We start from the raw sequence: 135,313 nt of genomic DNA on the forward strand, positions 1-135,313 counted from the left end.
AATTCTAAATGAGATTGAGGCCTTGTGTACACAGTGACAGACTGAGATGAAAGTCAAACAACAATTGACATTCACTGTGAATCAAGTATTCACTATGAAGAGCTTCATCAACACAATCATCATCATTAATAAGAATAGAGAAAATCAGATCTTAGACCTGCAGCAGGAAATTGAATATTTACACAGATAGATAACTACACTGAATCTGAAGGTTTCATCACAATTATTCATAATCTCTCTAGAAGTGTACACATTATCAGAGACTGCTGCACAGAATGAGAATCTGAGTATAAAATATATCAAGTCAGAAGATCTGCTGAAGTTATCAAGCTTTAATAGCAACTGAAAAAATAATGCTGTAATCAGCTGACTAAGTCAGATGTAATTATATTATCAGATTGAACATAAACTTACAGACAGATAGTTAACAGAATTTCAACAAGTCTTAAAATCTGCTGTGTTTCTACATGAAAAAGCAAAGTCATTATAAATAACTGATGAAAAAATGAATCTCACAGATCTGAAGTAATATTCATTCTCATGAATATGAAATGAGTTTTTCAAATGAATCTTGCACAACTTTGAGAAAGTGAATATATGAGATAAGTGTTACAAATGCTTCACTGAGTGTAGACAAGTGAGTGATCTTACATCATACTTCACACACTTCAGCTTATACTATCTTGTATTAAATGAAGAGCTTCTAACATCTTTCTGTTTACAGATCTTCATCCATGATCTTATACCTGAGTTAAGAGTGAAATGAAAATGCTTAATCTCATAATCAGACATGATGAAAGAAGCATACAACATTCTCATTGTACAGGAACAAGTGAGTCAATTATAACAGAAAATACTGCAATCAAGTATGTCTCAGCAGAGAACAGATAATTAGACTTCTATAATACAAGTCACATATCTGAATACAATGAATCTAGATCTGAATGTTATTGCTAAAGTACTGAATTCTCTGAAAAAGAGATTCTCTGAGTGAAAACCTTGATATCATGAGCATTGAGCTTGCTTCAACTGTGAATGCTAAAATCATGATGTAAAAGATTACACTCAGCATGCACAGTCAAGAGAAGTAAGAGAGTTAAAAAACTAGCAGAATCAGTGAGCTCAGAGACACTCACTGATATTCTATGAAAAGTCTTCAAAGTGAAAAAGATGCCTGTGTTAGATGACTCTCTGAATTCTGTGAATACAAAGAGAAAGCAGGCTTCTGACTGAGATGCAGATGAGAAAGTGAACATTCACCTCAATGTCTTGAGACTTAAAATGTTAATGTATAGAGAGCACTTGAATAAGAATTAAGAGATGACTGCAAAAGTGTTAGCAGATACAGAAGCTTTTATACAATATATTAGTGATTATATAATCTGAAGATTGAAAGAGGTCTGCTGAGTGAAGAATCCCTGATATATAAGATTATCTGATAACTGATATTTAATATCACCTGCAAGAGTAAGAGTTTCCTTACACTTCAGAGAATGATCTTGCTATATTTGAGCGCGAGAGCTGTAGAATGTGGAATACAACCTTATTCTTAAACTTGATTGATTTCAAAGGTTCAATTCGCAGATTCAATGATGTACATATCATATGCAGTTGATCAATAGGAAGAAAATGATTCATACAATTCTATCAACTGATATGAGAAGGACATTCCATGCCCCTGGTATAGAAGAGTTAAATCTGCTTACATACTAACAAGTAAAGAGAATGATTCATAAGACCTCATCTGAAAGCATTCTGTATATCATACAGAACTCAGAAGCAGAGAAAACCAAGATAAAGAATATGCAGAAGAACAAGTGTATGAAGAAGCTTCTGAAGAAGTATGAGAAGGTCTTTCAAACAGATCTTTCACTGGAATTGCCACTGGAACAAGGATTCATACATGAGATTGACACAGAGGATGCAAAATCAGTCAATCAGAATGCATATTCTCTGTCACAAACACATCTCAAAGAACAGAAGCATCAGATCACTGACCTTCTAGAACATAATCTTATATGATTCTCATCAAGTATGTGAGGCTTTCCAGTCCTATTCATGAAAAAGATGAGTGAAGAGTGATGAATGTGTATCAATTATCAAGCACTTAACAAGCTTATGATCAAGAATGAATATTCACTGTCACAGATTCAATAACAGTTGAATACAGTCAGAAACACCTGATATCTATTGAAGATCAATCTTCTCTCAGAATACTGACAGATTCACATAGACAAACTGTCAGTTCTGTGAACTGCATTTAATATGCAATGAGAGAAGTTCAAATTCCTGACAATATTATTCAGTCTGATAAATGTACCTATCATCTTTCAAACAATGATGAATATGATTCTTTATAAACAGAATGAAACCTCATGTCTCATATATCTTAATAACATCCTAGTCTTTTCAAACTCATATAACAAACATCTGAAGCATCTTGATAAAGTGCTTATAACTCTGACAGAGTATAAGCTCTATATTAAATCAATCAAGTGTGTGTTTGAAATGAAAGAGTTGAAGTTCATAGAACATGTAGTAGATGATGACTGTATACATCTCATCTCAGAGAAATTGAATGTCATAGTGAATTGATCACAGCTAAGAAATGTACATTATATATGACAGTTTCTTAAGTTGATCTCATACTACTGCAGGTTTATCAAGGATTTTGCATAAATATCTGCATCACTCTCAGATCTCTTAAGAGAAACAGATACAAATCTGCAAAAGAAGAAGTTTTATTCAATTATCTAGAATACTGTGTGTGAAGAGGCTTTTCTCACACTGAGAAAATATGTAATAATATTCTCAGTACTTATTTAATCAGATTGTGATAAACCTTTCTACATTGAGATAGATGTATTCAAATGAGCTATCAGAGACACTCTTCTACAGATGAGTAAGAATGACAAGCTGCATCTGATGATGTACAATGGTAGAAAACTATCAGGCACTGAGCTCAATTACTCAGTGTATGAAAAGAAATTGCTAGTAATCAAGCACATGCTGGTATTATGAAATAGATATATTGACAACAGGCATATAACAACAGTGATCACAAATCACAAAAGTCTCATCTATCTATAATTGATAATAAAACCTTTCAAACACTTAGCATGTTGAATCTCAGAGTTTCAAGTGTACAATCTTCATATCAAATACTGAAAGAGATTGAACATAGTGATGCCTGATGCAATCAGTCACAGACCTGATTTCATGAGTGAGAGTTCTGTGAACCAGGCACAAGAGATGTTCATGTTAAACACACTGAGAAGATGCAAGGAATCAGAATGAGTGAATGCCATGATCTCTTACTTGAAGAATGACAAGGTGTCAGATGACAAGCATCTTGTGAGAGTAGTAGAAGAGATGCTTTCAAACTTCAAGCTGAGAAAATTGAAAAATGAAAATGATATTGTGCTTTACTGTGATCTAGAATATGTAGAAGCTTTCTATCTAGAATCTTCATTTCAACACAACTTGATGACTCACATGCACAAGGAATTCAGTCACTTAGAAAGCTCTGAACTTATGAGCATACTTAAATCAAGAGTATACTGATCAAGCATAGCTGAGAATATTCAGGCATATACTTATGAGTGCCTGAATTGCCAGGTTGCAAAAGAATCTAAGAAAGGATTAGAATGTGAGAAAGCATAACATCAGATGAAGTGTACAATACAACTGTTCAAATAATGAAGAGTGAATCTCATAGACATATTACTGCAGATGTCAAATGAAAATCAATGAATAATCACTGCTATTGATTACACTACTGACTGGCCAGTTGTGAAAGCAGTTTCAGAGATGACAGAGAAGATGATGATGAAGTTTCTACATAATAAGATCTATGTTAACTATGGAATACTGTATAAGATTCTAACTGATAACAGTGCAAACCTTGTAGAAGAAGCAGTAAGACATTTTATAAGCCAGTTACAGATAAGACATCATAGAACAATGTCATATCATCTGTGAATAAACAGAAAGATGAAATGCTTGAATGAAATCTTGAGTAACATGCTGATGAAATATCTAGTAAGCAAGTCTACAAGATTATGAAATGAATATCTTGATCAGGTGCTATTAGCCACACGAATTCAGCAGCATGCAGTCATCAAGTGTTCATCATTCTACCTGTTATATGAATTGCATCCGTGCATTCTGAAGAATACTTCAGAAAATATGAGAGAGGAAACAACAGTTGCAGACACAGAATCAAGATTGAAAGAGATCAGCCACACACATGCAAAAGCTAATAAGTTACTTCTGAACTGAGCAATTCAATTGAAAAGAATACAAGACTCACTTATTAAGAAATTGAGTCTCAAGATGAGAATGTGAGTTCTTGTATGCAATGAGAGTTCTGAGAAGTTTCAATCTAGATAATTTAAGTCATATAAAATACTCAAATCACATTCTCTGAGAATGTACACATTGAAAGAATCAGAGAGATGAGTCTTATACAACTTAATCAATGATTCATGACTTATGAAAGTAAAGATGCAAGACTTGAGTGAATTATAATTATTCACAGCACTATCATCAGCATTGAAAAAGAAGAGACTTACAATTGAAAAGTCTTATGAAGTAAGAGAAATCATAGATGCTTACAAATCAGATGATCTTACTTATTCTGATCTTTTCATAATTATAAGGAAAGAATAAGAAGCAATGAAGAAATCAGATAAACATCACACTTTAATAAGTGATAAGACTGTAGCTGATTGTATGATAATGCACTGCAGACAGCAGATGCAATATAGTAAAGAGTGATCTCAAAGCAGCAGACTTGCATGTGAGTCAGATTGCAGAAGAAAAAGAAATTCAGAGTTGAATTTAACTGTTTACATCAGTTCAATTATGAAGATTACAGAGAACAAACTATCTGAAACATCTATGAATATATGAGACCAAGTCATCTTGACCTCTGAGAACACTCAGAGGTCAGGTGAGATTAGTTTCAATAAGCTGTTTACTGTAGTAATCTGAGTGAGTGAAGAGAGACAGTATAATGCATAAGACAGAATCACAAAAGATGAAAGCTGTCAAACCTAGTCACTGAATGCTGTATTATATAAAGATCGCGTAAGAGTAGTGATTAGCAGATAAAGAAAAAGCATAAGAAAAGAAATAATGAATTGATCATCAACTGTAAGAGTCAGCTGCAAAAGACAAATGTTATCATATATATCTCATTCATTTTCATACATCACACATTAATCTATTTCCAAAGCCACATCACTTAAAAAACACTAAAAACAAAGGAAATCTCAAAACTCAAGGTCTGCAAGGGATTCAAGAGCTGCAAGCTGCTCTTATAATAATATCATACATATCTCTGATTTCTCTACTGCTCTGTGTACAACATTAATATCATTTATCACAAGATTGACTGAAATGCCAATATAGAAATGCATATGTGTATGTGTAGAGAAATTGAAGAAGAGCGCGGGACCCGCAGAACTAGGAGCCAGAACAGAGAGAATGAAGACAGAAGAAATAGAAGAAGAAGAAGATGCAGAACCAGATGAACAACAGCAGGAGTCACTCAGAGTCAAACACTTATGATCTGATATGTGCACAATCTTCCCTGCAGAGAAGGAAGAGAAAGTGACAGAAGAGGCTTGAGAACAGAAGAGAATAGTCTCAGCAGCATTGTCATCTTCAATTAGAATGGCCTCTGATGCTGAAGCAACTAAGAATCATTATTAGTGTATGAAAATTGCAAAAGCAGGGGTAATAATTACTGAACAAACACTCACTAATCTTAGAATTGTATGTGTAATTATAACATGCATGAGACTTCTCAGAAAGAGAGAGAGAGACACAGAGGAATGCAGAAAGCAGAATACAGTGTGTGAACAGCTTATTCTCACAATGACATCTCAGACAAGGCATACAAGCCTCACATCTACAGGTGTAAAAGAGTACAACATCTGTGTTCCTGTTTCTGAAAACATAGATATCTTTTATCTGTATCATGAAGTCAGATGACAGATATCAGAGAATAGACTGATACAGATCTATCATTCTGAAGAAATTTATCAGAGTAAATATTTCTGCAATATTGAACTTTACAGTTATAAAAAGCTTCTTGATATCTGTGAATATCATGACTTTGTACACAGTAAAACTCATAATGATTTTTCCTAAGAACAGAAAAATCAGTGTTAGAAAGAAAAGATGAAAAAGAAAAAGACTTATGATTTTAACACTGTTGAAGAGAAGAATAATTCTCTGATATGAATAAATGATTACTTCATCATAAATATTTAAAATAAATATAATAATCAGCATTTACAACTGAGCTTCAGATAGTCATATCATACACAGTCTTCATATAATAAATTATTCTGAGAGTTAGTAAGAAGAGTAGAAGTGTATACACTGAGAGATATGATTCATTAAGTCTATACAATATCTTCTTGAAACAGGGAGAGCTAATCACAAAAGCAGAGATGATAAAACCAGAAGTGACAGAAGTGAGAATCACAGGAACAGAGATAGCAGAAGCAGGAGAATCAGACACAGAGACAGATGTAGAAGATTGAGAGAGAGTGACAGAGAAAGAAACAGAGAGAACAGAAGAAGATGCAGAAGACTCAGTCATATATAACACAGACAATTTCTTCATTATCATGTTCTTCAAGTTCTCAATCAATGATTCAACATTGAGTTCACTATCATTGACAGATATGAATCTGTCAATGTGTGAAGATTCTACATAAATAAAAACAATATATCAGCATCTGCATTCATGCAAAATCATGCCAGAAAACATGATCAGAAACCTGCTGAGAAGAGAAACAGTTGAGAGTGTATAAGAAGGTGAAGAGAGTGTATAAGAAGGTGGAGAAGATGTGTCATTTATAATAGTATGTTCTGACAATTATTAGAAGATAAACAAGTTCTGATCACATTTCACAATGCATTACACTTACTGCTAATAAACTGCCTGGTATGAGCACTATGATGACACTTGTTATAAGAACAGAGAGCCATTGCCAGAAATGTGTACAATGTGATAGATGAACAGATAGAAAGAGTTAAACAGAAGAAGAAGTAGAAATCTTGAATGATGATGACATTTGATGATGACAATGATAAAGAAGATGATTGAAGAATGAGAAAAGTTAGTGAATGAGTGATGTAATATAGTGAAAGTGTCTTTATAAGAGTGTATGCAGAATGCTAGCTGAATCAGAGATAGATCACACAATTGTGAAATGCTAGTGGCAAGCTAATCTGCATGAAGCTAGGGTGTATGACATGATCACGTGAGCGTGACTGAATCTGATGAGAGAGGATGTGATTTGAAAGAACATACAATCATCAGATAATAACACGGCCGCTTTCAAACTACTAGCATACAAATGTAAAGAGGGGCCATAGTGGCCACTAATTAATTTAGCGTACGATATTACAATATATAAGAAGCCGGCGTACGCCTGTAATCGTACGCTGGCTTAAGCAATCTTTGAATCACACTCTGATTATATGATTTGAGCTCATCTTTACAACTCTCAGAGCATAGTTCATACAGGCCTTTTCAAATCTAATAGCAGGAGGAGGAATTGAAGCTTCAATTTCCATTACTTTAATAGAAGATGATTTGAATGCTTTCAGAATTCTTCTCAAGGCTCTGTTTTGCAGACTTTGAAAGAGTTCAGTGAAATTCTCTTGATTATTCCATTAAACTTGAACTTCATAATCAGCTACTGATGTAATACAGGCTATATATAACTGTCTCATAGCCTGGAAGAATAGACCTCTCTCTGTATTTGATAGTCTGATTATGTTGTTCAATAGTCTTTCTGCCTTGACAGTTCTTTGTTGAATGTGATATTTAAAATTCAACTTGGAGTTTAATTATACTTCTAATCATTTGACATTTACACTGGGTTTAATCTCTCTATTTAAAAGAGTTAGAGATAGTTCTTTCTTATTGAATCTAGAAAAGAAATGAATTAACTCAGTTTTATTCATATTAAATTGAATTTGATTAATATCTACTCTAACAAAGATTTTCTTTGCAGCTTCTTCAATTACTTTCAAATTCTCTTTGATAGTTTTTGAGCTGTAGACTAGACCAATATCATTCATATAACTCAGAGATCACACTATTCTCATATTTCTATTTTTGAATAGATATGCAGTGTATATTGCAAATAAAATGAGTGAGATTGAAGATTTCTGTGATACTTCTATTTTTATCTCAGTCTTGTCTTGTTTCATTCTATCAAAGAAGAGTTGTATACTTCTTTTAGACATAAAACAGTTAACTCATTTTATTAGAGAAAGTGGCAGTTTTAATATCTTCAATATCTGAATTAACTTTGACTTTGAAACATGATCAAATGCTTCTTTTATATCAATAAAAACTGCAGTTGAGACTAGACTCTCATACTTTGCTATTTAAATATTATGAACAACTGAGAGAACAGTGTCAATTGCAGAACACTGTTTTCTATCTCTCATTTATTCACTGAATAAAAGAGAATCATCTATAGAGCTTATAAAAGATAGTTGAGTAGCTATTATCTTTTCTAAAACCTTTTCTAGACAGTTCAATAGAGATATTATTATTATTATTATTCTTCAATTATAGATGTATGCAGTCAGAGACTATGATATCTACCTGAGAACTTTTAGTTCTCAGAGTTTTTCCTATATCTGTAAAGTTAACTATTATACATTCATCAATTTCAGATATGCAAAATCAGAAAATTTCAGCTCAGAATACAAAAACTGTTTACAAATTGCAGTGTTTTAACATCATCTCATACTTTGAAACCATTTGACAATATCATGACAAAGGAAAAGAGAACACAGTCTTAAAGATAGACACATTAAATAGATAAACAGAAAGAAATTAAAAGAAAAAGATAAAATAAAGAAAGACTGTAATAAAACAAATTATTCAAAGATAGTATATAGCTGTTTTAACAGACTATATCTGGTTGATTTTCTTCTCTTCATATTCAGATAATTCTGAATTTAGTCATTTTCTTATAGCTGCTTGAGTTTCTGATAGAAAGTCTATTAAGTATTTAATTCCTGTCTCAGTTGAGAATAAGAATCTCATATTTAATTAATTTAGATCATACTTCTCTTTCAATCTGACTCTGAGACTATTGTATAATACACAGTGTATTATAATATACTCAGAATTCTCATTTATATTGCAGAATAAGTATTCTATTGAGTCAAATCTATCATCAAATCTTTGTATATAAGATTTGAAATAGTCATGTTCTAGTTTCAGCTGTATTATAGATGAGAATATTTTCTTTTTACATTTAATTGAATAAGATTTTCACTTGAGTTTTGTTTCAAATCTTGAATAATGTATACTCTTCTTTTGTTTCTGTCAGCTTTCATTTCACTTATTTAAACAAGATTCTTTTATTTTTCTCTTTATAAAAGATCAGGACATAATTTTTTGAATAGATCTGCTTAATTCTGCACTTTTTTTTACAGCTGAATCAGTCAATTCATTGCTATGAATATTTATATGAGCAGAAACTCAGTGTAGATGAATTATCAGCTTTGATATTCTTCTCTTTTGAATTTTCAAAATAAAGTTTAAGATCAGTTCAAGATTCATTTAATCATTATGAATCTGACTACTTCTAAGTCTCTTTAAAGCAGCTTGACTATCAGAAAATATTCATATCTCTTTCAAACAATTTTCTCTTTTATAAGACTACAGATGCTAGTCACCCGCAGGATGCATCTTAAGCTAATTACATTTAACTCTCTATAATTAACTGATCACCGCATTCATTCTCTCAGGCCAGTCACTAATTTCCAGAGATGTTAGTTAGTGACTGTCATCACTCACTTGATGATGTACACACCAAGCTTTCAGTTGCTGATCTCGGCCTTATTAGATGCTCATAGGCCTATCAATCAGCTGTCATGGCCTTGCCCTGTGTTAGGGACTAATCATAGGCTTGATGACTGCAGTTCTCTCTGCCAGTATTAGGGGTTGGCAGTGAGCTTGCAGGCACTAGCCTATCAGAGTGCTCTGTCTAGGGCCTAGATGCGCGTCTAGGCCTGCTAGTTGAGTGGTTTTCAAAATCATTCTCTGTATTTGAGGGGAAGCTAGGCTCTGATGATGGCCCTAGTTAGGGACTTGCTTAAGTAGTGTATAATCACTACATTAGGCTTGACTCTATATCATTAGAACCTTGACAGGTGCACAGTAGAATAGTAGGACATTGGCATCTCATGCCGGCCCTGATGAGTGTTTGCAGAATCTCACTTAACTAGTGACTTAACTTGCAGTAGAGAGTTCTACCCCGCACCAAGCCTTACTAATTAGGCTCAGCTCCTATTACATGGGGGCTTTCATGGGTAAGAAGTGGCAGATGCCAGCGGTGAGATTCGAACCCACGCACCTCTAATGTGTGCGGCCTTGGTTACCAGTCTTACCAACTGGGCCACGCTGGCTCAATAGAGATATTACTCTATATGACTTAGAAATTGAAGTTTTTCTATTAGATTTTGTAAGAATCACTTCAGTGACTTCTCTTCAGCATTCAGAATAATATTCATTTTTCAAGAGATTGAAAAAGAGCTTAAAATATTCATTCTTTAAGTAGGAATATGTATTTTGAATAATCAAGTGATTAATTGAATCAGAACCTGTAGCAGTTTTAACAGAACTTGAGAAGATAGCTGACTCTAATTCATCTTATGTAAGATCAGGCCATTCTCAGTCATTTTCATCAATGTAGTTAAGAAGTGATATATTCTCTTTCTCTGAATCTGAATCTGAATCTGATGAGTTCTGAAAGAGAATTCTCATGAAAGCTTGACATTTTTCCTTAAAAGAGTTTACTGTATATGATTTATTCTGAAACTCATATTCTAAGACTGGAAGTTTTGCTACACTTCTTGTTTTAGTATAGTTAAAAGCTTTAAAAACTTTCTTCTCTTATGCTTCTTTAAGAAATTTATTCCAGCAGTCTGTTTTAGCTCTTTTAATATCTGAAAAATATTCATTTCTGACAGCTTTGATCTCTTTATCAGATATTACATCATTCTTTCAATCTCTTCTAGCAGTAGCTAATTCTTTTCTTTTAGATGAGATATTCTCATTTCATCAAGGTTTTAAATACTCAGAAGATTTTCTCTTTGAAATATTATCTCTAACACTTGTTAGAATAATAGATGTAATAAGCTTCACTCTATTCTCAAGCATTTCATTTGAGATATCTTGATCAGAATTCTAATATAGCTTATTCTGTCTTTCAGATTTTAACAGTTTTATGCTTTCTTTAACTGCTTTTCAATCAGCTTTTTCAAAGTTATACTGATTAGAGAGAAGAGGATTTTCACTCATTTGTTTTTCACTCAGTTCAATATCAAATTGAATAATCTCATGATCTGATTCTGATGTCTCATTTGAATTAATAAACCAGTTTACAAGTCTTCTTTTCATTAGATTTTATGACATGAAGATTAGATCTATAATAGACTTCTGTTTCATGCCTTTTCTAAAGAATGTTTGTTGATCAGACTTATTAATCAAATCTATTGAATGCTCAAAGATTCATTCAACTAGATTATCAGCTCTCACTGCTCTCTTGCATTCTGAATTTCATCAGAGATGATGTGTATTGAAGTCTTCTGCAATTATAGAGTTTCTTGATGAAGTAATGTTCAGAAATCCTCTATCAATTGTTCAGATATTGTTATATTTCTTCAATGACTTTTCATTATAGATATTTATGAGCTGTATAGTATCAAACTCATCTTCTTTATCTATAATGTCACTCACCAGAATATCAGGGTCAGACATGATATCAAATCTTAGATTAAATTAATATCTTAATCTCTTTCTTTCATAGATCACTACTCTTGACTTTATCTCAGACTTTTGAGGTAAAAAGCAGTAGTAGCTTGAATGAGAAATGACATATTTTTGCTCAGCATCAAAATTCAGCTCCTGAAGCAGTATAAAATCAACTTTTTATTCAAATGTAATTTGAAGATAAGAATAAATGTAATTTGAGTTTCTATTCACATTATTTTGAATAAATGTGATTTTTGAAGAGTTTTTAAACTTTTTTTATTGTTTTTGTTGTATATTCATACTAAAAGAGAGTAGAGTAGAATCTAATCACTATCATTAGATAGTAGATTATAACTGTTCTGAAAAGTAGAAATCTCAACTGCTTGCATTATATCTAGTTTATTATCAGAGTCATTTCTCAATTCTCTAATCTTAACAGAAGTTTGAGAATTCAAATTCTGTTTACATTTAGCTGGAGAATTGAAGTTTGAAGACTTAGATAGTTGAGAGTTTCTTCTTTTTGAGCTTGCAGTTGTGAGTTTACTGGCTTGACTATTCTCTTCAGTTCTAGATTTACTCTGAGTTTCGTCTTTTCTCCAGTTCTTTTGAGTTCTTGGAGCAAACATACATTCTTTTGAGCTAGATGCATGTTTTTCTTTGCAATTAGAGCATTTAAGCAGAGTGTGTTGACATATTTCACCTCTTTTTGAGCATATTTCACATTTATGCTCACTAGTTTTGTGATCTCTGGCACAGAATGCACATTTTGAGTCTCTGAAACAGGAGATTGCAAAGTGTTCATATCTTTGACAGTTTGAACACTTATTTTATCTATTACTTCTGAGTGCAGTGAATGCTTTTCATCATCTTTTTATAAATTTTATTCAAAAGTTTTAATCTCACTTTTACTTCTAATACTGAGAGATACTCTGTTCTCTGTATCTATTCAACATTCTGACTGTCTATTCTCTCTCTTAAAACATTATTTACAATGTCACTGAGTAATGAAGAATTATATTCATAATAAGTATAGAAAGAAGATATCTTTAAGATTACATTCTTTGTATTATTATATATGAATTCAGTGATCAGAAGATGTTTAAGTTAATTATTCTGATAATATAAATAGAACACTTAAAGATGCTGTTCTAGTAACTGATTCTGATATTCAGTCTGATCATCTATCTGCAGATGAAATACAGTACTGAGAAGATATCTTATTATAAGATGATAGTAAAAAGTCAATCAGTATTTACTGATGAAGAGAAATTCTCAATTTGTTATCAATGATTTCAGAGCACTGTGATTATGAATAATGATATCTAAAAATAGATCAGTCAATTCAGAGGCTTTAATCTTTTTATAAGTAAAGATATATTTAACTATTTTCATGAAATGATCAACAATGATTAAAATTGAGTTATATTCTTTAACTCTTATCAACTTCAGCAGATTAACTATGAAATTCATTGATAGATTCTATCATGAGCTTTTTAAAATAGACAGTGATATTAACTCACTGTATTACTTATACTGTGAAATCTTTATTCTTTGACAGATATTATAAGTCTTAATATACTCTTTGACATCTGCTCAGAGCTTGTTTCAAATATATTTATATTTTAGAAGCTTCTCTGTTCTCTCTAATCTGAAGTATTCTGTATAAGAATTATTATAATGAATTCTCAATAACTTCTGATACATCACTCTACTATAAGAAATGAAGACTGAATCATTCAGTAGTAGAAGTTCACATTCTTCTAGTTATCAGTGACTTGATTTCTTAGCAGCACTATCTCACTCAGAGTCTGTCTCTTTTAAGTTCAAACTGAATTCTTTCTTCTTTAACTTCTTAATTCAAGCTGCAGTAGAGATATCTCTCTTCTGTAACTTATTAATGAATTTCAAAAGTAGTTAAGTTAAAAGATTGTAGACTGTTTCATTCTTTATCAATTCAATAATTATAAGATGTGATATAAGAAGCTCATAATCTTCAGTGTCAGTCTTCTGTGAAGATCTGAGTTTTCTTTCATCTTCTATACTGAGTTATGCAGCTGTCTTATCAGTGCTGTTTCTGAGCTTCAGAGAATCTCAATTCTCTGCAGTTAGCTTCTTCTGCAGTGATAACAGAGATTCTTCTATAGAATTCTTCTTTATATCAATAATATTATAATCAGACTGTCTAGACAGTGTATCAGTGAGATTAAGCTGATCTGAATGATATTAGATATAGAAATCATACTCTGAAAGCAGCTCTGCTTATCTGGCTTGATGTTCTGTCAAGCTCTTTGTTATCAAGAAGTAACACAGATTTATATAATCAGTGAGAACTTACACTGAGTACTTACTACTCTGAAGATAATATCATCAGATCTTAAAGAATTTAATAATTACTAATATCTCTTAATCATGAATATTATATCTTCTCTGCATGAGTGATAACTTCTTGAAGAAGAAAGTCACTGATCTTTATTCACAGTATCTTATAGACTTCATGAAAAAGTCTTCTCTTACAGACATTTCATTATCTGTATTCTCAGAAATAATTATTCTCTGATTCTTTCAGTGTTAAAAGACCTTCAGTGTCAACTGTGAAAAGATTTCACAGATTTCATTCTCAGATGTATCAGTCTCACACTGACTGAATAAGTTGAAATTAAAGTGATTCAGTATTATAATATTTGTAAAAGCTTATTTCAATTCTACAAATATCTGTACAGTGTTTTAAGTGAGAATAAACAGTTCTATTTTTCTATCTTTCACACTTCTCTTTAACAGATCTGTAAGAAGAGTAGTAATCTGTGAATATGTATAGATAAATTATCTGTAGAAATTCACAAATTCTAGAAATATCTACATCTTGTAATATGTCTGTGATACTGATCAGTTCTTAATGACAGAGATTCAGCTTCTATTCATTGAAATACTGTTCACTTTAATAATATAATCTAAGAAATCAATCTTCTGTATATAGAATGAGCATTTTTCAGTGTTTGTATAGAGTTAATACTGTCTCAAGTGACTCAATACTTCTTGAACATGACTATTATATTCTTTCTTCATTTTTAAGAAGATTAGAATGTCATTCAAGTATACTATACAGAAGATGTTGACAAGACCTCACAGTATCTCATTTATATAGATCTGAAAGATGACTGAAGTATTACAAAGATCAAAAGATAAAACAAGATATTTAAAATTACTGTACTTAGTATAAAAAGCTGTTTTTTAAATGTTGTCTTCATTAACTCTGATTCTATAATAGATATTCTGTATATCAATCTTTGAGAACATCTTTGCTTCAGATAATTGATCAATCATCTTGTTAATTAATAGTAATGAATAGTGATTCTTAACTGTCATCTTATTGAGACCTCTGTAGTCTATGTATAGATATAGTCTATTATTCTTCTTAAGTATAAAGAGTATAGATGCTTCTGCTGAACTCTTTAATAAATATATTCAGTTCTTTGATTGCACTTTCTCAAGATATTTGTGCAGAACATTCAATTTCTTTACAGATAAGCTATAAAGAGATCTGTATAACACTGTTACACTGTCTTCAAGATAAATCTTATATTATATCTTGATATCAGAAAACTTCACTGCTTCTCTTTCTGAAAAGATATTCTTATAATCTGTAAAGAGACATTGTATACATCTGTCTTTAATAACAGATACTGCTGTTAATCTTGTAGTGAGAGTGATGACTTCTTCATCTATTTTCAAGTCTCAATTATCTGTTATATAGTATATTGACTCTATCTTTTTCTTAAGATTCTTCTGATGAAACTCTTTAAATTTCTCTATCACTGTCTCTTTATTAGTGAGGTGATACTATTATATCTGAGTGACTCAGTCAATAAGAGAATTATTTTCTCTTAATTATGAGAGATCTAGAATGACATTCTTATCTATGATATTAATAATATGAAGAAGTAGACTGCTTTTCTTAAAGATTTCTTCTGAGTCTGTGATCACACACTTCACTTGAATTATGTTAAAATGATGATACTTTGTTTTATTAGTAAATTTCACATGATCTGATAAGTCTATCTTCTTTCAACTCTTCATCAAAGAAAAGAAATAGAATATGAAGTTAATATTTACTCTGAAGTTGAGTAGATATCTCACTGATATCTCCTCATTCAGAGTATACATTGTAATCATAATATAAACTCAGAAATATGAGAATTATCAATTCTTCATTTCTTTCTCTTCTTTATCTTTCATGAATATGTTTGTTAGAAGAGAAGTCAACTTTTAGAAGATATCTTCTTAATTTCTTCTCTTCTTCAGCTTCTTACAATCACTGATATAATGATCATCAGCTTCACAGTTAAAATAGAGATCTTTATTAAATCTTTTTTAATATTTCTTCACAGTGAGTGAAGAATCAGAATACTTAAAATTCTTCTTTACTTTCTCTGCACTGAAGCTGTTACAGTGTTATTTAGATTCTATTATTAATTACTTAAAAGAGATCTTATTGATCTTTTTCTTAGAGAATTGATTATTTAAATAGATCTGAGAAGTCAGATTGATAAGCTCAGTGTAATTAATTAATAAACTCTGATACTGTAATATTATTATCTGCATCTTATGAGTCAGCTTCATAAGATAAAGCTGTATCTTTAATTAATTCAAATCATCAGTTAATTTCTCTCAATATTCTTCAAATCTTATATTAAAATCAGAAGAATTCTTATTATCTTATTAATATAATAAGTTAAACTACTGTACTACTGTGAAGTCACAGTTGCAGTGATCTTTGATTTAGTTCAGTAGAAAGTTCTTGAATTCTTCTCAAGTCATGATAGTATTAGTACACTCAAGCTCTCTCTTCTTAATGACTCAAGTAGTTACAGAGATACCTTCAAGAAGATTGACAGTGTATATTACTTATATCTTATGAGTATTATACTGGCTCAGATTAAGGCAGAATTTTCATTTAAGAATACAGATAAAGCTGTGAAATTCAGATAAAATATTTCTCTTATATCTCAGAGAATCTCTGATCTTAATCTCTCTATCTTCATGATAGATGTAGATGTGTAGAGGCTGTGACAGTGATAAAATAGTTAAAGAGCCTATATTAAAATATGCAGCAGATTTAAAAATCTCAGATTTCTGTCAGAGTAGAGATGTACACACTCTAGAGAATAATGTAGTGTTTTTCTCAGAGAGTGAGATCAGATCAGTCTCAGTACAGATATATAAAGTTATATCAGTCTGTTAAAGCTTAACTGATTCAAACTTATAATCAGATTAAGTGATTTAAATTATAATATAATAAAACTGAAGCAGTGACTAGTCAGTGATATTATATAGAGATAGTTATTTAAGAAGCTGTATAAATAAGCTTAATTATCTTGCTTAAATAGTGAGCTTATAGACTACAGAGTTATTATAAGAATATCACAGATACGATACTTAGTATTAGACTGGCCGCTGGGATCATGAATTTCACATTTAGTCTCATTTGATCTGATCTCATACATTTCTTGGCGTGAATCCCGCTGGGACTGGCTATCAAAAAAACATGTAAAGTGACTATATATCAGATCTTAAAATGGAACCATGACTTGAAAAAAATGAGAAAGTGATTCCATTTGGTCTCATTTAGTCCCATTCTTGACATAAAGTTACTATTTTTAGACATTTTAAGGTTTTTTTTAGACTATTTTTAATTTTTTAAAAAGTAACGCTTTTTGATAATGCTCAAATGAGATTTAAAGTCATTTAAAGCAATAAAAATAATTTAAATTGAGAAGTGGAAATCATGGTCTCATTTGGAAAATGTGACAAGAGTAGACAGTAAGTCTCACTGAGACAGTATGAAACTACTATCTAATGTTAAAACCATGTAATGGGATCAGTTGAATTGGTAATGAGACTATTAAAAAATCTGGTCCTGGTCTCAGACACGGTCACACAGTCAGTCTACTTAGTATACTAAGAAAATTATATAAGAAACATAGTAACTCTTGTATATATTTCAGTAGAAGAAAAAATGAATCACTGACTTTTTTAATAAGAAGTCAGTATCTAGTTATTCTATATAGATAATAAGTGAATACTCTTCTCTCATTTTATAAGTAAGAATAGTCAGAGTGATATCTTAGTAGTATTTTATTATTAAGAAAGAGTAATCTACTGATCTTATATAAAAGTAAAGTTCTTATATTTATTAATCAGATCTTTCTATGATATATCTGAATAATATTATAAAGTGATTAAAACCCGGTTTAAACAGTCTGTAAAATAAATGAAATTATTCATATAAAAGTAATAAGTCATGTGAAACCGCAGTGAGGTCTTGATACAATCAGAGATATAATATATATTCAGATTAAACTAACTGTCAGAATTATAAATTTTATATTTAATTTCATTTAATTTAATCTTATACATTTCTTAATATAAATCTTACTAAGACTGACTATTAAAAAAACATGTAAAGTAACTATATATCAGATTTTAAAATGAAATCATGACTTAAAAAAAATAAGAAAGTAATCTCATTTAATTTTATTTAGTTTCATTCTTAGTATAAAGTTACTATTTTTAGACATTTTAAGGTTTTTTTTAGACTATTTTTAATTTTTTAAAAAGTAATACTTTTTAATAACACTTAAATAAGATTTAAAGTTATTTAAAGTAATAAAAATAATTTAAATTGAGAAGTGAAAATTATAATCTTATTTGAAAAATATAATAAGAGTAGACAGTAAGTCTTACTGAGATAGTATAAAACTACTATTTAATATTAAAACTGTGTAATGAGATCAGTTGAATTGATAATAAGACTATTAAAAAATCTAATTCTAGTCTCAGACACAGTTACATAGTCAGTCTAATTCAGATATCTCTCAATGAATAATTATTTCTAATAAGAAGATAATGTGTGAATAATTATTTTTAATAAGAAGATAATGAATGTTTTTCTAGTATAAGAGGCCTATACTGAATTGATCAGTATAATATATAGATCTTATATAACAAAGAGAAAAACATTAGAGAAGAAAAAGAAAGAGAAAGTGTGAGAATCAGTGATTGAAGTGAATATTTATACATGTATGTGGTGATGTATGTGGTGGGGCTTCGGGGCGGAAGAATCTATACGCGTTCGTGGCAGCCGAGGATCAGCAATCGAGAATGGAGCGGAGAATCTATACGCGTTCGTGGCGGCCGAGGATCGGAGCGTACGCGATCGAGAATGGAGCGGTTGGAATCTGTGGAGTGTAACGGAATAGTCTATATGATTGATCGGGCGCAGCCCGCCACAAGCTCTTTGCAACTGCTTCTCAGTGTAATTAGAAGATTTAGATATGATTATAATTAATGATGATTATTTGAAGATGAAGAATAAAGATATTGAAAATATTTTCTGTATGATGTGGTTTTTCATACACTGTGGCACACTCACTACAGAGAGTGAGTAAGCATGGCACGGTTAGTAGCTTTTTGCATTCATATGAATCTGTAGAATAGTTGAAGGTTGTATTGATAGATCTATCTACAAGAACATAATATAGTGGTGGGTCACGTGATCTAGTGGGATCGCTAACCGCAACGGCCGTAACGGCCAACAGAATCCAGTGTAGGAGTAACTAACTAATATGCTTCAACTCCTCCGTATGTCAACAAATATCTTTTCCTGGTCATGTTTGTACCCAGAACACACAGCGTACAACTAATAATAGCGAATACCCACACACTACGGAGTAACTACACTATCCATGCCCTAGCCCGTAAACAAGCTCGCCCCTGGTAGCCGCAGCCCAGCCAACCGCCGTCCATAAATACGGATAGCTCGACTTAACTCCTCCTGGACCTTGCCTGCTCTCACTCAGGGCGCGTAATATTACCAGGCACAGCCGACGCCAACCTAACCTTGATTGAACTCCTGAACCCGGGCTGGAGGGCAAGCGCAAGCGCAAGGGCAATTCAGGGAGTGGATGTAACCTCGCGCAGAGAAAAACATGGACTGCGCAAATAACAAGATCTGATTCCTTGTTGGACTTCTTCCTGCAAAGTAAAGACGTCTTTCTTCCCCTTCCCTACATCACGCTTCGGCTCTTTTTTTGGTGGGTAGGATTTCTCTATTTCTGAACTACTCTGGCCTAATTATCCACACCCCACCCCGTCCACTTTTTCACCAATTGACTGCGTATCTGGGGAGGAACGAGAGAGAGAAGGGAGCAAAAAAGGCACAATGCGCTGGTTGCAGGGCACTCTCATCTGCGCCCTTACCACTGCGCTGGGGGGAAGTAGAGTGGGTGCAAGTGCGCTGTTGAAGACGAGACAGGGGAATCATGGTTCGTTTGTTAACGCCCCGTGTGTCACCCCTCTCCAATTTATAGAGGAGAGGGTTGCATTCTGAAGGGAAGACAAAAAGAAACTTATACCAACATGTCTTTGCACATAGTCACCGCTCGTGCGCCACAGGATGCCGATTCAGATAAGAACGGCGTATATCCTCCCGAATGCCACGTACAGCGCGAATCGAAGTATCCCTTCTGCCTGCCGAAGAATAAAACTGAAGTGTTTACGGGGGATATATACTATGGTACGCAAAAAACAAACACTCTCCCAGATGGTGTGACATTTTCAAAGCGCAAAGAGCTGCTCTACCTCTTCGCGACAGCGGACAAGATCATTCATTGCTTACCACTATAATGCGTATGAAACAGTGACCTGGGACTCAGACGCATTCCCCCCAAACTCCACGATCACCGTGGGGCTCAACTATGCCAACTCCAGCGAAAAGGCAGGCGTCTCCGCCTACACATCTGACCGGCGAGAAAACAGCTACGGCTTCGTCACGATCCAAATGGACAAAGTCTGGTTGCAGGGCGAATCGCGCAATAACCTAACCGTGTACATCGTCGAGTACAACCCAGGCTCAAACGAGCGGGCCAAGACGGTTGCAGGGCCCATGATTTCCCTCATGAATAAACCTGGCAAGCACCATCCGCCTCCCCCACCCACCCCAGTGCCCGATAAGGCGGGCCTCACGATCGGATTGCCGGTCGCGCTCGGGGTGTTTTTCCTTATCTTGCTTGGGCTGTGTTTTGGCATGAGGAAGAGCAGGCGTATTGGGCTAGGGAATATTATGGGGTCTAGGGGTAAAGGGTATGGAGGTGGGAAATCCAGGATTGAAAGGCTAGGTGGTGGTGGTGGTGAACGAGGGAGACGACGTGATCGCGATACTGCTGCTGCTGCTGCGACTGTCAGGCTGGCTGAATTGAATGATGGAGAGCAATACATGGATGACCCACGAGGCGGTAGGATTAGGAGTGATGCGGAAATATTCAATGAGTCGGAAAGGGCCAGAGGGAATGTATTCAGGGATGAGCTGTCACGGATGAAGAGCTGGAGGTGAAATGTTTAACTTTGCCCGGCTGTTGATCCTCTGATGAAGGATGGTGGAGTCGAAACACTCTCTTCTCTTGCAGAGGAACAAATATCCTCCGGAAATTTTATGGTATGGTTGGACATGAATAGCTTTCCTACGTATAGATATTGACTGCCACAGAGCCAGTCCGTTGGTTGATCTGCTTCTTCTCATTCTGGTAGGGTTTTCCGTGACATTTTATTAACGAGCGCGGGGGCATGGCATTGCATTTTCATATGTATATTAATGATAGGAATAGACGTATGTTATTATATATGCTTTCTCTTTCACATGGGAATCATCTCAATTGCTTAGTTGTTATATTTCTATCCTGTTATCTTCCCATGAAGTTCTTCGTTGCCGGGTGAAGAGAAATTTGTGGCGTGCTTCGAATGCGATGCGATAAGCCGCGGAAACAAGGGATTGTCAACGCTAAAGAAAAAAATTTTAAATTTTTAAAAAACTTTGTTCTTCACAAGCCAGGTATTATTTGAATGCCTGAATGCCACAGCGGCGAAAAGGAAGTTCAATTTTCTCTCATTCATCTATCTATGTATCTATTCCTGGTACAGTACATTAATTAAAGGAAGAAATAGTTATAGAAACCAGAGACTGCTTACCCTGATCGGCGGGCTGGTGGAAGGTATTGTGTTTGGTATTGTCTGGTAAACATTGCTTATGAATTACCGTAATAAACCGCTGTGAGTGGCCAAAGATGCGCACATCGAAGAAGTTTCCCACAGTTTTGCCGCCGTAATTACCGTATTTTGTCTTTTTTCTTCTATTTTTTCCTTGGTGATTCACAGGTTAAACTAATAACTACGAGTCAGACCGCGGTTGCTGTGCGTGTAACTACCCCAGAACTTTCCCTCATCCTCTTCTTCTCATCCTCAACAACCTCATCAACTCTCTATATTCTCCTTTTTACTTCTTATCTTAGACTTCTCCCTTTAGAATCCTTACACCCTTCGAGTCTATCCGGATACTGCTGTTGATCAGCCTTACCGCACACCGCACCTGTCTCCTTCGCCCATCCTCACCACTCCCCGCCAACACTCTTTACACCCCGCACAACGACAAAATGTGCACCACCTGTACAGGAGCCAAAGCCACAAACGGCCAAACCAACGGCCAGGTCAATGGCACCAATGGAACCAACGGTACCAACGGTATATCTCTCCCATCGTATACTGGTGTTATTTGGGGGATAATTTCTTTGCTGACCGTGTCAAGGTATGGTCACTAAAGACGGATTCACCGCGGTGCAGACCCGCGAAAACCCACACCCACACGTTGCCCGGAATCCATACGGCCACAACGCAGGAGTAACAGACTTCCTGAGCAATGTGTCAAGATTCAAGATTATCGAGAGTACGCTCCGCGAGGGCGAGCAGTTCGCCAATGCCTTCTTTGATACGGAGAAGAAGATTGAGATTGCGAAGGCCTTGGATGATTTCGGTGTGGATTATGTGAGTCATAACCGCACGTTTTTTTTTTTTTTTTTTTTAATTCTTAATTTTTTCCCTCTTTTTCTCAACAGTATATTCTTGGGTTGGCTATAACGCTTCATTACTATTATCACTATCATTATCATCATTGATATCGTTTTATACTAATGGCAATTGATGCGGTAGATTGAACTCACCAGCCCATGTGCTTCAGAACAATCGAGGAAGGACTGCGAAGCGATTTGCAAGCTTGGATTGAAGGCCAAGGTATGTATACATAACATCTATGTGTGAATGCCACTTGCTCCTGCGTATCTAGAACTAACCCTCAAACCCCCGCTATAGATCCTTACGCATATCCGATGCCATATGGATGATGCCCGGGTAGCTGTCGAGACTGGTGTTGATGGAGTGTAAGCATACCATACCCTTTTATTTCCATTTCCAAGGGCAAAGCATCTGTCTAATACTAAGTCAATAGTGACGTCGTTATTGGCACTTCATCGTATCTCCGTGAACACTCACACGGAAAGGACATGACCTACATTAAGAATACGGCGATCGAAGTCATCGAATTCGTCAAGTCCAAGGGCATTGAAATCAGATTCTCCAGTGAAGACTCATTCCGATCCGACCTCGTCGACCTCCTCTCCATCTACTCTGCCGTCGACCAAGTCGGCGTCAACCGCGTCGGTATCGCAGATACCGTCGGCTGCGCTTCGCCACGACAAGTTTACGAGCTCGTCCGCGTCCTCCGCGGCGTCGTCAAGTGTGATATCGAAATCCATCTCCACAACGACACAGGCTGTGCCATCGCCAACGCCTATTGTGCCCTCGAAGCCGGCGCGACGCACGTCGACACCTCCGTCCTCGGCATCGGCGAGCGCAACGGCATCACGCCGCTCGGCGGCCTCATGGCGCGCATGGTCGCCGCGGACCGCGACTACGTCAAGAGCAAGTACAAGCTCGAGAAGCTCAAGGACCTCGAAGACCTCGTCGCCGAGGCCGTGCAGGTCAACATCCCCTTCAACAACTACATCACCGGCTTCTGCGCGTTCACGCACAAGGCCGGCATCCACGCCAAGGCCATCCTTAACAACCCGAGCACGTACGAGATCCTCAACCCAGCCGACTTCGGCATGACCCGCTACGTGCACTTCGCCTCGCGCCTGACGGGCTGGAACGCCATCAAGTCGCGCGCGCAGCAACTGAAGATCGAAATGACTGACGCCCAGTACAAGGAGTGCACGGCGAAGATTAAGCAGCTAGCAGATATCAGGCCCATTGCTGTTGATGATGCGGATAGTATTATCCGCGCCTATCATCGGAATATCAAGCTGGGTGAGAATAAGCCGCTGTTAGAACTTACTGCTGCGGAGAAGGAGGCTTTGGCGGAGAAGGAGAAGGAGGAAGCAGGGAAGGTGGTGGAGGTTCCTGCGTAAAAGCTAGAGATGATTTACCCAGTGGGGGGGGAGGTAAGGAGGGGGGAATTTATTTCCGAAAGAAACAAGAAAACAAAAATAAAAATAAAAACCATCAATCAAAATTAAGATCGGATCATTCGACGAAATCGCTAAAGCAGGCAGATAGACAGAGATTTGGGAAGGGAAAAGATATTTTCTGTTTGGCTATGGTTTTGATACATCTCTTGATCAGTTCCATTTTCTATTTTGATACCTTCATTTTATCCTTTGACCTTATCATTTTTCTTTTCCTTTGCTTTCTCTTTTTCATCCTTTCATTTGCTCTTTTGAAATACATGAATAAAGAAACAGGTTAGAAGACAACAGAGAAGTTCAAAAAGGCGGAAAAGATTCGCAGGCGCGCACACACGCACAAGCATCATTACATCCACTTTTCTTCAAAAGCCGTCTTCCCTTTTTCTTCTTCTTTTTTTTTTCTTTTTTTTTTCGCCTTTGAGAAAAGGAGAGCTTGGGTTCTATTCTTCTTGCACCTATTCCTCCCATCTCCCATTTCATTTCTCTCCTAGTCTTTCAGCTTCTTAATACATGTATCTCATCTCTGCTGTCCTTTTCCCACAGCTATTTCATTTTAAAATTGTTTTAAAATTGTTGTTCTAGCTTTTATTTCTTTTTGTCTTGTCTCTCTCTCTCTCTCTTTCCATCCATTTCCGCCTTGAACATCAATCATCATCACCAGAGAAAAAGGAAGGAAAAAGAAAGAAAGAAAAATATATATATATATATATATATATCTATATATATAACATTGTGTCCCTCCAAATTTCAAATCCTCAATTCAATTAATTAAACCTTAGGAATCCTCGTCTTCTTACTCTGTTCGTACCCCGTAGAACGTCAACAACAACAAGAGGACGAACGAAGAAAAGAATGAGAACGAGAATGAGTTGAGGTGGTTTATTAACACAACAACCAAATCTCCGCGCGTGGTCATAGCCCGACCCAGCGCGTGTTCTTAACAACAAGAGCAGCAAAGACCGACCTCGGCCTGCCAAGCCCAGTCGCCCAAAGAGGTCTAGCGGGATGGGCCATCCATAACAGCGTAAGTACTCCGTACAGTACGCAACAGTAAGCTCGAGCCACCCACCCTTCATACATACCATAGCCTTGGGCCCCAAGCAAGGCCTCGTCCTCTACTCCGTACCAGTTACAGGATTACAGCGGAGTTATGGAGTTATGGAGTTGTGTGTGGGTGTGTCCTGTGCTGTGGTGTGTGCTGTGTGCTGTGCAGTGTGCAGTAGTAGTAGTAAGTAGTAACTAGTAGTTAGTAGCGCGGTTGCACCGGCGCCGGCTGACGTCACTTTTGCCCACTGTGGCTGGACCGCGGTCGCTTGGATAAAAAAGGAATAATTTTAGTAAGTTAATGGAGGCCATGGATGGGCTCTGGCTGGGCTAGTTCGGGGGGACTAAGTTGGGTTCCTGCACGGTGACGGAATTGATCCACACACATCCACCTCCACTGAACTAGGTTTTGGATGTTTTAGATGTTTGGGAATTATATCTCGGAATGAATGAGGCTTTTTCGTGGGCATTGGAAAAGAAAAAAAAAAAAAAAAGAAGGGGGGTGGGTGTGGGTTGAAGAAGAGATATATATATATATATTTACCGATCTCGGGATAAGAATTGTTTGCTTTTCTTCACGTTCCTCTTTATTTTCCCGGGCAGTCTCTCACTCTCCCCTCTCTCCTCTCCTCTTGCTACAAGCGCTAGATGGATGCGACACAAAAAAGAAAACCAGCAAAGTGTGTGAATAGTAGCGGTGATAGTGGTGTTGGTGGTGGTGGTGGGGGAGTGGTATATCTCCTCTATCCCATTTGTCACCATTTCCCATAACTTCTTTCAATATTATTCCCCCCCCCAATTCATAAGCCAACCAGCCAGTAAGCCAGAGCAGGCCTGGACTCATCGAACCAACCACCAGGAACTATTTATTATCTATTATTATTATTATTGGGGAAGAAAACACTCTACTCTACCTAGCCGGAAGGGATATATACATCACCCCCTGCCGGGCCGGGTTCCTGATGGGATGACCGTCTCCATCCCACCTATCCCATCCCACACACCAGTTGGCAAATCACAAATCACACAATTGAATTTTACCTAGGTAGGGTAGGTAGGGGCCGGGGGGGGGAGGGGAATGGCAAGGAAGAGGGAGAGAAGAGAGGAAGAGGATGCGGTGAGAGATATGATGAAATGCACCAATGCCATTCCCCTCACCCCTCCATGAAAAAAAAAAAAAGTAGAATAAAAACAATAATAGAAATGAAAAATATGAAGAGAGCTAGAGAAATGCAACCCAACTCATACAGAAACATTTTTTCCTCTCTCATTTTTTCTTTCCTCTCTCAGTTTTTCTTTCCCCTCCCAATTATGATTGAATAATGATTCAAACATCAACTGGGATGGTGGAATTTTACAGAATGATGGAGAAATGAAGAGAGCCGCCTCACCTCACAGCAATGCGTTTCGTATTATTTATTCTCTTATTACAGGTCTAGGGCGGCGGTGATGAATGAGTCTGTCCGGGCCTTGACTAAGGCTGGGCTGGTTTTCTATTTCCGCCGTTTTTTTTTTTTTTTTTCTGTTTTCCCTTGTGAAGGCAGTAATGATGATATTTTATCAAAAGTATAAATCTTTGAAAGTTGTGTGTCAGCTTACATGCATCTTCTCAATAATAATGTTCTTAGAAAGTTCATAGTAATGCAAACTTCTCTGTGAAGATAGTTTGAAATAAGAGAAGACCAACAGGTAGAATGTTCTTTAAAACTTGCTCATGAAGAGAAAGGAATAAGACAAAAGAAAAAGACTTTCCTCTTCAAAAATAAAAATAAATATGGAGAAAGGTTTTGTGGGGTGTTTGATAGGAATTACTTTGTTATTATTATACTAAAGCAAGATGTCCACCCTCCGTACCGTACCGTACCATAACTACGTGATAAATACGAGACGAGAACTGGCGGCGGCGGCCATGTCATCGTTGAGAATAATTTGCGGAGCGAAGCGAAGCTAGACTGGCCAGTGGGACCATGAATTTCATGTTTGGTCTCATTTGGTCTGATCTCATACATTTCTTGATGTGAGTCTCACCAGGACCTACTACCAGCTTCCTGGGTGTTCTGACCTTTGAGAATGATGTACAGAGGAAGAGCCCAGCCTGACGCGTTGACTGACTCAATATGTAGTAGCTTTGCTCGTCCATAGTGCTCCGCACTAGTAATAATCTTTGTCATTGCACAGAGCCCCATTGCAAATCCAGTCTCATCAAAGTTGTAGATATCTTCAAGAGTAATCTCATATTGAGTAAGAGTATCCTCCAAAGTCTTAAACCACTCCCAAATAACTCTAATATCTTCTTCACATTTCGCCCGCTCGTGATTGTAACATCTTGAATAACAGCATTGAAGCTCTGTACAGCACTTTATTAGGTTTGAGACCCAGTTCTTGCCAACTGGTGGAGGAGAGATTGCCGGTGATCGCGTAGAGAGAAGATGATTAGCCATATTCTCAACAAAAGCCGGCTGGGGGCAGTAATCCTCATTTATCTAGATTTAGGACCCATTGAACTAGCATATCCTCTTCAGTCTGAGTCAATTTTTGTGTGAATTTGCACGTAAATTCACCCGTGCAGGTCGACCATTGCGTCGATAGGATAAAGTAGAATATGACACATTATATAGACATGCAGCTTCCGCGAATTGTCATAATTTCTCGATTTTTAAGAGCATTAATTGCAGGCTCTATTCTTCCCTCTCTCTCTAGAGAATTTCTCTTATTTTTCTTGCGAATTGGTGGCATAATTACGCGTTGAATGGTGGGCGTTCGTTAATGAGCTGGTAGAGGATTTTGGTGTTGCGCTCGCTACGTTATTAACTAACGGTTTCTTGCTGAGTCATCAGCATCAGGACGACAAAATGGAAATCAAACCAACTGTCAATCATCATGGAACAAATCACATATGGTGCAAGCAGCGGTATCTTTAAGATCGAAAAACCTACTATTCTCAAGTGCCCTTTCCCCGGCTTTGAAGATGACCTGCGCTGTGAACAACGAGCCTATGAGCTGCTGGGTCGACATCCACGGATAGCCCACTACTACGGTCGCTTTAACAACGTCGGGTGCGAGCTGGAATACTACCGGAACGGCTGCATCGACAAGATAATGACAACAATGCACGGAGAACTACCATATCTCAAATGGGCGGAACAGATCGCTGAAGCGCTGGTCTTCATGCACAGCAAGGGCATCATCCACTGTGACCTGCGAACACCTAATATCCTTGTTACCGATACCTTCGACATCGTCCTTGCCGACTTTGCCTCGTGCTGTATAGATGGGGTGAAGGTGTCTACAGTGACAAATACAGCTAGATACCGCCCGCCCAGCTGGGAGAATTATAAAGAATATAAAGTTTCCCTTCAGAATGACTTCTTTGTGTTTGGCAGTGTGGTTTATTTTTTGATTACATATGAAGCACCCTATAAAGATTTAGAAGATCATGAAGCTATTAAGCTTTATACGGTGGGGAAATTTCCCGATGTTTCTAGGTGGCCATTAGGTACTGTGATGAATAAGTGTTGGCGCGGAGAATACTCTACTACTTCACACCTGTTGAAAGACATCCATCAGTGCACCTCCTTGCCTCTTCATTTGAAATGGTGGTTTGCTGACATGTTCTTCTCCTATAGGTCGTGTGAGATAAGAATCACGTTCTGAGCTCATATTTTCAAGCTGTATCTGTTTCATTATTCAAAGCTTCACTGGTGGCACACGCTTCCGCGATCTTTGCCCTTTTGAAGATAGCCCGCAGCTCATAAATTTCGGCGACTGGCTGCTGTGGCGCCGGCTCAGCTATCACCTCTATCCATCTTTCCCGGCCGTGCTTATGGTGAACTACAGAATGAAACAACGCAAGAGTGCGCTGAAATCCGAACAATGGCTGGTCTTTCACTAGGTGAATTTCAAGAGAACCACCTTCCAAACCAATGGAGCCATCAGGAATCACAAAGCAAAAGGTCGGAGCGACTTACACTAGTTGGCATAGTCGAACCGTTACAAACAAAAGGACCGAGGATATCACGGAGGCATTTAGTCGCAACGAATGGGCATATCTCACGAAACCTCTACTATGACTTGTGCGACTCCTTAGGACGACAAGTCTTAATCAAATGAGGGAGACGCGTATAGCTGAACCCGCCGCTGTCACGATGGCATTTGCAGCCCCAGAGGGCGTGACATAATGTTAATCCATATACATGAAAGGGATATCATGATCAACCATAAGGTGGCTTCTCCTAGCGGCTCATTAAGGGCCCTTGGTAGGCAGGTGAGGGGAGCCTTGCTTGATAGTGTCCTCATCTTTCTCCTCAGGGGGGCACCGTATATCACCGGAGAAACCGAGCTACTAGCCCATGGCACTGCGATGCCTTCTCCTCTTCTACTGTGCGCAACCACAACCCGAACGATACCTACCCCTCTTGTCTCCTCACCATGATTCGCCTTGCGACAGCTGTGGAGAGGATGCTAGTACTGCATGAGTTCTATTTTCAGATTTCGTCTCCGGACTTCGTTCGCTGCTGCGCCGTGCTTCAATACCTGTAGAGTGCAGTTTAACAGCACATTACCAAACACCCAAAACACAACAAGTTGCCGGGCTATATTCATACTAGCACTATAGCCAAAGCATTTCCTATCTAATAACTCTTGATATAGCCAGTGATATCTCGACAACATAATGCACAGGTCTGCATCAGGAGGGATGCATCCTGGGCAAAACCTATATCCGCACAGGAGGGTTTTCCACTCTGAAGGGATGGTATAACATATTGGACATTGACAGCGATGTGCTGGAGAGCAGCCCGAGACAAACACCCTGCGACTGCCCCCAATCCCTTGGTATAAATAGAGGGCCCCCTCCCCCTCCAGGACCGTCTTCCTTTTCACTTCTAAACATAACCCAAGCGCCCCCGGTCCTGGTTAGCAGCCGGGGCAGTATCCCGCATCCTGATATGCAATCCAGTGACCTCTTCTTCGGTCGTTGGGTATAGCTTCCCAGAGTATGAGGCTCTGTTCGATGACCTAGCGCTCCCTGATCCACGACATCACGGCCACTGAAGAAATGCAAAATACCCAACTTGAAACAGCCCTGGGAAGATTTTTCTCCCAGCCGGGCCTTGTTATGTGCTGGTATTGGCTGGTATTGGGATAGGCGAAATTCACACAGTATTTGAAGCAGGGTCCGCGAAGGTCAGGGCGCTGGAAGGAGAAGTGCGGCACCTGAAGGAGCGGAACACCGAGCTAGAAACCAAGCACCGTGCAGAACTGAGCAGGAGAAAAGAGGAGATTCTCAGACTTGAGGCTGAGGTCATCTAGCTGGAATATCGCTGTCAATGTCCAATATGGGAGATTATCATGCAATTGCTGTAAAAGTGCTATGGTTAGAAGTGGCCCGTTGACTGTCATAAAGACAACAACAATTGTCATAAAACAAGAGCTGTTTCTTGACAAAAACAGTCTATTTGAGCTCCATCCTCACAAAGATTGTCATAAAACGATTGTTAAGACTCAGAATATGGCTGTTCGATGAAATCTTGTTGTATGATGTGATGTGTACAATGATCGGAATGATCAACTAAAAGAGTGTAGATTGTATTGTATATTGTCTATGAAGTCTAGGGCTCGAGAAGAGCCTGAATACAAAGAAGGGGGAGATGAAATCTCTACGAGACGATAAACCTAATGTAGACCGGATAAACTAAGCACGCCAATAATGGTCTTCAACTAGGGAATGCAAATGAATGAGCCAGGCCTGACGGACTGTGCTGTCGGGCAGTCTCAACACCTGTATTTCCTCCTGTATAATCAAACACTTGGCCTGTATTTAACATCATGCAAGGACTCATCATAAGCTCTGCTTGCATATGAGTATAATGGAAGAATAAATAGTAATAATAATAATAATGCATAGTAGCAACAAAACATGTTGAACATGTAATCGCACTCTTTTGTGTGCCAGGAAGATCAATCAACTCTTTTCAGCTTCTGAGATTTGACTCAAAATAATGAGCTACAAAGTTGCCAAGTCCTTGCATTGTAATTAGAATGATGAACTAAGCACACAGAAATCAAATGGCTCTCTTCCTCTTCACTCTTGCCTTCACTCTGCCTTCACCTGGCTTCACCTTTCTTTCCCAACCTCTCCAATTCAGGGGGGTAGGTGGGGATTTAAAGCAGCCTGCCTTCAGGGCGAATCCGGACCTAGTTGTAAACAGGAATATCATCGAGTCCAAATCTTTTGATGGCTTTTAGAGGTAGCTGGATATATCTGCTGTAAGAAGGCATACTATACTGTGCATCTGCATTATTGATCTTGCAGCACTTAGAGAGCTGTTATTTTATAAATGAAGCCTTTTTTTTTTGATCCCTTCTAACTTTTTCTATATTTGCTTCGCTCTCTTTTTCCCTCATAAGACGCAATATCAATGTTTGAAGAAACCTGACTTACTCACCCTCTTTTCTCCATTGAAGAGAGAGAGTCAGCGCAAGTAACTTAGTTATTCTTTCTTCATTCTCATACATAGTTACCTCATCAATTTCTGCTAATCTTTTCTTTTTCTTTTTCTTTTCTTTTCTTTTTTTTTTTTTTTGATTCCTCTCTCCCTCATGTGTGGGTGTGCGTGTATATATATATATATATGTGTGAACCCTTGTTTGGGCAGGCAACACTGCTACTTGCCACTATCCCACTAACCGTGCCATGCTTACTCACTCTCTGTAATGAGTGCGCCACAGCGTATGGAAAACCACACTGTAAAGAAAATATTTTGAATATAGTAATCTTCAAAAATTAATTAATAATCATCATCACATCTATCTATAATATAAAGATTATCTATATACTCATTAGAAGGTGTAGAATTCACTGTAAGTTGAGATTCTATAGAATTATCTTGTTATAATTGAGTGACTGTAGATTTTATAGATTTGATTTCAATCAATTAAAGAGTCTTATTAAATGTCTTTTTCATCTCATCTACTCTATAAGTCATAATCTTGTAATTGATATTCTTAATAGTGAGAACTTCATTTACTTGTATCTATCTGTGAAAGAATTTGATGATCTGATATCTATTTACTTAATAATAATCTGCAAGTTCACTCTCACAGTATATATTCAATTTCATCTGAATTATGCTACTCTTAAAGATCTTGTTCAACTGTTTTATCAAATCAGATATAAGAGTATTCTTCACATCTTCTAAGATCTTGACTACTGTATTAATTTAATAATATAGTTTTATAACTGTCTCTGAGAAGATTAATTATAAGAAAACAGTTAACAGTCAATCTGCAGATGACAGAATAAAGTAATTATATATATTATTATCATCATTGTATATATTGAGATCTGAAGTATTATCAATGATAAAAGGTCTCAATCAATTGAGAATTATATTATAATTAACTGAATACATTTTACAGTTGATAAAGTCAGCTCTTACAGTACTAGATTTAAATGCTTACAGTCAGATACTCTTCAGATTAGTAAGAAATTATCTATCATTATACTGCTTATATCTGTAGCAGATAGTTTTATTAACTGTCTTTATATAATAATACTTATACTGCTGAAAAGATATATTATCAAGAGATTATAGAATATAACTTATATAAGATAAGAATCTGAATAGAATAATCTTATAAAGATTACAGTATTAAATGAATTCTTCTATAAAATAAGAATTATGATTATTTATTAATAGTAGTTAATAACTATCTATTTAATGCTTTTTTATCATTTTATTAAACTGCTTGATTCATTCAAATTCAATCTCATTATTTATAAAGTCAGACTCAGATGCAGTGATAGCATAGTTATTAGATAAGTTAAAGTATGTATATTAATTCTCTAAATAAATCTTTAATTTTATTATAATTAATGAATTTAATACTATATTATCTGTACTAATATACTTCATCACTGTTATTAATCTACAGAAGTATAATAACTATATAATAAAATTTATATCTTTAAAGATGATTATAACTCACTATCTGCATTCTTCTTCTTCTTAAAATTCAATCTTATTAAAGTTGTAGATATTACAGTGAAAAAATTGATATTAATTGAAGACAGCTTTATATTAATTAAATTAGTTAATAATGAAGCTTATATTCTTATAAGATACTTATTTTAAATTTATGAGTTTTTACTTGACTTATTTATAATCTGATAGATGTTTGATAAATTAATATATTCATATCTTACTTACTGTGAAAGATGCAGTCTCTGAATCTGTATAATACTGTCTTAATATACAGTTCATAGCAGCTTTGATATACTTGATAATAAGTGAGTAAAAATTAATGTTCAATTGATGAATTTATATCTTAATTATCTCTTTCTGACTGTCATTCAATACTCAATTCAGTGAAATTCTCATAGTTCTTGATTTCTTTCTATTGATTCTCTTATATAAGATGATATATAAGACTTTGAATTCTCATGACAGAGATGTGATTTTTAATTTTGAATTACTTTTATATGTGTTAACAGCTCTTTACAACTGCTTCTCAGTGTAATTAGAAGATTTAGACATGGTTATAATTAATAATGATTATTTGAAGATGAAGAATGAAGATATTGAAAATATTTTCTTTACAGTGTGGTTTTCTGTATGCTGTGGCGCACTCACTACAGAGAGTGAGTAAGCATGGCACGGTTATTATTATTTACTAGCATCTGGCGAGAACGTGGAATGTCATAGCAACTACTACTAACTATGTTAGTGGAAGTAAGCAGCAGCGGCGATGAGCTGGTGATCGGCGCTGTGCATGCATGCTCCTGTTACGTCAGTGGGTGGATTAACTAACTTAGTTATTCAGATTGAACATCGAGTTAACTAATAACTAACTAGTTGGCCCGCATGGATTTTTGAAGGAGGGAGGGGAGAGGGAGAAAGAGAGAGAGGCGGTAAGAGAAAGAGAACTTCTTTTCTTGATAGTTATGTTAATATGTTCATTTTTCTTCATTTTCCTTTCCTCTCCATTTTCTTTTTCTCATTTCGCATTGCCCGCGGGCAATTCAGGTGCTGGTTTCCTTGTAACTTACAGTACATGATGGGGTTTCAATTTATAATCAAAAATAAGTTAGTTAATAAAAAATATAGTTTTAAGGTTGTCAAAGGCAAACCTCGGAAACCTTCACAGAAGGGCCAATCAATCAAACATATCAATTCTAACTCAGCGATGCTTTTACAACGACAGGAAAGGTCAGAGAGCAGCTCTCTCTCTCTCCATCCCATCCCCCCACCCCCGCCTTATCATGGGCTTAGTTTTATTAGTGTCCTCGAACTTCGAACTTATGTACCGGAGGACTCCCCCGGTATAAAATGTATCCCCGAGGCTGTAAGCGGCTTTACTTAGCTAAGAGCCATTACATATATTCTCCCCTCCCCCCTCCCCCCCTGTTACTGTTAGTTTATCTATCGACCAAGAAATAGGGGTGGCCGTTTATGTCTGGAGTTTTCCTGTGGTGGATATACTGCACCGTTTACCTGCTAGAGGGGGTCTGGGCCTTGTAGTTGTATGTGCATGTAATGTACTGTACATGTACATTGTACTTTTCTTTTTCGTAGGTAGATAGTAGGTAGGTAGTTATAGGAGAGAGAATCAATTGATTCATTCGCTCCCGTCAACAATAGAATTCTTCAGAAGACGATTCTCCCTTCGAAAAATTAACAAATAATTATACGGAAAGAAAGAAAGAAAGAAAGAAAGAAAGAAGGGAAATAAATGCCTCCGAAGAAGTATAAGGGGGGGAAGTTTAGAACCCAGCGTGACGGTGGTCGCCTACACTCATTACTATTGCGTGGAGATGATGTTGTGTTTTTATTTGAAAGAGAGTGTTCTGTTCTTTCTATCCCCACCGTCCTTTTTTTTTCCTTTTTTCCACACACTTCGCCGTTTTATTTTATTATATTTTTTATCTCTTCTTCTTCTTGCTCCCACCCAACCAACCAACCCCTCGGGCCATGTGCTGACTGACTTACTACTATCTGTCTATCCTACTTTCCTTTTGCTTTTTTTTGCTTTTTCCCCGCGGGGCATTGTGTGTGAAAAAAAAAAAAAAACCGACAACCCGGTTCCCAATCTACGGGGATAAACAACATCTCCTAGCCGCCAGAACAAACCAAAATAAAAAATAACAAAGGGAACGAACGGGGACAGCATAACAATCGCAAGCAGGACACCAGAGAAAGAGATAATAATAAGTAGAGGTAACAGTCCAGTGCAGTCCAGTCCGCAGCGTGTTAGCAAAGTTAGCATTGCATTGCATATTCCACCTTTTCTTAGACCGGGGGCTGCTGCTGCTGCTGCTGCTATAAGCGCCACAACACACCCCTCATTTCTTGTGTGCTGCCGCCGCCGCCAGTATCTTCAGACGCTCGAAAATTCCAAATTTCCCCGTAATAGACTGCGACTCCTTCTTTTCCCTTTTCTCTATCTAACTACTCTTGCTTCTTGCTTCTTCTGTCTCTCAATCTCCCCTTCTCTCTTCTTTAGTTAGTTACTCTGTTGGTGAGCTCTGGTGTAAAAGAAAAAAGGGCTGAATCAGGTGGGTTTCATACAAACTCAGCTTCTCTTTCTCTCCCCTCTTATTATTGATTGATTTATATTTATTTCCAATTTATTTGTTTTTTCTTCTCCGTCTCCGTCTCCGTCTCTCTCTCTCTCTCTCTCTCTCTCTCTCTTTCTCTTCCTTCAATTACACGGAGTGCTTCTCTCCCGCCATTCCCTACAGCTGTAGTAAGTCTTGTTTAGCCTTGGTTCTGTATTCACTTTTTTATTTTTTTATCTTTTTATTTTTATGTTTTTTATTCCGCGCCAGATCAACACCTCGCCAGGACCTGAGCTTCGCTCTAAGATGACCTAGCTTCAAGCCCGTTCTGTCCCGCCCATCCCCCGCGCCCGTCGTTCAACTCCGTTTCCTCCTCCCCTGTCCTTACCACACATTCTTATATATATCAAACATCCAAGCATCACCAGCATCACCAGCGTCATCAGCATCATCATTCTTCAGGGTTCGTCACAATACAATCACCCACCCGGACATTTCTCTCTCTCAATGCACCACACCAAAGCTCCTCTCCTCCCCACCTCACAAACCAGCCGTCATTGATTAGATCTATTCACTGCACCGAAAAAAAGAAAGAAGAAACAAAAATCCGCCTTTTTTGGAAGAGGTTTATACATATACATATATATATATATATATATTATACATATATCATATGTTGCGGATGTGGGCTCACGGAAATATTTATACATATATAGTGTGACCTTTATATTTTTTGCCCTTGGAATTTGCTGCCCAGCTTGGCGCTTGCTCCGGCTTTAAAACTGCCAGAGAAAAAGCCTGGAAACTGGTTGCTGCAGGTAAAGTTAGTCCTCTCGGTTTCCCTTTTCCCTTTCCCCTTTTCCATTTTTCTTTATCATTCTTCTCTCCTTTTTCCCACCTCCCTTTCTACTATATAGAAGAGGGGGGCATCGGGGTTCGTTGTGGGCATTCGGCGTTGTTCTAGCACAACCAAGAAACCGCCTGTCGGAGTTACAAAAATGAAACAGGGATAGATATATTCTGGGTGACTTGTATAAAAACAAAAAGCAAAAAGCAAAAAAAAAAAAAAAAAAAAAAAAAAAAAAAAAGAGGAGGATGTTGTTGTTGTTGTTTGTTTGTTTTTGGTGGTGGAAAAGGATGAATATTGGCAGAGAGAGAGAGAGAGAGAGAGATTTGTGTGTGTGTGTGTGTGTGTGGGTGTGTGTGAGATAGAGCTGTTTGGGCGATCGATCGAATCGCTCTCGGAGGGAGTTTTTGGCGCGGGGGGGGGAGGGAATTCTAGACTGCTTCCTTCGTCTTGCCCCTCCTGGGCTGTGCTTTCGCCACGAAAATTCAATCACATTAATATTGTTTCGTCATTTTTCTAAACTTCTTCCTTTTTCCAAGCGAACTATTATTTACCTATTATTATTTCTCGATGGCTGACCCTTTACTTGCTACATTACAAAGAACACGAAACCCAGAAAAGAACACTGTCCACTCTCGACTTCCTCCTCGGCTCCCAACTTACTCAACCTTGCATCCCTATCCTCCTACAAAAGCTATTTTTCGACGGAGCTAGTTCTCGTCAACATTTCACACCACGCCCTTCCCTTGCACCTCCGTTTCCTAATCGAATCCCAATAACGCGCTGGTCCTCGCCCACGCTACCTAATCTGCTCGATCACAGTCGAACTTTTAAATGCTGGAATAGGAAAAACTATTATACCTGCGGTATTCTGCGGTCGCAATATAATTTTCACATCCGGTTTCCCCTCCGTGAGGGCCTTCTTTCCGCGGTGGGCTCCCAAGAAGCTCACTGTTCCTAGATAAAACCTTTTCTTTTTTTTATATCTGTGTATCAGGCGAAGTCCTTGATAAACAAATAAATGCCATATTTGGCCTATCAGACCCCTTCGTCCGTTCGACTAAACCCCCCCTCCTTCTCGAACATGACGCCTTCAGCGACGGCACAGGTGGTATGTCAAATCAGATTACTCAGACCTCATTACTTACTTCCTTTGAATTTTCACTGTTTTCCTGCCCTTGGGGATCGCATATACATATCTCTAACCAACCACCCCCCGCACATATAGCCGCAGCAGCCGCAGCCACCGCAGCAGCCACCGCAGCAAACCGCCAACGACAAAGTGCCCGATCTAGCCTCACTGGGTGACCACATCGAAGAAACAACCTTCGAGCAAATTCTCGAGATGGATGAAGACTTTAAGCGTGAATTTAGTAGAGACTTAGTATACGGGTTTTTCGAACAGGCAGAAACTACATTTTCGGATATGAAGAAGGCAATGTGAGTTACAATCCTTGAGGAATAAAAACCCATTTTTCCGCGTGCGCCCCTCTTTTTTTGTTTTCCCCACCAGCACCACCACAGCACCACCACAGCACCCAAACCAGCGGTCCCCCCATTTGTTCTATCGCAACAAGTTCCTATGACGTCATATCCCCAACCAACCTCCTCCCCTTCAAACCGTTATGATGCCGATCTCCACCAATCAACCATCTTTCAGATGTATTTCCCGACTTGAGTACAAACCTTATCTCTTTCTGCTTTATTGTTGTTTTATCTTTAATAATTTCCATTATTTTTATTTTTGCTTTTATTTTATTTTATTTTATTTCATTTTTTTCAAAAACAAATTAATTTCTAACTATTTTCCCTTCCCTTCCTTCTCCTTTACGACCAACAGCAAGGAAAAAGACCTCTACAAAATCTACCAACTAGGCCACTTCCTCAAAGGCTCGTCGGCAACGCTAGGCCTCACAAAAGTGAAAGAGGCGTGCGAAAAGATCCAGAACCTCGGAGCGGGCAAGGACGAGTCCGGCACGGTCACCGAACCCAATAAGGAAGTCTCGCTGAAGAATATCGAGAAGACGCTGAATGAAACCGAGAAAGATTACAAGGATGCCGTCGTGCGGTTGAAAAGGTTTTATGGCGAGAAGGTTTAAAAAAAAAAAAAGGAGTCTGATATCTACTCTACTTTTATAATAATAATGAGGGGCCATGGGACGGAGAGTGGAAGGAGATGGGGCTACATGGTTTGGAAGGACTGAACGATATGAAGAGCTTTTCTGGTCTATGGAACTAGAATGCTTTTAATTGAGAGAGAAGAAAGTGCGGAGGTTTGGAAGGGAGGGAAATATAATCACATAATGGACTAAATTGTCTTGTGATGTCTTCATTACTTTTTTTTTTCTTTTCTTGTCTTTCTTTTATTTTCATTTGTTAATTAATTCTCTTGTTATTACTTCTCATTGTTTCTTTTTTATTTCTTCTCTTCTTCTCTTCTTCTTCTTCTTCTTCTTCTCCTTCTCCCTCCCTTCTGGAATTCTCTCTCAGGGGCGTTGATATATTTTTACACATGCCATTTTGTTTTCTATATATATTCTTTTCTTTTTTTCAGTTTTTCAATTTAAAAAAAAAAAAAAAAGAATCTATCTTCATGTACCCTTTGAGTTCCCTTTCTCCTATTTTCTCCTCTTCTCTCTTCCCCTCCCCCTCTCCCGCTCCTCTCTTCTCTCTCCCCCTCTCTTCATCTCCTACTTAACTTCCCCCTTCTCTCTTCCTCTTCTTCTCCATACAACTTCTTGATACCACGCAAGCCATGTCCTGTTCCTGTTATATCATACCCAATCACATCACGTTATATATGCCTGTCTCACTCTCCGCCCCCCCAGCTCTTCTCTCATCCTCTTTCCTCCCCCTCAGTGTTCCGCGTATATATAAATACTTTCAAAAAAGAAAATCTTCCGCGCGCATCTTTTGCAACCTCATTATTCATCTATTTCATTTTCATCACTTCTCATCATCAAAATCAAAATTAAAATAAAAGTCTGTCTTTGATGTTTTGATTTATTTTCTCATTTTTGTTTTCTTCTTCTTTCTCTTTCAAATTTTATTTTTTATTTTATTTTATTTTATTTTATTTTTTAACTTCTTGTGTCATCACTCATTTTCTTCTCTTTCTCTTTCTCTTTCCGTATTGTTATATTTTCTTGTCTTTGGCACTGTGATTCTTGTGTAAGAGGTGTGAGTGAGTGATTGAATGTAAAGAATGAGATAAAGTAAGTGAGAATGTGCTGAAAAAAGAAAGCTATAACATGGCATAAAGAGGTGAAGTCAGTGGTCACAATGTGTGTAGAGAGAGAAAGAGAGAGAGGTCTGATATATATTGAAAATATCACTCATATCAAATCATTCTCTTTATACTTCATATAAAGAAAGAGCTAGTTACATCAGAAGCAACTTTTTATAAGAGTTGAATTATAGTATTCTTCTTCTCTTCTGTAGTTTATCATATCTGTGGAGAAAATCACTAGAGCCTTGAATATCAACAGAGGAGGTTCAACAACAATAATGTATGAACCTGTCAACATCCCCATATATATCACGTGATCCATTCCGATGGAGTTTAGCCCGATACAGCCTAGTAGCAGCCCTTGTTTGATCCTATCCCGGTTTTCCTTCTTTGCCCAAAACACAAACCTTCCCGTTTGTTTGATATAATAATCAAGGGGATATCATATTTCTTCCTTTTTAATCTTTCGACCTCATTTTTGTCGCTATTATAAAATATCCCCCTCCTTCCCATTCCAGCCTCAAATAGAAAATTTCTAGAACTATCCACTGTATCTCGTCCCCCCCTTATGTAATAGTTGGCCTCTAGTTCGTGGTCGACAGGAAAAAAAGTCAAAGAAATAGAAGCGCGTTTTCGCTTCACCCCCCTTTTTCCGCCAGAACCGAAACTCAACGACGCAGGCTTGAAGGGAAAGAAAAGGATAAAAAAAAAAAAAAAAAATAGAGGAAGAGGTTATATTTCTCTTTATCTATTTATTCTTATTATTCTCATCCCTACTGTCTCCTCCTCACACTCACAACCACAACCACAATGCGTCTGTCATCATCAACTATTCTCCTCCTCCCAGCCCTGGCTGCGGCGCAAGATCAGATCCCACTCAGGGACCAGGTGCAAGGCTGGTTCAATAAGGTTAAATCGTTCCTCCCCACCGCTACCCCCGTGGTGAACTCCGCTGCCAATTCCGCCGCCGCCGCTGCCACCAGCGCTGCTGCTGGCTCCAAGGGAGGTGCTCCCAAGATCGTCAATAAGGAGGTTACCCCCATCACCGTCGCCAACTGGGAGTCGTTATTGGCTCCGAAGGATGACGGCCCAGGGCAGGAGTGGTTGATTTACGTTACTGGCGGGAATAAGACGTGCCATGGCCAGTGTAAGAAGGCGGATAAGGCGTGGGAGGTATGTGTGGCTGGCTTTTCGATATATAACTTATGGTAACTCTAGATATTAAGATACTAACGATACCCCCAATAGGCCGCCATCCCCCTCTTCTCCGCCGACGAAACCTCCCCCTCCCTCGCAAAAATCAACTGCGAAAACAACGGCCTCCTCTGTTCCATCCTCTCCGCCACCCCCGCCTCCGTCTGGCACTGGCAGGTCCCCGCGCGCGAACCAGGCCAGCCAAAACCAAAGACCCTCGTCCACATGTCGCGCGTGAACACCACCTCCGTCGACGCTGAGGCCATCTACAAGGTCCATTCCGAGAAGACTTGGGAGAACAAACCGGCGTTTGACGGCACGTTCCACCCCGTCGATGGAAAGCTGGCGCAGTACGGCCTTAGTGTGCCGTTTGGCTATGTGATGTATTACGTCGGTATGGTGCCTAGCTGGCTTATGATGGTCGGGATCAGCTTTTATTAGTCGGACTTTTCATGTAAGTTGTTTTTCATTCTTCCCAGCCAGCCACCTTTGTCACCCAAAACCTTTTTCCTCTTCGATCTTTTAGGTACTGATGATGGATTTTCTTTTTTTTTTTTTTTTTTTCGTTTTGAATAGGAGCCGGAGAATGGGTCCCCCACGACCTCAGGCTGCTCCGCCCGCGGGTGCTGCGCAGTGAAAGAGCCAAAAGACCAAAAAGCCAAAACGAAAAATACAAACGAAATAACAAAAATGATATATAGATGTGTATGTGTATGAGTTGTTTTCTGTATGTGTTCGGTATAGCTCTGTATTACTGTTTTCTGTTTATTATATATTATTTATTACTATTACTACTACTATTTTATTTTATTATAACTACCGGTAGCTTTTTTCCCCGCTTCTTTTTTTTTTTTTTTTTTTTTTTTTTTTTTTTTTTTTTTTGTTTTTGATTCCGATTCGGTATTTTTTCGCTTTTTGTACTAGAACATTGGGGGATCTGTGGAAGGTATTCTTAGTTTTTAAATTAAATGCAGGGTAAAGTCCATAATTGAAAGTCTTAAATGATAAAATGTATCGGACGAAGCATTTTTGTTCAATATCCTCGTCAAACCCTCTTCCAACCAGCAAGCTTACATACAGGACAGACAGCTTATTATTAGCTTTCCAAGCTTAAGTTAATTTTTCAACCGGTTTTCAAAACTCTAAAGGACACACCACACACCCTACCCTCTCTCTCCTCTGCCGCAACCTCTCAAACCCAACCCAGCCCCCCCCCTCCCACACCCGCGCGCCTCACAACACTAAAACTAGGTGCCGAATAGAGAAACACTTTCTCTTCCTCTCTCAGTACATGCGCAGGTTAATATTTTAATAATAATAATAATACAGAAATGACCTCCCCCTTCCACGCGACCGAGCGCGTCCCCCCGCCAAGCACCGCGGCGCTGGTCATCGCTGCTGCCATCCTGGCGGGTGTCACGGGCTTTTTTATTGGGCAGGGGGCGTCGTTGGGGGTTTTTGGGGCGGGGTCGAGGGGGCAAGGGGGTGGGAAGGGGAAGGAGAGGAAGAGTTGGCCGAATAGTTATGATGTGAAGGTGCATGGGGAGTCGGAGGAGGAGGAGGAGGAGGAGGGGGATGAGGAGAGTGAAGAGGAGGGGGGAGGGGGTGAGATCGCTGCGTTCGAGGGGAATACGGAGGAGGTTAAGCTTGTGCTTGTTGTGCGGACGGATTTGGGGATGGGGAAGGGTTCGTCTGTTTTTTTTTTTTCTTTTCTTTTTCTTTTCTTTTTTTCTTATCTTTCACACACCGCGCCCCCTACTACATAACATACCCATTTTAACACCGAACCTTACGGGACAATCAACTGAAAAATCTCATTCCCTCAAATACAGGCAAAATCGCCGCCCAATGCTCCCACGCAACCCTCGCCTGCTACAAACACTACCTCACCCGCGCGCCGGACTCGCCCATTCTCAAACGCTGGGAGCGCCGTGGACAGGCTAAAGTGGCGCTGCAGGTGAAGAGCGAGGAGGAGCTGTTGGTGTTGCAGGCGCAGGCTGTCAGTTTGGGGCTGTGTGCGCAGGTTATTCAGGACGCGGGCCGAACGCAGATTGCCAGTGGGAGTCGGACTGTGTTGGGCATCTTGGGGCCGAGAGGGGTTGTGGATGGGGTTACGGGGGGGTTGAAGTTGTTGTAGGGTTTTCTGTGTTGTTTTTGTGATTTTTTTATTTTTTTTTTATACCCGTGACAGAATACTTGCTACTTTGTTAGAGATTGTTTATGGCTTGGGGTATGGTACATTGGAGTTTTTCTCTTTGGGATTTTTTCCATGATAATTATGGGGTTTCTTTTATTTATAGATATGGGTTACTTGCAGCTATGGACATGACTGAAATAGAGTATGGCATGGAGGGGCCGATAGTGGCCAAAAATCTCTTCAAGCTTCGTGGAATATCCTAAGAGCATTTTGGATCATTCTCATTCTCTCCTCATCCCCCTCCAAACCAGATGTCCCCAGTTATCCAAGCGAAAAGTAAACGGCCGAATTGAATAATTATATATGTTGGCAAGTCATGGTTTTTCCCTAACCTCATCAGCCGACGGCCAAAAGAAATCGGTAAAGGGAGGTGGAATATGACGCCCTCAGCAGGAACCCGGCCACCTCACCGAATTCACCAACCCGCCGAAACGGGGAGGGAGCTCAAGGCTGAGTGTTAGTTCAATAAAGAAGAACCGGGCCGCTGAGATTCTCTCTGAGATCTGTCGACCGGAAATTGACACCATTTTTTGCAAGGGAAGATTTTTTGTTAGAAAATGATTCCCCCTCGATGGCTCCATGAATCGTCGAGCTGTCCAGCAATAGCAACCGAAACACAGCCAGGGTACGAATACCCTGGTTGGATCAGGACTGCTGGACACAGATCTGGATTTGTTGTGATGAGGAAGAAGAGAGAGAAAGAGAAGTCGAAGGTTGTGATATTTTTTTTTGTAGTTGGGCACTGAGTGGCGCTATGCCTGTTTGAGTTCGGACCGGATTTTGGTGAAATTCCGGAGCTGGCGAAGAACAGAGCCATAATAATATCGCAAGGCAGCTGGAGGAGAGGAGAGGAGCAGCGGAGAGCAAGGGCAACTACAACAGTACACAAGCTATTTTGGAACTCTTTTCACTTCACGTTTTACAGTCTGACCCACTGAATCATACCGTGCCTTTTCCATTTTGTCTCCACAGTTATGACGGACGCTCTGTCGATTGAGCAAAACAATAAGATCCGAGTCGCCCTTGGTCTGAAGCCTCTTCCTGTCCCCGGCGCTGCCACTACCACCGACAACAGAAACAACGATGGTCCCGTCTTTAAGCCATCCAGAGATGGCAACAACTCAGATTCTTCAGATGACGAACCCGCAAGCACACTAGAGTCGCGACAGGCGCAGGGATACGATAACTGGAAGAAATACCAGGATGAAGCCGAGGCGAAGAAGAAGCGCCAGGAGAAGCTGGACGCGATCAAGCGGGCGCGCGAAAATGCCCAGAAACTAGTGAAACTTGAGGGCAAAGGGCTGGGTGAGGTCGATGAAGCGGAGGCTGCGTTGGATACCAAAACCTGGCTGATGCAGCAGAAGAAGCGGCAGCGGAAGATTGAAAAGGAGCGCGCGAAGAGACTCGCTGAGGAACTTGCGGAGAGGGAGCGGATTGCGGAATATACTGCGAAGGATCTTGCGGGTGTGAGGGTTGGACATGAGGTGGCTGATTTTGAAGAGGGCGAGGAGCAGATTCTTACGCTTAAGGATACGACCATCGATGAGAATGAGGAGGAAGGGGATGAGTTGGAGAATATCGACTTGCGGGACCGGGAGCGCCTTAATGAGCGACTGGCGTTGAAGAAAAAGAAGCCGGTGTATGATCCTAATGATTTCGATGGGTCCGGCTCTATTCTGGCGCAGTATGATGAAGAGATTGAAGGGAAGAAGAGGAAACGGTTTACGTTGGATGCTAAGGATCTGACTGAGGAAGAGCGGGAGGCGAAGCGGCAGGATGTGTCGTCTAAGCTCAAGGCGCAGCCTGTCAACCTCGATATAATGCCCGAACCTACGGCTACCCCATCAGACTATCAGGAGGCGACAGAGATTAAAATCAAGAAGCCGAAAAAGAAGAAGCCGAAATCTACGAGACAGAAAGCGGTGGATGAAGATGACATATTCCCAACCATCGACACTACGGACACGCCTAATGGAGATAGTATGGAAGTGGATTCGGGAGCTGTCAGTACTGGACTTTCAACCCCCGCCCCGCGACGATCAGATAGAGAAATATCGTTCGTTGATGATGAGGATTTGCAAGCGTCACTAGCAACACAGAGACGAGCTGCATTCAAGAAACGGAAGAAGGTTCGTCCGGAGGATATCGCCAGACAGTTACGGGAAGAGTCAGAGCAAGCACAGAATGGAATGGACTTGGATAACGCGGATGGCGAGGACGACGCTCCTGGCCTGGTTATCGATGAGACATCCGAATTTGTCGCAAACCTACAGCGCCCCACGATACCTGATCGGCGCCAGCGCTCGGTCTCGCGCCCGAAGGAAGAATCGCCTGAAGTGAAAGAAGAGAGGGACGAAGATGTCGATATGGAGAGGTCGTATAATGATATTGAAGATGAAGAAGACCTCAAAGGACGACTGAAGAGAAGCGAGGAGACTACGCCAGCTGCAGACATCACTGCTACTGGATTAGAAGAGGAATCGACACTTGACCAGGGCCTGGGCTCTACTCTCGCCATGCTTAAACAGCGGGGATTGGTAAAGGAATCCAACGCAGGCGATCTGAACACGCTCCACCGCGAGCGCCAACGATTCTTACAGGAGAAGCAACGGCGCGAAGCGGAAGCAGAGCGCCGCGCCCGTCTCCAGCGAGAACGCGACCGCGCCTCGGGCAAGCTCGACCGCATGACGGCGCGGGACCGGGAGGAATACGCACGGCAGGAAAACAAGCAGCGCGACCAGCTCGAGTCGCGGCAGATGGCGGAGATCTTCAACCGCGAGTACAAGCCGGACGTGCAGCTGAAGTATGTGGATGAGCACGGGCGGCTGATGGACCAGAAGGAGGCGTTCAAGCACCTCTCGCACCAGTTCCACGGCAAGGGCAGCGGGAAGATGAAGACGGAGAAGCATCTGAAGAAGATTGAGGAGGAGAAGAAGCGGGAGGCGATGAGTACGTTGGATAGTAGCCAGCATACTGGGATGAATAATGCGATGGGGGCGACGGCGAGGAGGAATCGGCAGGCTGGGGTTCGGCTTGGATGAAGGGGGTGTCTTCTGTATACTTGGAACTACATCTGTACTGTAGATCCATTCCCCATGCTTATTTACATTTTTAAATGTTGCATGTAGAGGAGCATGTAGAGGATCTGTCGTTGCATGCTTTTCTTTCTCTAAGCTGGTACTTTTTTGCCAAACAAAACACTCCATTTACAATGTTAAGCGGGAATCAAATCAATTATCAATTATCCAATCCTCCTTCGTATAAAGAATATCGTAATCCTTCTCCTCCAACATCCTTTATAAATATTCCCGTCAAAAAGCGATCCACCTCTGTAGGGCATTTTCGGGACGTTACTTGAAATCTAATAATAATATATAAGAGCTAGAGAACTAATTTTTCTTCTTCTTCTTCTTCTTCTTCTTCTTATTTTTCCCCAGCGCCCAGACTTCCAGGCATTGCCGGCTTCTTCCCCGGCTGCCTATGGGGGGGGGGAGTCCACTTGTACTGCTACCTGGCCAATGGCAGGGGAAAGGCGCAGGGCAAGGTAGAGGTACTTACTGGGATGTTTGTTACTATTATTATTATTTGGGATATCTGGCTGCTTTCCCCGGATCAAACTGCCATTGCAAGGGCTCGGCACTCGGGAGGTTTCCTAAGGCTTTTTTTGTTTTTTTTTCTTTTTATAATTTGATTAATTTCGGATTACGCAGTAAATCGAACTCGGTTAAAGCGGGGATTTTGGGATTTTCGGTGAAGAGAAAGGGAAAAAAAAGGTGGAGAGAAGAAAAAAAAAAGCAATTCCTGAAAGCTCTTTTTTTTTTTTTTTATTTTTTTTTTTATCCCTCTCTTTTCCCGCTCCGAGATCTTCCTGAGACTTGTCTTTATAATAATCCCATCTCGACTTTACTTTCACAAGCTAATCAAAATAAATATTTATAACTTTTCTCTGACTCATTATTACTAGCCATTGGCTACCTTCTCGTTTTTCAATTCCTTGCTGAGCTTTTGTGCAGCATAGAAATCTCTATCCTAGCTTAACCTCCGTATCATATCGCCATGTTGTCCACTCTAAGAGTCGCCAGCCAAAAGGCTGCGACTCGCGATGTTGCCATGCGCCTGTTTGTTGCTGGTGCTCGTCCAGCTTCCACCTGGTCCAATGTGCCCCAGGGCCCTCCGGTATAAGAATAATGCTTCTATCCCGTTGCATAGATGTTTGCTTGGCCTTTTGCTGACCGGGCACGTCATTTGTTCTCTCTAGGACGCGATTTTGGGCATCACGGAGGCCTTCAAGGCGGACTCATTCAAGGACAAGATCAACCTTGGTGTCGGAGCTTACCGTACGTATTACAGTATATCTCTTCTTTCCGCGATCTTCCATATATCTACTTTTATTAATCATCGAGGCTATTTGGCTAAAAACACATTGTAGGCGATGACCAGGGAAAGCCCTACGTCCTCCCCTCCGTCCGCGCCGCGGAAGAAAAAGTCCTCAACTCGAACCCTGACAAAGAGTACGCCGGCATTACCGGTGTGCCCACCTTCACCAAAGCCGCCGCCTCCCTCGCCTTCGGCGCCTCCAGCCCCGCCATCAAAGAAGACCGCATCGCCATCACCCAGACCATCTCCGGCACCGGTGCCCTACGGATAGGCGCTGCCTTCATCGAGCGCTTCTACCCGCACGGCAAGAAAATCCACATCCCCACCCCAAGCTGGGCCAACCACGCCGCCGTCTTCAAAGATGCCGGCCTCCAGGTCGAGAAGTACCGCTACTACAACAAGGACACCATCGGCCTCGACTTCGAGGGCATGATTGCCGATATCCAGGCGGCGCCTAGCAACAGTGTCTTCCTCCTGCATGCGTGCGCGCATAACCCGACGGGCATTGACCCGACACAGGCCCAGTGGCGCCAGATTAGCGATGTGATGAAGGCCAAGGGGCATTTTGCGTTCTTTGACATGGCCTATCAGGGCTTCGCGAGTGGAGATACGGACCGCGATGCGTTTGCGCTGCGCCATTTCCTGGAGGAGGGGCATGGGGTTGTGCTGTGCCAGAGCTTTGCCAAGAATATGGTAAGACTCGGAATTCAGGAACCCAACAGGGACATAGAGAGAAGGGGGATGAAGGGGGGAGAAGGCTAGGGGCCAACGGATAATCCCCTACCTCTGCTGGGGAAATACTGGCGGAGAAGTTCTACCCGTTGCTCATACTAATTTCCTCTACCTTCTAGGGTCTGTATGGCGAGCGTGTCGGCACATTCTCCGTCGTCTGCGAGTCTGCCGAGGAGAAGAAGCGCGTTGATTCGCAGATCAAGATCCTCGTCCGGCCCCTGTACTCCAACCCACCCATCCACGGTGCCCGCATCGCCTCGACGATCCTCAACGACCCAGCCCTCAACCAGCAGTGGCTTGGCGAGGTGAAGGGCATGGCTGACCGCATTATCAAGATGCGTGCGCTCCTCAAGGAGAATCTGGAGGCGCTGGGGAGTAAGCATGATTGGAGCCATATTACCAGCCAGGTATGTTATTTGTTTTTCTTATTTTTTCCATATGTTGTTGTTTGTCTGTTGTAATATGCGTGCAACTACGATTGAAGGCTAACGATGATACTCTTTTGTTAATGATATAGATCGGAATGTTCGCATATACTGGCTTGAAACCTGAGCAGATGGACAAACTTGCTAAGGAGGTACGTTCTAATACATGTCATAAACATGTCACAGTTTCTCTTTCTCTCTTTTCTTTAACACCAGAACTCTCTCTCTCCCATTTTTTCTTCTTCTTCCTCAGGGAACCACAACTAACACATGCTGTTTTCTCCTTCTCTAGCACTCCGTCTATGCCACCAAGGACGGCCGCATCTCCGTTGCCGGTATCACCACCGCCAACGTCAAGAGACTGGCTGAGTCCATCTACAAAGTCACCGGATAAAAAAAGAAAGAAGAAGAAAAAAAGAACAAGAGCGTCTTTGACCTAAACACTGTCCTCCCTCTCCCTTCCCAAAAGCAGTCGGCTCTATTGAGGAAAAGAAAATGTTAAGATTAGAAACTAGATTTTGTATTCTTCCTTGGCGTGTCTCTACTGGCCAGCAACTCCCCTTAACTGTTTCTCTCTTTTATTTTGGTTTTGTTTTTTGTCTGTCGTTGTTTTATTATTATTATCATCATTATTGTGTGTACCCTGCTAAGCCTTTTTTTTATTGCGTAACGATGTACTTGTACGTTTTTTCTTAAAGTTTCCCTTTTGTGTGTGTGTGTGTGTGTATGTGTTCATCGTGACTATCTACTAGCAATTCTTTTTTTATAAAATGGTTTTATTTCAATGCTTCCTGCTACATTAGAATTAACTTCTCCTTCCCTGTCCCTTTTTTCTCTTCTTATTCTCCCCTTGGCGTTAATGCGGCCGCTGGACCCCTATAGAAACCGGGGTGTAGGGCGAATTGCTCGGCATATTGTCTGTCTCAAATCCCCCATCGACCTCAACCCCAGAGACAAACCGGGCTAGCCTGCGCATATTCCTGATTCCTGCCTTGCGTCAATGCATGCATGCTATCTGCTATGCTATGCTATGCTATGCTATGCTACCTTGCGAGGTTCTGAAGGAGCAGATTCTCGCAGAGAATTGGAGCCCGGATGCGAGTGCGAATACGAATGCGGGTAGTAACTTATTCTAAAGTACAGGTTTTTGTTTTGAAGCTTTTGAAGTCGTGGGACGGCAGGTATACAATATCATTGCAATTCTGTATATATATATATTGTATGTACGTGTATATGTATATGTATATATATATGTAATGGCTTTTATATGTCTGTTTTCCAGCAGCATTCGTAATATAATAATGTGATTTCTACAGCATCGTTGTTTACCGTACCGTAATGCGTGTAATCTTACCCTCACATGCCGTGCCGACCGAGCATTTCCTGGTCTCTGATTGGCCAAATGTAGGCCGACCGAAACAAGAAAACGCCGGCATTTCCACAGTCGACGTAATGTGTCTGGTAACTAGTTACCAGGCGGATACCTCTTTCCCCAGCATCCTACAGCTGGCGGCGGAAGTACCTCCCGTGTATCTTCTGCATGTGCCAGCAGCTTCCCCACCAGCAAACTCGGCAAACCTTGGATAGCTTCAAGCATTTCCACATACAGTAATATTTATCATCATCGCCAGAGTGTTGTTGCTGCTCCAAGTTTACTCCTACTACTGGTGATTCACTATTCCCCCCCCCTTTCTCCCCCCCCCCCCCCAACGAACTTCTTCTCTCATCTTCTCTTTCTCTTCTCTTCGCTTTATGTTACAGTAATTATATATATACATCTGCTCAAGAGAGTGAGGCTCCCATTCCGAGGTACCATTCCTCATCCCGGTTATCATGTCCACTATGACTTCCTCTGCAGTACTTCCTGTCGCCTTGCAGAACAAACTCGTGTCCGCCAGTAGATCCTCCTCGCGCATCTTTTCTTCATCAACCTTCAATCTGTATGTGTAGTTATACAATCTATATATCCCCATAAACGGTTCCTTCAACTCCAGGACTAAAAGAAACACCACCTCCCACTAGACTCCGCAATATCGTCTTCTTCTTCTACGTCTTCCGCTTCGTCCGGAAATCCTTCTATACCGTCCGTGGCCACGGCCCCATAGGTACCATCCGCAATGCCTGCTCCTACATCCGCCTCGTTCTCTACTCCCTCTTCCTCCGCGCCCCCGGTGTCCGCAGCAAGGTGGACAAGCAAGTGTCCACCGCCATAACGAAGCTGGAAGCAAAGCTTGCCCCAACTACGCCCGGCATCCTCAAAAACACAAACCTGCCCAAACAGGGTTGGACCCCCGATTACATTCGCGCGGAGCTAGATAAGCTCCTGGGTATGAAGCATACCAAGTGGCAGGAAGGCAGAGTCAGCGGCGCTGTTTACCATGGCGGCGACGACTTGATTGGGTTGCAGACGACTGCTTTCAACCAGTTTGCTGTTTCGAATCCTATCCATCCTGATGTCTTTCCTGGTGTGAGGAAGATGGAGGCGGAGGTGGTGGCTATGGTGTGTTTTCTTTTCTTTTCTTTTCTTTTCTTTTTTTTAGGGGAGAGCTTCTTATCCCGCCTCATTCTCATCTCATGCATTAATGTATCCCCGCGTAGGTGCTTGGGCTGTTCAATGCACCAGAAGATGGTGCAGGAGTGACTACTGGCGGCGGCACTGAGTCGATTCTCATGGCCTGTTTGTCTGCGAGGCAGAAAGCCTACGTTGAGCGACGAGTTACTGAACCAGAGATGTAAGCTTCCCCAAATTCCCCCCCTTAAAGATCAATTCGGCCGGCCGCTTTTTCTGTTCAGAAAAACTAAATTTATTCTAGGATCATCCCCCAGACCGCTCATGCAGCTTTCAATAAAGCTTGTCAATATTTCGGCATCAAGCTTCATATGGTCCCCTGTCCCGCTCCCGACTACAAGGCTGACATTCGCGCCGTCCGCCGCCTGATCAACCCAAACACAATTCTCCTTGTCGGCTCAGCGCCAAACTACCCACATGGCATCGTTGACGACATCCCGGCCCTCTCCCGCCTAGCCGTCAAGCACAAAATCCCCCTGCACGTCGACTGCTGCCTGGGTTCCTTCGTCATCTCCTTCCTTAAACGCGCCGGCTACCCTTCCCCGTATGAGGAACAGGGCGGCTTCGACTTCCGCCTGCCAGGCGTCACCAGCATCAGCGTCGACACGCACAAATATGGCTTCGCCCCCAAGGGCAACTCCGTCGTCCTCTACCGCAACCGCACCCTACGCAGCTACCAATACTTCATCCTCCCCAACTGGTCAGGCGGCGTCTATGCGTCCCCTTCCATAGCCGGCTCGCGACCCGGCTCCCTCATTGCCGGCTGCTGGACCAGTCTCATGGCCATGGGCGAGTCCGGATACATCGACAGCTGCCACCAGATCATCACCGCAGCCCGCACCTTCGAGCAGGCCATCCGCGAACATCCAACCCTCTCCAGCGCGCTAAAAGTGCTCGGCAAACCAATGGTCAGCGTCGTGGCCTGGGACTCCGCGACGCCGGAAATCGACATCTACGACATTGCCGACGCGCTGTCGGCCAAGGGCTGGCATCTGAATGCCCTCCAGGCCCCGCCTGCGATCCACGTGGCGTTCACGGTGCCCACGGCTGGGGCGGTGGAGAAGCTTATTGCGGACCTTGTTGCTGTTGTGGAGCAGGAGAGGGAGAAGGCGGCGGAGCGGAAGCGGTTGGGGCTTAAGGTTGAGAAGGGGAAAGGGGATGCGGCGGCGTTGTATGGGGTTGCGGGGAGTATCCTGATAAGAGCATTGTGAGTAGGCTTGCGGAGGGGTTTTGGGATACGTTGTATCTTGCTTGATTCTTGAAGAAATAGTGGGGGGGGGGGGTGGGGGGGGAACAATAGGTGAGGTGCGATGTGTCCGGTGTCAAAAGAGGGGAGGCCGGGGGTGGGGAATGCATTGCTGGTTCTGTTTGACAAGCTGGCGTTATCTTCGTTATTCTACTTGTCCTTTTTCCTTTTCTTTTTTTGCTTGAATGGACCTGTGCATATACTATATGTAATCCTTCCTGTTTCTTTTTTTCTTTTTCTTTTTCTTTTTCTTTCCTTTCCTTTCCTTTCCCTTTCTTTTTGTTCCTGGCCGCATGTCTGTAAATACATTGAAGGGAGGGGCTAATGTGTCCTTGGACGTTTCTATATATCCTACGGAGTATTTTGTGTCCTGTTTGTTTATACCTGTTCACTTGTTTCAATATAGATTTTACTAGGATAGTTCTCTTCTCTCTGATCAAGGTGGTAGGTAGGTTTAAAAGTTAGGCAGGCAGTTCTTTTCAAACGGGGGAGGTGGAATGAATATGGGTTGCACATGTCTAGAAAATGATAGTGGTCAATGGCAACAATAATGAAACAATTCTTATATCTTTGAATTAAGTTAAGTAATAGGAAAGGGGGTGGGGTGGGTGGTTTCTGGCTGAATAATATACAAAACTTCATTGTACTGTACAGTGTAAGTATGCGGGGAGCTCGGGCGGAAAGTGGTCGAGGAGTTCTTGATTGATAAGATCGTCGAGAGGTCGGGTAAGGCACGTTCGAAACGGACCGATCTGTTTATCCATGTTACCAAGGTAGTTTGTGGATATTTATGTGTATCGGTGTTGGTCCATGTCGCAAAAGAAGGGGGAGGAGGGGAGGAATAGCCCAATCTACTTCTGCTAGATTGATCAGGGCGTGCTATGGATGGTTGGTGGTGATGTGATGATTGCGAAGAAACGGACACGCAATGCAGCTCCCGGCCACGGGGTTGATATAAAAAAAAAAAAAAAAAAACATAAGGGGCTGTAGTTGGACTCGCTCGCAAGGCCGTATGCCCCGTTCCTCCAGCCCAAGCCAACCAACCCCATTATAACAAACAAAATCTATATATACATATAAAACCCAAATAAACTAAGTGATAAAACCATCCCCCCAGATCATCACGCCTCCCTCTTCGCCCTAAAAACCTCATCCGCTCTCTTCTCAACGTAATACCCCGGGTCAGGTTTCCGCTCCAAATGCACCTCTAGCTTCGTCAGCGGCCGCTCGACCTCCCGCACTGCCACCAGCTCTTTCACTTTCATGATCTGCCCGGCCACATCGGGCGATACGGGGTAGAAGACGGTTTGCATACGCTTCTTGAGGCCCAGGGCCATGAGGACGCCTGTTGTTCGCCGCGGTAGGCCGATGGCGGAGCGGATGAGGGTTATGCGGAAGTAGGTCATTTTTGCTTTGTACTGGTGGGGGGTGCCCGAGGATTGGGGGTGGGGAGGGATTAAATTGTTTGAGAGAGAGCGCGCCGCGAGGGGAAGCAGAGTGTGTGCTTGTGTGTATATATGTTATTTTGTGTGACTCGTGGTCGTAGGTCTGTCACGTAGCAACGGTTAAACTGCTCAGTTTCCGGTGGAGGACGCGGGCGGGGAGGTAAATAAATAGGCGGGTTGTTTTGTCGTTCTTCTGTTGGCCTCCGTTATTTTCCTATTTTCCCTCGAACACTGCTCTTTGTCCTGCAACTTCTCCTTTTTAACGCAACACAGACTGCGTAGCTGCAACCTTCTTCCTCGAGTTGGAGCAAATCGCTTACGCTCAGCTACGCCCCGGAGAACGCAGTTGGTTCTTCTTCGTTTCACAGGGATTCCGCTTCTTTCTGCTCTCAAGTTTTGCCGAACACTAAGGCCTTTGTTCCATAGGTATAGCACAATCGCGATTCCAAGTGCTCCGCTATTCACTATCTTGCGCTGATAAATCCACCTGAGCGACCTCAGATAGACGTTATCCAAACCCAAGTTCCGTTCAACAACACAGCTCCTGCTGCGATGGTTCAAGTAAAATTGGGGATTTCCTTCTCGTGAGTTTTGCAATTCCCAAGCCGAATTGATCTGATATAAATGGCAGTCCCCTTTCTTGCCAATTGAATTGCTAGTATCGATATCAACGCTGTCGTTGCAAGCCAGAAGAAATATTTCCAGCGAAGACAGTGTCGGATAATCGATAATCCCGAGCCAATGTCGACCCGCCAAATCGGGCAGCCGAGTGTGGCTGGTGACTCGTCCACATCCAGTAAGTTTTTCCGGGCGAGTATGTGCCCCGACGCCACGCTTTCTGTGGCGCAGCGAGCCGCCGCCATCGAGCAACTTATCAACCGCAGTGAGAGCAAAGAGACGACGATCCGGGCTAAAAGGGACCGTGAGAAGCTGCGGGATGCGGTGGCTCGGAATGAAACTTCTTTGACGAGTAACGCCGATGCTGAGGTGGAGGATATATTATTGCCCAATGCCTCGTCGATTGATCCTAAAACTCCGCCGCCGCCGCCGCCGCAGTCGTTGACCCCTGATACTGGGCCTAACCAACCTGCTATTCTTACATCCGTTGTTGCTATAACTAACCAAGCCGCAACCTCCTCCACTACATTGCCAGTTCACACTCCATACTCCTCTCTACCGAGATCTACGCTGTCACGATTTGCTACCATTTCGACTGCGAAACGTCGACCGAGTCCACCCTGTGAACCACCCCCCACAACTGAGGCCTCGGGCTCCAGCTTTGTTTCCTCCGTCCTTGCATTCGCAAATGCGCCATTCCTTACAGACACCAAACCTATAACCAATTCAAAGCCATATACACCTGCCTTATTACCTCCAAATCTTGAACCTGTTTCCTCTGCGGTGCTTAGTGCACCGGACAAACCCCCAACTCTCGGTCCAACGCAACACCTGCCCAATAATCCCAACATGGCGCCTCAGAAAGCGAAAGCAATCGCAGATGACAGTAATATGGACAGCGGGGTTGCTATGCCCCGCCTAGAGGATTTACTACGCCATCCGGAAGATCTAGATAAAATTCCGGCATTGAAGGCTGAATATTCACTTAAAAAGGCGGCTGTGGATGCACAGCTTCGGGAAGGATTAAGGGATCAACTTGAAACCGTGCAACGAAGCATAAGCCAGCTGACCGAGGGCCAACGGCATGTTTTGAAAACCAGGGACGAACTACAGGGCATAGATAAATTATGTGCGGAGTCTCAAGGTACCGTTGGGGATTTCTCGCAAATCGACAAGTTGGCAAGGATACAGCGGAATTTTGAAGCGACGATAATGATGAAGAAGGGCCTGGAGAGCTTCCATAACGATCTCTCCGAAGTCGAACGTCTATTAAGAGAAGATGACCAAGACCTTGAAAATCAGCCGAATTTGCTCCGTGCTCATATGGCTATCACCAGGTTGAGGGATTTCAGAGATGAAGCTATGGATCAGATACGAAAAGCGGGGGATAGGAGCAACGAAACGACTTTAATTGAATGGTTTCAGGGCCTTGATTCTGTGATAGAATGGTTCGATGACCACATTGGAACTGCCATTATGAACCTCATCCCACTGGTACAGACGGAGAACCGGAGTATGGTAGTCCGGCTGGCCCTGGTTGTTATGACCGAGGAGAAAAACGACGCCAAGGTTCGTGCTTTGCAGGAAGCTCAAAAGGACCACAAGGCTCTAGCTAGCCGGTTCAAGTCAATGAATATTGGTCCCAAGACCGTCAGGGGCTATAAAGAGAACTTCCTCAAGAGTATCGAACTTTATGCGCAGAATCAGTTTGAGAAGTCCAAGGAGACTTTCCTAGATGATCCAGAGAAGCTAGAGAAGAGCTTTAAGTGGTTTTTTAATGATTTATTTACCGTGAAGGAGGGCATGCAGTCTCTTATGCCGAAGAAGTGGAAGATATACAAAGTCTACACAAATATCTATCACCGCATGATGCATGATTGGCTCCTCAAGTTCGTTGATGATCCTGAACTCCCCACGGCGAATATGCTCGCCATCATACACTGGTCTGAGAAGTACTATAAGAAAATGGCAAAGCTCGGTTGGAAACAATCGGACCTTGTTCCCAACGTCCTTGATGACCGTGAGGGCGAACTTGTCCGAGATTGGCGGAACCTCATCATCAAAACTTTGGACGAATGGATGGATCGAATGTTTGTGACTGACAAGAAATCCTTCCTTGAGCGAGATACCGCCGCGTTGGATACCAATCCAGACGGATACTTCCGTACCAAGACCCTCGGAGATATGTGGCGCATGATTCACGAGCAACTTATGGCTGCGAGCTATTCTGATCGAACAGATGTGACGGAGGGAGTAATAGATGCCATGTTCCGCGCTCTGAAAACTCGGCAAACAACCTGGCAAACCGTCCTTGACGAAGAATGCGCACGGTACAAAAATCCCAGTACAGACCAGTCCGAAGGTCTACAGCAACTTCAAGACTGGCTCATCGCAGTTGCCAACGACCAAATTGCCTGCATCGACGACAATGACGAAGCCTCGGGTCAACTGGGCTATCTAACACGCTTCGGTCGCGACTTCGAACCGCTCGTCACACCAAAGTACCTCACATCCCGCGCGGCCATGGAGCTCGACAGCCTGCGCGATGGCTATGTCGACCTCAGCACTCATTGCATAACGCTCTTCATCGAGCTCATATTCACCGTCGACTTCCGCACCACGCTACCCGACTTCTTCACGCAGAAATGGTACGGCGAGTTTGCTATCAAGCGCATGACCTCTACTTTTGAAGACTACATGTCCGACTATAGCACCGTGCTGCACCCGAGTCTCACGGATATTCTCATTGAGGAACTCTCCGATGAGCTGCTGGTGCGCTACCTGTCAGCCATCCGCAACAAGGGAGCCAAGTTCCGCCGCCAAGACCCCTTCACGGATAAGTTTAAAGACGACATCTTGACCGTCTTTGCGTTCTTCCAGAAATTCCCGGATGCGTTTGCTGCTACAATTAAGGATCGGTGGCGGGTAGTCGATTGGCTTGTTAGGCTCCTGGAGGCGGAGAAGGCGGCAGGCGTTGTCGCGGTCTATGAGACTTTTAAGACTGAATATTGGGACTTGCAGCTGTCGTGGGTTGAAGCGGTGTTAAGAAGTCGAGATGATTTTGAGAGGTCTATGGTCAGTGCTGTGAAGGCTAAGGCTGCGGAATTATTTGTGGAGCGCGGGGTGGAAACGATTATGGGCAAAGTACGATGATCTTTTTTTGTGTCCACTGCTGGGAAAGACTGCCCATTTTTATTGCTTTTATCATTTATCATTTTTATTCTTTTTACTTCTTGTTATCCTTTCAAAGGGGCAAAATGGTGGCCCTATTCCGTTGCACGGTGTATAAATTCCGTGGAATCTTTTTTCCCTTCTTTTCTTTCGCATTTTGTGTCTTCTAAAGCTATCTTACGGTATACCAACGGATTGGAATAGGCGCTCTAGGTTGCTTTTTATTGACAATGTTTTGTAGCCATTTATAAACAATTGATTCATACATATATATTCTGGCTGATACTCAGGTATTCCAACTCAGCCCTGCTCCTCTACATATACGGACATCTAACTTTTTCACAAAGCCTTTGGAATATTCCCACCACATATCATCCCGTAGAACCAGAACCACACCGGCTAAGCTAAACTAACACCCCCATCCTCCGATCGGCACGCGTCTCCATTATCTCCGTCGCCATCTCCATCTCCATCTCCCCTCATCTGCGGCGCAAATACCAAACTTCTCTCCCCGACACTGACATAGGCCTCCCCCAACAATGGCCCACCATTCGCACCATCATCAGGCACCGGCTTCGCGCCCATCTCGCAGATACAAACACGATCAATGGGAATATCCTTCGCCCAGACAAAAGGCGCTTTTCTCTCTTTCTGCACCTGTACATCTTTCTCTTTTACCTCTACTTCCCCTTCCCCCTCCTCTTTCTTTTCCTTCTCCTCAACCTCTTCAACCTCTAACGATAAGTTCCAGCTCTGACTTTCTGCAGGCTCATGATCACTGACATCTACATCTACAGTCGGGGGTACATAATCGCCAAATTTCACCAGAAGCGGCCGTGCGTCGAACTTGAGCGTTTCCTTGCGTTTCGCACCTCGCTGCTTGCGCCGGGGTAGATAGACCGTATTTGCAATCGTGGCGTGCAGAAGGAGCGGACGTGGTTTTACCCGTTTTCCATCCGACGATGCTGCTGTTGCTTCTCCTTGAATTGGCAACGAGGCTGCGCCGACATTACCGCTATTATCATTATTGCCCCCATGGTCTCCCGTGGAACCCTGAGAATCCGATCCGCCACCCGCATTGTCCTTACCGGTGAGCTCACTGGCTTTGTTCTTGGATCTAGGAGAGCGCTTGATCGTCTCCTGCTGTATAAAACCCGCCTCAATAAACTTATTCCGCAAACTGACGCATAATGGGTACAGACGAGACGTGCTGTCAACGGGCTTGGCGTGAAGAATGGTGGCAGCTTTGGCCTTGGGAAGGGCATGTAGAGATATTAGATTAATAAAAAGCGGTTGCGGTGCTGAACCAACAGCAGGAGTATTATTCGATATACTGTCCTCTCTCGTTGCTGCAGCCCTCGCCTGGATCTCTGCTTCTCGCAACATCGACTCAAGGTCCAAGGACTGAAGAAACGCCAGCGCTTCCTCTAGACGCTCCTTAGTAGGCAGACTCATGACCCCAAGAGTCAGATGCAGAGTGCCCAGCGGTCTCAGTGCTCCATCAGGGAAAAGGGGTGTGTCAGGGAGCTGTGCCGAAGCTGCTACTCGGGCGGAGACAGGTGGGGGTACGAGTGGGATGGAATCTCGAAATTCTGATAGGGAGGATACTAGCTGTGGAATAGAGGTTGAGTTTACCAAGGGCAGGCAGAGGAAATGGGTTAGCCGTGGCTTGCTGCCACCGCGCTTGCCAGCGGTGTTTTGGTTCTGCTGTGATGGCCTGGCCCCGCACTGCGTGTTCGTGTTTGTGGAGGTCATTGTTATGCTGTGGGAATGGAAGACGAAACAGCGGCTGGCGGGACTGGAGGGAGTGTGCAAGGTATTCTTAAAGTTGGCAGATAAGTAGAGTCTGCTCATATGCATAGATCGGGCGAACGAGTCTATACATGAAGGCGCAGTGTAAAGGCAAGCTCTGGATGTCCACGAATGGGGTGTTTAAGTTCTATCGGGCGGCTTCCAAGGATAATATTCAGAAGAAATAGCAACGCAAAAGAGGCAGGGAGCACGTTCAAGCAGATATACATATGTACATATATATATATTCCTCGCGAGTTTATATGGAACTTGTCCTGGTTTAAGATCTCAACTCAGTGCTCATGTAACGGGTGGGAACTATTGTACCAGGAATGCCATAAGAATGAGGAATTGAAGATTTGGCTATTTATTTAAAACCCATATATATGTTTTAAACAAACACAGATATTCAGCCTGTGGTAATTTCAAAAGGCGATGAATAATAGAGACGGTTGGTGATTGTCCTGTTGTATTTATGACCTACGGTTGTGGCGTCAGGATTCGGCATTGTCAACATCACACCACTCCGCCGCATATTTATCAGACCACTTGCGCTCTCACTCAACTCTCTCTCTCAACTCACACACACACACTCTCTCTCACACCACCTCACAATTCCCATATCCACTATTCCCTCACCTTAGCAAGGGTTTACTATATATAACACACACGCAACATACTCCAATTCCCTTCCATTGCCGTCTCCATCTCTCCATCTCTCCACTCGCCATGCTCTCTCGAACAAGCTCCCGGGCTGCTAGCTCTCTTCTCCGCTCACCAACGACCACCACCACTCTCCTGCCCACTATCATAGCCTCCACCGCTCTCCGCACCCAATCACCTTCTTCAAACCCTAGAAATCTGCGATGCGAAACCTCAGTGAAAGTCTACTATCGCCAGCTACACAACACGCCTGCACTTCGCAAGGGCATAACACCCCATTCCGCTGACCCCGCTCCGCCCAATCCCGAGCCGTCAAGCTCGAATATCGCCGGCGGAGCGAACCATGTGACGCACCCAACGCCATTGGCGGAGGAGCAGTATCGCGAATATGCGGAGGAGTATTTTAACGTCCTCCTGACGAAGGTGGAGCAATTGCAAGAGAATGGGTCGGATATTGAGGCGGAGTATAGTGTATGTATTATTTCATTTATTTTATACATCTATATATATATGCATGTATATATCTCTCTATATCCCTTTGTCCTGTAGAACCCTAATCTAGTGTTATCTTCGTTGTGGGATATAATATACCATTCATGCCATATGCCATTCCCTCCCTCTCCACTCCTCTCCTCCTCCTCCCTTCGTCACCCGATCTCTTATTTACTGACCACCATCCCCAATCCATCCAGGCCGGCGTAATCAACATAACCGTCCCAGACGTCGGCGTCTACGTGCTCAACAAACAACCACCCAACAAACAAATATGGCTCAGCTCGCCCGTCTCAGGGCCCAAACGTTACGACTGGGTAGTCCAGGGGGACCACATGGATGAGAAGGAAGGCACGCGCGAGTTCATCAAGGGCCAGTGGATATATCTACGCGACGGCTCGAATTTGACCACCCTGCTGAATAAAGAGCTGGGCTTGAGCATGGAGTATGATGTGTATGGAGAAAGGGAGATTTAGACAGAGAGCCCTGGGGTTCTTGCCCGGGGAGGGGAGGGCTCGTTGGTTAGTTACTGGTTGTAGTTGATGTTATTACGCTGTCACTGTATGTACATACTTTATGTTTTTAAGCCATGAATGGAACAATGGAGCATGGAGGCGATGGAGATCGAGATCGAGATCGAAATCGAGAGCGCCATCCATATCGACGATATTTCGCATGCTGTGCGCTATTTCCTGCATTCTGAATTGCTTTTGTTGTATTATTTATATATTGCATAGAGAAAAACAGATATTTCCGTATAGGGTATTTCAAAGTGAGAAATTGACATTGAATCTGAAGAAAATTTGATCAACCGTATCCCAAAAAAAGAAAAGAAAAAAAAAATGGGTAACGACAATGGTATCCACATCTTTCACGGAGTCAACCACACATGGCCTCGCTTCTATTTTCCTTTCCATGCCGCATCCATATTCTCTTCCCCCCTCGCAGCCGTTGGTCTAGACACGAACGTAGCTAGGTGTCTGTATGATGGTTGGAAGCGCGGAGTATCCCACATATATATATATATATATCTTGACTTGCTGCAGTATAACCAGCGCAGGCAGAATAAAATTTTGCACATCCCACACCCCTAAGTCGAGAATCTTCAACCCGGGATCATTTTTTTGATCCCTCGGACAAGCATTCTATTTGTGTGATAATCCTAGGACGAGATTGGGATTGGGATTGGGATTGGGATTGGGATGGATTGGGTAGGCCGTATCGGGCTTTAAGTTCTGAAGATATCCCGAGCGACATACCTCCTCTTCCCTTGCACAAAGGCCAGAAGGAACAGACAGGGCCATGTACGTTCACATGCATATGCGGATCCCCTCGTGAACCCCTATCATATATCTATCTCTCTCTATTTCCAGCCTTCTTGATCGGCTATCATCCCCATTTCATATATTTCCTCCCTCTCGGACCTTTTCTTGTCGTGATTTTCTGGCTGGAAATGGGTTTATTATAAATGCCTTGCTGCGTTCTTGTATCCCGATAAGCCTAAGGGGAGGCATATGGCGAGATTGATTCCGCCGTCTTGTCATTATTCTTATTATTATTATTATTATATTGTTACGCTTTACGCAGTAATCTCAACAGCGCCAGCGCTTGCGTTGCCTTCTTTAGGCAGATCATCCTATTCCATTTCCAAAGAATACCTCGTTAGCCAACCATTCAAAAAAGATTAAAAAAAATAAAAAATAAAAATAAAAATAAAATTCCTGCCCTCATTTTCACAGCCCCCGCCCCACCTTTCTTCCCCATTTTCCTTCCCCCTCTCTAGCTTAATAAAACTTACCATATCAAAAATAACCCTCACCATCAAACTACAACTGGGACACACGGCAATCTCCTCGCCATCACGCAGGTCAGCGATGCCGATCTCGAACCGGTCGCCGCAGGGACACGGGTAGTGGTAGATCTGGAGCGTGGGGTCGTAGGTCATGTCTTCGATCTCGATCTCGTCGTAGATTGAGAGGTCGTCGGTGTTTGCCATGGCTGTTGTTTGGGGGGTTTATGCGGTGTTGGACTTGAAGACTGTTTGATCGTGTTGTTTGTGGTTGAACTTGGTTGGTTAGAAGGGGTGGGCGGGGTTGGGTTGAGGAGGGGTGAGGGATGGGGGTGATGTGTGGGTATTCGGAGCTTTTTCGGTTGCGTCTGCGCGGTATTTTGTATGTTGGCGGAAAGGAAGGTCAGATAGAAGTATGTTTTGGGGCGTTAAATGTGTAGATATAGGCTGTTCATTGCTGAGATGGAAGAATAGCCAGGGTGATAGTCAGATATTGCCGATGTTTAATTATAATCTGGTCCAAGATTTTATTTTGCCGTTGCCAAGAAATATTTTCTGCCACGGAAGGTGGGCGGTGAGCGGAGTCAAAATCCCCGCCTTGTTTATATGCTCAAAAAAAGGAAGAATCGGTCTCTTGAAATATTTGGCCAAACATTTAAAAAGAAAAACACTATGACAAGAAGGGGGTATATAGTCATAGTCCTCTCATGACACCAATAATAGAGAGACGGACCAAACGCTCCGCTCCGCAATGATGCATGCATGCTTCATTGCCGCAACTCCAACCTTAAAAAAGAAAATGGCTTCTCCTAATCAACCCCCTAACCTCCTAATCTCCATCTTCACACCCTCAACCTCCTTGACCAGTGTTCCATACCTCCTGGCAATCTCCACCATGGCCCCCGATTTCCCTGAACCATCCTCACCATTATCGCCGCCAGCCGCTCGTTTTCCCGTCTCCCCCATATCCGCCCGCTCATAAGCCTCTAGCTCTAACAGGGCCTGTTTCCTCCTCTCCTCCAAGCGTAGACGTGTATCATATAGATGGTCGCGGTAATGCGTCAGAGCAGCTGTTGTTTCCGGCGTGTAGATTGCAGAGAGCACTTCGTGTCTCATGATACTATACAGTAATCAGTAATATTAGTTTTTCCACCTCATCACCTTAACATGTTGCGGTTACTCAAAAAAAAAAAAAAAAAAAAATAAAGATAAAAAAATAAAAAAATAAAAAAAAATAAACAAAGTAACATACCAAACCTTCCCTTCAACCCCCTCCAACACCACCGCCACATGGTCCGCCCTCGCTCTAACCCCGCGCGCCAGAACCCCATGCTTCGTCCGCTCAAGAATATGTATCACGCGCTCCATCACCTGCGCATGCGCTGCTAGCACAGCGGCGGCGGTGATGGTCATCTTGGTCCGGGTAGTGGGGAGGTCGTGCGATTGGATTGTACGGAGTGTGCGTAGGCGACCGGATAGCTGGGTTGGGAGGGAGATGTCTGCTGGGGAAGGTTTGAGGGAGAGGGGCCGGAGGCGGTTGCTGGGGCGCGATTGGGTATTGTTGCTCCTGTTGATTGCTGAGCGGGAGGAAATGGTCGTGTGGTGAGTGTGTCTGTCATTGTTGTTGTTGCCGCTGCCGCTGCTGTTGTTTGTGGTGTTGATTGGGGGTGAGGCGTTGGCGAGGGCTTTTAGATGGGTGAGGTCTGCGGAGAGGAGGGCGGTGATGCTCGGGATGAGGGAGGGGATTGCAGAGTAGAACTTTTTCAGATCAGGGGCAAGCAGGGAGAGGAGTTCCGAGGTCTCGTCTGGGGATATTTGGTTATTGTTGTTGTCTTTATTACTGTTATTATTATTGTTATTGGGGGAGTGTTGAAGGTAGAGGACGATGACGGAGACAAGGTTTCGGAGCTTTTGATAGTCCCAACTTGTCAGTCAACGATGTAAATCCCGACATTTCCATAACTATGCAATCGTAAAAACAGCATAAACCTCATATATAAGAAAGATATATTATCTTAGGAAAAACCCACCTCATCATCCAACCCCCCGTTCCCATCCCCGGCCGCAACCTGCGCAACAATCCTCGTCAAAATCCGCGCCTTCACCGCCCTTGCCAAATATTTTTTGAGATCCTGTTTTTCGAAATCAGTCCATTACCATCAACGGATATCTATATACTAACTTATATATATATATATATATATATATATATAAGTAAATAAATAAATAAATAAAGGTCCTCATCAGGCCAGCATAAGACTTACAGCCTGCACCGCTCTCCGCGACGGATCCGCAGCATGTGCACGCGTGGAGCCATCGGGGTTGAGGATGGCGGTAGTCAGCTGTTGGTGCAGGGCTTTGAACTGGGGATTGCTGCTTAGGATGACCGGGTCGCAGGGCGAGATCATGGTCGCGGGCGGTGGGGAGGGTTTGAGGGGTAGTTGACTTTTTGTAGTTTGTTGAATGTTTTGGAAAGTTGGATGGATTATTTATTGCGAGAGCTGTCGCGGCGGATTCGGCGGCGCTAAACTCCAAACAACCTAACGTCACTCAGACTTTCCACTCTCCGTTGTGATAATCGAGTACAACAGTCCAGTCTTATGTCAAGGACATTTATGTTCAATTCTTATCCTATCAGAAGGCATTTTGACCCTCACAAAGCGTCTTATAGTATGTTTCATTTACTTCATAGAAAGGACAAGAAGAGGTATATTACAGGATGAAGATGGGCCATACCAGGGCGCTCATAGAACAAATTACATACATCATAGTTATTACATACATATGTTGTCCCTGCGTATTGTACTCCATTACTGTAATATTTATGCGTGTATGGTTAAGTTCCGATCGAAAGTGTCTGGAATGTTTTGGAAAAAGCTTCGAGAACCCTGGAGTGAGTGATCCTTTGACGCTGAGCACGATTGGATATTTAGCATAAATACCAGGGCAAGGAGTGTACGGAGTAGTTAAGTTACTCCGTAGTACGGATTGAATTATTTATTGGGTTAATTATTTAATAACTCTTTATTAACCAGCCAGCCCCTTACAATGATTTCTGCCGTTCTCTCCCAGGCTGTTTCCGCCGCCTCTAGAACCCTATATCAACCCCGTTTTATTTATTTCCAAATCTCCCCTTCCTCTAGCCTAATCAGATGACTTATTTATTGCATTCTCCCGTGTTTCAGGATCCATTCAACAATCTTCGCGATTTCCCTCTTCCCTAGCCACGAAGCTAATTGGAGAAGAGGAGAATGTAGGTTATGCGTACAATACTTGCTTGTTATCCATTCACACGCTTCTATTGGTCCATACTTCTCGATGAGAATCTCCAGTATGAATCACCCGACACAAAAAGAAGAAAAAAGAAGAAGGTTAAAAATAAAGTCAGAGAACGTGGGTAAACCTGCCCCCCTCACTACGAGAGTACTCTACTGGACAAAACTGTATCAAATTATCTATCCAACCATGTCAACTCAACGCAACTCATCGATGCCTACTCTACTCCGTACTATTATGCCTAGATACAGCCAGACTACTCCTATTCCGTCCTGCGCCGAGAAACCCATCCCTTTTCCATTCCATTCCAGTCAACCCCAGTTGCATCCCTGGCTGCATCGTTAACAACCCCCTTCCGCTGTCATCGCTCACTCGCCATCCCCCCGTCCCCCTTCCCAACCAAGGCAGGTAAACTCGTCTCCTATGTACTCCGTACGGCGTATGGTATTCATTTCATGCATGGACTAAAAATAAAAATAAAAAAATTGATGCCAAGCCATCCAACGTTCTCGCAGGGATCAGATCAAAATCAGATTCCCCACGTCAGAGCCCAGAGAACACCCAAACCGAATACAGGGATTTCCCACTACTAAATACTAAAAAAAAAGGTAGCCTGATCGCGTGCTTCGCTCATGCGCGAGAGAGGGAGGGAGTTGCGAGTGGGGGGGCGGGACGGTAAACAGCCAATTATTGAATCTGCCTGTTTGCCTCGATCCCAACGTACCGTACATGGTTTCGAGGTGCTGCTGGCATACCTTGGCCTTTGCTCGGGCTTGGGCTGGTTGCTAGATGATGAATCATTGAGTTCAGCCTACGAGGGAGGGGGAGGGGTGCGAGGAGGGGAGGGGTAGGGCAGGAATCGTTCAAATGCTATATCATCTTAATCACTCCGCAAATGGGATTTGGAAAGGGGGTGTGTGAAAGGAGAAAAGGCAAATGAAGCGGTCATGACCTTTTTTTCCTCAGAGGTAAGTATCAAAATGAAACTTATATGCTGTGTTTTGCGGATTTCTTTGATATGGACGGAGTACAGAGTACAGAGTACCCTCAAATGTGCTGTGATGGCGCGGGGTCGGTCGAGGAAGAGATAACTAGAAGCCCTCCGGGAGGGAGGGAAACATACTTTTTGAAAGGAAGCCCGCATGATGTCTTGACTCTGTCTGTATCATTATGGTTACACTCCTGTGTACGGGGGATCCTTTTAACCTGTACGGAGTAATCCTGTTACCATAAGGTATTTCCCTGCCCTCTCTTAACCATAATTCTAAGAGGATGAATGCCTGCTGCTTAACGAACAAATATGCAAATTCGAAGCTTCAACCAACTTCATCCATCTCATCTTGTCAAAATAGCAGAGCCGTCCTCCCCGTCCTGAGGCAAAAGAAAAAAAAAAAAGGGGGAGATAAAACCTGATCTCTCTTCCCTTCCTGCCCCCTCCGAAGCTTCCAGGATGCCGATATCACACCATCCTCCCCCTGACTCCCCCGCATTTTGGTGCATTAATATAGTTAGTTGACTAACTAGTTAATTGCATCATCATATGATGATTCATACCCCCCAAAGTTTCAAACAAGCAACCTGCTTTGCTTTTCCCTCCCTTTTTTTTTTTTTTTTTTTTCCCAATAAGATTTCATCCCGCAATGCGTGAATGTACAGTAAATAAATGGGATTCTTCCCCAGATTCTTCCCCGTGGCGTGTGTATGAGAAGAATTGATCAACAAGTGTTCACTCATCAAGAAGATTCTGAAAAAGCTGTTGTGCTGCTGCTGGCCTGCCTGCCAAAAGTCTAACTCAAAATCATGCCAGACAAAAATCTTTTTTTTTTTTTTTTTTAAATACGAGATCGAGTCATTCATACACACACGGGGTACATGGCAGTAGTAGGTAGCCCTGTATGGTATGATAGTTAACTCCGTATGTTATGGGGGGATTACTGTTGCATCCCTACGCTGTACGGAGTACAGCATACAACCTAGGAAGTGTGTTTTGATTAGGGCTTGCTGCGGGTTTGTCGATCTCGAGGAGGAACTAGCGGTTCAACCAAACAGCAGTTGAGCGAAAAACAGCTCCAATCAAGGGAGAGAGAGGCACAAGGGAAGCTGTGAGAAGAATGGATTGGTTGAGGTGCTGAATATCATTCAGAAATTTGCTGATAGTTATACTGTAACTTACATCCGGCGCAAGGGCGTCTACAGCGTATATCTTATCTTTTCAGCACAGGTTTCCTGCCGCTCTTCTTTCTCTCTGCTGCTGCTTGGTTGGTTGGTTGGTGCTCACTATTATTATTGATATGACTACCCTAGATCACGTGCCCCACATATAGATTCCTACCTAGTAAGCTAGCCGAAATACTACGACTGCGTAAGATCAACTTATCCTACACTTCCCAACACCTGGTGAGTGAACACCTCTCTTTTCACCCCAAGACTCATATGTCTAGACTGTGTACGGAGTACTCAGTACTCATGCCATACCTACTCGCCATTTCTCTATCGATTTTTTTTCCCCCATAGAAACGGGTGTTGATACTGAGCTGGAATAGACACGCTAGCGACCACAGGACCCCCCCCCAAAAAAAAGAAACGAAAAGAAAAGAAAGTTCTTAGCAATCACGCTACTGCCACTTGCTGCTTGTCGTTTACTACTGTGGAGTCTTTGTTCCTTAAGCTGAACTAAAATTTTTAGTTGAAAGGAGTTCGGGTCTTGTTCTTGAGACTTAACTAGAACCGGGCGCCCTCCTCTTCTGCTCCCCCCCTTTTTTTTTGAATAATAATAATGATGGTAATAATAGGATAACCGCCGCCCCCCTGTACCTTGTACGCATGAACGAGTGCTCAGGCGCGGCAGCAGCAGATCGGGATTCTCGGGTGTTTCAATACAAAAGATTCTGCGGTGAGTAGTTATATGTCATGATTGCTACTAGGAGGGATAAGATCGCTTCGCATTTTCCATCCATTAACACATGGACTCCAGCATTTAGTTGAAGGAATTCGGGAGGCATGTGATTGCGTGGTCTCTACAGCGTACAGCGTACAGCGTACAGCGTAGATGCAGCAAAAAGGTTAAAAAATAAAATAAAAAAGAGCCAAAAATAAAAATAAAAATAAAAATAAAAATGGAATGGGATGGGATGGAGAAATGCGATTCTGGGTTTTCCGAAGCTTCGGGCGGGGACATCCCTCCGAATCCTCACCAAGGAACAGCCCGAAATCTAACCTTTTTTCCTTTCTCGTCTTTTCCTTATTCGTTTCTTTCTTTTTTGGCTCTCTTTTCTTTATCAACCTTGGCCTGTTCCTGTGAAGGCGCTCCACTGCTCTACTGTACTTTCCCAGTTTCTTACGTACGAGTTATAGGGGACGCTCACTTCAAGGCAGGCTTGTTTGGCCAGCGGCTGTCTGTTGCTTGTTACTCGTGGCTGGGAGCAGGAGAGGAGGTGGCTGGCATGAGGCTTTGACAGAGCATGGCTGGGCGAACGAACGGGGGCGGCGGACAATGCGCTGCTTTTTCCTCCTTCTTCGTTTTTTCCCTGCCTCTACTACTCACTACTCGGTTGGCAAGTGAGCGAGTAGGAAAAAAAAAAAAAAAAAAAAAAGGAGCTGGGACGGCGGTTGGGCAAAAAAAAAAAAAAAAAAAAAAAGAAAAAAAAAATATCATCATGATTCATGGATTGGATTTATTTTAATGGGTTAAATAGTGCGGTGGAGCCGAGCTGCTTAGCACTGTTAGGCAGGTCAGATATATCCACTGGCATGCCCCATTCATCATCCTGGTCCCAGCCGATTATTTTGCTTTGAAGAAGACTGGGCGTGCTCTTGGGAGTGAGCTTGTTAGCTGGAGCTTGTTAGCTTTGTTAGCTTATGAGGAGGACCGACCGACCGACCGACAGGGAATCCACAGTCGAGTCGACAGAGTAAATAAGATAATGAATTGCGATGATTCGAACAAACGACTAAATAATGATAAGAGGCGGAGAGCGGGTTAAACAATATGAGAATATGAGGGGATATTTGGAGCATTTTATATGTTGTGTTATTACTTACTTGTTGTAGTTAACTTCGTTATTATTCCAACCCTTTTTACTTAATAATAATATATATATTTTGCCCCAATTCCAAAGCATGGAAAAAGCAGCAACCTTGGAAGCAACCGTCATTCAAGGGAAGGGTGATCCCGTAATCCCGTAATTTACACACAATACCAGGGGAGCTTGGGAGCTTGCAGGTGGAGTTTGGCAGCGGTAAAACCGCTAGGCAATTGGCTGTACGGGGGAGGGAGGGGTCCGTAACCAGACGCTCTGTAACTTTGGTAAGTTTGACTGGCCCGGTTCCACAAAAGATAGGCGGTTGGTTTTGGGGGACAGTACGGTACACGTACATTACGCCCTTTCATCCCATCCAACCATGCAAGAACAGCGCCCTCAACGGCTGCCAATTGGCCGAAGGGGAACACCTGACACCGCCGCAGACCACCCCTTTCCGCTGCCTAGACCCCAAGCAGTACGCCATGATACGGGGACAGTACAGTACGGGGACAATTAATACGTTGAACCCAAGGTTTCTCGCTTAGTTACCTTTCCGCTTTCCCTTTTTCTTCAGCTGCTCGGCTCTTTTTCTTTCTTTCTTCTTCCTCTTCTTTTCCTCTCTCTCTCTCTCTCTCTCTCTCTCCTCTCCCTGTGTGTGTCATCTCTTCCACCAGCTGTTCAGCTCCCTTTCCATATTGTGATACCCAGCGTTCTCTTTGCTTGTGCTTCTGCTTGAGGTCCTCTCTCCTATATCATCTATCAATTTCTCTTTCTATTTCCTTCCTGAGATACCCCCCCCCCCCCCCCCCACCTTTTGAATCCTGGCGACCTCCTTCAAGTCGACCCCGAGCTATATTGCCACCGATTGCCACCGATTTTCTATTATTAACCCCCCTTAATTAAAAACGAAATCCCCCTCAAGGCGAAGCTGCTTCGAGGCAGCCGGCCCTGACACCATATTCCCTCTTTTAATATCTCCCCCCCCCTTATCTACCAAAATCCTAATAACTCCTCCACCATTCCCTTCTTTTTGCAAACCCCCCATTATTAAAAATGTCGGAAGTTAAAAAGCCGGGGAAAGAGGGCCCAACTGCCACTCCCCCTACCCGAACCCTCCAAGGACGCTTCCTGCTGCCTCTGCTGCTGAAACCCCGCAGAGACTGCTGCCCCAGCTACAAATGAACCTGCCGCTGATGCCCCATCTTCTGCTGAAGAACCAACCAAGGAAGAACCCAAGGCTGAGATCAAGCCCGCTTCTGAGGGCGTCCTTGGCTACAAGGCTCCAGGATTAGTTAAGTAGGTCACACCGGTGTTGAGCGTGCACAACATTTATAAATATAAAATCGTGGAAAGCTAACATTTGGTAATCTTGATATAGGGGCTTCCGTTTCTCCAAGCGATTCTGCTGGTTCAGTGACGACGCTGTTGAGGTCAAGCAGCTCTCTACCTACTTCCAGAATGAGAAGCTGAGCGTTGCACATCCCACCGCTGCATGGGCCAGCCAGACTGGCAAGGGCCTGCTCTTTTTAGCCAAGCGTGCCGAGGACAAGACTGCCCCCACTGGAATCATCAACTTGGCCGACATCTCGGATGTGACCAAGGAGTCTGGTAACGAGTTCCAGTTCAAATTGGCTGGACACAAGCATACCTTTCAGGCTGCTAGCAGTGATGAGCGCGATTCTTGGGTTGCTGCCATCGAGGCCAAGGCTGCTGATGCCAAGAACGAGAAGGAGACCATCACTTCTAGCGAGGGTTATAAGGCTGAGCTGGAGAAATTGAGTAAGTGATGTCCAATGTTCTCTTGGATGTTTTCTATTTTAATTTTTTTTCTTTTTCTTATTACTTTTGGCTGGTAATCACGTACTAAAAGTTTACGTTAGCCAAGCCTCCAGCTCTCGCAGCTGCTACCCCGAAGAAGGAGCCTGCTAAGGAAGTAGAAGAGGGAGAGAAGAAGGAGGAAGAGGACAAAAAGGACGAGAAGAAGCCAGAGCAGGAGGAGAAAAAGTCAGAGCAAAAGGAGAAGAGCCGATCTCAATCCCGGAAGCGCGCCAGCATTTTCGGAAACTTCCTTGCCAAGAAGGATGAAGAGAAGAAGGAGGAAAAGAAGGAGGAGAAGGCTGAGGCTAAAGACGACAAGAAGGATGAGCCAGAGGCTGCGGCCCCGGCTGCTGAGACCGCTGCTCCTGCTGAGTCTGCTGAGGGTAAGCTTCACTATTTGGAATAACTTTATGAGCACAGAGCTAACTTGTTCCAGCTCCTGCCGCCGCCGCTGAAGAGCCAAAGGCTGAGGAGAAGAAACCCGAGGCCAAGTCTGAGTCAGCTACCACCGCCAAGGCCAAGCGTGCCTCTATCTTTGGAAACATCTTCCAGAAGGTCGGCAACCAGGACAAGGCCGAAAAGGAGAGCGCTCCCAAGACCTCAGAGACTGCTGTCTCCAGCACTGCACCTCAACTTGGTGACCCCGTCGATGCTTCCACCTCAGAGCCTATCAAGCCTGAGACCGTAACTGCTGCAGGAGAACCTGCTCAGCCCGCCAAGGAGGCCGAGGAACCAGTTGCCTCGCCAACATCCACCAAGAGTGGCTTCCTAAACTTCATCAAGAAGGAAATGAAGCACGACGTAAGTTCACATGACATGGTCTCGTTCCAAAGTTAGTCGTCAACTCCAACTGACTTGTTATTTCTTTTTACAGGACAAGAAGGAGGCCGCCAAACCTGAAGAGAAGGCTGAGAAGAAGCCCGAGGAGACTCCTGCGGAGCCTGCTGCAGCGGAGACCACTCCTCCCGCTGTCAAGGAGAAGCGTCGCACCTCCCTCTTCGGAAACCTTGGCTCCAAGAAAGAGAAGAAGCCGGAGTCCACAACTGATGGCGAGCAAGTTACTGAGGAGGACAAGGCGAAGTCCCCCGGCCAAATGTTCGGAGGAGTTTTCCGCCGTGTCAGTAAGGCCGGCAAAAAGGAGAAAGAGCCTGCTGCTGCCACTTCAGAATCCGAGCCCATTCCAGAGGCTGCTGAGAAACCTGAGCCAATCAGCAAGGATGCCCCAGCCGACCCCCCCGCCGCTGTGAACGGCACTGAGGCCGAGGAGAAGGCAGATGCTACTGCCCCAACATCATCTTCTTCACAGCCCGTCCAAGCTGCTGCATGAAGTGCAGGCGCCAGGACGAGCTTCGTTGAGATCGAGAAGTGGTGGGACCAGCGGTACTTGTCTAGTCCTGGCGTGTCAACTGCCTAGTTGGATGATCGTAGTCCCTCCCCTCCAATAACAACCACGGCAAAGAACTATAGCCCAGCAGCTCCCTCCCCCTCCGTTTTTCTTCTTAAACGAAAGAAAAGAACCAAAAAACAGCAAACGAGAAAAATCCCCTGTATGATGTCAAAAATTGTCGTGCGCACCGCAGGTTGCAAACCCTCCCCTCACTGCTCGCACCCGCCACTCTAATCTCCGGTCTTCGAAAATGTTTATTCAACGAGACATGCTCGATATACGTGTCGCTCATTTCCTTATTTATTTTCGTTAATATTGTTTTCTTTTTGGTGCGCGCTGCTGCTGTATTATTTTTCTCGAAAAAAAAAAACAAAACAAAACCCCCCAAAAAAAACTGTTTGCGAGGTGGACGTGAATGATACCCCAATACCCAAGTCAATTTCCTCTCTTTTTGTTTGTGGTTACATCCTCTTTTTTTGTTTTCCTATTTTGTCATTGATAACCCTTCCCTCCACATTCTTGCTAACTGGGTGCTCTAATCTATTGGCTATATTAATACGTAATTCATCCCAACCACAAAGGGCATACGCTTAAACGTGGTGCCAAAGCTCTAAAATACACACTCACACATAATACACACATTACTAATCTATTCTAACACTCTCCATCCCCTTTCCAACACCCAGTTTCTTAGTGTAGAGGTAGATTAGAGGGTTAAAAACTGGAATTAGTATTAGAATGAGCTAGAATGAGCTAGATTCTCAACAAATATGAAAATTAAATATGATGAGAGATAGGGTGAGTGTACAGCGTAGAGATGATGTGCTGGATATGTCTAGTGTATGTCCGGCCCACCACAATAATAAGTAATAATAATATCTGTCATCGTCAATATAAATCATCAAATATCTGTAAAAACTATGACCCCGTTCTTGACTTTTCACTTCCTCGAATGATCATAATAAGTATACCATATAGGTCGCCCACCCTCTTCATAACTGCAGCAAAAGTTTATATTATTCCTCCGTTCCCTACGCCCCATCTATCTATCTATCTGCCAGTCAGTCCGAATTTGCTATGTATGCTCTTTCGCGATTCTCCTTTTCTGTCCCTTTCGTCCAGAATAAATTTATCTCCAAATTCCTTCCTTTCTACAATGCAAGGAAGATACATGCGAATGGATCGATCCTGCCGGTGGGTTCAGGGGTTCCCTCCCTCTGACCTGGGGGAGGGGGCGGGATTACGAGTATGTAGGGCACATTTTCAAATAATATTGTACCTAGTATGAGATATATATCAACCAATCAATCAATCAATCAATCAATCAATATATGGAACTTCCTTCCTCCTGTCTTTGGTATATATCTATCTATCTATTTGTTAACTAGTCCAGGGGGAAGATGTAGAAAAGAAAAGGGAGTAGTAGCTAGCTACGCGCGGTTAGATGACAGATATCGATATCGGACTAAGGAGCAGTATGTATATATAACTAAGGAGTAACGAAATTATGGGGATGGGGATGGGAAATTCATGCCAAACTATGTGGAACTGAATGAAAAATGAATGAAAAATGAAAATGGCAAGGCAGCGCGCGCGGAATTTGGAGCAAAACAAATCAAAATCAAAATCCAAAAAAAGGAAAAAGGAAAAAGGAAAAGGGAACGCGGAAATCAATAGAGCGGCCAGGAAAGGAAATGGAAGAGGTTTAAAAAAAAAAAAAAAAAAAGCGAAAAAAGTGAAACGAAAGGGGTTGGTGGGATGGGAACGGGATGATCTAGCTAACAATATGTATTATCAATCAACCAATCAACATGGAATTGAATGGGTATGCATGCATATTCACGTCCTTTATATATGGTATTGCCTGCCTGCCTGCTTTGCTTTGCTTGCTTTGCTTTCCCGGTCTTACGAAGAAAGAGCAGGAAAGAAGAACAGAGAAAGAGAAAAAGATGAGAAAAGGAAAGGGAATGAGAATAGGGAAACAAAAAAGAAAAAGAAAAAGAAAACAAGAAAACCGTCTAAATATATGCGATTTGGGGGGCCAAGGCAAGGAAGGGCAAGATAGATCTTTTCGCTTTTCAGTGGTTTTCTTTTCTAGCAGCTAGGGCTTTTCATTCTTTAACGGGGAAAAAAATCACTCCTTTTTTTTCTCCCTCTCTTTTTGGCACATGTACTGCGAGTGAGTGAGTGTATGAGAACAAGATGAAAAGGGGAAGGAAAAGATAGTTCGTTTGTTTCTGTTTCTAAACACGCTTCCGTTTTCTCCTCCCTCCCCGGCCCCCAAGTTCTGTTTTCGACGAGCAGAGGGCAGACGAGAGACGACAGACGGCAGTGGTTAGTGGTCAGTGGGCGAGAGCAAGGAAAGAAGTATGGTATTTGGGTGAGATATCCTTGCTGCGTAATTGTTGCCGTTTGAGTTTGACTTCTTATCTTGGTTAGCGGTTTCATACGGCTGCAATGAATTCCTCCTTTCTTTCTTCTCTTCTCTATTTTATTTTCCTTTCTTTCCTTTTCTTCTCTCTTCTCTCTTATCTTTTATTTCTTTGTTTTTCTGTCTGCAAGGCCATGTTGTTGTTTGTTATGGGCTAAATCCTTGTCGTAGATGCGAGGATAGAGTCAGTCAACAGTTAGTGTTAGATCTTGTCGTTTCATCCAACCGGCGATTTACGATTTCATTTCCGCGATTCGAGACCGCGTTGGATTGCTAGTTAGTTTTCGTAGGTTGGTTAGCTAACTGGGAAAAGTAAACCGGGGAGTTCTGGACCATTTTGAGATGCGATCAATCAATCTTACCATCGCAGGAAGTCTTCGCGTCTCCGAACAACATCCTTGTCTTGGGCATGTAGAACATGGGGTTCGGTACGTCGGCTATAACATAGGTTGATCACAAAGTGGTTAGTTTCAAACCGGTCATGGGTGAATTTTTTTTGCAGCTTCGAGCGCCTTTTCATCTCCTTGTTGAGAGAAAACAGAGGCTGGCGTAACGCAAGATAAATATTAAATAGGGAGTTAAGCTGACCGTATCCACTAGCCATGCCTCGCTTCATGACAATGACCTCCTTGCTCTTCCAAACATTTAGAACGGGCATGCCAGCGATCGGAGAGCCGGGCTCCAGCGCGATCGGGTTGACGGTATCATTAGCACCAATAACCAGCGTCACGTCAGTGTCATCGAAATCATCGTTGATTTCATCCATCTCCAGTACGACTAGCAGGCGTAAAAATTGTTAGTTTACATGTGTTCATGTCAAGGTTCGGAAAGGTCACTTACTATCGTATGGCACAGAGGCTTCTGCTAGTAAGACGTTGCATTGCCCAGGCATTCTGCCGGCCACGGGGTGGATTGCGAATCTGACCTTCACTCCTTTGGCGCGCAGCATTCGTGTGATCTCCGAGATTGCATACTGGGCTTTCGCGACAGCCATTCCATAGCCGACAACCTGGGAGACAGTCAGTTATCTAGGATAGAATTGAGGGAACTATTATTTCAGATCATACAATTATAACGCTCTCTGCATTAGCAAGGGAATCCACCGTTTCATCGATCGATGTTTTAGTAATTTGTCCTTCAATTTTGTGATCCGTAGCGGTTGTGGAGGATATGCCACCAAATAGCACGTTGGTCAGGGATCTATTCATAGCAACACACTGAAGAGTGTCATGTTAGTAAAGACAGGAGTAACAGAGAGTCGAAAACGGAGGAATTTACCATAATGTATGACAAAATAGAACCGCTGACTCCGATAAGTGATCCGACAGTGGTCAATAGGGGGTTGTCGAGCATGAAGCCCTCCGCAACCAGCGCAAACCCAGAATATGCATTCAAAACGGTAATTACCACGGCTATTGGGGAAATGATATCTCTAGTTAGTTGAATCTGTATAAACAAACACACTTTCAGACGTGGGACAAAAACGTACGCATATCAGCACCACCGATGGCAGCAGTTGTAGTATATCCTTTCAAAAAGCTGAGTACCGTACTAGCCCCCAGGCATAACGCTGCGGTCATAGGAGCACCTGGGGCCATGGTGACAAATGCTCCCATCAGAGCGGCATTTCCTCCGAGGAGAGATGCGTTAATTACGTGCCGGCCGGGTATAATAGTGGGACGAGAAGCCATCCGTCCCGCTAGTTTGAGGAAGGCGACGATTGAACCAGTGAAAGTAATGCCACCTATGGTCAATTAGCTGTGTCTAGAAAACATTTTTTTTTTTGAAAGAGGTATTACCAATGACAACTCCCATATATGCAGTGACAAGATGGAGCGTGGAAATATGTCCAAGATCTGCCATAACACTTCCAATGCTGGTAAGAACGGCAGCCAATCCGACAACGGAGTGCAATGCTGCAACGGTTTGTGGCAGTCCAGTTGGCGTAATGCGACGACCGATCAAGGCGCCTAAATAAATTAGAACTATGTTTTCTTCTCGATGTATGTAAACCGATCAGGGTTTAAAAAAATTGAGCTACTCACCAACAATACCTCCAAACCCAGCAACTCCGACGAACTGCGCAAGAACTTCAGGGGAGAAGCCCACAGCAGCCAGGGAAGCGAGCATTCCGGAAGCTACACCCAATATACCTAAGATGTTGCCTCGCCGCGCCGTCGCTTGAGAAGCAAGGCCAGAAAGGGAGCCTAGATGCGTGCGTTAGAGGGTGATAATATGGGAGGAGCTAAAATGGGTCGACGTACTAATGCACAGGAGACTGCTAACAAGATATCCGGCTTGCACAAGGCCAGCCATACCGGTGCTTGCGGCTGCAATGAAGCCTCCACCAAACAACAGGCCGGGAATGGCGTATAACCAAGGATATTCAGGGGGATCCGTCGGTCCTGATGTTCGTGAGATTGTTAGTTATGAAGCTTTGGATAGGGAAGTGGAAAAGGAAACTTGATGAAAGCATACGTCTAAACATATCTAACATTCGCTTGGTGATGACGAAACCGCCAGATACGTTTACAAATGCCAACAGGACCGATAATGCGCCGAGGAACTGCGGAACGGTCTCAGGAACAAACCCTCCCCCCATGACAAATAGGCCGCCCACACCAACCATGCCTAGATTATGATTTTCGTGAGTTAACTCTTTTCAGTTAAAGGAGTTGAATCGTTTTTACCTGAGATGGCGTTCGTTACACTCATCAACGGGGAGTGTAGAGCAGGAACTACTCCCCAAACAACACGATAGCCAATAAGCGAGGCAAGTCCAGCGGTAAATACGTTGCTCATGAACAATGGGCCTGTGATCTTCCCGAGGGTTACTGCTAGACCCATTCCACCAGTTACGGTGGCAACCTCCCGAGAGATCTTCTGGAATGGGGTCAGGGCTAGGGTAGCACTCTCCTTGGAAAGATCAGCAGTCTTGGGAGCTGGAGCGGGAGGGGGAGCAGGTCGAGGAGCGGGGGGGAGGATTTCGCCATTTTCAGTAACAATTGAGCCACGAACAACCTCATCTGTAGGGTCGATGCCAAATTTCTTTTCTTCTGGGGCCATGGAGAGAAGGAATTTGGTGATATTATTGGAGTATAGAGTGGATGACTGTGTTGGAAGTCGAGAAGGAAGATCCGTGTATCCTAGTAGAGCGTTAGCAAAAAACGACGACATAAATCGAGCGTGAGACAAACCAATAATGGTAACGCCGTTTTCAACAGTCAATTGTCCGGGAACAGTTAATTCGCAATTTCCACCAGCTTCAGCCGCTAGATCAACTATGACAGAGCCTGGTTTCATTGCTGCTACCATCTGTATCACGAACTTTAGCGGAATGCCCTTAGCTATGTGGTCGATATAAGCAAATGCATACCTCTCTCTTGATCAACTTAGGCGCTGGTTTTCCGGGAATTAAAGCAGTGGTGATCACAATGTCTACTTCTTTGCACTGTTCCATGAATAGCTTCATTTCAGCTTCCAAGAACTCCTTCGACATTTCCTTCGCGTAGCCACCAGCACCGGAGCCTTCTTCTTGGATGTCGACTTCGATGAATTCAGCACCAAGAGACTGTACTTGCTCGCGTGCGGCTGATCGTGTATCAAACCCTCGGACAATTGCTCCAAGACGACGGGCCTACGTGCGCAGTTAGAGGAAAAGCATGGGCATTCATAATTACTGGGGCGGACAAGATACGTACGGAACCAATGGCACTGAGACCAGCTACACCAGCCCCGATAACGAGAACTTTACCTGGGGGGATCTACACCTCAAATTAGCTTTTAGATATTCTAGTTTCGTACAGTGTCAAATCGAATTATATTACCTTTCTACAGCATTTGAACAGCAACTCGTTAGCATATCCCCGTCTTAATATCCGTTGCTGTCTATAGCAGTATAGAGAATCCGGATGGGCCACTTACCCAGCTGCAGTAACTTGACCTGGAAGAAATCGCCCAAAGTGATTCGAAGCTTCGAGGACGGCTTTATAGCCTGCGATATTTGCCATAGAGCTAATGAAGCCGTGAGTATACATATTTTCTAAAAAAATTGGCCGGACAGGGGTATTCCCAAAAGTATACCTTAGAGCATCAAAAACTTGTGCGCGGGAGATGCGAGGAATCATATCCATCGCAAACGAAGTTACGCGGCGAGCAGCCAGGGCGTTGACCAGTTCCTTATTCTGTGCGGGGTATAGAAAAGAAATGAGGGTGCTCCCCTCCCGGAGAGCGGCCACTTCGTTGTTGCTGGATCCATTTAGCAAGGGCGCACGAACTTTCAGCAAGATATCGCTATCCTGCCAAACAGCCGTCCTGTCCACAAGCGTTGCGCCCGCTTTCTCATATGCTTCATCTGTAAACTTAGCTTGAGCACCAGCACCACGCTCAATCAGCACGCGCCCGAATCCCTTCTTCAACAGGAGAGCGGCATTCTGTGGCGTCAGGGCAACGCGTCGCTCGTTCGGGAAGGTTTCGAAGGGGATCCCAATGGTTAGGGCAGAGTAAGGAACGGAGGTTATCAAGTTCGGTGGGGTGGTGGGTTTCTTCTGTTCCTCGCACCATTGGGGTCCAGCGGAGAACCGACGGATTTGAGTAGCTGCCAACAGGTGCCTCAGTTGTTAGTGGCGAAACTTTATTTTATATCCAGATTTTGGAGATAATGAAGGATTTTAGAGAAAGATCCCAAAGGTTAATTTATACTGACCAGAAATCGCGGCGCGCAAACGCTGAGGGAGAGATGCGGCGTCTGGACAGGTGCCGCCGCGGCAAGGCCGCAGAGCAGGGCGAATGGTGAGCGACCAGCTCATGTTTTCAGACCTGTAGCAGACAATGGGATTGCACAAGTAAGCAGGCTGGCATCTGCCACGTACAACAGCGGGTGGTGACCAGTATCCAGGTGTTGTGCAATTGTTACTCAAGTCTCAGAGGGGGAGTTGAGGGTCAAAGGAGGAGGCTGCTCTCGGGTGCGTACCGCAGATGACGAGGGGGAGCATGTCACGTCACCTCACGAGAGCAACTGCAGATTGCTTGGGTAATGACGAATGAGGGGAAAGTAAGAGCTAGCGGGCGACCCCAGGATAGGGTGGTATCGAATGCTTGCGGGAGTGTTTGGGGTAGGTAGAAACCGTGGGGGTTGGAGAATCAGACGGCGGTGATTTTGTTTGGTTGGTGGACAATGGTCCGTCCGCGGCTTACTTAGCCGAGTCGGGGAACATGCAGTGCAGTGAGCTTGGGGCGTTGTTGCAGCGGAGCTGACGGCGCCCGGGAAAGGCGGCTCGATCAGGCACAGCTCGGCTGGCATAGGTTCGTGGTGTGGTGATGGTCAGAAATAGGTGAATAAATGGCTAATTATGCATGTCCTGCCTGTACAAGTAACTGCTGCGGTTTGCTGTGAAGATTTTGAGCGAGCTATCCCTTGACAGCTAGTTAATGGTGGTAAATGTCAAATAACGAAAACCACATCTTTTCAGAGGAGAAAATAGTTATACAGAAGGTTTTGCAATATTGTAGATAACCTCACTAGGGATTGCTTCAAATGAGTAATTCAATGGTCCTGTTGTGTCTAGTAATTTGAATATCCTGAGAGATGTATAGAGTGTTTTACGGGGAGTGCTAGAAGACATTCATGACAGCCTCTTCTAAATCAGCACACCACATGTCAAATAGAGAAAGATAGCTATTTTGACATTGAAGATGTAAGGGAACTAAATAAAACATAAGGAATATGCTTGGTAGAATCTGTCAACCCAACTTGGACAATTGGACAAGTGATGTTCAAATACAACAGTCCGAGTTCTGGGATTAACTTATCGCTTAACTACCCCACCACAGTGGCACCACATCGTGGGTGGGTGCGTCTCACCACAACATTACTTTGCATCAAGAATGAATATATTTGTAGCTTCAATGTCTTGGTATATTAGGATCACCCTCTTTATATATATAAAAAAAAAGGTCCTCTGCATCTCTCATACCTATTAATCCAATATTTATAACCTCTTGATCTGCATCGTGGATGTCCTTTAGACTCCTTTTGAATCTCCTCCACCCGCTGAGCTTCAATCTGCTGATTGGCATTCTTAACCATCATTATACCTCCTATACTGCATACTTGACAACATGTATTTTTCATTTGAAGACATTTGGCTGTCTGCAAGTGATGTAATACATTCTATCATAGTGATCAATTCACATGAAAAGTTCAAACTGAGGACAGCATTATAATCAGGTTGAGAGGTTAGAACTCATTCTGAATGTCCTTTTTCCTCTTGAAATACAATCTCATTCATATTATAGAGATCTCTCTCAGTCTCTCTCGTATTTGATATCTCAATATTGTGATCTTCAATCTGTCATATCATATTTGAATGATGTAAATATCTTCTACAAAGAGTTATTTGAATCAATTGACTTCTGTTTGATTCATCTATACTCTGAGAGACATTTGATAAATCTATAAGATCACATCTTTCTCACAGTAGAAGAATTGATCTCAGAATCAATGGAATTCTGAACAAGAATCAAATTTGTGAAATTCTGAATATTATCAATGATTGAAGGCTGTTCAACTCTATTCTGACTATTTATCTGTTTAATTCACTCTTTTACTGCCTTCTTCTGAGCTTCATTTAACATCTGATTAATTGGCTGTTTCTTCATCTTTGATTTGATCTCAGTAATACAGCAGTGAAGGTAGGAATAGAGCATGTTAAATTCTCAAGCCAATGGCTTGACTTTTTGTTTTGAATTGCATTTATACATGTCAAAGGCATCTTGAACCCTTTTCTCAATAATTTCATTTTCAGTAGTCATATTGTAAGTGGTTAATTGATAATAATAATGTGATGATAGATGAATTAGATAAAGGTAACATTGTGGTGATAATATCGTTGTGGTGAGGCGCACCCACCCAACGATGTGGTGGGGTAAGCGAAGGCACGTGTATCTGTGCCTGGAGTTTAACTGTCTTGAACCAGGATCAAGTATCTGATAGGTCCCCGATGAAAACTTGATAGGTACACTGAGTTTGCTTGGTTCCGGAAAGTTTAATTAACTTTAAAAATTGCAGTTGCCACTCAGCATTAAATAGAAATGAACCAGGAGGAGGCGCCCGACAGTTGAAATTGTTGTAGCTCTGCATTGCAGGAGAGTCTATTTTTAGCCCGTTTCTTGGCATTTGTTAACCTTAATCAAAATAAGGTTCTAGGCATTTTTGAACCTTCACATTCCTGATCCCTCATCGTCTTTCTATCGTCCGTCATCTCGCACTAGCTGTTAGTTACCTTGAGAAATTTTGCCATCATGACCAATTTTTTAGGCTCTGGTGTTCTCTTAATCATCTATCTCGCGACAGTTTCAAACTGGGAGAAAAAGATCTAGCTCTAAATAGTAGCTGCACATTGAATGTGTTATATAGACACCTCACTAAATAACTAATGTGAACAAAATCAGGTAAGATTATATGAAGCTTCAATTATATTTGTCTTTGGTATATGTTGCTACGTTAACCCATATACATATTTAGAACTTTTCACTTTGAGATTGTTCATTTTATCCCCCCATTAGAATGACACGTTAGGTGCATGTCGCTCACTTCATTTCGTGATCTTATCAGTGAGCAGGGCCTCTCCGTAGTTGGAACACACAGAGTTGACGATGTTCTCAATGGAGACAGGGCGAGACACAATCCGAAAACAAATCATCCCGAAGAGGCACCGTTGCTGCTGCCGCAACATCTGCAAGTGACCGACTCTCAACAGGTACAGAACTTGCCATGTTTGAGGGGTTTCTTTGATATGCACGAAATAATTGAAGAGAGTGCCTCGGAGAGTAGAATTGAGTCGTGTTGATATACTCATCTGGTAAGCCTCCTAGGTGTCAAATGGAGTCGGTGTTGTCACTGTTGTGCTGGTCACAATCCACTTCTGAAATGATGAATCTGCCTTACCAACCCCTGGACTCCCGTCCGCATCTGCTTTCTCCCTCCCTTCATATTTCATATCTGCCTTGACGTAACGGTTCCCATAACAGTGGACGAAGAAATTCATATCAGTCAGAATAATCGTGCCGGTTTCTGTCCTGATGAGACCAGGGTTTATTTGGCGCTGGCAATTGGGTCGGCTTGACGGTGAATGGAAAATGGGAGCCAAAAGCTAGAGGACAGGATCTCGCGAGCTTATAGGGAACGAAGAGCCGAAAAAAGGTTGCCGATCTTGCTTTTGTCATTGTTTCCTTGCTTGCTAAAACTTTGAATCTCTTTTCTTTAGTCTTTAAAAACAACAGGGTGAAATGATTACCTCCTTCTTTGTTAAATGTTCTGAAGTGTAACACAACCAAAAAGGCGTCGGCTTTTCGTCTGATCTCCATCGTCCGGGCTGGTGTGTGCATTGCGCACGAACGCCAATATTAAATATGGAATGGTGTTCGGTTATCAGTTTCCCGCCCACGTACCTTACCTGGTTCATTGTTTCTCAGGCGTCCACCTCACGGGTGGTGGATTCTGGGTTTTGCGCCGCCAAATCGACTATACCACGGCATAATATCTGGCCCAAGTCGTTTTCAGTTCTCCTGGCTTTGATATCATCGAAAATTGTATTTGGGAGAGAGGTTTTGGGAGAGGACAAAGATCCACATTATTATTATTCGTTGGCAACTCCCGCAGAAACGGATGCTCCAACTTCTGGATTCCCCATGATGGAAAATGCCGCTTTAAATGCTGCGACGCAGGTCCGGACATATCCTCTAGGAATGGAACCCAAGGCACCAACTGCAACGTACAGTACAAAAGTTACCCCACAAAACGTAGCGGCTAAAAATTAGCCAAGAAAGTGCAGTTGAGGAACCTGCGGAATGTCAGAAAAAGAAAAAAAAAGAAAAAAAGAGGGTAATTTCTTGGATTTTTGATCATATTTTTTTTTTCTTGTCACGCCCTGGCTTTGACACCTGGCAGAAAGGGACGCAAATAATTGGGTGGATTTCAGACTGGGTCCATCCATCTTACACTTGAGGAGAGCATAGGGTAATTTATTTTTTTCCCTCCTCCTCTAAATTCTTGATCCTAATCCAAAAGAATAATGCGGTCTACACTGCGTATGTCTGCTGGCAAGAGCAAAGCTCATCCTCATCTCGCATACAGAGTACTCTCTATTCCCAGAGAAGTCACCGAGGCGCCGAAACCCCTTCGTATATCTGGCCAGGGCGAGGCGCAAAGTGAGTCAAACACAGCCCACGCTAACCCCGAACTGGCCTACATTGGCCTGCCAGGTCCCGTGAGACCGCGACCTGGACCGACCGCCGTGTAGTCTTTTGTAGGCTACCGGGCAAAAGAGCTCAGTCACCACCAGCGCTGCTGGTAGAAGGGCCGATCAACCCCCGGGACCCCCAACATCTTTGTCAGAAAAAGTATAGATTACCGAGGAGGTACTTGCATTTGCGTGAAGGAAGAGGCAAGTCACGGAGTCCACCAAAGGTACCTGATTCCAGCGCGCTCCACTTGGCTTTGCGATTGCGGGGCTTTTAGCGCGTTCAAGGTGGAGAGAAGGAGCAAGCCATTGGCCAATCAGAAGCCAGCATGGGCTATGACTCACACCCGAGACACCGGGAACAACACACTAGTCCATGTTAGATCTAGCGGCTAAATCGGGGTACCCAGCTGGGCCTAGCGTCTATGGTTCTTCGGCGCTAATTCAGCCTCAGGCGCTAAGCTGTTTTGGGACACCCACCAGCAGCCGCAAGCCATGCCCGCGCTTTAATAGATGCCTGATTCCCACTTCTGACTTTTTTCTTTTCCCCCTCCGTAAAATCTCCCCTCCCACAACATCATCCATCATACATCAGACCCAAAAACTCTACCCAGTCCAGAGACGCACATAGACTATAATCAGGGTTTCAATCAAAGTGTTCCAAATTATGGCCTCCTTCTAAGCCTTTTGGCTTTCTTTTACCTTTTCTGTCTCTCCTAAAAGGACAGACACCATAGCTTCCATCCACTCTCCAGAGTTAAATATCTCAACTCCCCCTTCAGAGTCTCCTTTTTCAGGATCTCTGAACTCCAGCATCGCTACGCGTAGCTCCAGTTCTTCGCTCCGACCAAACATTTCCCCGTTCGACGTTACGTCGTTCACCACGGACAAACTACAGTCAACATGGCCTTCTCAACCCCCATCATCGCAGCCTCTGGCTCAACACTCCACACTCTATCCTCAGGACGACTTTGTGCTATACCCCAGCCCTTCGCGCCGACAGACCTCTCGCAACGGTACTCAGCTTGCGAGCCCATCCAGCTCCAATATCCCTAGGGCCTATCCCCAGTCTTCTTCGGATTTTGCCTTTAATTACACTCAGGATTCTCGACGGCATTCGTATCATCCGCAGCAGCTTTGTAACAATCACGTATACAGCGGCTTGCCTGTCCAGGATCCCCGAGTAACCAAGGTTATTTCACAGTCTCAAGGGTTCTCTACTTCGTCTTCCAGCAAACAGTCTAGTCCATCCGGTGTGAGGCCCCCAAGTTTCTACGCGGCTTCAGTCCCGTCAAATTCGCCTCGAACCCATCGTCCCCCAGTTCCATTGTTTAGTAATAGCGCGGAGAATATTTCCTATCAGAATTTGAACGTTCAGCAACCTCATCGTCGTATTATGTCTACATCTAGTATCCCGCAAGGTATGTGTTGGATATCAGAATCTGATTTCCTCCAGTTGTAATCATTTTGTATTCTAACGCTCTATACCAGATTTTGACGAGCTACTCGACTTCCCTGCCAACCACACGGCGGAGGACTTCGTGTCGTCTCCTGGTGTCATTGATTTCACTTCTATCAACGATTCTGTAAAGATGGGGAATCCGGTGACTGTGTCACCAAAGGATCTGATGTTGGATGCGGCTTTCCCGCCTTCAACATCCTTCACAGACATCAGCACTCCTTCTTTCGACTCTCCCGGTTATTTCAGTCAAAACACTTCCCCTCTCTTCTTCGCGGATTCCGATCTTGCCCCTGGCCACGAGCACTGGGATTCTCTCTTCCCGACTGATACCCATAACTCAACCATTATCGAAAAGCCTGCGAAGTGCCCCAACTCTCTATCTGCATCTCACTCTTCGTCACCAGCAATCAAGAGCAGCGATTCTTCTCCTGATGAATCCCCTCGCCCAAATGGTCGACCATCTGTCCGTCACTCCTCTATTTCCGGTGTGAAGCCTCGCCATCGCGAGAAGCCTCTGCCGCCGATTGAATATGACCCAACTGATGCGACTGCTGCTAAGCGGGCACGCAATACAGAGGCTGCACGGAAGTCTCGCGCTCGCAAGCTCGAATTGCAGATGCAAATGGAACAGAAAATTGCAGAGCTGGAAGCGTCTCTGGCCGAGTCTCGTAAGCGGGAGGCTTATTGGAAGTCTATCGCCGAAGCCAGAGAGTAAGCAAGACATCTCGTCTCTGGATATTATGATGTTCCCAACAAAAGTTTATGTGTTTGATGTTTGTTGCTTCGATTGTTTGAAATTCTGATCTCTTTTCGCCCGCTATTGTCTAATGTTGTCGTTTGCTGTTTTTCAATGGAATATGCGATGATGGGAGGTTGAGAGTAACAAGCCATAATTGAGTTTCGACTTGCCGAATTGGTAACTGGAGTGAACCACGAGGTCTTGACTGACACTCCTTCTCTCTCATGATACCTTTTTGTCAAAGTCAGCTCTGACCAACGCTTCCATACTTTCGTCTTGATCCCCTCTGCTTCATTCTTTATTCTTTCGTCTCGGGTCTCGACTTTTCAACTCTTTACAATTCTTTTCGGAATCTGTTTCTTTCTCGTCAATGCCCTGCCCTTGGCATCCGCTGACTAGGGTGTCGAGTTCGTTTTGTCGTCCGTACTATTACAATTCTTGTTTGAGCAGCTCCTTGTTACTTTTTCGTTTTGCTATTTGTATGCATAACGTATTCTACTTCCTAATTGGCCGGTTCTGACTGTCTCCTCGCCGTTTTCTCGAACCTTTCTTTTTTTGAGAAATAATGGTGGGATTGACTCGTGGCCCCTTGTTTTGTTCAGTTCCCTAAGTCCTTTTTATTATTACTTGTTCGTTGTAAACCTGTCCTTACTAAATATTTGTTACATTATCTGACTTTTGCTTTTTAATGTATTTTATACATGTTCGATATTTCAAAGCTATAATAAATAGAGTAAAAAGAAGCCAACTGTTTCGCTTCATTTTAGACAATCGTTTTCAATCCTTTCTCCTTTCTCCCCGCATGTATGCCTTGATTCTCGAGGGCAGCTACATGGAAGCCCGCTCTGCCGTAAATCTATAGAAGAGTACAGAGAACATGCTACCTACCAGGCTGCATTAGTCTTGGGTTGGCTGGCCCTTGAATCCCGCTTCTAACCGCGGCCACAGCATGGACCTATCAGCGGCTCGGCACATCGGGACCAACGACCACCAACAATCACCACGACGTATACGGCGATCAGTACGTATGCATATATCCAAAACAAACCTCAGGTGCATACAATAAAAGGTAGACATGGAAGCTTCATTTCTACGAGAACAGCGGCGGCTTTGAGAGAGAGTAAATTCACCAAATCTACCTACTGCATAGTAGCTATATTTCTTTCTGATTTCTTGAGGATGGCGAGTTTTTTTCTGTTTTTTTTTTTTTTTTTTTCCTGAATGGAGGAGGGATGACGAAGGTTTCGTTTCCCCCTGCCGTATTCTGTTACCGTACCACAAACCACTATCGCAGCCCCGTTCCTATTTGATACTATGTCTAGTGATATACAATATACATCCCCCGAACGGAATGTGTTGTTTGATGGAGGGGAGGAGGGGATATGAGGATGCGATTATGTATGTATGTATGCACGTTTGAACTTTTCTTAACGACACCGAACATGGAAACAAAACGACGGGACTGACTGGTATATCAGATATCATTTCTCTCTAATTTTAGGCTCCTCACCAGGATAGGTAGATGGGATAGGAGGTGTAAATTTGCGTTGTTTTCAATTGCAGTAACAGAAGGATGGGTATATTTAAGGCTCCTTCAACATAGGTTCACAGTGGGTTATATCCTAGCGGATGAAAGGGTGGGTGGGAGGAGGTGAATTTGGAAGTTCCAATACAATGCAGAAATACACTCCACCCTAACTAATCCAACGATAATGCATGCTTATCAACTTCAGATTAGAAGTTTTGTAGAAGAGGAATGTATCCTTTATGCAAGGTGTCATGGGGTATGGTGGCTGCACTGCGTTTGAATTGCTTTCTTTCTATACTTGGATTCGCGGATCCCTTCTAGTTACTGTCGCGTTGTTCTGCTACATTTCGCTCACAAGGCATACCCGGCCAGTGACTCTGAATTACTTCTGCAATAGCCATATAGCCCTGCGGCTTAGGATGAAAGACACGCGCCAAACCACGCTTATTGGGAAAGTAATCGACAGAGAATTTGTCGTCCTCCTCATCCTTGTGCTCATCTTCCTCATTGTCTGATCCCCGACGTAGGATTTGTGGATATTTCCAATATTGCTCACGAACCATAACAATCCCGCAAGCGGCTCGGTGACCCCAATCCCCCGAATCTAGCGAATGTTGCGCGCAAGCGTCGACGTCGACGTCGTCGACAGACAAATTCTTTGAGCGGGAATCAATATCGAAGAACCACGTATTGTCGCCGTCACTAGGCCTTTTTTTGCCCGGCTGACAAAAGAGATGATCCTTGAATTTGGGAGCCCAGTCAACCCAAACGATCCTCTCATCACCCATGACCTTGATAAGCTGGACAATCCTGTTGTTCAGGTAGAGGGGGATTTCGTTTAGTTGCCGACGTAACTTCACCGTAAGCTTTGGGCGCCACATCCTCCAGTATCCGAAAGACCTTTTAGTGCAGTCTTCGGAGAGGGCTTCGTCGAAGAAAGGACTATATCCAAGTGCCAGGAGCCGAAAGTGAGGCCCGGTACCCTTGGCTAATATATTGGTTAGGGTCTTAGTATATGCATCTGCAAATTTATCACTGGAGATAAGCCTCTTCGATTTCGTCAGTTGTTCATTGCAATTTCCCGACCGGATACCGTAGAAACGATAGACACATGCATTAAGGATATTGAAGAAACCAACATCGTTGCCACCAATCGACAATGTGGCCAGATCCGTGGGCTTGAGAGCCTTTATCTGTCTACTGATCGACTTTTGCTTGCTAAAGGAAGTGCCCGGTATACCCAACACCGCTCCCGAGCAGGCGAGGAACTGGAAAGAGTGGTTTTGTCCGAGCAGACCTGTACGGATCAACTGCATGGGATAGCTGTCTTTAAACCGCCAGCAGGAGGATCGAAGTTGTTTGCCGGCGTCGATTCCTGTGGCATAACTGTCCCCCAGAGCCGCATAATTTATAGGAATCGTTTCGTTTTCGCCGATGCAAGTTATGACTGCAGGTTTTTCAAGCCATATCAGCGGATATATTCGAAAGTGGGACGGAGAGCTTCTGTGTAAAGGCATTTTCTTGCCTACGGTTGTATATTACTTACGCGATGGCAATGCCCCCGCAGAATATGAGAAAAGCTGAAAGGCAAATGAGGAGTAGACAACATAGGACTTTATGGATGTAAAGAAATGCATTATCAGAAGGGATGCAGGGTGGGAAATACATAGTATGGCTGTGTTTTGGAGGATGAATAGACGTCTGACGGTGGTAACGACAGTCGGACAGGTTGACATCAGGCCTGCCACTTTTGCATGTATCAGGAGATAACAATACATTATCCGCGACAGTCAATGCGAGAGTAAGTGTTCTCATTGAGATCAGGCAGGCCCTATCGGCTTCTAACCGCTGTTTTGTGTATGTGTGCAGAGATCACAGCCATCACAGCCAGGTCGGGCCAGTTCGTGCCTGCTCCAACCTACGTGATGTATTCATTTAAATACACTGCCATTTTGCTGCAAGGAAACCACTGTCCTATTCCTATTCAGCTGCAATGCGGCAGGTTATACCTAGACTCTGCTTTGGACTGTGGTCGGAGGGGTTGGGCGTCAGAACCATTTGGATGTATGTATACATTTATGTACAGAGTAGGGGGAAAATCTGTTGTTTGGTAGAGTTAGCGGGAGGGGCGCCAAATTTTAGTAAGGGGTAAAGCGCTCCCTTTTTCTCTTTTGCCATCCTCCGAATACAATCCAACTACCCACCTAACAATGGCCAGCATACAAGAGGCCAGAAAGCAAATGGATTAGCAAGAAATTTGAATGTTTTTGAATTCCGCTTGGGCTGTAAGGAATGCCGTGTCATCACAGTCACCTGATCCTAATGACAACAATAAAAGTTGGACCCTGGCCTCCATTAAAGGAAATATATCAGCCTGTTACGATAACTCTTTACCTGCAAAATTAAGTCTGAGTCTGCGAAACTGAAGTATGAATTCAGGAAATATGCAGCAGCAGCAACAGGCCAGAGAAGGTAGCGAGACCAAAGAGCCTTCTGCCCATATTCCAGTCGTCGATTTCTCCGATTGGAAAACAGACAGTCCGCCAGAAAAAAGGATGAAAGTCGCCAAAGAGATCGTGTCGGCATGTCAGAATGTCGGCTTTGCATATATTATCAACCATGCCATTCCCAGAGAGCGTTTGGCTGAGGCCTTTGCATGGTCAAAAAAGTTTTTCGACCTCTCGCCTGAGCAAAAGCTCCAGGCACCACATCCAGATGGCTCCTCGATCCATCGGGGATATTCCTGGCCAGGTCTCGAAAAAGTATCACAGGCAATGGGTGATAAGGCCATGCCAGAGTTAGTGAAGGAGCTGCGAGAGATTACCGATTATAAGGTATTTTGAGCCATACGCCGTCTGATTTGTTATTTATACTGTCATCAAAATATTCGCCCAACTGGGGCTTAGGATAAACGAGTTAATGTACTCATATCTTGTTTACTTTTGCAGGAAAGCTATGACATGGGAAGCGAGGAGGATTCCTATCAGCCAAACGTCTGGATTCCCGAAGAGACACTTCCCGGCTTCCGAAGCTTTATGATGGAGTTCTACTGGGAATGCTTCGCCGTTGCTAAGGATATTCTTAGAGCAATATCCGTTGGCATTGGTCTTGAAGATGCGAATCATCTTATCAAATTCCACTCTGGTAATAATAACCAACTTCGCCTCCTCCACTATCCTCCCTTACCGGCCGCGGCGTTGGAGAACGAACAATGTGCTCGTATGCCTGCTCACACAGATTGGAGCTCTATAACAATGCTCTTCCAGGATGAGTGTGGCGGTCTAGAAGTTGAAGATATCAAGCGGCCAGGCCAGTTCATTCCAGCCACCCCGATTAAAAACGCCATTGTCATGAATGTTGGAGATCTCCTCCAAAGATGGAGCAATGGTAAGTTGTACATATATGTTGTAGAATTTGCACGCACGCCGGCCCCCCCTCCCTCCTTCTAACCCGCTTCCATCTGAAAGCGTAAAAATAGCCATGGTAACCGTAGAATTGGAAGAGATGGCTTTCAAGCATTCCATATCAAATACACAGAATTAGTTTGTTCTGGAAGACTCTAACTTACATTATCTGCTCACAGATAACCTTCGTTCAACTTCCCACCGTGTCACTATGCCGCCCCTAGCAGATCGGCTTGATGGACCCAATCGCATGGTTAGGGAACGTTACTCTATCCCGTATTTCATCGCCCCGGACCCAACGTCAGTTATAGAATGTCTTCCTAGCTGCACTAGCCCAAGTAATCCATCCAAATATCTTCCCATTACCCAGAGTGAATATAACAGAATTCGGGCCATGATGCACTACCCAGATAAAGCTACTGAACCAGGGAGTGGAAAAGTTTATTGAGAATGAACATTTAACAAAATCGGTGAGTGTCAGTTTTGACCTCGCCATAACAAAAGTCCATTTCCACATGCCTTAACCCTGAAGAATGTATTTCCATACTCAAGCCAAATCCTCTTTGAATAGTTTCTGGAACATGCTTGTCAGTAGCTTTGGATTTTAGTTGTTCGTCTCCTGAACCATTACTGGCGTATCGCAATCCTTACCTGATAGCAATGAAATTGGAATGAAATCTATATGTTTAATTCCGCATGTTTTTATTACTTTCTGCTGTGTATATTTGAATCCGCCTCTACGTAGGGGGGCCTTCATATTCGTGACATTCATCCTTCTAAATCCTTGGGGTCGCACCGTATTTGATGCGCAAACACTACGAGTGAATGTGAGATATCTACGATTCAACATTACCAGGAGACATGGACAATGGAGTTCATAAGGAAATGCTTCATTAACATTACATCTGCAGGTAAACCTAAATGCAGGAACATTGCATGTAGCTGAACAGAACGGAGCTTGAAATTGTGGGAGGCAGAACAGAACGAAACTTGAAACTGTGGGAGACAAACAATAAAAGCTAACAAACTGCAACGGAATTTACTGAAGCACATGTACAGTACAAAACAAACAACAAGTGTCCAGAGCATCCTGCCAGAATCCAGAATCCAACTTCGAAACGATCTGAGAACGTTTGGCGCGTTGCGAAAAAAAAAAATCTTCAACAATCCTTCGCAGTCGCAAGAACAAAAGAGAATTATCCAACAATTGACCGCAGCATATAAGATGAAAAACTCTCTCTCGAGATCTGTGCGGCGAATGTATATAACCCAATCTAGTCAACTCCGTATAGCAAATATAGTTCCCATAAACCGGTTTTGTATCCAAAAATAAATGTCTTCCCAATCGGAGGCCGGCCCCAACTCCTATCCAAAAATGATCATGTATAATCCAGACACCTTCAACCCCCTTTTTTTTTCGAATTTTGAATATTTCAATCGAGAGAGTCTTTTCCATTTTTCTGGTAGGGGGGAATGTAACACATTGGCTCTTGATCATCGAGAGAGTCACCAGGCCTCCATCCAAAATCACCTCGTATAGCTACTTTGTGTTGCATCGTGCCCCACGTAGAGTCCAGCGCAAATGGCCCGGTCGTTTCGTCAGGCATTGAGGAATCGATAGCTCTGATTTTCGCACGCTGCCTTAGCTTCGTGCTGATTCGGCGGAGAACGCGTCCCCGGAGAATGACGTAGCGTTCAGACAGTTCCCCAAGTGTGTCTAGTGGCTGCACATTAAAGCTGAAGATGGCGTCGCACTTGTCGCAGTGGTGTGGAGCGTTGGCGCATTTGTGGCAGGAAAGCTTTTCCGGATGGTTCATGACTTTGCAGTAGACCATATCCCAGAGTTCAGGGGTTTCGGGAAAGTTCATGTGGTTGCATACTTTGACGGAGGCGTTTTTGAGCTGGGGACCAAAGAAAGCGTCGCGGTCGAAGACTTTGTCGTAGTCGACGCGGATGGTAATGAATTTCTCTCCTGATGTTTCGTATCCTTTAGGAAGTTCCACTTCCCTGTAAGGCTGTAGAATAGTAAAAATATAACGTCCGTCTAAGCGTTCTTCAACCGTGCCAGTATTATTGGCGATAAATTCTTTTGACTCTTCGTCGACGTTCTCGAAGTTGGATATGTAGATGCCGGTGCTCCTGCCGCCGAGCGTGAGCCGCCATTCGCAGGTGGTTTCGTCTAATTTGATCCGCCTTTCCGAGGAAAAGCTGGGAGCACATCCAAGAGTGCAGTTTTGATTCTTTGGGTGCAGTTTGAGGCACCAGATACAGGCAATGTCCTTGCGCGAATCTCCCTGCAAGCCCTGAAGGAATTTGAACCGTTCGTATTCCATCGGGAATGGCTCGTGGCATCCCCGGCCCCAGATTTCGGATATTGGAGGCATATCCATAGGCCCAAAATCATTTAGGTTGGAGAATTGGTACGCGCCTAAAAGTTGGATGTCAGAAAAGGTTATTCCTGCCTATTTTACGTCAAAATTAACCAACGAACCTTTACAAGTAAGAGCAAGTGAGGCTTTGTCCGCCGGGCCGAGGTTGCTCGTAATTTTCAGAAGGAGCTCTGGCGGTATGCTCAGGAGTCTGTTCTCGTCTTGCCTGGACACGGCAGATTGCACCTTGCTCCGTTTATCGACACAACGTTGCTCTTGCCAGGCCTGAGCCTTGTTTTCTTGGACGCTAAAGAGCTTAGTTAGCGACGCACGTATTGAGATATCACAGGCAAATGCTGAAACGTTCAAATATTTAGAAGCTGCAGGGGCCATACACTGCCATTCTTGGAGGGCGAGTGGCGATGGTTTGTATGCGTGGCCGCGGGTAGTAGGTACGCTCAGGGGCTTTTTCCGGATTTAAATGCTATAAAGAAGAAACGATATGTGAAGGTATATTGAACAAGGTGGTTGTGTATATTGTATGTCGCTTTCTGACTGCGCTCATATAGGTACGTACAGCTGAAAACACTTACTGCAGCAGAGGAAGTTGCTTGCAGAACGGAGGGAATGGGAGGCCAGCACCCTCTTTATACCCTGCTCCAAAGGTTAAACATGCTCAACGTCAAAGTTCAATGAGTGACTCTGGTTTACAGCACGTAGAATACTGATGAGAAGTCATCTTTTTGAGTTTGACGACAACGAAACCAGTGCCTTCGTGAGGTGACGAAGGGTTTAATTTACAGTTCCGCTGAAGTTAACGTCAAAACAAACATTTTTCGAGAATCGACGGATTTCCCGTTAGGGCTTAACGGAGAGGAAAAAACGGTTTCCGAAAAGTCATAACTTTTCGCAAACCATGAACTCTGCCCCTTGGTAGTGGAAAAATAATGCCAAAGTCGTGCTCCACGGGCGTTCCGCCCATGATGGCGGTGGGGTTTCCTTATCAAGGTTGTTTGTCCAAATACTGTCCCAGGCCGCAAAGGCAGCAAGTAAAAGAAAATCTATGGTATGAACCACGAAATATGGGTGGTTCACACCAAAGCACACGAGTAAAACCTGGGCTTCTTTTGAGGAATAAAGATATTGGTGGGTGAGACACCCGAACAAAAAATGATTGATCCTCCATGGATACAAGAGATCTGTATAGTAAGCATTAACCCCATGAGTAAGGATAGACATTCAAGGTCCAACGACCTAAGCAGACTTGCGAGCCTACAAGCAAGCGTAGAAGCAAGCGTATAAGCAAGCGCAAGATGGATCATTACTGACAGATCAACCAAGCACAGGACCAGCTCAACAAGGCTCGCAAAACAGGTGATAATACTAATTCACGGGTGCGAAAAGTCTTATCGATCGGATTCTATAGTTTGTTTTATATAGTTAGCAGTTAGCGCTCGATGTATTCCAACTGGAGGGGATAACGCACAGTACTAAGTTTCCATAGTTTCTTCTAAACTCCTTAAAACATGAGGGATAGAGAAATGTCGTCATTTTTTAGTTTGAAAGTCGTTGGTTTTTGGGTTGAAATAAGCTTGAATAAGCTTTGGGCGCTCAACGGCCGGACCAATAAGAACTGATTGGTCGAGGTTCTACACTCTGCACAAGCGCTATTCCACGTGACCCCCCCCACACACACACAACACACATAACGTAGTAAACTAGCTGCCACGCTAGCACTAGATGGGTCATAACAACCAACCATGTTCAAAGCTTTTCGCCTGTGAAAATCCGCCGAAATAATTCTGTCCTGCTAAGATGACTTCTAATAAAAGTTCCGAAGACACTCCGCTTCATGATCCATCATATGATATTGTCAACGTTTGGTGTGGTGGTAAAGATAGAACTGAAATGACTGTGATGTGCTATCATGCTATCATAGACACTTCAATATTTTAGCTCTAGTCAAAACATAGAGGAGCGGCGAGCCTCCGGCGATCAAATAGGAATTTTTTGATTTGATAAAGGATCTCTTATCCATGGATAATGATGACTTCCAGTTTAAACCTGGCCAATTGGACTCAATGGAAGAGATGTGCTTTTGGATGGCAAAGGCTTGTTTGCACACTTTCATATGCTGGCACCTCATCTCACTGAGCTGTGGATAATAACTCTAGAGGAATATTACACAACACCAGCAATTCATTTAATCATAACAGCCAATGATGGCAAATTAACTGCAAGAACAAATCCCACAAAGCTGGGATTATCTGAGAAAATGTTAAACCAGAAAATGGTCTCATTGACATGGATAAAAACCTGTGGATTATAGATTTTAAAGAATCTTACACGCCAGACTGGGTTGATGAAAAGTTGATGGAAAACAGTTGAAGGGGATTTGCAGGGGCTATTGAAAGTCATAAATTTTATTCATGGCAGGGACATAGAGATGAAGCAATTCATTCTTATGATGAATATGCAATCAGTCAGCTGGAGCTTCCTTTGGATTTTCCATAATTGCAGTTCCAATGTTACCAAGTTCACTGCTGCTGATGTGTTTCCCCAAAGGAGGCGGGCGAACATCCAGTGTTTTATTTGTGCCGTCGTAGCCCGATGAAGAGCTCCCTTGGGCGCCATGCCCATTTGCTCCATCACCTTGCGGATGCTACTCCTTATTAGTGGGCACCGTCCCGAAATGTTCCATAGGCCTTGTAGGCGCTAGTTACTCCCAAATATTCCTGAAGTTCAGCAGGAGATAATTTTTTGAAGACCTTTTTCGAACGGCCAGTTTTTATTATCGTGTTGGCATCGAGAAAATAATTCTTCCTTTTGTATAAGGAGCTTGACGACCTTGAATTGGTATCATTTTTGACTATCAAGTTGCCAGACATTGCAGCCTCTAGTTATGACTCGCTCACCTGTTTCGTATCCATTAATTATTAATACTGTTTCCTCCGCTGCCAAGGCCGCCGCACCTGCCTTGGAAGAGCCGGCTACGTCACGTGGACACCTCCGGCGATTTTGGCATCATCACCGCAATTTGTCGCAACCAAGCAGAAATCTGCAAACACGATGCCCTCGGAAGTTGGCAGAAGAAGCTCACCTAGTTCGCAGCAGCCAAGAAAAGCGGCTAGACAGAGTATTTTGTCAAATGACGTGCTGATATGACGCTCTGACTCAGTTTTCGGTTTCCTATTTTCTATTTTCACCATGGGCATCCGGGCGTAGAAAATAACACAAGAGTATTCCATCAACCACCGGCGGTTCTTCTAGTGGCCAAGCGACACTTCCTTTTGGTCTTATCTGGCTTGCCTTCTGCTCACAGAGTGCAGCAGATATGTCTGATGGCTCCACCAATGGTGCCCAGCTAAAGACTTCGACTTGTATGGCTTTCCGCAGCGCCCCCAAATTATTAAACCTGGCCCCTCCTATCTGAAACTCTTGCTGACCGGCCATTTAGCCTCGAAGCCAACATTCCACTTCGTTGCTGGCCTGGCCTCGGGGCTCTCTTCTGCCGTTCTCCTCCAACCCGCAGACCTCCTGAAGACTAGAATCCAACAAGCCCGCCAAACATCTTCCCTCCTCTCCACCGTTCGCAAAATCCTTGCATCGCCCCAACCAATCCGCGGCCTCTGGCGAGGGACACTACCCTCAGCACTTCGAACGGGATTTGGGTCCGCTCTTTACTTTTCTAGCTTAAATGCGTTAAGGCAAGGGGTAGCAAACCGGGGGCCAATCGTCCTACTCAACGGCGACCGAGATGCCAAGTCCACACGCACATCCGCGCTTCCGAAGCTCTCCCACACAGCAAACCTCGTCACCGGGGCCATTGCGAGAACGGCGGCAGGGTTCGTCATGATGCCTGTCACCGTCATAAAAGTACGCTATGAGTCGGACTATTACGCCTATCGCAGCGTTTGGGGAGCCGGGCGGGATATTGTGCGTTCAGAGGGGTTCCGGGGTTTATTTTACGGCTTTGGCGCGACCGCTATCCGCGATGCGCCGTATGCCGGTCTGTACGTTGTGTTTTATGAGCAATTGAAGAAGACTCTTGATTCCCTTGGCTTTGGTGCGTCGACGACAACCACCCCGTCCACCTCTGGAGAGCCGACTGGCAAGGATATCTCCAAATCGCAGCCTGTTCCCTCATCTATATCGGTGAATTTTGTCTCCAGTGCACTGGCTGCCAGCTTGGCGACAGCTATCACCAACCCGTTCGACGTGGTAAAGACACGATTGCAGCTTATGCCAAACAAGTATCGCAATATGGTACATGCCGTGCGGCTAATGCTCCGTGAGGACGGGGTGCGGAGCCTGTTCGGAGGGTTGGGTTTGCGCATGGGCCGCAAAGCAGTCAGTTCCGCACTTGCATGGACTGTGTATGAAGAACTGATTCTAAAAGCAGAGAAGAGGTGGCCGGATCCAGATAACGTCGAGCAATTAGCGTCATGATCGGCCTATTTATTGCTTCTCGTTCTACAACATCAGCGATTTCACGCCATTTACTGGTAATATAATTCGTTTGAATATATTGCGTTTCCTGTGCATCGAGCATTTTTTTGGCATATACCCTTATGATCCCGTACTACCTTTTGAAAGCAAGGTTTTGGGAAAAAGGAAGGTCTTTTGGGCGGTTATTCTCGCGATGTTCTACAAATTCACTGTATCATATGGTTGGGAAAAAGGCACGGATTATGCATTCAAGCTGGCGGTTTTGAAATGATGTAAATTAATATTATTATGATTAAGATCCCTCGCCATGTATACACAGGCCCAAGCAAAATGAACAAAGTGTTATCAGAAGTGATTGCGTCCCACATAGAATCCCTCCCTGATCGGCACAAAGAAGATTCATGGAAACATAACAATTAACTACCCCATGTAAAATCAGAATAGGACGAATTAAAATATTAACAATTAGTACGCTTCTAAACTCAGTAATACTAACCATACCTATAACAATGTGCAACGAAATTAAAAATGTGTAAAATTAAGGAAACAACTATTTTATAGCCGGCAAAGTTTCCATCACTGAATGCAAAAGGCCTGTCAAATATTTCTCACGTCTACCCGCCTCGCTTAACGCAGACTCAGTAAGTAGCGTTACATGGTCGCGTATGCCTAGTGACGCACTAAAGTCATCGTGCTGTCCATTGTCTCTCATTGGTGATATGAATCCAGACTCCGCACAATCTGACGCTGAGGTTGGCGATTTGGTAGAGGAAGGAGGGGCATTCCCGTCATATGCCCAGCGACTGTGGGGACTGGGGGAGGTTGTGGAAAGGTATAGGCTAACAGTGCTATGTAAGCACTCGAGGGTTCGTAAAAGCAGATGGAGAAGGAGCCCTAGGTTCATGCTAGATGTGGCAGTAAGCCCGTATCGGCCTAGCTTAAATGTTGGGAGAGATGGGATGGGTAGAGGCAATGGCAAAGGAAATGAGGAATTTGGGTGAGCTTTAAATTGCGGACGATGTTGTTGAAAATATTGGTAAAGAGGAACCACGAGTGTTTCGTAGATGCCCAGCAGGCGAAGGTAACAGGTAAGTGTAAGGAGGATGGTTGCAGGCTCTTGTTGCCGTCCGCTCTTGTAGCTATCTTGTGAATTGGACGAGCCTCTCCGCCGCAAAGGTGAGGACTGAGGCGTGAAAGGGTAGATGCTAAGGGGTTGGCACATTGTCGTAGTCGCCTCTTGGTATAACTCTTGCACTATTTTGATGAGGGTTTCGCTTAACAGGAAAATCTCGTCGATTGCAGTGGTTGGAGTGGTTGGGGTGGTAGGGATGGCGATAGCCGCGGAGAAAGGGCTGCTGGGGGAGGACATGAGATCATTGGGATGTACCGTGCCATCGCAGTTGATCGATAAGCTGAGGAGATTATCTAGTTCCAGATGAAGCTTTGAAAGCTTGTACATCGGCGAGTTCATATCCCCCGTATAGCTGCAATCACTAGGTGAAGTGAAAGCCTCCGAGAAACCAGGTGCCGAATTCGGAGCGGGGGAGGAAGACAAAGATGTACTGTCGAAACCCATATGACTGGCGTCTTGGGGAATTTGCCCTGTAAGAGCCTTTGGTCCCGAGGAATCTAAAAGCCATGCGAAATCGATTTCTGCTGGATGTAAGGTGGTTTCCACAGCAGGCGCAATGGATACACTCGGTTCGTCGTAATTGAAGGGCGCTTGCAGTTCGTAAATTGCAGAATCTCCCCCATGGAGTTGTGACGCAATATGCAACGGCAGCGACGGACTCCCAGGAGGTGTCATGTTATGCCCTGCTCTGTTGTTAGTTCATGACTCGACCCTATCTTTCTCCATGAACGTATGATCCACATACCGGGCCATTGTTCTCGCATAGCTGTGGGAGCGCTTAGGGGTGCTGTGCTGATTCCTGGATAGAGTCAGCTACTCGAGTTCCACGCAATCAAGGAATGAAATGAATGAAGGGTGCTATTTACCTGACGAAGACGCGCACGCTGCATGAGGCTCTCTGCACATACATACTTCTGCATGGTGGATATCCCGGGGAGTCAAGCTCTGTTGTTCTATAGCTTTGTCGAATTGATTAGGAGGTGGTTGGAAAACTTGAAGTGATTTTGGTCTTCCCAACTTCATTGTCGCACTGAATACACAACGTATCCCAATGCGCTCGCATCGATTGCAGCGTTCTGAGCCTGGTGTTCTTGTGCACTTGCTTTTTAAAGTATGGCATCTGTCGCAAGACGTCCTCTTCTTGCCAACTCTATTTCGGTGAATTGGTGATGGGTTCATGTTGGAAGGTTGAATGAGCATTGACCTCCAAAGGAGCAAATCCAACTGAGTGTTTTGATTTTGGATCTGAAATAAAAGACATCAGGGTGGTTTCCCCGCGGCATTTGTAGTACATTTCCACCGCACAGCTCCACTCATAGAACTAATGCTGCCCCTCAAGAAGAGAAAAGTGGGTGTAAGGGTGGCTGTCATCCTGGTCGTCGCTTGGTAGTTCCATCTAGTGGCTGTAGTAGTTCGGAACGTAATGGTTAGAATCCTATAGCAACCCAAGGCGCTGTTTGCCGCAGACATCCAACCATTTGCGTAGGGTAAGCGGTTGAATGGTTGATAGCGGTTGGGCGCCTGCAGGTCCCCTAAACTTAGTTAAGGGTAGCTGCCGTTTTAGTTAGGAATCCCCCAGACGCATTGGCCAATAGCGGGCCCAACTGCTTGCAGGAACTCCGGAAAAGCGCCCAGCATCCGCTACCTGTTTCTGCAGCTGCTCTTGAAACCAACCTGCCTACCCCCAAAAGCCGCCAGAAACACCAGCAATCATGGAGGCTAAGTGTTCTAAAATTGTAACACCCATGTACAAATTAGCTGCTGTCTGCATAACTTGTTACCTAAATAGATTGTCCGAGTGATTCAATGACCCCAACCCCAGTCTTCCATGGATGCCCCCCTTCTTAAGCCTTGCTCGGCCCTTCGCCTGATGATTCAACCGGTTCTGACATCGATGTTCTGACACAGATGGTGCGGAACGTACGACCATCAACTATCAGAACCTCACAGCACTGCGTACAATAAATGGGCATAAATTGAAATAGTTTATCCTTGAAGGCATTCTAGTGCAAGTTTCCTTCAGAAGCGAAATATTTGGTCAAGGAACTAGACATGGCATGGTCAGTTAATCGCGGGGGCGCAGATTTTCGGCAAGCGTGGCAGTGCTTTCTGGGTAGCTGTCGAGAGTGGTCAAGGTAAAGGGTAGGGTTTATTTCGCCTGCCTTCATGTGCTCCGTCAGTTAATAATATTTATTTCATCACATTTTATTCGTCCGGAAGACTAGAATTTGGCGTTCTAGTTGGAATCTGCATATGTCCAAGGGTGCCCTAGAAATATTTGATTTGAATGAAGTCGAACGTAACCCAAGAGCCAACACTAGCGGAGGGGCAAGCCGATATCTACATTGAAATTGAAAACGACACACTTGTGACAATCTTGTAAATTCAAACGATGCACATCAATCGTCCCACCCACGCCGATTCCACCGTCGAGTAGAATCTAACAACCTTGACCAACGTTGGACAAACGAACAGGGAATAGAGATTTTTTCGCTAACCGCCTGTAGTAGCTATAGTTCCATCAGCGCATTTTTCCGTGCCAACATCTTCAAAAGCGCTTATGCAGGGGGTTTGACATCCGCGAGAGAAAGATAAGGGGTGTCGGAAGTTTAGGCGAAGTGGGGCCGTTGCTCTAATAGGTGATTTCAGATAGTGAATAGAGGGAACTTAGCTTATGATAAATGTCCCGAAGCGGCATTATTTTTTTATTTTTTTTTCAAGATGTGGGATTGCTTCAAGACAGTTAGTACCGCTTAGCATATGGGTAGCAAAGGATTCTCTACAAGGCCTGCCGCAAGGAACGGTGAGCATTGGCCAGCATTGGCCTAGCCCCTGGGGGGCCAATGGAGACTTTATTTCCTTGAAGCTATCGCGTTGTAGACCCTGTGATGGGGCTTGAGCTAATAGAATGTGAGTGAGATTTATTTGGATCTCTGGGTGACGTTTGCGGCTCCGACTTGTAGTAATATGTGATTTCCATTCCAATCAGTCAATACCCATCTGCCTGGAATGCGATGTTTGAATCTGCGTACATGTTGTTTAGTTAATAAATTATGCTTCCCACTTGATGGTGGTCAAACGGTAGTTGCCAGCATCTACAGGGATATTGTGTCGTGTAAGAGAAGCATTCAATGTTGGCCCTGATGGATAGTTCATAGACAAATCATAGTTCTGGATGGAGCGCGTGATTATGTTTTTGCCGGTTAATAGCTTTCTTCATTGACGTGTTGAGCGTACCAGTGCTATTTGGTATGCATTTTCAGCATCTTCATAACAGTATGTAGTGCTGGAATGGAGCAAATCTCTGGAGGAAATGAGCCATTCAGGGACATATGAAACGCCAACATGGAGTGCTTTCCCCTAGACATTACGATTCGGCCAAATTGAAGCCAAGGCAATCATGTTTCAAGACGTGAAGAAGAGGCATGCTGACATACCCGATGATGCGCAGGCGCCGCACCGAAAGCGGCACAGATTCATCTAGGGACAGCCAGAGCGGCGATCAGAACCTGGCCCACGATACAACACGCGCATCATGGCATAGGGTACTCGGGAATTCCCGACAAAGCGAGTAATATCGTGGGCATCCGAAAAAAGGGTCGCAATTAGCCCTCAGAGGAAACCAACTGAGGAAGGGATTTGCATTCTTCCGTTTGAGCTACGCATTAGCCTGTGATGTCTCTCTTTGAAACATAGTGCTGATCTGCATCATGGGTAGATATCGGAGGGTTGGATAACTGAAGCCGTGCAGGGCATCCTGATAGCCTTGCTACCACAAAAGATAGAAAGAAAAGAACGAAAGAAAATCACCGCTCCAGCAGACTAGTCCAACCATAACGACTGTCAGCAAGTAACAGTCAAATGGGGCCAAAATATACATTTGAAACGTAGTTTCAAGCAAATCTAGGTAAACAAATTCAAGGATAATGCAACCAAAGTCTTTGGCCGCTCGTTAGGCTCTTTGTGGACGGAGAAGTTGCTCATGTTGAAGTTGGGGGCGTGTACGAAGAGTGCTTCTCAGGGTATACAGTACAGGGGAAACCCAGTCCGGCCATTGGCAAATGGCATTCCTTGGTATGGCCGGTGTGGAAGTCTGAGAGAAAAGTGAGTGGTAATTGTTAGTCCATCGGTAGAAAAGGTGAGGTTGATGTTGGTGTGCTTCCAAGGAAGGTTGTTTCTCAGGATCACGGGATTTAACGTGGCCCTAGTGGAACTATAAATATCTCACCCCAAGGTTGATCAAAGGGCGGAGTAGCAATAGAAGCATGAACTTGCAAGTTGAATGGTTGCCAGACAGACGAAGTTAAATACGATGGTAAGCGGGGGCGGCATTGTGAGGAATGCGAATTCGAATGTATCACTCCGCTTGGCTTTTCAGGTATCTTGGTTCTTTACAGATCTATAGCATTCAAAAAAAAATATTTAGATATTAGGGATTGAGGAAGATCTAATTGCTAATGCATTTCCTGCTCTCTAAGGTTTAATGAGTTCTGAATGTAGCACTTTCCGGAAGAGTGAAGGAAACGGAAGTAATTATTTGTCCGTTAGCTGGCCGCTGCAGAGACAAATAAGTGCGGGGAATGCACCAAGGGGTTGGGGTTGACAAGATAAAACTGGTTTACATTTTACAACTCAGGGCCTCGTGACACCATGCTGCGCCGCTTGATAAATTCTAGGGAAAAAAGGCATTTCTTCGTTACACATCTGTAGAGGTATTTAAGAGCGAAATAACAAAATTGCAACTGAAATCAGAAAGAAAAGAGAACAAACAAAAGTAGAGAGTACACTCTACGTGTGCGGGTAAATGACAAAGAATTTATCAAAGAAATTAGACACTAAGCATCAAAACACCATAGCAAATCAAAGCAAGAAAGGAAGAGGTTGGAGACCAGCAGGGTGGCAAAAGGTTTGAGGGTCGGGGGCGCTATTGGGGGACGGGAGATAATAGGAATCAAGATACACACGTCTGCTAGGCCTGTAAACATGAAAGCGCAGATAGACATCAAGTTAAATAGACATGAGAAACTACTTGAGACCGCATGACAGAAGAAATCAGATGGAGAAGATTTTTTTACCACAATCCCCAACCACTCTGTCGCCGGGGCGACTTCTTCCTCGTTCGAACCAAAAACATCTCATCACGATCTCGAACTCTGACACCAACTGGTGGCTGTGGGGAAGGAGCAGGGGCAATCAGAAGTCTTTGCCCTTGTCGTAGCATTTTAGTGTGTTCGAAGAGTTCTTCCTGCTCATCGTCTGTAATCCAGCGTTTGATAAGAATGAATTCCCTGTCACGCTGTGGTTGTTTTGAAAAGAGAAATGTTAGCCGCTAGCCATTTATTTATGCAGGGAACAAAATGTAAGATAATTTCCCTTTTGAGGCAGAGTGAATAAATTTGACAAGTGGGAATCGGATAGTTAGAAGATCAATTTAATCAATAGATGGGAATACTCACGTCATCCCATTCCCATGGTATGTGATAAGCATCTAGTGTATCGGGTGATATGTGTTGGCTGGAGACCTGAAGAAAATTGTGAGCAGAAATACCCTTGGAGAAATATAAAACGAGTAGAAGAAATGGGAGCGAAGGGATAACGTACCTTGATAAAAGTTGGCTTTACAGGTGCTTGAGCAATAGCTTTCGGTTTCTCCTTCTCTCCCTTGAGTATTGCAGTGATTTGCTCATCAGTATAACCGGATTTTGCGAGCGTCGCCCTAGCACGATCTTCAAACTCCTTGTCTGCCTTTTCTTTCTCCTTCTTTTCCCTCTGCTTCTTTTCTGCTTCCACTCTGTTGTATTCATCGATTGCTTGCCTTTTTAGTTTAGCTTCGTACGCTCTCCGCTCGGCCTCCTCGGCTTCCTGCTTGGCTCGCTCAGCCTCTATCTTCTCACGGATTCGTTGTTCTTGCTCTTTTTCTGCTTCTTCCTCTTCCTTAGCCTGTGCGCGTCTCACAAGGACTTGATCGTCGATGTATCTCTGGGCTTCCAAGTCATGCTGCATCTGCAGTAGTTTTTCTATTTGTAATTCGTATTCGATATCCCGGCGAGACAAGCTACGGTCCTTGTCGCGACTTGACCGATCCCTGCCACGGTCTCTATCACGGTCTCTATCACGGTCTCTGTCACGATCCCTGTCACGGTCTCTGTCGCGTTCTCTATTACGGTCCCTGTCGCGTTCTCTTTCGCGCTCCCTTTCGCGCTCCAATTCCCGCTCTCTCTCGCGAATTCGTTTTTCTCGCTCCTTCTGTAAATCTTGGATTTGTTCGTCTAATTTTCTATTGCGCTCTTCCAGCAAGGCTTCTTCACGTCTTTCCAAGATTTTTAGCCTCTCCAGCCGGACGTGCTCTTCGATATCCAGGTGCGGGGAATGGGCAGAACGGGAGCGGGGCCGCCGGTGGCGTCGCAGTTGCTCCATCTGTTCGTCCAAGTCTACCAGGGCACCATCTTCGGCGTATAGTCTTGGCCTCGCACGAACGTGAGAGTGGGAGCGTTCGCGACTCGGGGAGCGAGCTTCGTTAACGATGAAAATGTTGCCATCTCTACCCTGGGGGCCTACTGACGAAGCACGAGTACGTCCACGTCTGGGAACCTCCAAGTTATCTACTCTAACTTCTCGCGGACGAGAATGCTGGCGAACTCTGGGGCGTGCTCGAATCACAAATGAGTCCTCGTCCGAGGAAGAGTAGCCACCACCACCGAAGATAATATGAGGCGGTGCCATATTTGGAAGTCCCCGCTTGGTCTGGGGTGCAATCCTCTGATAGAAGGTCAAGTGACTACTCCTCTCTGTAGCTACTTCTCTTCCTCCAAGGTTCAGTATAGGGTCAAAAATGTAAATATTGACAAGCAGGCTCAACTCCAGGTGGAAAGGTTAAACGGTAGCCGGGATAAAGCTCAAAGCTGGTTTGGGTCTTCTTGGATGAGCAAAAACGTGGAGGAAAACTAAACTCTCCTGTTGGAAAGTGGGGTAATGGCCCTCTTCGTAAGGGGGCATAGACAGGATGGCCGTTGGACAGAGAACTTGATGGAGAGAAACTGGAGTCGGAGCAGGCGAGCAGGCGCTTATTTTATCTCAGTCAGTCGCTTGGGAGAATGCTAGCTTTTATGGAGCTTAGAGGGATGAATGAACCTGAGAAGTTTGCTGAGGGGTTGGGATGCGTGTGTCAAAACGGAAGCTCGACAAATGAACGGCGGTTTGTGATTCGTGACAGTGACCGTTAAAGAGCCAGCGATCGGGTATATAGTAGTTAAATTAAATGTGTGCCTTCAAATAGGTCACACAATTCCAGAAGCCCAACTACGGGCAGAAGAATGGTTGAAAGAAATCTTGTAGATAGAATAGCGAGGAGGATTATTAATTCGTGTCGGTGAGGGAGGATTTGGCCATTTTTCTTCGCAGCCAGGCCAATTCAGCAGCTGATTTGCTGAACAGAACCGGTAGGCTTTCGAGGGTATCACGTTCGCTCCATCTTTGGACAGAAGTTGCTTGTGCACTTCGGGCCCTGCTTGAAGAGCGGCACTGTCCAAGGATTAGGGCTTAGCGGGGTCCGCCCGCAGATTTTGGGGGCCAGAAGAAGCCCAGAAAGGAAAAATAACGCCGTCAACTTGATCCTTGGTGGAGCGGTTGACTTGTCTTCTCAGCCTCAACGTTGCCAAATCAGTTTGCCCGAGCGTTATAATTGGCCGTGAAAATGTTAAACGGGATGGCGCAAATCAGAGCTCCTCCAGTCTGTCCCCGCCGCCCAAATGCATCCACCAGATTGGGCGAGTTTGCCTGAATCTTCCAGGCACCAACTGGGCGGTTGAGGCTGCCTGGTGGTGGTGGTGGTGGGAAGAGCCACGAATGACAAAAAAAAACTTCATATCATCTTGTTCATGTATGTATCTTGCTTGAGATCTGGTGTCCTGTGTCGCATGGAGAGGAGAGGGCAAGCCATTCCCCCCACAAACAAATGTTAAAAACCCTGGCAAGGCTGACTCTGCGCAGGAATCCGCCCTCATTAATTGCCAATCAAGGTTAAATAAAATGGAGCTCAGGCAGCCAGTAGATGGCGGGCTCTTTCTGTGCAGACTTGCCCTGCTGGCCGTGGGCGTTTTGGGCATTTTCATGGCAAGAAAGCGGGTCGGGAATCATGCAAATGTTACCTATAGATGGTTGCTTGGAATTCTGAAGATGGCGACAGGTTTTTGTTGTGGTTAGTTACCGCCGTTGAGTTTGCATTCCGCATATTCATCATTCTTCAATTGGGTCTCTCCATTTACCCTCTTTGCATTGTGTCCAGGGTTTCGGTCTGTTAGTTAACAACAAATACAGCCCGCCCTCATTTAACTAAACAGATTGATTTGAAGACCCTTCCTTACGCTGTAACTGCACCCTCGCCAGTGGACATTGGTAACTGGGCTGTTAACGTAGTCAACACCAGTCTAGCTCACGACATCCCAGTTGGGCAGATATGCAGATGACTGCTTTCCAAGTTATGTTCGATGAAGTGTCTGGGCAGTTCATATCGTCGTGTCTTTGTCAATTACTCATTTAGTTGCCTGCCTGTTGCCTATGAGAGGCAAAGCTTAATTACGCATTCTCTTCTTTTTTTTTTTTTTCTTAAATTCGTATCATTAACATGATTCCTAGATTCCTAAGAATATACATCACCACTATGATATGCTCTAATACGGAAGTCCCTGTCCATTCAGCGAGAGCCTTGGAGACGTTTAAGGGTATGCTGACGAAATCTACAGCCCAAACTTCCACTTCTTTTATCTTTAGAGCCTGTGTATTATACATATGTTGCCCGAAGAGATTGCGAGATACAACATTGATAGTACCTAGTACCTACACCCTGCGCGGCCTTACGATTTGTCCAGCTCAGGCCCTGACTATACTTCAGCATGGCTATTGCGGGAGCCTCCCTGAGACAAAGTGCCTGACATGGCATAAAAATGCATGCAAATACTGAAATAAGTAATGCTGATGATGCGGATGTGGCAACAAAGAAAAGAAAAAGGAAAAATGCCTGTAGAACGTTACAGCCGCGCATACATGCTGTGTTTGACACTGGTACAACAACCAGGTCTGCGTAAACACCCGGCCCAACAATGTGATGACATCCCCTGGTGTAAGTATCTATCTGACCCTTTCTGGTAATTAGACAGGTTGGATCAATGAACCAGATTTGACTTCATATTGAGGAGATTTTAGGAGGAGAGGTGGGGGAGGGGAAATATTTGCAATGTATCAAGCTATATCTCCCGATCTGGTTAGAGAGATAGCAAATGTGGTTGTTATAACAATAGCATTTTAATGATATAAAGATCATATCAAACACGTAAGGTAGACATCTGCCTGCGGGCAGCTCCAATTGTAATTAAGCTTGGTGATCTTCTCCATAACATATCTGTACGTAGAACCTCCATACCGCAAGCCGCATGGGTTTCTGATCGTAACGCCACAACGGTTTGAACCAACAGGGCAACTCAGAGTCTCGAGCTGGCCAGAAGAACAACAGTGCATACATCCATCCGGTCGATCTGCGCTGGGCGTTTCTCCGCATCCACGCTTGCCTTGCTCGGGGGTTATGCAAGACAGCGACAAGACCCTTCGCATCGGCGCTCATCTGAACTGGGTAGCGATTCTAAATGGCATTATTAAACGCCCGGCTGCATCCCATCCAACACGGCGAACTTCATTCCCCAACTGGGAAAATTTCCCGGGCATATAAATTTAACAAGCACGGTATATTTCTCAGATCTTAAATTCCATTTTTCACATCATCTTCGTCAATCATCATAATCATGCCTTGCCGCCAGTCTTGAATATCTGGTCCATATGTTGCATGCTATTTTTATGCGTTGTTTCCAGGTAATGCAGTTTCTTTTCGAGATTGGATATATCGGTTTTCAGGTCGCCTTTCTCCGTCGATAACCGTTTGTTCACGTTCGTAATGGGGTTTGCGACAAACCTAGAAAATGTCCCAAGGGAAAGAAAGAAAGATCTTGTAAGTCATGATTGCTTTCTTACATCAAGTCTGCTAAGAGACTGCATAGCAGGGGACAAAGCACTCAAGCCAAGAGCACGCCATACATTTTCCCAACCCCTTCATATATATTTGTCTCCTTGGGTAATTGGCTAATTTCGCTCGATGTGAGTTCTAACAAGCGCAATTCACGCTGTTTCCCCGTAATTTGTGATTTGACGATGTTGATCTGTTGCTGTGCGGCGATGGCCCGCGATTCAATTTCTTGCACGAGCTATATGGTTTTCAGGAAGCGCATAGAATGTTAGAGTGGTAATAATTCTTCTATAAATATGCGGAACTGCGAGGACTGAAGACGAGGGGGTATGGGCTCACCTTTTGGAGAGCTTCTGGAGGGATAGACATGTTGAGATAGGCGCGTTCGCGCGGGGATGGCAGGAGGTGCGCGCTCGGGGCTTTCGAACGGAGGTCAACTGGATACGATACGATGAACGTAAGCTGTCAATTGAATAGTAATGGAATACTGTGGTTTGGAATAAACGACTCCATTTGAATCAACATCACGATAAATCACATGTATCCTGGGAACGAGGCGACAATTAGCGTATTTTTTAGCGTGTGGTGGGATGTTTTAGTGTAATTTATGTAATCTATTCACTTGTTCATACGAACCACCTACTAAGGGCGTGTTCGGTTGCACGGTCCTCTGTTAACCTCTGTTAAAAAGGTCCACTTAACAGACCCTAGTTACCCGCGGTATTGAAATTATCTACCTGAAAAAGGCCTTGCATTCAGTCTGCCATCATTATAATCTCCACTTACCTGTGATTAGAGTTCAATAGTGTAATTAGATCAAATAGTGAATAGTTGTAACTCAAATAGGCAAGGTGAGTATGATGTAAGATTGTGTAAAGCTGTCACTGTCTGCCAGCACTCAGGTGTTTTGCAGACATGGTTTTATCTCTGATAAGTGAGGCAGGCCGGATTCCTTCTTATCATTATATATATATATATATATATCTTCTTGTTGAAAACTGTCAGAGATATGATAATTGACATCATGAAGAACTTCAATGATGAATATAAGAATGAATAATTAAGAGAAATACTGCTATATTAATACTATTAATTAGTCACTTAAATTACTATGTATTCTGTTTCTCAGAATAAACATGCTTTTAATATCTTTTAAGATCTGATTTATAGACTGACCGTGTGACCGTGTCTGAGATCAGAATCAGATTTTTTGATAGTCTCATTATCAATTCAACTGATTTCATTACACAGTTTTAACATTAGATAGTAGTCTCATACTGTCTCAGTGAGACTTACTGTCTACTCTTGTTACATTTTTCAAATGAGATCATAATTTTCACTTCTCAATTTAAATTATTTTTATTGCTTTAAATGACTTTAAATCTTATTTGAGTGTTATCAAAAAGTGTTACTTTTTAAAAAATTAAAAATAGTCTAAAAAAAACCTTAAAATGTCTAAAAATAGTAACTTTATGTCAAGAATGAGACTAAATGAGATTAAATGAGATCACTTTCTCATTTTTTTCAAGTCATGATTTCATTTTAAGATCTGATATATAGTCACTTTGCATGTTTTTTTAATAGCTAGTCTCAGTGAGATTCATGTCAAGAAATGTATGAGATCAGATCAAATGAGATTAAATGTGAAATTTATAATCTCAGCAGTCAGTCTACTGATTTATATATACAGACTCTTTTTATAAAATAAATCTTATTACTAATCTTCTCAATTCTTATAAATAATAACTTAAAAATATAATATAGATGAAATCTGACATCTTCTTAAAGCTTATTAATTAGCTACAGAACTATACAAGTATAAAAGAACTGATAAATTCACTTATTATTCAAATTAAGTAGAAGCTATTAATCTTTTTATATATAATAACTTAGAGACTAATATATAGAAATACTGCAGAAATATTTCATCATTTCATAAGTATAATATTAAAGTAAGTATAGATTACTTATAGAAGATATATATAATACTTACTATTTTATATATAAAATATTTCATGAAGTTTTTAAAATATTATATAAACTATATAACTATACTATTTATCTATCTATCTATTAAATAAAATATAGTAGAGAAGCTCTATATAATAATCTTAAACAGTGATTATTTTTCAAAGATTGTATTAAAGCTCTAAATAATACTTATTTATTAATTACAGTTTCAGTAAGAGAGTAGTTATTATAGTGAAATTAAAAAGAATAAATATTACAGAATATTCTGATAGCTTGTAATTATAATCTAAATTTTATTTATATTTATTCTGAAATGAAAGAATTTTCTTATAATAGCTATATTATTACTAATACTTAAAATAATAATAATTTTTTAACTGTAACTATAATAAATGACTACTTGTAGCAGACTATATCTGATTAATAGATTATTTTATTACATTTTATAGATTTCTGTTAAAAGCTCTGATTCTTAATTACTGATTATTACACTATATAGATTTTTATCAAAAGCTCTGATTTGTAATTCAAAGATTACTTAAGTCAGTATATAATTACAGACATACATCAGCTTCTTATATACATTATCTAAATTAATTAGTGACTGTTAGAGTCTCTTTACATTTATAAGTATGTTCAGAAGTATGTTCAGAAGCAGCTGTGTTATTATCTGATAGTTGTATATTCTTCTGAATCACATTTTCTCTCATCAGATTCAGTCATACTTACATGATTATAATATACATTCTAGCTTCATATAGATTAGCATGTCACTAGTGTTTATAATTATATAATCTATCTCTGATTTAGCTAGTGTTCTGTATACACTCTTATAAAGAAACTTTAACTATATTACATTACTTATTCACTAACTTTTTTCATTCTTCAATTATCTTCTTCATCATCATCATTATTAAATACTATCATCTTATTCAAGATTTCTACTTCTTCTTCTATTTAACACTTTCTATCTGTTTATCTATTATATTATATATGTTTCTAATAATAGTCTCTTATTCTCATAACAAGTATTATTGTAGTACTCATATCAGACAGTTCATTAGCAGTAAGTGTAATATATTATAAAATGTAATCAGAACTTGTTTATCTTCTAATAATTATCAGAATATACTATTATAAATAACATATTTTCTTCATCTTCTTATACACTCTTGATCTTCTTTTCTCAGCAGGTATCTGATTGTGTTTTATATTAACACAGATACTGATTTATTTTAATTTATATAGAATCTTCATACATTGACAGATCTGCATCTGTAGATAATAGTAAACATCTCAATATTAAATCATTGATTGAGAACTTGAAGAATATGATAATAAAGAAATTATCTGTGTTATATATAACTAAGTCTCTTATATCTCTCTCTATCTCTTCTACTATTTCTTTCTCTGCTACTCTCTTCTCTATTTCTTTCTCTATCACTTCTTCTCAATCTTCTACACTTGTTTCTGTGTCTGGTTCTCTCACTCTCATTATCTCTGTTTTTATAATCTCTACTTCTACTACTTCTGCTTTCATCACTGTCTTTATTACTAGCTCCTTCTGTTTTAAGAAGATGTTGCATAGACTTGATGAATTATATTTCTCAGTGTATATACTCTCACTCTTCTTACTGATCTCTAGAATGATTTATTATATAAAGACAGTGTATAATATAACTATTTAAAGCTCAGTCACAGATATTAATTATTACATTTATTTTAAATATTTATAATAAGATAATTATTTATTTATATCAGAGAATCACTCTCTCTTTTAACAGTATTAAGATTATAAGTCTTTTTCTTTTTCATCTTTTCTTTCTAACACTGATTTTTCTATTCTTAGAAGAAATTATTATAAGTTTTATTATATATAAAGTCATAGTATTCATAGATATTAAGAAACTATTTATAACTGTAAAGTTTAATATTACAGATATATTCACTCTGATGAATTTCTTTAAAATGATAGATCTATATTAGTCTATTCTCTGATATTTATTATCTGACTTCATAATACAAGTGAAGAATATTTATATTTTCAGAAATAAAAATGCAGATATTGTACACTTTTACACTTACAGATATGAGACTTGTATATCTTATCTGAGATATTATCATGAAAATAAGCTGTTTATATACTGTATTCTGCTTTCTGTATTTCTCTGTGTTTCTCTCTCTCTTTCTGAGAAGTCTCATGTGTGTTGTAATTACACATACAATTCTAAGACTAGTAGATGTTTATTTAGTAATTATTATTCTCTGCTTTTATAGTTTTATATACTAATAATAGTTCTTAGTTACTTCAGTGTCAGAGATTATTTTAATTGAAGATAATAACACTGCTGAGACTACTCTCTCTCACTCTTAAGCTTCTTTCAGCACTTTCTCTCTCTTCTCTGCAGAAAAGATTGTATATACACTGAGTTATAAGTGTTCAGCTCTGAGTGACTTCTGCTGTTATTCATCTGATTCTGTATCTTCTTCTTCTTCTATTTCTTCTGTCTTTACTCTCTCTGTTCTGACTTCTAATTCTGTAGATTCTGTGCTCTTCTTCAATTTTTCTACATGCATGCATACACATTTCTATATTAACATTTCAGTCAATCTTGTGATAAATAATATTAATATCATACACAGAGTGATAAAGAAATCAGAGATATATATAGTGTTATTATAAGAGCAGCTTGCAGCTCTTAAATTTCTTACAGATCTTGAGTTTTAAGATTTCCTTTGTTTTTGATGTTTTTCAGATGATGTGGCATTGAAAATAGATTAAATATATAATGTATGAAAATGAATGAGATGTATATAATAACATTTATCTTTTATAACTAACTTTTATAATTGATAATCAATTCATTTCTCTTTTCTTACACTTTTTCTTTATCTGCTAGTCACTACTCTTACATAATCTCTATATAATACAGTATTCAGTGACTAGGTTCAGCAGCTTTCATCTTTTATGATTCTGTCTTATATATTATACTGTCTCTCTTTACCTGCTTAGATCACTACAGTGAACAGCTTATTAAAACTAATCTCATCTAATCTTTGAGTGTTCTCAGAGATTAAGATGACTTGATTTCATATATCTGTAGATATTTCAGATGCTTCATTCTCTGTTATCTTCATAATTAAACTGATATAAACAGTTGAATTTAACTCTGAATTTCTTTTTCTTCTATAATCTGACTCATGTATAAGTCTACTACTTTAAGACTACTCTTTACTGCATTGCATCTGCTGTCTGTGATATGTTATTATATAACTAGCTACAGTTTTATCACTTATTAAAGTATAATGTTCATCTGATTTCTTCATTTCTTTTCATTCTTTTCTTATAATTGTGAAAAGATTAGAATAAGTGAGATTATCTAATTTATAAGTGTCTATGATTTCTCTTACTTTGTGAGACTTTTCAATTATAAGTTTCTTCTTCTTCAACACTGATAAGAGTGCTGTAAATAATTATAATCTGCTCAGATCTTGCATCTTTATCTTATTATTATTATTATTATTATTCTTCAATTATAGATGTATGCAGTCAGAGACTATGACATCTACCTGAGAACTTTTAGTTCTCAAGGTTTTTCCTATATCTGTAAAGTTAACTATTATACATTCATCAATTTCAGATATGCAAAATCAGAAAATTCCAGCCCAGAATACAAAAACTGTTTATAAATTGCAGTGTTTTAACATCATCTCATACTTTGAAACCATTTGACAATATCATGACAAAGGAAAAGAGAACACAGTCTTAAAGATAGACACATTAAATAGATAGACACAAAGAAATTGAAAGAAAAAGATAAAATAAAGAAAGACTGTAATAAAACAAATTATTAAAAGATAGTATATAGCTATTTTAACAGACTATATCTGGTTGATTTCCTTCTCTTCATATTCAGATAATTCTGAATTTAGCCATTTTCTTATAGCTGCTTGAGTTTCTGATAGAAAGTCTATTAAGTATTTAATTCCTGTCTCAGTTGAGAATAAGAATCTCATATTTAATTAATTTAGATCATACTTCTCTTTCAATCTGGCTCTGAGACTATTGTATAATGCACAGTGCATTATAATATGCTCAGAATTCTCATTTGTATTGCAGAATGAGCATTCTATTGAGTCAAATCTATCATCAAATCTTTGTATATAAGATTTGAAATAGCCATGTCCTAGTTTCAGCTGTATTATAGATGAGAATATTTTCTTTTTACATTTAATTGAACAAGATTTCCACTTGGGTTTTGTTTCAAATCTTGAATAATGTATACTCTTCTTTTGTTTCTGCCAGCTTTCATTTCACTTGTCTAAACAAGATTCTTTTATTTTTCTCTTTATAAAAGACCAGGACACAATTTTTTGAATAGATCTGCTTAATTCTGCACTCTTTTTTGCAGCTGAATCAGCCAATTCATTGTCATGAATATTCATATGAGCAGGAACCCAGTGCAGATGAATTATCAGCTTTGATATTCTTCTCTTTTGAATTTTCAAAACAGAGTTTAAGATCAGTTCAAGATTCATTTGATCATTATGAATCTGACTATTTCTAAGTCTTTTTAAAGCAGCTTGACTATCAGAGAATATTCATGCCTCTTTCAAACAATTTCCTCTTTTATGAGATTTTATTTTAATGAGTTTGAAAGCTTTCACTATTGCAAATAGTTCAGCATCAAAGACTTCACATTCAGAGCCTAGATTTCAGAAATCTGAGATAAAATTGATATTATCTTCAGTATAAGCAATGCCTGCATCTAATCTATTCAAGTTCTCATTTTTTGAGTCATCTGAATAAATCAGAATAGAGTCTTTTATATTGATTGTAAAAATTCTCTTCAAATGCTGTTCATATTCTTTCTCTTTTGATAGTTCACTTATTTGTAAGTCTATAAGAGATTCAAGCTTTTCTCTTCAGAGAGATAACTTCTCATGATCAACTTTTTCAACATTTAAAGAAGAAAATTGATTTTTAATCAGAGAGCATAGTCTGTACAGTTGAGAAGACATTTTCTTTGAAGAATTATTTTCATTTCAATCAAGAAATCTATTTCAATTCAGTTCATTTCCAGAGTTAATTGATGAAAATGAAGAAGAGACTCTTTCTCTGATTATATGATTTGAGCTCATCTTTACAACTCTTAGAGTATAGTTCATACAGGCCTTTTCAAATCTAATAGCAGGAGGAGGAATCAAAGCTTCAATTTTCATTGCTTTAATAGAAGATGATTTGAATGCTCTCAGAATTCTTCTCAAGACTCTGTTTTGCAGACTTTGAAAGAGTTCAGTGAAATTTCCTTGATTATTTCATCAAACTTGAACTTCATAATCAGCTACTGATGTAATACAGGCTATATATAACTGTCTCATAGCCTGGAAGAATAGACCTCTCTCTGTATTTGATAGTCTGATTATGTTATTCAATAGTCTTTCTGCCTTGACAGTTCTTTGTTGAATGTGATATTTAAAATTCAACTTGGAGTTTAATCATACTTCTAATCATTTGACATTTACACTGGGTTTAATCTCTCTATTTAAAAGAGTTAGAGATAGTTCTTTCTCATTGAATCTAGGAAAGAAATGAATTAACTCAGTTTTATTCATATCAAATTGAATTTGATTGATATCTGCTCTAACAAAGATTTCCTTTGCAGCTTCTTCAATTACTTTCAAATTCTCTTTGATAGTTTTTGAGCTGTAGACTAGACCAATATCATCCACATAACTCAGAGATCGCACTATTCTCATATTTCTATTTTTGAATAGATATGCAGTGTATATTGCAAATAAAATGAGTGAGATTGAAGATCCCTGTGGTACTTCTATTTTTATCTCAGTCTTGTCTTGTTTCATTCCATCAAAGAAGAGTTGTATACTTCTTTTAGACATAAAACAGTTAACCCATTTTATTAGAGAAAGTGGCAGTTTTAATATCTTCAATGTCTGAATTAACTTTGACTTTGAAACATGATCAAATGCTTCTTTTATATCAATAAAAACTGCAGTTGAGACCAGGCCCTCATGCTTTGCTATTTGAATATCATGAACAACTGAGAGAACAGTGTCAATTGCAGAACACTGTTTTCTACCTTCCATTTGTTCACTGAATAAAAGAGAATCACCTATAGAGCTTATAAAAGATAGTCAAGTAGCTATTATCTTTTCTAAAACCTTTCCTAGGCGCATCTTTATCTTTATAAGATGTGAATTATTTATTAAGTTATATAAGACTCATCTCTCTGATTCTTTCAATGCATATATTCTCAGAGAATGTGATTTGAGTATTTTATAGAGCTTAAATTATCTAGATTCAAACTTCTCAGAACTCTCATTATATATGAGAACTTATATTCTTATCTTGAGACTTGATTTCTTAACTAGTGAGTCTCATATTCTTTTTGATTGAATTGCTTAATTCAGAAGTAACTTGTTAGCTTTTATACATATATGACTGATCTCTTTCAATCTTGATTTCATGTTCATAACTATTGTGTCTGCAACTGTTGTTTCTACTGTGTCTGCAATTACTGTTTTCTCTCTCATCTTTTCTGAAACATTCTCTGAGATGCGCAGATGCAATTCATACAATAGATAGAATAATAAATGCTTAAAGACTGTATACTGCTGAATTTATGTAGCTAATAGTGTCTGACTGAGATATTCATCTTATAATCTTATAGACTTACTCACTAGATATTTCATCAGCATGTTACTCAAGATTTTATTTCAGTGTTTTACTTTCTCATTCATCTGTGAGTGATATAATGTTGTTCTACAATATCTTATCTATAACTGGCTTATGAAATGCCTCACTACTTCTTCTATGAGATTTGCACTGTTATTAGTTAGAATCTCATACAGTATTTCATAGTTAATATAGATTTCATTGTGTAGAAACTTCATCACTATCTTCTCTATTATCTCTGAAACTGCTTTCACAACTGATCAGTCAGTAGTGTAGTCAATAGCAGTGATTATTTAACAATTTTCATTTGATATTCACAGTAATATGTCTATGAGATTTACTTCTCATTATTTAAACAGTTGTATTATACACTTCATCTGATATTATACTTTCTTATGTTCTAATCCTTTCTTAGATTCTTTTGTGACCTGATAATTCAGGCACTTATGAGTGTATATCTGAATATTCTTGATCATGCTTGATCAGTATACTCTTGATTTGAGTACACTTATAAGTTCAGAGCTTTCTAAGTGACTGAATTTCTTGTACATGCAAGTTATCAAGTTGTGTCTAAATGAATGTTCTAGATAGAGAGCTTTCACATATTCTAGATTACAGTAAAGCATAACATCATTTTTCAATTTTCTCAGCTTGAAGTTTAAAAGCATCTCTTCTACTACTTTCATGAGACACTTGTCATCTGACTGTAAGAAATCCCGCTCCTCGCGGATTCTTTACCTCTATTTCTATCTCTCATGTAATTAATAGAGTTAGCAGCTCTTGACTACACACAATTATATAGACTGAAGTTTGTGAATACTATTTATAACTCAGCTTGAATACTATTATATATTTAATTTCTACATTTTATCTTTCTATCATGAATACTTTTAGTAGTTAACAGTATATATTATACTAAGCTATAACATCTGAATAATCACCTGTGAGCACTTATTCTTACATTTCAAGCTCAGTCAGTCAGCAATTACTCATTATAACTGAAAGAATTAAAAACTTACATGCTTTAATCTCTGTAAACTCTACTGCAGATACTCAGAAGTAGTCATCTGAATTGTGAATAATTTCTGTGAAAGAAGTTTCAGAAAACTTATTCATTGCTCACAGAATATTATTCTCTATATCTGTGACAGAGAAACTCTCTGAACTGATAAATAAACTAATCTTAGTGAAGAATATTCTTGAGTATTTTCTACAGAATTAAGTTATTTTTCTATAAGAAATACTTACTGTCTGTAAACACTCTTAAACTGAGTCTCTAGACATAATCTTCAGAGATACTTATAAACTGAAAAGAAACTTTCTTAAGCTATAATCACTTGAGATTACTTACTGAATCATAATCTATAAAAGCTTTTATAAGTTTGTATTTGAAATTGACTTACAAGCCTGACTGTGTGATATAAAAAATGAAGAAGCTGTTATTTATACAATGACAGATCTCTACTATACTGAAGTTAAGAACTGACTGAATTATTTAGAGAATGATTATAAGAGATCTCACTGATCTGTTCTTAAAACCTATTTAGAGAATAAGTTAAGAGACTTTATAAGCTGAACAGAGAACATCTGAACTGTAATTATTAATATTAGAAAAAGAGATGAGAAATCTGATAAAGACTACTCACAGTACTTTATAAAATTATGATGTCAATTAAGATCTGTAAAAACAGGGCTCTGAAACAAGATCTGAATAATAATATTTATAAAGAGACTAAATAAAGATATGTAGAATAAGCTTATTGAGTAAGACTCTAAGTTCTTAACTCTGAAGAAACTGATAACTCTCATTCACTACTTACAGATCACTGTGAGAGTTACAGATCTGTAAAGAGTAGATTATTAATCAGCTTTATAAGAATCAGAACAACAGAGAACAGGTTTATCAGAGAAAGATAATAAGATATAGAGAGATTTATATCTGACTACTGAGTAGAGAGAGAGAGCTTTATAAGCTCTTGTAAACAGAGCATATAATAGAGAGACTAAGAAAAAGAATCTCTGTTTTATCTATTCTAAATTAGAATATCTCTGCACAAACTGTCTGAACAAATTAAAATAGAAATTTAAGAAGTTATGAACAGAGTCAGTAACAGTCTTCTTAAGAGTCTTGAAGCTGATATCTGAATCTGTTACTCTTCTGATGAAAATACTTACTTATAGAGAGAGATTACACTGTAATACTACTGCTCTACAAGTATAAGAAGTATTGATGAACTCAGAATCTCAGATCACTGTAGTGTCTTTAAAGCTTACAGAGTAAATAGACTGAGTGATAAAAACTGAGAATCTGCTCTTATAATAAGCAGGGCATGAGAACTCAGATCTGAGAACTGAGAGATTTACAAGAGTCATTTTTGAATTGCAAGATCTCTTCAGAATCTGAAGAAGATTTATAAAAACTGTGATTATCACAGACATCACAGATAATATATACTTGAGACTTATATAACTTTAAAGATACAATCTGCACATAGCTGTCTATAAGTCAGGTTTATACTCTCAATCAATGTTGACAGACTTACTTACAGAGATAGAATCAGTTAATGTTATAGAGTTAATTAGAGAAGATAAGCTCATCTATATAATAACTCTGTAAATATCTGAGAACTTCACAGTCATAGAAACTGAGCTTCAGATATTAGAGAAATACTGAGACCTTGCAGAGATATTCAGCTCAGTAAAGATAGCTAAGCTTTCTTCTCACTATAAAAAGAATCTAGTAATAGATTTGATAGAAGAATAGAAACTCTTCTAAGAATCAATCTATAAGCTCTCTCATTATAAGACAGAGGTCTTGCAGATCTATGTGAAGAAGAATCTGAAGAATGACTTTATCTGATCTTTACAGATCTCTGTGAGAGCCTCTGTGATATTTATAAAGAAGAAGAAAGAAGATCTCAGATTATATATAGACTATTATAATCTGAACTCTAAGATAATAAAGAGTCACTACTCTCTGTCTCTGATTAAGAATATGATCAACTGTCTTATAAAAGCTGTCATATTCATACAACTAAATGTGATCAATATATATATACAGCTATGAATACAGTCTGAAGATAAATAAAAGACTGTCTTTAGAACTGTACTGAGATTATTTAAATATCTAGTGATGTCTTTTAATTTGATTAATACTCTTACAGTATTTCAGTCTTTCATTAATAAAATACTTCATATATATCTAAATATCTTTATAATAATATATCTGAATAATGTGATAATGTACTTCATGAAGAAGAAAGAACACACTGAGAATATGTAAAGTGTGTTAAAGACTCTAGATGAGACAGAACTGTATATTAAGCTTATAAAGTATAACTTCAGTACTTATTAAATTAATTTTCTAGAATATGTAATCACTACAGATCATATTCAGATGAAATCTTTATAAATTAAGACTATTCTATTATGATCAGAGTTAACTAATATTTATAAAATTCAGATCTTTCTAAGCTTTATGAATTTCTATAGATGATTTATCTTTATATTTATAAGAATCTTCTTAACTCTTACAGACATACTGAAGAATGAAAATAAGAAGAAGTCATTCTATAAATAGAGAATGAAAAGATTATTAAGAAGAGAGAGCTGTGAGAACTTTCTTATTTTAGAAACTCACAGAGTCTTTATAAGATTGAAACAGATATTTACAGATACAGTAATACTGTTTCACTTTAATTTCTTACTCTTAATCAGATTGAAGACAGATATCTTCTTCTTTATAATTTCAGAAATAGTCTTATAACTACAGTTAAATAAGAACTGAGTTTCAGTGATCTTTTTCTTATAAAAGATATAACTTATGAAGATTAACTATAGCATTTATAATTAAGAGCTTCTTATAATAGTGAAATTCTTTTATCACTGATATCACTACTTTGAGAGTCTTATAACAGTGATTACTGTTAGAACTGATTATAACAGCTTATAATAGTTTACTTTAATTAAGAAACTCTTACAGTAGCAGATCTACTGAGCTCAGAGACTGAGTAAGTTCTGATTCAAAATAGAGCATATTAAGAGAACTAAGAACTCAGTGAATGAACTCTCTCACAGATCAGACTATGTTAAGAAGATCAGAATGACAGATACAGAGAGACTAGAGAAGACAGAAAAGCTTTATAGAATGCTTGAACTGAGTGTTATAAAGAGATTGACTGAAGAGTCTCTCAATCTCTTATAAGAGAAGAGAAAGAAGAGAGAAAAGAAGTCTGTATAACTACTCTCTATAACACTGAGAGTCAATACTCTGAGAATCTTTATAAGAATTCTTGAAGAGAATATCTCTAATCTGAAGAATTTATAAGTTTTGAGAAGTACTGTGAAAGATCTGATGTAAGAAGAAACAGAGTATAAGTCTTTATAAGATCTTCTATTCAGATTATCTGAACTGTAACTGAAGAATGAATATACTCAGTATATTCAGAAACTGCTCATAGCAGAAATCAATTCTGCAGAAATAAAGAATTGAAGAGACTTAAATAATCTCTTATAAAGAGAGAGCTGAATTTATATATCTGTAAATAAGTTTCTATATATAGAACTTATTAAAAGATATTATAACTCTTCTCTAATAGGTCATTTTACAAGTACTAGAACTCATGTGTTACTTATAAGAAAATACTTCTAACTGAAGATATAAGAACTTATGAAAAAGATAGTGAATTCTTATACTATTTATCAGAGTTTGCAGATAGTGCAGTTCAGATTATATAAAGAACTTACTTCTCTATCTATTCTGTAGAAATCTTAAAAACAGCTAGAAATGAATATTCTTATAAGTCTCTCTGAAAGTAAGAATATATATAATATCTGCTTTGACAGTGTGCTGATGATAGTGAATTACTTTACTAAGATAACACACTTTATACTCATCTATAAGAACTTAAAGTTAAAGAATTTAACTTATATCTTCATTTGCAATGTAATCTGATTGCATGAGTTATCTATAAATATTATCTTAGATAGAGAATTAATCTTCACAGAGAAGTTCTGATCTGATCTGATAATTATACTGAAGATTTTATAAGATCTAAGCACAGCTTTTTATTAATAGACAGATGATCAGATAGAATATCTGATAAGTATATTAAAACAGTATCTACAGTACTTTGTCAATTATAATCAGAATGACTGAATACATTAATTATTACTCACAGAGTTCATATATAACAACTTAAAGTATGTTAGCATAGATAAAACCCTTCTTAAGATACTCACTGAAACTTATCTGTGAATAATCTTGATGAATCTGTGAGAGTACACTATAGAGTGTGATAATACTTATGAACAGACTGAGAGAATTCAGAATATCTGAGAGAAAGCTTATAAATTCTTGAGAAAGACTTAAGAGTATCAGAAGAGATACTATAACTTCAAGTATATTATAAAGAGTTTCAAGAAAGATAATAGAGTCTGACTGAGTCTAGAAAACATTATTACATAGAGATTTAGTAAGAAGCTGAATCTCTTATAGACAGAGTCTTATAAGATTATAAAGAAAGTTAGTTTATAGTTCTATAGATTGAAACTGATATATAATATTTTTTATATCTCTTTACTCTATAAATATAAGAAATTCTTAGAAGAGAACTCTGTGACTCATCACTCTATTTACAAAGTACTAGAGAGTGAAAGAGAATATCGCCCCGGTGGCCGAATGGTTAATGCGGCCACCCGGTAGCACCTTGGCGTGGGAAACCAGGGCGTGTGAGTTCGAAACCCGCAGAGAATACATTAAATCTGGAACCCAAGCACCTCAGGTTTCTAATAAATACAGAGGTGTACAAATCACTTCAATAAAATTGCTCTATGTTCCTGAGCTGGGAAGTTATTATCGCATGTATTTAATTGTCACTTCTTTGTATTTCCTATGTTCTTGTTATCTTAATGTGATCTCAACACCTGTATTTCCTCCTGTATAACCAACACTTGATCTGTATTTAACATCACGCAAGGACTCATTATAAGCTCCGCTTGCATATGAGTATAATGAAAGAATAATAATAATAATAAGAAAGAGAATATCAGATCAAAGAAATTATTAACTCAGAGAAGTAAGATTATAAGCTCTGATTTAAGATTCAGTAATAAGAGTATTCTGATAAGATGAATAAGTTCACTTGAGAATTATCTGAATAAATAAGATATCTGTAAAAGCTGAGATATAACTTTTATATCATGAATTCTGATAAGTTAGAATAATGCAGTCTTCACTAAGAATCTGATTATAATAAAGATATTAACACTGTTATTTACAAATTCTAGTCTATAAGATAATAAGTTTCTACTGAGATGAACAGTTCACAGTGTATGCAAAGAAAAGAAGAAATTATATTCTTATTAAAGTTAAAAAATAAGAAAACAGAAACAGAACTATGAATATAATTTAGAGATTAATAAAGAAAAAACAAAGAAAACTCACACTTATATTCTTAATATCTGTGATACTTAACTCTCTCACAACTATCAATTTCTCTCTTCAAAGAAGCAGAGAGTATTATATCTATAATATAGATAATTATTACATTTAATATAAAGATCATCAGAAATGCACAGACTTCAGAGAAGTCAGATATCAGAGTATACACAGTTATAGCAGAATCTTGAGAGCTGACTGTCTGCGCATGTGATCAGATACTTCTTATAAAGCTGTGTTCACTCTTTCAGTTATACTGAAGTATTTAGCTCAGAAACAATTGAGATATGAAGAGAGAGCTCATCTACTCAGATTAACTCTCATTATGAATTCATAGCATTTGCATTGTCTTGATTATCTGAATTTTGCAGATACTTGAAGACTCATCTCTCATCAACTATGAGATTGCAGAAATGCATCATAGTATGAGAACTGTTAATAGAGAATCTAGACATATTTGCATAGACCTGATCAGAGATTGTATAAGTAGAAAAGAGATGATTATAGATCTGCAGAGCTGTAGAAGACACTGATAACATCAGAAGCTTTATAAGAACTATTAGTTAAAGTCTGTAAGAAATTACTTACAGAGAGACTTACAGCAAAGAGTGAAACTATACTACTTAGAGTCAGAAGCTGATCTGAAGAAGATATGAAATTAACTACTAATCTGAAGATTGAGTGCAGTGATAAGACTGAAGAGAGTGAAGATACTGTTATAAGTGATAATATCTCTACTTCATCAGTTAATAAAAAGTGATCAGAGAAGTTGTAGAGATACTTATATAAAGCTCAGCAGTAGTTAGACATTGTTTATAAAGATATTGAAATTGAAAATTTTTTTATTCTTAAGAAGTTCTTGAATTAATATACAGATATTGTCAGAAACACACTCTCTCTGTTATCTAAGTGAAAACACTTTATGAATGAATAAGAATACTCATAGTTTATAAAAATGAGAGCTGTTATAGAAAAAGAGAAAAGAAGATAAAGTTTTACAGATAGATCTGAGATATTTATACTACTCTAGAGAGATTTACTTACACTGTGAATAATCTCACAGAACAGTCAGATTACTCTAATAAATAAAGAGTGATTATGAATTGCAGGTCTGAATCTTTCTATATAACTATAAAGAGTGATTACAGACTGTGAATATCTTAATTCTATAATTCTACAGAGTTAATAAAAGAATGGAAAATTTCTCACAATTCTACAGTGTTAAAGAACAATGATTTACTAGAATGAGTAAAAGATTAACTTATGAATACTTCTTTTTAATAAAAGTGATCTTACAGAGAGTGATTTATCTGTAAAATAAATCTGTGTAGTAATCACATAAGAATCTTGTGAAAATAATTAAGAGTTAATCAGAATTCTTCTGTATAGAATTATTATTATTATTATTATTCTTTCATTATACTTATATACAAGCGAAGCTTATAATGAGTTCTTGCATGATGTTAAATACAGGTTAAGTGTTAATTATACAGAAGGAAATACAGGGATTGAGATCATATCAAGATAACAAGAACATAGAAAAATACAAAGAAGTGACAATTAAATACATGTAATAATAACTTCTCAGCTCAGAAACATAGAGTGATTTATTGAAGTGATTTATACACCGCTGTATTTATTAGAAATCTGAGGTGCTTGAGTTCTGAATTTAATGTATCTCCTGCGGGTTTCGAACCACGCGCCTTGGTTTCCCACGCCAAGGCGCTACCAGGTGGCCGTATTAACCATTTATTCACTGAGGCCTTCTGTATAGAAGGTGCAAGATAAATCTGCATGATAGTCAGAGAAGAATCTGTAGATTATAAAGAATCTCACAGAATAAGAAACTGAGTGACAGACTCTTTTCTCTTTATAATAACAAGGGATTTTTCCTCACTGAGGTTTTTTTTTATATATAGATATAAAGGGTTTTTAGTGAGTATCACTACAGTGCTGAGCTGATTCTATGAAGTCACTCAGTGAAAGACTTCACAGATGAAGTCTTAGAGAGAGAAAGATATATAAGAAATCTTACTTCTTATGAATTCTTTACTTCTATTTCTATCTCTTATGTAATTAATAGAGTTAGCAGCTCTTGACTACACACAACTAGACTGGTCACTGAGATCATGAATTTCACATTTGATTCTATTTGGTCTGGTCTCATACATTTCTTGGCGTGAATCCCGCTGGGACTAGTCATTAAAAAAACATACAAAGTGACTATATATCAGATCTTAAAATGAAACCATGACTTGAAAAAAATGAGAAAGTGATCTCATTTGATCTCATTTAGTCTCATTCTTGGCATAAAGTTACTATTTTTAGACATTTTAAGGTTTTCTTTAGACTATTTTTAATTTTTTAAAAAGTAACACTTTTTGATAATGCTTAAATGAGATTTAAAGTCATTTAAAGTAATAAAAATAATTTAAATTGAGAAGTGAAAATCATGATCTCATTTGAAAAATGTGATAAGAGTAGACAGTAAGTTTCACTGAGACAGTATGAAACTACTATCTAATGTTAAAACTGTGTAATGGGATCAGTTGAATTGGTAATGAAACTATCAAAAAATCTGGTCCTGATTCCAGACACGGTCACACGGTCAGTCTACACACAACTATATAGACTGAAGTTTGCAAATACTATTCACAACTCAGCTTGAATACTAAAATATCTTAATGCACACAAGCCTCTGTGTACAAAGACATTGCAGAGCTAAGCTTAAAACAGAAGACTCTGCAAGATTGATTTTACAGCTTATTAATAGAAGAGATAGAACTATAACTATAGTAAAAGCATATCTGTAAAGTGAAATAAGATTGACTTGAGAATAAGTTGAATAATGATACAGATAATTGATGAAAGACTGAAGAGAGATCTGTAAAACTAAGAGATGAATTAATTATCAAAGATAATAACTACAGCTGTTTTCTCAATTGAGTTAAGAATAAAGTTAATAAGAGATGTTCTCTATAATATCTGATAATACAGTAAGCTCTTTGAATAACAGTTTTCTTTTTACAGACTGCTGTTAATGAAGATATATCAGAACTATGAATCTCATAGTGATAAAACTTAATCTCAGATAATATATCTGTTTCAATAGACTGTTCACAGGCTTAAGAGACTACTGTTGATTATATAAAGTATTGATGTATCTAGAATAACAGAGAGAGTTCAGATTTATTTATCACAGAATCTGTGACTGTAGAAGAATCTGATTTTACTGTACATGTTTATTTATAGTTCTACACAGTGTAAAGAGATAATCAGTGATAGAAAAGATATAATAAGAGAAGATTACAATATCTAAGTTCTCTAAGTGTGACATTGAAGACAGACAGCTGTAGAAGTAATAGAACACTGTAAAGAAATGAATTGATCAAGAGACTAGTTTTATAAGCAGTGAACACAGACTTTTAATACATTATTCATTCTTGAGAATATATGAGAGATGATTGATTAGATATATTATCTATTCAAGAATCTGTAGAGAGTAGATTGTTAATTAGATGTGTTATCTATTCAAGAATCTGTACAGAGTAGATAGTTAATGAGATGTGTGATCTATTATTCAAGAATCTGTACAGAGTAGATGTAGGCTACTGAGACAAAAGAGCTCAGTCATCATCAGCACTGCTGATAGAAGAGTCAATCAACCCCTGAAACTCTCAACAGTAGATAATATGATAGTGCAATGTCACGGGGTTGCACTTCGCTTAATTCTACATCAATCAGTGAGCTGTATTCATGCCAAGAATCATAAAAAGGAAATTCTTCACTTTTAATGACCAGGGTTTTCATCATATATTTGCTTCGCTTCGCTCTGCAAATTATACATTTGATCTCTACATTTTATCTTTCTACCGCGAATACTTCTAGTAGTTAACAGTACATATCACGCCAAGCTGTAACACCCGAATAATCGCCTGTGAGTACTTATTCTTACACTGACATCTTACTGTTCTTCAAGTGAGAGATCATTATATTCACTTATTCTGATTTCTTGCATTCTCTCAGCATATTTAATACAAACTTCTCTTGTGTCTGATTCACAGAACTCTCACTCATGAAATCAGATCTGTAACTAATTGCATCAGATATCACAGTATCTGACCTCTTTCAGTATTTAATATTAAGATTGTACACTTAAAACTCTGAGATTTAGCATACTAAGTGTTTAGAAGATTTCATTATTAATTATAAATAAATGAGACTTTCATGATTCATAATCACTGTTGTTATATACTTATTATTAATATATCTATCTTATAATACCAGTGTGTGCTTGATTGCTAGCAATTTCTTTTCATACACCGAATAATTAAGCTCAGCGCCTGATAGTTTTCTATCATTATATATTATCAGATGCAGCTTGTCATTCTTACTTATCTGTAGAAGAGTGTCTCTAATAGCTCATTCAGATGTATCTGTCTCAATGTAGAAAGGTTTATCACAATCTGATTGAATAAGCACTGAGAATGTTATTATATATTTTCTCAGTGTGAGAAAAGCCTCTTCATATATGACATTTCAGATAATTGAATAAAACTTCTTCTTTCACAGATTTGCATCTATTTCTCTTAAGAGATCTGAGAGTGATACAGATATTCATATGAAATTCTTGATAAATCTGTGATAATATGAGATCAACTCAAGAAACTATTATACATAATATACATTTCTCAGCTGTAATCAATTCACTATAACATTCAATTTCTCTGAAATGAGATGTATACAGTCATCACTTACTACATGTTCTATAAACTTCAACTCTTCTGTTTTAAACACACACTTTGTTAATTTAATATAGAGCTTATACTCTGTCAGAGTTGTAAGCACTTCATTGAGATACTTCAGATGTTTATTATATGAGTTTGAAAAGACTAGAATGTTATCAAGATATACAAGATATGAGGTTTTATTCTGTTTATGAAGAATTATATTTATTATTATTTAAAAGATGATGAGTACATTTGTCAGACTGAATAATATTATCACGAATTTAAACTTTCTTTATTGTGTATTAAATGCAGTTTGCAGAACTGACAGTTCATCTATACAGATCTATCAGTATTCTGAGAGAAGATTAATCTTTGATAGATATCAGATGTTTTCAATCATATTCAACTGTTGTTGAATCTGTGACAGTGAATATTCATTCTTAATTATAAGCTTATTAAGTACTTGATAATTGATACACATTCATCACTTCTCACCCGTCTTTTTCATGAATAGAACTGGAAAGTCTCATGTGCTTAATGAGAATTATATGAGATCATGTTCTAGAAGATCTGTGATCTGACTAGACTGGCCGCCGGGATCATAAATTTCACGTTTAGTTTCATTTGGTCTGGTCTCATACATTTCTTGGCATGAATCCCGCTGGGACTAGTCATTAAAAAAACATGCAAAGTGACTATATATGAGATCTTAAAATGAAATCATGACTTGAAAAAAATGAGAAAGTGGTCTCATTTGATCTCATTTAGTCTCATTCTTGGCATAAAGTTACTATTTTTAGACATTTTAAGGTTTTTTTTAAACTATTTTTAATTTTTTCAAAAGTAACACTTTTTGATAACACTTATATGAGATTTAAAGTCATTTAAAGCAATAAAAATAATTTAAATTGAGAAGTGGAAATCATGATCTCATTTGAAAAATGTGACAAGAGTAGACAGTAAGTCTCACTGAAACAGTATGAGACTACTATCTAATGTTAAAATTGTGTAATGGGATCAGTCGAATTGGTAATGAAACTATTAAAAAATCTGGTCCTGATCTCAGACATGATCACACAGTCAGTCTAGATCTGACACTTCTGTTCTTCAAGATATGTTTGTGACAGAGAGTACACATTCTGATTGACTGGTTTCATGTTCTCTGTGTTAATCTCATGTATGAATTCTCATTTCAGCAGCAATTCTGATGAAAGATCTGTTCAGAAGATCTTTTCATACTTCTTCAGAAGCTTCTTCATACACTTATTCTTCTACATATTCTTTATCTTAGTTTTCTCTGCTTTCAGATTCTGTATAATATACAGAATGCTTTTGAATGAGGTCTTGTAAATCATTCTCTTTGCTTGTTAATGTATAAGCAGATTTAACTCTTCTATATCAGAGGCATGGAATGTTCTTCTCATATCAGTTGATAGAATTATGTGATTCAAAGGTTGCTTAAGCCAGCGTACGATTACAGGCGTACGCCGGCTTCTTATATATATTATCTAAATTAATTAGTGGCCGCTAGAGCCTCTTTACATTCGTAAGTGTGTTCAGAAGTGTGTTTAGAAGCAGCTGCATTATTATTCAGTAATTGTACATTCTTTTAAATCACATTCTCTCTCATCAAATTCAGTCACACTTACATGATCATGATATACACCCTAGCTTCATGCGGATTAGCGTGTCACTAGTGTTTGTAATTATATAATCTATTTCTGATTTGACTAGTATTCTGTGTACACTCTCATAAAGAAACTTTCACTATATTATATTACTTATTCACTAACTTTTTTCATTCTTTAATCATCTTCTTCATCATTATCATCATTGAATATTATTATCTTATTCAAGATTTCTATTTCTTCTTCTCAATACTTTCTATCTATTCATCTATTATATTGTACATGTTTCTGATGATGATCTCTTATTCTTATAATAAGTATTATTATAGTACTTATACTGAGCAGTTTATTAGCAGTAAGTGTAATATATTATAAAATATGATCAGAACTTGTTTATCTTCTAATAATCATTAGAATATACTACTATAAATGACATATCTTCTTTATCTTCTTATACATTCTTGATCTTCTTTGTTCAGCAGGCATCTGATCATGTTTTGTATTGACACAGATGCTGATTTGTTTTAATTTGTGTAGAATCTTCACATATTGACAGATTCACATCTGTAGATGATAGTGAATATCTCAATATTGAATTGTTAATTAAGAACTTGAAGAATGTGATAATGAAGAAATTATCTGTATTATATATGACTGAGTCTTCTATGTCTCTCTCTGCCTCTTCTGCTACTTCTTTCTCTGCTGCTTTCTTCTCTGCTTCTTTCTCTGCTGCTTCTTCTCAATCTTCTACACTTGTCTCTGTATCTGATTCTTCTGCTTCTACTATCTCTGTTCTTATAACTTCTACTCCTGCTACTTCTGCTTCTGTTACTATCTTCATTACTAGCTCTTCCTGTTTCAAGAAGATGTTGCATAAACTCAGTGAATTATGTTTCTCAGTATATATACTCTTACTCTTCTTATCAACCTCTAGAATAATTTATTATATGAAGATGATGTATAATATAACTATCTGAAGCTCAGTTATAAATACTGATTATTATGTTTATTTTAAATATTTATGATAAAGTAATTATTTATTCATATCAGAGAATCTTTTCTCTCTTTAACAGTATTGAGATTATAAGTCTTTTTCTTTTTCATCTTTTCTTTCTGACACTGATTTTCCTATTCTTAGAAGAAATCATTATGAGTTTTATTATGTATAAAGTCATAGTATTCACAGATATCAAGAAACTTTTTATAACTGTAAAGTTCAATATTATAAGTATATTCACTCTGATGAATTTCTTTGAAATGATAGATCTGTATCAGTCTATTCTCTAGTATTTATTATCTGACTTCATAATGCAGGTGAAGAATATCTGTGTTTTCAGAAATGAAAATACAGATATTGTACTCTTTTACATCTGCAGATGTGAGACTTATACATCTTGTCTGAGATATTATTATGAAAATAAGCTATTCATACACTGTGTTCTGCTTTCTGCATTCTCTTATGTCTCTCTCTGTCGGAATGAGTGTCACAGATGAATATGTTGGAGACATATAAATCTTATTTGTATCAAGATCTGCTTGTTATATTATTCATGCACTCTCTAATATATCTATTTCATACAAAAGATAGAGCTATTTATAGTAAAATATATATGCGAGCCAAGAGAGCTAGCATAAGCAAGTATTAGATAAGTGTTGTAGTAAGCTGATAATAATGATGAGAAATATTGTAGTAATACAATGTTGATGATGTTCAGTAGTGTATAACCTCTTTTTTCTAACACACCCTCTTCAGTGAATGTAACATGTAAATGAAAGTGTAAATGAAGCTGCAATAAAAAGAGTGTAGATGAATGTATAAATGAAGCTGTAATAAAAAGAGTGTAGATGAATCTGTAGAGATTACATCAAGATAGATCATTTATATCATCATTCTGCTGACATCTTGATGATATCTGATATATCAACTAGGTCTAGCATCTTGACAAATTCTGTATGTTTCTGGCGTGGCAGAGCCTTAGTGAGGCCATTCACTAGCATCTGAGCTGTAGGCACTCAATCAACTGTAATATTGCTGAATTGAACACATTCTCAGAGCCAGCTTTCATATATATCAACATGACAGAGCTTTGTGATTATAGAGAGGTCTTTCTTTGTAAGAATGTCAACAGTTTGATGATTATCACATTGAATATGAATCTTGTGACCAGGTTTAAATTGAATATGTTGAAAGAATCTATCTCATCAGATAGACTCCTTGCCAGCTCATGAGACAGCAACAAGCTCAGCTTCTGTGATAGATGTAGTTATGATTATCTGTCTATTTGATTTCCAATCAACAGCCTCACTGAATAGTTTAAAGATATATTCTTGTATAGAGCAGTGATTCAGATTATCTGTGAAAGAGACATCACTGACAGCTTTAATGATATCAGGTTTGAGATCAAGTTGTAGAGGTCAGTCAATGTTATTATCATATTGAATAGCGAGATTCTTCATATCATGTAAATAAGATATCATTCTATCCACCTCTGATGAGTGATGTTCTGATGAATTCATCATGAATGTAGCTAGTTTACTCACTGCATATGCAATATCAGGGCAAGTCATCACTGCTGAGTAGATGCAGAAGCTGATACATTGTTGATAATGATGAATTTTTGCAGATATGACTGACTCATTAAAAGGCTCTAACAGAGCACCAGTTAGTGGGGTATATGCCTTGCGGGTGTGTGCAAGATGATATGTATTAACTATCTTATCAATATAGGCATTCTGACATAGTCAGAGCTTCAAGTTGAGGTGATTGTGTATTATTCACATGTTGAGGAATCATTTCAAATCTCCCATCTGTCAGATCTTGTATGCATTTTTAAGATCTTTGATTAGTTGATCTCTTTCTTTCAAATCTTCTCATTGTGATAGAATGACAATATCATTCACATAGAAGAAGATGATTAATCAATCATTAGAGAAGAGACATCAATTCTCTGACATTGAGATGAAGTCTAGTGTTCTCAATATTGAAGATAGTTCATTTAATCAGAGAAGAGATGATCTGTGTAATCTATATAGTACTTGTAGAAGTTTTAACACATGATTTGAATGCTTCAAATTTTGCATCTTCTTCAACTTTCATCATTTATCAGGTAGTTTCATATATACTAGCTCATCAATATCACTATTAATGAAGACATTGATTTCATCTAGCTGTTCTGCATCTAGATCAAATGCTGCTGTTAAAGCTAACAAGATTCAGAGATCTCTGACAGCTAGTGTGTGAGCTTTTGTAGTGAGATCTGTGATTGATTGAAGATCTCTACATACACAGATGTGAGCTTTGTATTTCAAAAGAAAACCTTCATCATCAAATTTGTAGATGAATACTTATTGTAGAGAGAGAATTGAGATGTCTCTCTGTGATCTGCTAGTAATTTCATATGTATTCTGCAGAGATATACTATCTCATTCTCACTTAACAGTGTTCTCAAATTCTTCATGATGTAGATGTTTTTCAACATCTGTTCAGTGATTTGATGAATCTGACAGTTGAGATCTATGAATTCTTGATATAGCTGTATTATTGATAACTGTGAAAACAGTATTAGAAAATAAATTTTAAGACTTGTTGAAGTCTGTGTGTGAATTTGAATGAGAGAATGCATCATTAATCATTCAATAAGAATTGTCTTTGATAATTGAAACTGTCACAAGATGAGCAGCTCTGTGTTTTCAGGTTCTGCAGCCTTCAATGATATTAGCTTCATCAAAATCAGCACTGATATTATAAGCTCTAGATGCAATGTTCTGTATTCAACTATCTATCACAGCTGAATGAGTATTAATATCAACATCAGAATCTGTTGACTCTGGTGTTAAATCTGATGTAGAAAGAATTGAAATGTTATTTTTCTTCTCTATTTTTTCAGAGCTTTGAGTATTTTCTTCAGAATGGAAAATATCAATATCTGCATCTATAATCTGTTTCAATTAATTGATAGAAGTTATTGATGATTCTTGAACTTTCATATATAGAAGCTTCATCTTCTTAGATACTCAATCTCTTAGTTGTCTTT

General features: G+C 40.8%; 29 protein-coding genes and 1 pseudogene across 41 annotated transcripts; 19 read left to right on the forward strand and 11 right to left on the reverse strand.

Moving 5' to 3' along the window:
* Positions 1 to 10,380: 10,380 nt before the first annotated feature.
* Positions 10,381 to 10,461, reverse strand: BDBG_16541 (annotated as a pseudogene). The gene has a single exon. The product of its transcript is annotated as a tRNA-OTHER (tRNA).
* Positions 10,462 to 19,668: 9,207 nt separating this feature from the next.
* BDBG_02310 (uncharacterized protein) lies at positions 19,669 to 21,510 on the forward strand. The gene is made up of 3 exons (XM_002627593.2): positions 19,669 to 20,130; positions 20,241 to 20,381; positions 20,506 to 21,510. The coding sequence occupies exons 1-3, from the start codon at positions 20,028 to 20,030 to the stop codon at positions 21,195 to 21,197; spliced, it is 936 nt and encodes a 311-aa protein (XP_002627639.1). The 5' UTR covers positions 19,669 to 20,027; the 3' UTR covers positions 21,198 to 21,510.
* Positions 21,511 to 21,692: 182 nt separating this feature from the next.
* On the forward strand, positions 21,693 to 25,007 carry BDBG_02311 (homocitrate synthase, mitochondrial). Of its 3 annotated transcripts, XM_031720734.1 has the most exons (6): positions 21,714 to 21,910; positions 22,040 to 22,378; positions 22,443 to 22,678; positions 22,844 to 22,924; positions 23,003 to 23,070; positions 23,139 to 24,938. In XM_031720734.1, exons 2-6 carry the CDS (start codon positions 22,291 to 22,293, stop codon positions 24,097 to 24,099), a joined length of 1,434 nt encoding a protein of 477 aa, XP_031577001.1. In that variant the 5' UTR covers positions 21,714 to 21,910; positions 22,040 to 22,290; the 3' UTR covers positions 24,100 to 24,938. The 3 variants fall into 3 exon arrangements, with proteins under 3 accessions (XP_031577000.1, XP_031577001.1, XP_002627640.1); XM_031720733.1 differs by having other exon boundaries at positions 21,693 to 22,378; positions 23,139 to 25,007; XM_002627594.2 differs by lacking the exon at positions 21,714 to 21,910 and having other exon boundaries at positions 22,031 to 22,378; positions 22,458 to 22,678.
* Positions 25,008 to 28,080: 3,073 nt separating this feature from the next.
* BDBG_02312 (serine/threonine protein kinase) lies at positions 28,081 to 30,590 on the forward strand (the record flags this gene model as incomplete). Its single annotated transcript, XM_002627595.2, has 5 exons — positions 28,081 to 28,696; positions 28,827 to 28,831; positions 28,942 to 29,080; positions 29,881 to 30,156; positions 30,347 to 30,590. 5 exons carry the CDS (start codon positions 28,081 to 28,083, stop codon positions 30,508 to 30,510), a joined length of 1,200 nt encoding a protein of 399 aa, XP_002627641.2. The 3' UTR covers positions 30,511 to 30,590.
* Positions 30,591 to 34,602: 4,012 nt separating this feature from the next.
* BDBG_02313 (osomolarity two-component system, phosphorelay intermediate protein YPD1) lies at positions 34,603 to 40,106 on the forward strand. Of its 3 annotated transcripts, none has more exons than XM_031720735.1 (5): positions 34,603 to 36,221; positions 36,475 to 36,581; positions 37,208 to 37,716; positions 37,834 to 38,045; positions 38,446 to 40,106. In XM_031720735.1, exons 3-5 carry the CDS (start codon positions 37,627 to 37,629, stop codon positions 38,702 to 38,704), a joined length of 561 nt encoding a protein of 186 aa, XP_031577002.1. In that variant the 5' UTR covers positions 34,603 to 36,221; positions 36,475 to 36,581; positions 37,208 to 37,626; the 3' UTR covers positions 38,705 to 40,106. The 3 variants fall into 3 exon arrangements, with proteins under 3 accessions (XP_031577002.1, XP_031577003.1, XP_002627642.2); XM_031720736.1 differs by having other exon boundaries at positions 34,603 to 35,755; positions 38,446 to 40,022; XM_002627596.2 differs by lacking the exons at positions 34,603 to 36,221; positions 36,475 to 36,581 and having other exon boundaries at positions 36,980 to 37,716; positions 38,446 to 40,097.
* A 313-nt stretch (positions 40,107 to 40,419) lies between these two features.
* On the forward strand, positions 40,420 to 41,870 carry BDBG_02314 (uncharacterized protein). The gene is made up of 3 exons (XM_002627597.2): positions 40,420 to 41,007; positions 41,083 to 41,482; positions 41,605 to 41,870. The coding sequence occupies exons 1-2, from the start codon at positions 40,645 to 40,647 to the stop codon at positions 41,467 to 41,469; spliced, it is 750 nt and encodes a 249-aa protein (XP_002627643.1). The 5' UTR covers positions 40,420 to 40,644; the 3' UTR covers positions 41,470 to 41,482; positions 41,605 to 41,870.
* Positions 41,871 to 42,097: 227 nt separating this feature from the next.
* On the forward strand, positions 42,098 to 43,590 carry BDBG_02315. 2 transcript variants are annotated; one of them, XM_031720737.1, is made up of 3 exons: positions 42,098 to 42,279; positions 42,358 to 42,714; positions 42,861 to 43,590. In XM_031720737.1, exons 2-3 carry the CDS (start codon positions 42,360 to 42,362, stop codon positions 43,163 to 43,165), a joined length of 660 nt encoding a protein of 219 aa, XP_031577004.1. In that variant the 5' UTR covers positions 42,098 to 42,279; positions 42,358 to 42,359; the 3' UTR covers positions 43,166 to 43,590. The 2 variants fall into 2 exon arrangements, with proteins under 2 accessions (XP_031577004.1, XP_002627644.1); XM_002627598.2 differs by having other exon boundaries at positions 42,098 to 42,714; positions 42,861 to 43,505.
* Positions 43,591 to 43,972: 382 nt separating this feature from the next.
* On the forward strand, positions 43,973 to 46,474 carry BDBG_02316 (DNA binding protein SART-1). Its single transcript, XM_031720738.1, has one exon. The coding sequence runs from the start codon at positions 44,200 to 44,202 to the stop codon at positions 46,264 to 46,266; it is 2,067 nt and encodes a 688-aa protein (XP_031577005.1). The 5' UTR covers positions 43,973 to 44,199; the 3' UTR covers positions 46,267 to 46,474.
* Positions 46,475 to 47,281: 807 nt separating this feature from the next.
* On the forward strand, positions 47,282 to 49,153 carry BDBG_02317 (aspartate aminotransferase; the record flags this gene model as incomplete). Its single annotated transcript, XM_002627600.2, has 6 exons — positions 47,282 to 47,401; positions 47,484 to 47,562; positions 47,655 to 48,295; positions 48,454 to 48,741; positions 48,852 to 48,911; positions 49,052 to 49,153. The coding sequence occupies 6 exons, from the start codon at positions 47,282 to 47,284 to the stop codon at positions 49,151 to 49,153; spliced, it is 1,290 nt and encodes a 429-aa protein (XP_002627646.1).
* A 1,228-nt stretch (positions 49,154 to 50,381) lies between these two features.
* Positions 50,382 to 53,173, forward strand: BDBG_02319 (sphinganine-1-phosphate aldolase). The gene is made up of 4 exons (XM_031720739.1): positions 50,382 to 50,699; positions 50,782 to 51,259; positions 51,358 to 51,491; positions 51,573 to 53,173. The coding sequence occupies exons 1-4, from the start codon at positions 50,593 to 50,595 to the stop codon at positions 52,537 to 52,539; spliced, it is 1,686 nt and encodes a 561-aa protein (XP_031577006.1). The 5' UTR covers positions 50,382 to 50,592; the 3' UTR covers positions 52,540 to 53,173.
* BDBG_02320 (50S ribosomal protein L30) lies at positions 52,809 to 54,721 on the reverse strand. The gene has a single exon (XM_031720740.1). It carries the CDS (start codon positions 53,978 to 53,980, stop codon positions 53,696 to 53,698), a length of 285 nt encoding a protein of 94 aa, XP_031577007.1. The 5' UTR covers positions 53,981 to 54,721; the 3' UTR covers positions 52,809 to 53,695.
* On the forward strand, positions 54,224 to 59,969 carry BDBG_02321 (exocyst complex component Sec6). Its single transcript, XM_002627604.2, has 3 exons — positions 54,224 to 54,445; positions 54,521 to 58,467; positions 58,606 to 59,969. Exon 2 carries the CDS (start codon positions 54,761 to 54,763, stop codon positions 57,788 to 57,790), a length of 3,030 nt encoding a protein of 1,009 aa, XP_002627650.1. The 5' UTR covers positions 54,224 to 54,445; positions 54,521 to 54,760; the 3' UTR covers positions 57,791 to 58,467; positions 58,606 to 59,969.
* BDBG_02322 (uncharacterized protein) lies at positions 57,815 to 60,631 on the reverse strand. Its single transcript, XM_002627605.2, has one exon. The coding sequence runs from the start codon at positions 59,666 to 59,668 to the stop codon at positions 58,208 to 58,210; it is 1,461 nt and encodes a 486-aa protein (XP_002627651.2). The 5' UTR covers positions 59,669 to 60,631; the 3' UTR covers positions 57,815 to 58,207.
* Positions 60,020 to 61,764, forward strand: BDBG_02323 (mitochondrial chaperone Frataxin). Its single transcript, XM_002627606.2, has 2 exons — positions 60,020 to 60,733; positions 60,955 to 61,764. The coding sequence occupies exons 1-2, from the start codon at positions 60,329 to 60,331 to the stop codon at positions 61,228 to 61,230; spliced, it is 681 nt and encodes a 226-aa protein (XP_002627652.1). The 5' UTR covers positions 60,020 to 60,328; the 3' UTR covers positions 61,231 to 61,764.
* A 569-nt stretch (positions 61,765 to 62,333) lies between these two features.
* Positions 62,334 to 62,750, reverse strand: BDBG_02324 (diphthamide biosynthesis protein 3; the record flags this gene model as incomplete). Its single annotated transcript, XM_002627607.1, has 2 exons — positions 62,334 to 62,390; positions 62,553 to 62,750. The coding sequence occupies 2 exons, from the start codon at positions 62,748 to 62,750 to the stop codon at positions 62,334 to 62,336; spliced, it is 255 nt and encodes an 84-aa protein (XP_002627653.1).
* A 606-nt stretch (positions 62,751 to 63,356) lies between these two features.
* BDBG_02325 (uncharacterized protein) lies at positions 63,357 to 64,951 on the reverse strand (the record flags this gene model as incomplete). The annotated part of the gene is made up of 4 exons (XM_002627608.1): positions 63,357 to 63,663; positions 63,796 to 64,451; positions 64,574 to 64,675; positions 64,808 to 64,951. The coding sequence occupies 4 exons, from the start codon at positions 64,949 to 64,951 to the stop codon at positions 63,357 to 63,359; spliced, it is 1,209 nt and encodes a 402-aa protein (XP_002627654.1).
* Positions 64,952 to 70,894: 5,943 nt separating this feature from the next.
* BDBG_02326 (uncharacterized protein) lies at positions 70,895 to 72,986 on the forward strand (the record flags this gene model as incomplete). Its single annotated transcript, XM_002627609.2, has 6 exons — positions 70,895 to 70,903; positions 71,001 to 71,137; positions 71,220 to 71,620; positions 71,722 to 72,042; positions 72,096 to 72,460; positions 72,534 to 72,986. The coding sequence occupies 6 exons, from the start codon at positions 70,895 to 70,897 to the stop codon at positions 72,984 to 72,986; spliced, it is 1,686 nt and encodes a 561-aa protein (XP_002627655.1).
* Positions 72,987 to 74,753: 1,767 nt separating this feature from the next.
* Positions 74,754 to 81,378, reverse strand: BDBG_02327 (NAD(P) transhydrogenase). The gene is made up of 19 exons (XM_031720741.1): positions 80,183 to 81,378; positions 79,561 to 80,074; positions 79,402 to 79,491; positions 79,305 to 79,308; positions 79,179 to 79,241; positions 78,854 to 79,114; positions 78,675 to 78,792; positions 78,168 to 78,623; positions 77,956 to 78,108; positions 77,742 to 77,882; positions 77,523 to 77,684; positions 77,277 to 77,447; positions 76,967 to 77,221; positions 76,756 to 76,889; positions 76,545 to 76,694; positions 76,318 to 76,486; positions 76,066 to 76,254; positions 75,840 to 75,914; positions 74,754 to 75,750 (listed from the first exon to the last, which is right to left on the reverse strand). The coding sequence occupies exons 1-19, from the start codon at positions 80,283 to 80,285 to the stop codon at positions 75,719 to 75,721; spliced, it is 3,240 nt and encodes a 1,079-aa protein (XP_031577008.1). The 5' UTR covers positions 80,286 to 81,378; the 3' UTR covers positions 74,754 to 75,718.
* A 1,263-nt stretch (positions 81,379 to 82,641) lies between these two features.
* Positions 82,642 to 84,297, forward strand: BDBG_02328 (uncharacterized protein; the record flags this gene model as incomplete). The annotated part of the gene is made up of 2 exons (XM_002627611.2): positions 82,642 to 82,929; positions 83,153 to 84,297. The coding sequence occupies exon 2, from the start codon at positions 83,890 to 83,892 to the stop codon at positions 84,295 to 84,297; it is 408 nt and encodes a 135-aa protein (XP_002627657.1). The 5' UTR covers positions 82,642 to 82,929; positions 83,153 to 83,889.
* Positions 84,298 to 84,551: 254 nt separating this feature from the next.
* Positions 84,552 to 84,779, forward strand: BDBG_16542 (uncharacterized protein; the record flags this gene model as incomplete). Its single annotated transcript, XM_031724476.1, has 1 exon — positions 84,552 to 84,779. One exon carries the CDS (start codon positions 84,552 to 84,554, stop codon positions 84,777 to 84,779), a length of 228 nt encoding a protein of 75 aa, XP_031577009.1.
* Positions 84,780 to 85,622: 843 nt separating this feature from the next.
* BDBG_02329 (cross-pathway control protein A) lies at positions 85,623 to 86,896 on the forward strand (the record flags this gene model as incomplete). Its single annotated transcript, XM_002627612.2, has 3 exons — positions 85,623 to 85,735; positions 85,776 to 86,140; positions 86,211 to 86,896. The coding sequence occupies 3 exons, from the start codon at positions 85,623 to 85,625 to the stop codon at positions 86,894 to 86,896; spliced, it is 1,164 nt and encodes a 387-aa protein (XP_002627658.2).
* Positions 86,897 to 88,191: 1,295 nt separating this feature from the next.
* Positions 88,192 to 90,686, reverse strand: BDBG_02330 (the record flags this gene model as incomplete). Of its 2 annotated transcripts, none has more annotated exons than XM_002627613.2 (2): positions 89,995 to 90,686; positions 88,192 to 89,895 (listed from the first exon to the last, which is right to left on the reverse strand). In XM_002627613.2, exons 1-2 carry the CDS (start codon positions 90,224 to 90,226, stop codon positions 88,766 to 88,768), a joined length of 1,362 nt encoding a protein of 453 aa, XP_002627659.1. In that variant the 5' UTR covers positions 90,227 to 90,686. The 2 variants fall into 2 exon arrangements, with proteins under 2 accessions (XP_002627659.1, XP_031577010.1); XM_031720742.1 differs by having other exon boundaries at positions 88,766 to 89,895; positions 90,115 to 90,138.
* On the forward strand, positions 90,600 to 92,664 carry BDBG_02331 (thymine dioxygenase). Its single transcript, XM_002627614.2, has 3 exons — positions 90,600 to 91,282; positions 91,397 to 91,835; positions 92,032 to 92,664. Exons 1-3 carry the CDS (start codon positions 90,878 to 90,880, stop codon positions 92,298 to 92,300), a joined length of 1,113 nt encoding a protein of 370 aa, XP_002627660.2. The 5' UTR covers positions 90,600 to 90,877; the 3' UTR covers positions 92,301 to 92,664.
* BDBG_02332 lies at positions 92,553 to 95,781 on the reverse strand. 3 transcript variants are annotated; one of them, XM_031720744.1, is made up of 5 exons: positions 95,708 to 95,768; positions 95,551 to 95,641; positions 94,617 to 95,420; positions 94,344 to 94,528; positions 92,716 to 94,280 (listed from the first exon to the last, which is right to left on the reverse strand). In XM_031720744.1, the coding sequence occupies exons 3-5, from the start codon at positions 94,622 to 94,624 to the stop codon at positions 93,286 to 93,288; spliced, it is 1,188 nt and encodes a 395-aa protein (XP_031577012.1). In that variant the 5' UTR covers positions 94,625 to 95,420; positions 95,551 to 95,641; positions 95,708 to 95,768; the 3' UTR covers positions 92,716 to 93,285. The 3 variants fall into 3 exon arrangements, with proteins under 3 accessions (XP_031577011.1, XP_031577013.1, XP_031577012.1); XM_031720743.1 differs by having other exon boundaries at positions 92,553 to 94,280; positions 94,617 to 95,781; XM_031720745.1 differs by having other exon boundaries at positions 92,678 to 94,280; positions 94,815 to 95,739.
* A 1,380-nt stretch (positions 95,782 to 97,161) lies between these two features.
* BDBG_02334 (solute carrier family 25 member 38) lies at positions 97,162 to 99,185 on the forward strand. Its single transcript, XM_002627617.2, has 2 exons — positions 97,162 to 97,601; positions 97,679 to 99,185. Exons 1-2 carry the CDS (start codon positions 97,556 to 97,558, stop codon positions 98,668 to 98,670), a joined length of 1,038 nt encoding a protein of 345 aa, XP_002627663.1. The 5' UTR covers positions 97,162 to 97,555; the 3' UTR covers positions 98,671 to 99,185.
* Positions 98,902 to 102,474, reverse strand: BDBG_02335. Of its 2 annotated transcripts, XM_031720746.1 has the most exons (4): positions 100,821 to 102,474; positions 100,669 to 100,761; positions 100,548 to 100,601; positions 98,931 to 100,485 (listed from the first exon to the last, which is right to left on the reverse strand). In XM_031720746.1, exons 2-4 carry the CDS (start codon positions 100,706 to 100,708, stop codon positions 99,221 to 99,223), a joined length of 1,359 nt encoding a protein of 452 aa, XP_031577014.1. In that variant the 5' UTR covers positions 100,709 to 100,761; positions 100,821 to 102,474; the 3' UTR covers positions 98,931 to 99,220. The 2 variants fall into 2 exon arrangements, with proteins under 2 accessions (XP_002627664.2, XP_031577014.1); XM_002627618.2 differs by having other exon boundaries at positions 98,902 to 100,485; positions 100,669 to 102,465.
* A 1,575-nt stretch (positions 102,475 to 104,049) lies between these two features.
* BDBG_02336 lies at positions 104,050 to 108,308 on the reverse strand. 2 transcript variants are annotated; one of them, XM_031720747.1, is made up of 4 exons: positions 106,934 to 108,288; positions 105,404 to 106,865; positions 105,259 to 105,324; positions 104,233 to 105,098 (listed from the first exon to the last, which is right to left on the reverse strand). In XM_031720747.1, the coding sequence occupies exons 2-4, from the start codon at positions 106,523 to 106,525 to the stop codon at positions 104,874 to 104,876; spliced, it is 1,413 nt and encodes a 470-aa protein (XP_031577015.1). In that variant the 5' UTR covers positions 106,526 to 106,865; positions 106,934 to 108,288; the 3' UTR covers positions 104,233 to 104,873. The 2 variants fall into 2 exon arrangements, with proteins under 2 accessions (XP_002627665.1, XP_031577015.1); XM_002627619.2 differs by having other exon boundaries at positions 104,050 to 105,098; positions 105,404 to 108,308.
* BDBG_16543 lies at positions 107,220 to 108,655 on the forward strand. 2 transcript variants are annotated; one of them, XM_031724477.1, is made up of 3 exons: positions 107,220 to 107,732; positions 107,792 to 107,999; positions 108,119 to 108,655. In XM_031724477.1, the coding sequence occupies exons 2-3, from the start codon at positions 107,831 to 107,833 to the stop codon at positions 108,265 to 108,267; spliced, it is 318 nt and encodes a 105-aa protein (XP_031577016.1). In that variant the 5' UTR covers positions 107,220 to 107,732; positions 107,792 to 107,830; the 3' UTR covers positions 108,268 to 108,655. The 2 variants fall into 2 exon arrangements, with proteins under 2 accessions (XP_031577016.1, XP_031577017.1); XM_031724478.1 differs by having other exon boundaries at positions 107,221 to 107,999; positions 108,119 to 108,482.
* BDBG_02337 (prefoldin subunit 1) lies at positions 108,384 to 110,418 on the reverse strand. The gene is made up of 3 exons (XM_002627620.2): positions 110,154 to 110,418; positions 109,886 to 110,052; positions 108,384 to 109,763 (listed from the first exon to the last, which is right to left on the reverse strand). Exons 1-3 carry the CDS (start codon positions 110,181 to 110,183, stop codon positions 109,595 to 109,597), a joined length of 366 nt encoding a protein of 121 aa, XP_002627666.1. The 5' UTR covers positions 110,184 to 110,418; the 3' UTR covers positions 108,384 to 109,594.
* Positions 110,419 to 113,033: 2,615 nt separating this feature from the next.
* Positions 113,034 to 113,583, forward strand: BDBG_16544 (uncharacterized protein; the record flags this gene model as incomplete). Its single annotated transcript, XM_031724479.1, has 2 exons — positions 113,034 to 113,395; positions 113,547 to 113,583. Coding segments are annotated over 2 exons (398 nt in total), but the record flags the coding sequence as incomplete, so codon positions are not given.
* Between the last annotated feature and the right edge of the window lie 21,730 nt (positions 113,584 to 135,313).

This window comes from Blastomyces gilchristii (assembly GCF_000003855.2).
Source record: "Blastomyces gilchristii SLH14081 genomic scaffold supercont1.3, whole genome shotgun sequence".
In the NCBI taxonomy this organism is placed as follows: domain Eukaryota; kingdom Fungi; phylum Ascomycota; class Eurotiomycetes; order Onygenales; family Ajellomycetaceae; genus Blastomyces; species Blastomyces gilchristii.

Coding starts and splice junctions, on each gene's coding strand:
- BDBG_02311 (XM_031720733.1), top strand. CDS start 22,291: ATGTGCACCACCTGTACAGGAGCCAAAGCCACAAACGGCCAAACCAAC. Junction 22,379..22,442: donor TGGAACCAACGGTACCAACG/GTATATCTCTCC, acceptor GACCGTGTCAAG/GTATGGTCACTAAAGACGGA. Junction 22,925..23,002: donor AGCTTGGATTGAAGGCCAAG/GTATGTATACAT, acceptor CCCCCGCTATAG/ATCCTTACGCATATCCGATG.
- BDBG_02337 (XM_002627620.2), bottom strand. CDS start 110,183: ATGTCTATCCCTCCAGAAGCTCTCCAAAAG. Junction 110,053..110,153: donor CTCCAGAAGCTCTCCAAAAG/GTGAGCCCATAC, acceptor AAAACCATATAG/CTCGTGCAAGAAATTGAATC. Junction 109,764..109,885: donor TATGAAGGGGTTGGGAAAAT/GTATGGCGTGCT, acceptor GACATTTTCTAG/GTTTGTCGCAAACCCCATTA.
- BDBG_02334 (XM_002627617.2), top strand. CDS start 97,556: ATGTCTGATGGCTCCACCAATGGTGCCCAGCTAAAGACTTCGACTT. Junction 97,602..97,678: donor CCAGCTAAAGACTTCGACTT/GTATGGCTTTCC, acceptor CCGGCCATTTAG/CCTCGAAGCCAACATTCCAC.
- BDBG_02310 (XM_002627593.2), top strand. CDS start 20,028: ATGCGCTGGTTGCAGGGCACTCTCATCTGCGCCCTTACCACTGCGCTG. Junction 20,131..20,240: donor GACGAGACAGGGGAATCATG/GTTCGTTTGTTA, acceptor CTTTGCACATAG/TCACCGCTCGTGCGCCACAG. Junction 20,382..20,505: donor TACGGGGGATATATACTATG/GTACGCAAAAAA, acceptor CGTATGAAACAG/TGACCTGGGACTCAGACGCA.
- BDBG_02316 (XM_031720738.1), top strand. CDS start 44,200: ATGACGGACGCTCTGTCGATTGAGCAAAACAATAAGATCCGAGTCGCC.
- BDBG_02322 (XM_002627605.2), bottom strand. CDS start 59,668: ATGCATATGAGCAGACTCTACTTATCTGCCAACTTTAAGAATACCTTG.
- BDBG_02320 (XM_031720740.1), bottom strand. CDS start 53,980: ATGACCTACTTCCGCATAACCCTCATCCGCTCCGCCATCGGCCTACCG.
- BDBG_02319 (XM_031720739.1), top strand. CDS start 50,593: ATGTCCACTATGACTTCCTCTGCAGTACTTCCTGTCGCCTTGCAGAAC. Junction 50,700..50,781: donor TCTTCATCAACCTTCAATCT/GTATGTGTAGTT, acceptor ACCTCCCACTAG/ACTCCGCAATATCGTCTTCT. Junction 51,260..51,357: donor AGGCGGAGGTGGTGGCTATG/GTGTGTTTTCTT, acceptor ATCCCCGCGTAG/GTGCTTGGGCTGTTCAATGC.
- BDBG_02331 (XM_002627614.2), top strand. CDS start 90,878: ATGAATTCAGGAAATATGCAGCAGCAGCAACAGGCCAGAGAAGGTAGC. Junction 91,283..91,396: donor GAGAGATTACCGATTATAAG/GTATTTTGAGCC, acceptor TTACTTTTGCAG/GAAAGCTATGACATGGGAAG. Junction 91,836..92,031: donor CCTCCAAAGATGGAGCAATG/GTAAGTTGTACA, acceptor ATCTGCTCACAG/ATAACCTTCGTTCAACTTCC.
- BDBG_02323 (XM_002627606.2), top strand. CDS start 60,329: ATGCTCTCTCGAACAAGCTCCCGGGCTGCTAGCTCTCTTCTCCGCTCA. Junction 60,734..60,954: donor ATATTGAGGCGGAGTATAGT/GTATGTATTATT, acceptor CAATCCATCCAG/GCCGGCGTAATCAACATAAC.
- BDBG_16543 (XM_031724477.1), top strand. CDS start 107,831: ATGGAGCTCAGGCAGCCAGTAGATGGCGGGCTCTTTCTGTGCAGACTT. Junction 108,000..108,118: donor GGCGACAGGTTTTTGTTGTG/GTTAGTTACCGC, acceptor CAACAAATACAG/CCCGCCCTCATTTAACTAAA.
- BDBG_02321 (XM_002627604.2), top strand. CDS start 54,761: ATGTCGACCCGCCAAATCGGGCAGCCGAGTGTGGCTGGTGACTCGTCC.
- BDBG_02336 (XM_002627619.2), bottom strand. CDS start 106,525: ATGGCACCGCCTCATATTATCTTCGGTGGTGGTGGCTACTCTTCCTCG. Junction 105,325..105,403: donor TAAAGCCAACTTTTATCAAG/GTACGTTATCCC, acceptor AATTTTCTTCAG/GTCTCCAGCCAACACATATC. Junction 105,099..105,258: donor TACCATGGGAATGGGATGAC/GTGAGTATTCCC, acceptor AAACAACCACAG/CGTGACAGGGAATTCATTCT.
- BDBG_02315 (XM_031720737.1), top strand. CDS start 42,360: ATGACCTCCCCCTTCCACGCGACCGAGCGCGTCCCCCCGCCAAGCACC. Junction 42,715..42,860: donor GGATTTGGGGATGGGGAAGG/GTTCGTCTGTTT, acceptor CCTCAAATACAG/GCAAAATCGCCGCCCAATGC.
- BDBG_02313 (XM_031720735.1), top strand. CDS start 37,627: ATGCCATATTTGGCCTATCAGACCCCTTCGTCCGTTCGACTAAACCCC. Junction 37,717..37,833: donor CTTCAGCGACGGCACAGGTG/GTATGTCAAATC, acceptor CCGCACATATAG/CCGCAGCAGCCGCAGCCACC. Junction 38,046..38,445: donor TCGGATATGAAGAAGGCAAT/GTGAGTTACAAT, acceptor TACGACCAACAG/CAAGGAAAAAGACCTCTACA.
- BDBG_02335 (XM_002627618.2), bottom strand. CDS start 101,002: ATGCTCATTCAACCTTCCAACATGAACCCATCACCAATTCACCGAAAT. Junction 100,602..100,668: donor AGCGTGCGCGTCTTCGTCAG/GTAAATAGCACC, acceptor GACTCTATCCAG/GAATCAGCACAGCACCCCTA. Junction 100,486..100,547: donor TATGCGAGAACAATGGCCCG/GTATGTGGATCA, acceptor ACAACAGAGCAG/GGCATAACATGACACCTCCT.
- BDBG_02327 (XM_031720741.1), bottom strand. CDS start 80,285: ATGAGCTGGTCGCTCACCATTCGCCCTGCTCTGCGGCCTTGCCGCGGC. Junction 79,492..79,560: donor CAAGTTTTTGATGCTCTAAG/GTATACTTTTGG, acceptor CGGCTTCATTAG/CTCTATGGCAAATATCGCAG. Junction 76,695..76,755: donor CTATTTTGTCATACATTATG/GTAAATTCCTCC, acceptor GACACTCTTCAG/TGTGTTGCTATGAATAGATC.
- BDBG_02332 (XM_031720743.1), bottom strand. Junction 94,281..94,343: donor ACTTGCTCTTACTTGTAAAG/GTTCGTTGGTTA, acceptor TCCAACTTTTAG/GCGCGTACCAATTCTCCAAC.
- BDBG_02314 (XM_002627597.2), top strand. CDS start 40,645: ATGCGTCTGTCATCATCAACTATTCTCCTCCTCCCAGCCCTGGCTGCG. Junction 41,008..41,082: donor AGGCGGATAAGGCGTGGGAG/GTATGTGTGGCT, acceptor TACCCCCAATAG/GCCGCCATCCCCCTCTTCTC.